The sequence below is a fragment of the Medicago sativa genome, chromosome 4 (assembly GCF_051527215.1).
Source record: "Medicago sativa cultivar Bolivia chromosome 4, Bolivia_mono, whole genome shotgun sequence".
Taxonomy (NCBI): domain Eukaryota; kingdom Viridiplantae; phylum Streptophyta; class Magnoliopsida; order Fabales; family Fabaceae; genus Medicago; species Medicago sativa.
The window spans coordinates 8918161-9061820 of NC_140752.1; the positions used below are offsets into that span (position 1 = coordinate 8918161).

The following is a 143660-nucleotide window of genomic DNA, read 5'->3' on the forward strand; positions in this document are numbered from 1 at the left end:
GTTAATATTAATGAATTAATATATAGTACAATAATCCAAGTCACTTTCATTTATTTATTGATTAGGGTCACATGCCACACCATTACTTGTCACCTTGCTATTTATTTACTTCAAAGAATTTGCTGGTGCGATTTCTTGAATATTGGGGACATGCATGATGTAAGCTTATGCGAGTTAAAGAGTCAAATATATTGTATCATTAAAAAGTAACAATTAGATATTATATTTTTAAAACTACACATCATCTATATCCTATAATAATGAAAATAAAGTGGTTGAGCTCAAATGATTAGTTAATTTTATATAAGGATAATGACGAACAGCTTCAAAAAACATAAATTCAATTATTAGATGAAAGAATTTTTGGTCGTCTTTATTTATATTTGGATCGAACTTTAAATTACTATTTCTTTTTTATTATGAATTGGAGGGTTATAAATTTTTTTTTTTAAAGAATCAATTGATGTAACTTTTTTGTAAAACATAGACTAAATTTAAGAAATTTCACAAGTAAATGTATGTAGTATTATTATATTATAAGTAAATGTCTATTAAAATGTAAATGTCAATTAATAGATCATTTCATTAAGAAAGGTTAATTTTTTTCGTCAAGATTAAGAAAGGTTTATTATTGTATCACATATCTATAAATGACTTATTTATAGGATTATCATGTGGGATAGTGGAGTGGAAGGCAAGCTAAACTCATTTGATCATTAAAATTCAACTATCGAATGTTTAATATTTATACACAAACGGAATAAATGGGCATGACAACAAAACCCATGCCCATGGGTACCCGCCCAAACTAACCCCAATTTGACTGGGTTTGGGTTTTCTCTGTTTTCAATATACGGGTACGGGACGGGTAACGGGGATGTATGAACCCACCCCAAACCCATACACAAACCCTACCCGAATGTAGAAAGGTCATATTTTTGTTTTTGTTGAGGGGGGTTGATAATGATATGCAATTTTATTTGGTTTGATAATTATCATGATATAAGAATTTTCATTGATTGTTAAAGGAGCAATCGAATTATTCGGTAACAAAATGTTAAAATGAGCGCAAATTATTGGATAATGCATTAAAACATTACCATTGAAGCTTAAAAAACTCTTTTTTTATTAAAAAAAATTGATTCACTGCGGGTGTAACACCCCGTTTTCCCAACATAAAAATTTCATTTAAAATCAGAGTATTTTGATCACAACGGAATGTCACATACTTCATTTAAATCGTAAAACGGATAATAATAATTATCCTTCAAATTCAACATCATGAAAATCTTAAAATTGTTGCAGCGGAAAATAGTTCAACATCTAAAAGTCTTGGCACGCAGGCCTTATTGGAAAATCTCATAAATTAGTTCATAAAAGAGACACGTAAGGAATAGAAGTAAAAGCAAGCCCCCATCCCGTTACGTATCAGAGCACCTAGACGCCAACAAAGAGTCCACTCATGAACGCCTCTAATCTTTATTACCTGCACATTACCCACGGTCGAGGCAACATATACGCAGAAGGGGTGAGATTTCATAATCAATACATTAAGCTTATAATCCAATAAAATGCATTTAACAACTTAAACATTAATAACATATCAACAATTAACAATTAGCACGTTTTTCATTACATAACGAATACAATCATCAAATACCATTACTAATTTTCATCACAAATCATCCTTGACCATGCAACTCTATCAACTCAACAACAACTTAACAACACGACTCATCTTTGACCATGCAACTCTATCAACTCGACAACAACCTGACAACTTAAACATCATGAACTTCTTGATATGCAAATGCATGTGGTACCAATCAGCAACAAAATGAGCATAATAGGCTCTTCAACGTGTGAGCACAAAGGCTGCCGGGCCTAAAGCCCCCAACTTTAATGAGCACAAAGGCTGCCGGGCCTAAAGCCCCCAACTTTAATGAGCACAAAGGCTGCCGGGCCTAAAGCCCCCAACTTTAATGAGCACAAAGGCTGCCGGGCCTAAAGCCCCCAACTTTAATGAGCACAAAGGCTGCCGGGCCTAAAGCCCCCAACTTTAATGAGTATGCAATGAACTCGACTTCCAACAACTTAGACAACGACGTGTACAACTCATACGACTCATAATCATGGACAACTTCTTAAATTCCAACAACATAGACCGACTCACGCAACCTCAAGACACTAACAGTTGACAACAGAAAACAGCAGCAACATACAACGATTAACAACGCTTGATTGTGTTAACGTTCACATAAAGAATTAATTACATCATTATAAATATCATAAAACATCATTATAGCATTCATGCAGCAACACTTCTAGTTTCAGTCACCATAACGGACTTCTGGAGCTTATGAAAGCATCCTAAACAGCTCTCTAACTTACTTCTAAGGTCATCTCAAGACTACACGTGCGAAAGGATCGCATCGGGACAATTTTGGGCAACTAACAGCCTAACTCGCAGTGGCGAGTAACTTCACTCGCAATGGCGAGCAAAGTGTGCATTCTGGGTGCCTACGTATTTACTCGCAGTGGCGAGTTATTCTGCTCGCAGTTGCGAGCTCACAGGTCACTCGCAGTTGCGAGTTGTGTTGCTCGCAGTTGCGAGTTCTGGGTTCTAGCTCGCAGATGCGAGTGTTCTTGCTCGCAGGTGCGAGCGATGAATGTCAGTACGGCCAGAAACCTAAAAATTCCAACTTTTCACTTAATCACCTAATTCTAACCTCAATTTAACATCTAATTATCATCTTATGGTATAACTAAGTTCTGTACACTAATTTAGCATCAACCTAACATCTTTTCATGATTCAATCATCAAATTCGGTCTTAAACCTAATTCCCAATTCTCACCAAAACTTAACCTAATCATGCTAAATTCATCCTATAGAATCATACCCTTAATAGTAATGAAAATTAGTCTCACCCTTACCTTGTAATTGCAGAATCGATAGCCTCTCCCTCTGGTTCTCCTCTTCTGACTTTTCTCCCTTTTCTCCAAAAGCGTTTCACGTAAAAACGTTTCCCACTTATGTCTGTATTATTTATTTACTCTTATTACTCATCTCACCTATAAACTTACTCTTTCCACCTCACAGCCCAACTTCTAATATTTTTATTTTATTTCTAATATCTTATTTTATTTAATAATAAAATAAGTCACACCAACATAACAACTTCCCAACATCATATACTCCACATAATTTCTTCATAAATCGTATAACTTACTCAAATTATAAATCATATAAGCATATATTTATAAATATATTCTAAACTTCATTGAATTAATTAAATAGTTAAGACGGGCGTTACAACTCTCCCCAACTTATAGAATTTTCGTCCTCGAAAATTTACCTCAAGAAAACAACTCTGGATAAGACTCCATCATCTTACTCTCTAGCTCCCATGTCAGGCTTTCACCAGTCGTTCCACTCCAAACAACTCTCACTAGAGGTATCTCCTTGCCCCTCAACGTCTTCATCTTGCGATCATCAATCCTCAAGGGTAAGGTCTCCACCGTAAGGTTGTCTCTAACTTGCACATCATCACTCTGAATCACATGGGATGGGTCTGGAACATATTTCCTCAGCTGCGACACATGAAACACATCGTGCAAATTCGATAAATGCGGTGGTAAGCCAACTCTATAAGCCACCGTGCCAATTCTCTCGGATATCTGATAAGGACCAATAAACTTTGGAGTCAACTTCTTTGACTTCAATGCTCGACCGACACCGGTCGTTGGAGTAACTCTCAAGAACACATGGTCTCCCTCTTGAAACTCAAGGTCTTTCTTACGCTTATCATGGTAGCTCTTCTATCGACTCTGCGATGCTTTCATCTTCTCTTGAATCATCTTCACCTTCTCAGTAGTCTGTTGAACAATTTCTGGTCCTAGAACCATACTTTCACCGGTCTCAAACCAACACAACGGAGTCCTACACCTCCGACCATACAAAGCCTCGAAAGGTGCCATCCCAATACTTGAATGATAGCTGTTATTATATGTGAACTCTATTAACGGGAGATGACTATCCCAAATCCCACCTTGCTCAAGTACACAAACTCTCAACAAGTCTTCGAGTGACTGAATCGTTCTTTCCGACTGACCATCTGTTTGAGGATGATAAGCCGAACTCAATCTCAACTTAGAGCCTAAAGCCTCTTGCAAACTCTTCCAAAATCTAGAAGTAAATCTTGGATCTCTATCTGACACGATGCTTGAAGGAACACCATGCAATTTCACTATGTCTCGAATATAAATCTCTGCCAACTGAGCCACAGGAAAACTAATATTAATCGGAAGGAAATGTGCCGACTTCGTCAATCTGTCAACAATCACCCAAATAGCGTCATTTCCCTTAGGAGTATTCGGTAAACTTGTCACAAAATCCATGGATATACTATCCCATTTCCATTCTGGTACATCTAACGGTGTCATCAACCCAGCAGGTTTCTGATGCTCTACCTTCGACTTCTGACAAATCAAACAAGAGTACACAAATTGTGCCACATCACGTTTCAATCCTGACCACCAAAACAGCTTCTTTAAATCATGATACATCTTCGTAGCTCCCGGATGAATGCTCAAGCTACTCCTATGACTCTCTTCCAGAATCATCCTTTTTATCTCATCATTGTCTGGAATACAAATCCTACCTCGGAACCTCAACACACCTTGATCATCGACTTTAAAGTCACCATCTTCAGTTTGATTACTAGCAACCAACAAGTCCACAAACTTAACATCAACCTTCTGTGCATCTCTAATACTTTTCAAGAAATCGTTATCAATTTTCAGCATTCCTAACTTAACGCTCCGAGACGACATTTCACAAACTAAGCTCATATCTCTAAACTGTTCAAGTAGTTCAAATTCCTTCACCATCATAGCAGACATATGTAAACTCTTCCTACTTAAGGCATCCGCAACAACATTAGCTTTACCCGGATGGTAATTCAAACTAAAGTCATAATCCTTCAACAATTCGAGCCACCGCCGCTGTCGCATATTCAGTTCTTTCTGATCAAACAAATACTTCAAGCTCTTGTGATCACTAAACACCTCAAATCTCGAACCATACAAGTAATGTCTCCAAATCTTAAGGACAAATACGACTGCAGCTAACTCAAGGTCATGAGTAGGATAGTTTCGTTCATGAGTTCTCAACTGTCTTGATGCATAAGCAACAACTTTACCATCTTGCATAAGTACACCGCCTAAGCCCAATTTGGACGCATCACAATACACTGCAAAAGGTTCATCAGGTTTTGGCAAAATCAAAACTGGAGCCGTCGTCAAACGCTTCTTCAATTCATTAAAATTGTTCTCACAATGAACATCCCACACAAAGGCTTTACCTTTACACGTCAACTGTGTTAACGGAAGTGCCAACTTAGAAAATCCTTCTATAAATCTTCGATAGTATCCTGCCAAACCCAAAAAGCTTCTAATCTCTGTAACTGACCTAGGAGTCTCCCATTGTGATACTGCTTCAACTTTAGATGGATCAACTGCAATACCACTACTAGAAATAACATGGCCCAGAAAACTTACCTCGTTCAACCAAAATTCACACTTAGACAATTTAGCATACAACTTCTTCTCTTTCAGCACTTGCAAAACGATTTTCAAATGTTCCGCATGTTCTTCTTCTGTCTTAGAGTAAATCAAAATATCATCGATGAACACAACCACAAAGCGATCCAAAAATGCATGGAAAATGCGATTCATATACTCCATAAACACGCCAGGCGCGTTACTCACACCAAAAGGCATCACCTTATATTCATAATGACCATATCGCGTCCTAAAGGCCGTCTTCTGCATATCTTCATCTTTTACTTTAATCTGATGATAACCCGACCTTAAATCAATCTTGCTGAACACACGTGCACCCACCAGCTGGTCCATCAAATCATCAATTCTAGGAAGTGGATATCTATTCTTTATAGTTACTTTATTCAGTTGTCGATAATCAATGCACAACCTCATACTTCCATCTTTCTTCTTAACCAACAATACCGGCGCTCCCCAAGGTGAAACACTCGGTCTAATGAACTTCTTATCTAGCAAATCTTCCAACTGTTTCTTCAACTCAGCCAACTCAGAAGCTGACATACGGTAAGGTGTCATAGACACAGGCTTCGTTCCTGGAACAAGATCAATAGAAAATTTAACTTCTCTCTCCGGTGGTACATCAGGAATTTCATCAGGGAAAACTTCAGGAAATTCACACACTACTTGCAACTTATCAATCACTGCTTGATTCTCCAAAGATAAGGACGCCATCAAGGAAAACATCAAGATCCCATCACGTTCTAATTGCTTCAGCTGCTTAGTAGACAAAAACTCTGCTCCACTTTCTTCTTCGGCAGAAGAAAAAGTACACCAACTTACTAAAACAATTAATGTGAACATGGTTGTACTCCAACCAGTTCATACTAGGGATTACACAACAAACAACAAACAGGACAACTCAAATACAGTACAAAACTGTAATACGACACAACGCGGCTCTACTACTTGGCCGGACGGATCGACCTGCTCTGATACCAATTGTAACACCCCGTTTTCCCAACATAAAAATTTCATTTAAAATCAGAGTATTTTGATCACAACGGAATGTCACATACTTCATTTAAATCGTAAAACGGATAATAATAATTATCCTTCAAATTCAACATCATGAAAATCTTAAAATTGTTGCAGCGGAAAATAGTTCAACATCTAAAAGTCTTGGCACGTAGGCCTTATTGGAAAATCTCATAAATTAGTTCATAAAAGAGACACGTAAGGAATAGAAGTAAAAGCAAGCCCCCATCCCGTTACGTATCAGAGCACCTAGACGCCAACAAAGAGTCCACTCATGAACGCCTCTAATCTTTATTACCTGCACATTACCCACGGTCGAGGCAACATATACGCAGAAGGGGTGAGATTTCATAATCAATACATTAAGCTTATAATCCAATAAAATGCATTTAACAACTTAAACATTAATAACATATCAACAATTAACAATTAGCACGTTTTTCATTACATAACGAATACAATCATCAAATACCATTACTAATTTTCATCACAAATCATCCTTGACCATGCAACTCTATCAACTCAACAACAACTTAACAACACGACTCATCTTTGACCATGCAACTCTATCAACTCGACAACAACCTGACAACTTAAACATCATGAACTTCTTGATATGCAAATGCATGTGGTACCAATCAGCAACAAAATGAGCATAATAGGCTCTTCAACGTGTGAGCACAAAGGCTGCCGGGCCTAAAGCCCCCAACTTTAATGAGCACAAAGGCTGCCGGGCCTAAAGCCCCCAACTTTAATGAGCACAAAGGCTGCCGGGCCTAAAGCCCCCAACTTTAATGAGCACAAAGGCTGCCGGGCCTAAAGCCCCCAACTTTAATGAGTATGCAATGAACTCGACTTCCAACAACTTAGACAACGACGTGTACAACTCATACGACTCATAATCATGGACAACTTCTTAAATTCCAACAACATAGACCGACTCACGCAACCTCAAGACACTAACAGTTGACAACAGAAAACAGCAGCAACATACAACGATTAACAACGCTTGATTGTGTTAACGTTCACATAAAGAATTAATTACATCATTATAAATATCATAAAACATCATTATAGCATTCATGCAGCAACACTTCTAGTTTCAGTCACCATAACGGACTTCTGGAGCTTATGAAAGCATCCTAAACAGCTCTCTAACTTACTTCTAAGGTCATCTCAAGACTACACGTGCGAAAGGATCGCATCGGGACAATTTTGGGCAACTAACAGCCTAACTCGCAGTGGCGAGTAACTTCACTCGCAATGGCGAGCAAAGTGTGCATTCTGGGTGCCTACGTATTTACTCGCAGTGGCGAGTTATTCTGCTCGCAGTTGCGAGCTCACAGGTCACTCGCAGTTGCGAGTTGTGTTGCTCGCAGTTGCGAGTTCTGGGTTCTAGCTCGCAGATGCGAGTGTTCTTGCTCGCAGGTGCGAGCGATGAATGTCAGTACGGCCAGAAACCTAAAAATTCCAACTTTTCACTTAATCACCTAATTCTAACCTCAATTTAACATCTAATTATCATCTTATGGTATAACTAAGTTCTGTACACTAATTTAGCATCAACCTAACATCTTTTCATGATTCAATCATCAAATTCGGTCTTAAACCTAATTCCCAATTCTCACCAAAACTTAACCTAATCATGCTAAATTCATCCTATAGAATCATACCCTTAATAGTAATGAAAATTAGTCTCACCCTTACCTTGTAATTGCAGAATCGATAGCCTCTCCCTCTGGTTCTCCTCTTCTGACTTTTCTCCCTTTTCTCCAAAAGCGTTTCACGTAAAAACGTTTCCCACTTATGTCTGTATTATTTATTTACTCTTATTACTCATCTCACCTATAAACTTACTCTTTCCACCTCACAGCCCAACTTCTAATATTTTTATTTTATTTCTAATATCTTATTTTATTTAATAATAAAATAAGTCACACCAACATAACAACTTCCCAACATCATATACTCCACATAATTTCTTCATAAATCGTATAACTTACTCAAATTATAAATCATATAAGCATATATTTATAAATATATTCTAAACTTCATTGAATTAATTAAATAGTTAAGACGGGCGTTACAGCGGGGACGGGGATGTGATTCAATTTCTCATCCCCGTTGGGTATGGGTAGGGTAACAGGTAAGTATATGAGAGTAGTGGATGGGGATGAGGAAGGCAAAACCCATCCCCACCACGCCCCAATGCCATGCCTAGGAATAAATTAAAAAAATGTTTGCGGCTGAGTAAACAACATTATAAATCTATTTCCTAAAAAAAACTATATAAATTTAACTAATAAGATAAAGTGATTAAGAGTTTCAATAAAGATGGAGTTTGATCGTCGTTAAACAACGATGAAAACTTCGTAGCAATAACATGACAAAACCGAAAAATAAGTTAGATGTCAAATTATTCTTCAAAAAAAAAAAAAGTTAGATGTCAAATTAAAATCAAATTAATTTTGAGTTTGTTGAATGTCCGAGATTTAAACTCGAGTAAATCCAACAAATATTCCACTTAACAATCTTGGTATGACAACAAATATTCCACTTAACAATCTTGGTATGACAACAAATATATACTAAAAAAATAACAATACATACATTTAAAAATTTAAAAATAGTCTAATGATTTAATAGATAGTTAATCACAATTAAAATGTTTGACTTTTACTTTGACGTTCTTGCTAACAAATGCCCCCTAAGACACTCATTAATAATTTTAAATTAAGAAATTAATTGTTAAAAATGTTTAAAAAAAACTGAGAGAAAAAATGTTAAATAATTCAATTTTCAATGCATTGAATATATATATATATATATATATATATATATATATATATATATATATTCATAAAAAATTACCATTTAAAATTCTTATAAAGTCACATAATCAGTTGAGATAGACCAATCGTGTAAAACTCTTTAAACAAATTATGCATATAAATTAACCTCAAATTATATTTTTTTTTACCAACCTCAAATTTTATACTAATAAATTTTCTTATCTCACAAATGGTGTAAAAAAGTTTTATTAATCCTAATTTAAAACTATCTTATATATTTAAATGGAGTTTATATATATTGACAAAAATGTCTATTGTCCACTCCATTGTTTGTGTTCCTTAGTAACACACCACATAAATCTCAACTGCCCTTAAACTAATCAAATCTCTAACCACCATCATGGACACGACAACATCTCCAACGACCAACCACCACTGGAAACACCACCACCACCCCTCCTCCGCCGCACCTTCTTCCATCTCCCACCAACTCTCAAACTAAAAACCTCCCTCTGCTCAGAACTCTCCGGCGCCGTTGGAGACTTAGGCACATACATCCCCATCGTCTTAGCCTTATCACTAGTCAACAACCTTGACCTCACAACCACACTCATCTTCACTTCTCTCTACAACATCACCACCGGCCTCTTCTTCGGTCTGCCTATGCCAGTCCAGCCTATGAAATCCATTGCAGCAGTTGCCATCTCAGAATCACCACCTCTCACTATTCCTCAAATATCTGCAGCTGGTTTATGTGTAGCTGCTGTCCTCCTCGTCCTCGGCACCACCGGTTTAATGTCGTTTCTTTATCGTTACCTTCCTCTTCCGGTTGTTCGCGGTGTTCAGCTCTCTCAAGGACTTCAGTTTGCTTTCTCAGCTATAAAATATATTCGTTATCAACAAGATTTAGCTTCTACTTCAGCTAAAACTGATACAGTCCGTCCTTGGTTTAGTTTGGACGGACTGGCTATTGCTCTTGTTGCCGTTCTGTTTCTTGTCCTCACCACTGGTGCTGGTGAGGACAAACATAATTCAGAACGGCAACAACAACAGGGAGAGTCTAGTGAAGAAGAATTAGACTATGCTGTTGTTCGGAGAAATAAAATTAATCGAAGGTTGAAGATTTTATCGATGATACCTTCGGCTTTGATTGTGTTTTTGTTTGGATTGTTATTGTGTTTTATTCGTGATCCTTCGATTTTTCATGATTTGAAATTTGGGCCGTCGAAGATTAAGCTTTTGAGAATTACATGGGATGATTTTAAAGTTGGATTTGTTAGAGCTGCAATTCCACAAATTCCGTTGTCGATTTTGAACTCTGTTATTGCAGTTTGTAAACTGTCCGGAGATTTATTTCCGGACAGAGAAGCTTCTGCTATGAAGGTATCAGTGAGTGTTGGAGTGATGAATTTTGTTGGATGTTGGTTTGGTGCTATGCCTTGTTGCCATGGAGCTGGTGGATTGGCTGGTCAGTATAGGTTTGGAGGCAGGAGTGGTGCTTCTGTTGTTTTTCTTGGAATTGGTAAATTGTTGATTGCTTTGGTTTTTGGGAACTCTTTTGGGAGAATTTTGGGTCAGTTTCCTATTGGCATATTAGGGGTGTTGCTTTTGTTTGCTGGGATTGAATTGGCTATGGCTTCAAAAGATATGAATAGTAAACAAGAGTCTTTTGTTATGTTTATTTGTGCTGCTGTTTCTTTGACTGGGTCTAGTGCTGCTTTAGGGTTTTTTGTTGGGATTGTTCTTTACTTTTTGTTGAAATTGAGGGAGCTTGATTGTAGTGAAGGATTTGGGTTGTTGTCCAATTCTAATAAGACCAAATCCTCTAAGGATGAAGAAACTCCCTTAATTGACTAGACATCTCGGATGGAGTGTCAAATGGATTCATCGGAATCAGAAATTTTATGCATTTACGCAGTCGGTAGTTTCAAGTCACCTTTATTTTTAAATTCGATTTGGTGAGGTCGATACCAAGATGTTGATTAAATGTGGGGAATTCTTGACTGCAGAGAATCTAAATCCGTGTCAATTAGAGATGGTATTAAAAATGATCAACAAAAGCTGTGATCATTGGAAGAAAAATTTGTATAAGTACATATATATATATATCTTTTCCACCTTCCTCCTGTCAAATAATCTTGGCTATATTTGTATTGTTGTAATGTTCAATTTAGGGTGTAGAACATATGTGTATATTTATTTATTTAATAGATAAAAGTTCATCCTTTTGTGTATGAGACTTTTGCCAAGATGTGCTGGTGCAATGGGGAACATGGTTTTGTAGGACCCTCCTCCTATACTGCGGACTCAAATCATGAGTTTGGATGTAGTACATGCTTAATAAGGAATTTGTTTTGATTCATAAGCAGGCACGTATTAAGGAAATTTCATTCAGATTGTAGCTAATCATTATTTATAGTCCACAAAAGCATACTCAATCTAATTCAATGAGTGAGTGTTAAGCATAATCTTGACCAAGAATGCCTCAACCAAGACTGGTTTTTTTTTTTATTGAGGTTCTCTATTGAAAAGTACTAAACTTTTATGAACAAAATACTGAATTTTAAATTTTTTGTTTGATCAATTTTAAATTGAAATATGAAGAGATTTTAAGTTTAAATTTAAGATATGAATATGAATTAATCGTTGACACCTAACTTGCTTGAGAAGGTGATATGATTATTAATTTACTAGTTGTGTTTTCCAACTCATTATAGCATAGTTTACCCACTGCATAAGTGCATATCAATTCCAAAAGCTAAGCAAAGGCAAAAGTGCAAAACTCCTCCCACCACCAAAGGGACCACTTTGATATTAACCTATCAGTAAATAAAGGAAAAGATTACTACTTTGTGCCTAATTATCAACTTTTTTAGAAAAAAGAATTGTCTCTAAATATAATTTTTATTATTTCGAATTATCATATACATTTTTCCCCACATATATAAGGGTTCCCTCAATTATTGATCTAATAGATGGATAATTGCAAATTAATTATAAAATCAAAGGTAGAACTTATAGATGATAACCTAATTAGAATTGATGTTCTTTATACATAAAAGCACTAAGGGAAAGATAGAAGAAGATAAGTTTAAGACTTCTATTACTCTATAAGAAAGTATAAATGAGAGAGGATCGACTTCATCAATTTTCTTCTTACCCATTATTGATTTCTCTATTTGCACAGTATCTCTAATCATGCGTCCATTTGTTTCAATCAATTATGTAATATCAAGTGTATTTTCTCGTATACTATTTTCTATTTTGAACTGTAACAAAATATTTTCTCGTGGCCATCATCCCTCATTCGACGCTGATGGTTTCTCTCTCCTAAAAAGGAATCAAATAGTTATATATCATTGACCAATTAGAATGTGCCACATACCAATGTTATTTTATAAGTGCTTTATTTGATATATTTTTTTTAAAGGGTGTGCCACATGGCACACTTTGATTGACCATTGATATATAACATTGGTACCTTAATGGTACACAAGTGCTATCCCGATATAACTCAAGTGACTAATTTTCTTTAAGAAAAAAGACGGAAATGATTAATCTCTCCCATTACTTGTATAATAATAAATGTCACATTTATAAAAATTAATAACCTACACTATTTTCACCGTTTAAGAAAATACACCCTATTTATTGATTTAAAGAAAGTTTAGATGAGATGGAAAAACTTTGAGATACTAGAACAAACTTTAAGATTCAACGAGGGTTAAGACACTGACGCACTAATTGAACTTCATGTATGATGAATAAACTCCTCAATTATATACCCTCTAATCCAAATTATAAATCGTTTTAAAGAAAAAATTGTCATAATTGTAAGTTGCTTTACAATATCAATAAAAATTTAAATGCTACTTTTTCTTTGACAAATAAATTAAATGATATTTTTTTGACAAAATATCATTAAATAGTACTATTTATGAAAGATAATTTTTTTTTGAAAGATGGAAGATAATTTTGTAAAGTGACTTATAATTTCTCTGTCTCATTCTTCAAAAAGATTTCTCTTTCACATGCAACACTAACTTATAATTTGTGTAAAATCATCGAAACGTCTTATAATTTGATACATCATATAGACGAAGATGAAACAAATTACTACACCTTCTGTCCAATATATAAACACTTATTTGATTAAAAATTTGTCCCTAAACACTCCATCCGTCCCTGTATGTGAGCACCCTTTGCATTTTTCATACTCCCTCCGATCCTATTTATAAGAAAATGTTGACTTTTTAGATTCATTGTGTAAGTAATGTATCTTGTTTAGAATATAGACCAAATACATCATTTATGCAATGAATCAAAAAAGTCAAATGTTTCTTATAAATAGGACCGGAGGGAGTATTTCTTAAGAAAAATTGTTAGTTTGTGTGTTAATATCACCAAATTGTCCTTTGTTTGTATGTGTATTAAATTTGATTTTTCATATTTCAAGACAAGTTAGTTGTATTAATCAACGGTATGTTTAAGAAAAAAATAATAATAAATGCTTCTAGTAATTTGAAAAGAAATTTATATTTAGAGACAAAAGACAATTTTTCAGTCAAAAGAGTGATTAGATATAACGACAGAGCGAGTATAAATCTCTTTTTAAATTACTAGATGCATTTATTATTTTTTTCTAAATATACCCTTAATTAATACTACTAACTTGCCTTTTTTTGACCAAAATACTAGTAACTTGTCTTGAAAATTCAAATTTAATACACATACAAACATAATTTAATTCGTTAATATTAACACATTGCGCTAATATCTTTAATTACACTAATAACTTTGGTTAAGAAAGGTAAAAAATGCTGGGATTTTATTGTGACAGAGTGAGTATTATTTTTCACCCTCCAGCACATATTTTTTTTTATTTCTATTTTCATGAAAAATAGAAGAAGCTAGTAAATATTGTGGATCTGGACGACCAACCAGGACAGAAAGTCCACTGTTTCTTTCTTCAACTTCACTTCACTTTGTATCTTTCCCAAATCCCAATTCCACATTCTCTCTTCAAATTCCCGCAAACTTGTTCAACATCTTCAATCATCACTCACTCCCAAAAATGCTACTTTGATCTGTGTCGCATTCAGGTTCGATAAGCTTTTGTTTCTTCTTCATATATCTTCTTTAAAAATATGATCTTTTTCTGATTTGATGAATTTCTCATTCAAATTTGACAAAATAACCAATTGGGTCTCTTAGTTAAGTCAAATTCTAAAGAAAAGTTTTTGACTTTATAGAATTTGTTGGAATCATGAAGTTGACATTTTTACCTATAGCTCTTTGTTTTCTTTGTCAATTGTTGGTCATTGATGTAGCTAGTTCACAATTTCCTGAGGAAATGTATAGATTTGATAGGAAATCTCATGTGGGCTATAAGTATGATAGAATTGATGAAGTAAAGAAACAATGTGGGTTTGTGTTATCTGCTGCATCTGATTTGAGGTTTGATTATGGTGGTGTTGTTGGTATGAAAGGTGAGCTTTCTTTTGTTAATGGGGATTGGATTCAGGAGGATGGTAAGTTTCCCATTATGCCATTTGATGATAGGAATGAGAATTTGCCGGGTGGTTTATCGGGAGATCAGCGTGGTAGTCCTATGAAATTGTTGTCTTTTAGGGTAACAGATGTTGATCATGCTCATCGGTTGAAGAAGTCGATCCCTATTAATGGTTTCATGGTGATGGGAATTACTAGAGATGGTAATTTTATGGACAATGTGTATGATAATGGGAATCTTGATTTTCGGTTATGGCCTGGACATTCTCAGCTTTCGATTCCCTTTCAAGGGGTTTACACTGAATCGAAGAGAAACGGTGGGGAGAGGGTGTTGTGTTTGCTAGGGAACACTATGCTTCCAACTCGAGAAACCAATCCTGCGAATCCATGGGAGTGGATGAAAAATCCCAGTGATGTACCTATGTCAGAAGATGATCAAATTCTGTTGGTTCTTCGATATCCATTGACGTTCACTTTGACGAATAGGATGATAACTGGAGAGTTAAGAAGTTTGAACCGTGATTCGAATTCTAAATACTTTGATGTGGTTCACATATCATCGCAGTTGGGTAGCTCAGCCAAGTTCACATTTGACTCCCAACATATTTTATCCAAAGCATGTGATCCATATCCGTATAATGATAACATGACAGATAATGTCATTAGTGTCTACAAAGGGCCAAGGTTTTGTGAAATCCTTGAAGAAGTTACTAGAGATAAACCTTTATCTGTTGTACCAAACTGGAGATGCAATGGTACAGATGATTTCTGCAGTAGATTAGGTCCTTTTTTGTCGGATGAGAGAATCAAATCGACACATGGAGGATTTCAAGATGTTAAACTTTATATGCAGGATGTTATCTGTGAGCAAGCAGCTGGTCATAGTAATACTGGTTCCACTAAGGTGTCTGCGGTGTTTAGAGCAGTTTCTCCATCCGAGAATCGATACAATGCAGCAAAGAGATCCGGTGTCAACAACATGTCGCTTGCTACCGAAGGGATCTGGAAATCTTCTAGTGGACAGCTTTGCATGGTTGGTTGCCTTGGACTTGTCGATGCCAAAGGGAGTAACTGTAATACTCGGATTTGTTTGTATATACCTACCACTTTCTCCATAAAACAACATAGCATTATTTTGGGAACTTTGTCTCCTATTAATAACAATAGTGTCTTTTTTCCTCTATCATTTGAACAGCTTGTGTTACCTACAGAACTCTGGAATTATTTCACGTTCACTCATCCGAATTACAGTTACTCAAAAATTAATATTGCTGGTGCTGTCCTTGAGAAAAACGAGCCGTTCACTTTTTCAACCGTCATTAAGAAATCGTTGCTAACTTTCCCTAAACTTGAAGATGAGACATTTCAAGAGAGTCTCTCCCTTCTTTCAGAAGATCTCACTTTTCATGTCTCAGGTTTTCCCGATCCTATGCCTCGTGTGCAGGTCCCAAGAGTTGATATTCAGATGGAGATACTCTCCGTTGGACCCATGTTTGGGCGTTATTGGTACGCTCAAAATGGTTCAACTGAGGAACAAGAAACACCATATCATGCAAATGCTGCAGAATATACTGAAAAACAGCTTCTTTTAAATGTATCTGCACAACTGAGTCTTAGTGGGAAAGGTTATGGTAATTTTTCCGCACTTTTTCTCGAGGGTCTTTATGATCCACATGTTGGAAAGATGTATCTTATTGGTTGCAGAGACGTGCGAGCATCGTGGAATGTCTTATATCAGAGCTATGATCTTGAGTCTGGAATGGACTGTTTAATTGAGGTGGTCGTTTCCTATCCTCCGACGACAACTCGGTGGCTAGTCAACCCCACTGCCACAATTTCTATAGAAAGTCAAAGGACCGACGATGATACTCTTCGGTTTGATACAATAAAGCTCCAAACTTTTCCAATCATATACAGAAAGCAACGTGAGGACGTCCTCTCACACAGAGGCGTCGAAGGGATTCTCCGGATCTTAACACTTACACTGGCAGTTGGTTGTATTTTAAGCCAACTTTTTTACATAAAGCACAATGTGGATTCTCTTCCATATATATCTCTTGTTGTGCTAGGTGTTCAATCTCTTGGTTATAGCATTCCTCTAGTCACAGATGCAGAAGCTCTTTTCAAGAGAATGATTTCCGAATCTTATGATGTGTCGTCATCTGGTACTTTGGAGAACAGTGAGTGGCTCCATATCATTGATTACACTGTGAAACTTTTGTTGATTGTATCGTTGCTGCTAACCCTGCGGCTTTTTCAGAAAGTGTGGAAGTCGCGGATCAGATTGCAAACGCGCACCTCTTCTGAGCCGCATTGCGTCCCCAGTGATAAAAAAGTACTTCTTTGTACCTTCTCCTTACATCTCATTGGTTACATAGTTGTTCTAGTAATTCATGCCACAAAAACCAGTCAGAAGAATCTTAGAACAGAGAAATATATGTATGCTAAAGAGAATTCTCATTCGTTGCCGGATTGGGCGACGGAATTGGAAGAATATGCAGGTCTTGTCCAAGACTTTTTCTTGTTTCCCCAAATAATTGGAAACTTAATGTGGCAAATCCATTGTAAACCACTCAGGAAACTGTATTTCATTGGAATCACTATAGTAAGACTTCTTCCTCATATATATGATTACATTCGAGCTCCGGTTCCAAATCCTTACTTTTCTGAGGACTCAGAATTTATCAACCCAAGTTTGGATTTTTACTCGAAATTTGGTGACATTGCCATCCCTGTGACTGCGATTATTCTTGCAATTTTGGTCTATATTCAACAAAGATTGGGCTATGACAAGCTGAGTCAGATTCTGACATTTGGGCAGTATAAGCTTCTTCCTACTTTTAGATATGAAAGGTTGGATTCTAAGTCCTTTGAAACTGAACTAGTTCCAGGTATCAATGGTGATGGTGAAAATAAGAAAGAACAAGCTGATGATGAATGAATGTAGACACTAATTTGTGTTACTGACAAAAAACTGCTGTATTGTATACTTACATCATTACATTACATGCATGAAAAGTAGGCATGAGTTTTTTGGGGGAATGTATTATATTTTGTATGGGAGGTTTACTTTTATATACAGAATAAACAAGTAAATTGTGGTTTTAGTGTTCACTTTTGATTCTTTTTTCTGCATTTTTTTTTTATGCTTTGAGTTCTCCACTATTGTTCTAGCAACTCTTACTCTGCTTGTTGTACCGTACTCGATTGAGATAAAAGGTCAAGGGTTGGTCATTTACATACTCCATTCGGCCTTAAATATAAACAAAAAAAATATATGTTTTGTTCCAAAACATTTCTCAGAAAGAGACTTATATTTAGGGATAGAGTTACTACGTTACTCTTAAAAAGAAATCTATTATGCTTTCCCTCATAGAAGAAAACACATTATACCAAGAAACAGATATGATTTGTCTAATTCTTGATGTCTTTTATTCATGTAATAGAATCTCATGTTTTAGCTCAACCATTCCATGAACAACAATTTTAATTACTTTTTCTTGGTTAGTTCTGTTGCAAGGGATTCATTCTCTTTTAACCAACCAAGATCCTTTGGCCCATTAAATCTTTATTTTTGAGATTATGCCAACTGTGGGTCTCAACTTGAGGGGAATGACCTGCAAATTTGATAACCTGAGTATAAAGGAGCAAAGGAATGAGCCTTCCTCACTCCAACATGATTTTGGATGAAATATTTTGAAAAAAAAAATACAAATTTTGTGTCAGTCTGAAAATATACTTTCAAAATTCGATGGTGCGGCGTCCCCAATTCTTGAAACTTTGATCGAAAGGGGAGTACAGTAATATGATGGCTCTCACTTAAAGGAGAGAATGCTGGAAATTCAAGTGTGAGCAATGGAGTTTTAAAGAAAATATGAGAGAACAAACTCTATATGCCAAATGGTAATGGATAATGAATTCCCCACAATCAAATAATAATTGCAGGAAGATATCTTTAGTCATATGATTTCTATACCAAGCTTCAAATCTGAACCATATAATTTCAATCAAACAGCCACCAATGCATAGACTTGCAGGAAATCAGAGTCCATACGTAATGCAATTTAGTTTTAATGTTATGGGTTGGTTAATCTTGTTATACAAGTTAGTTACTTGCTGCACAAGTAAGTGGTTAGTTAGAGTAAAGTATCCTTTTACAGCAAGTTTGTTGGCCATGATTGCAGGCTCTCTCAGTAAGTTAGTTACCACTTACCAGCTATTACCTTTTTTTTTTTTTTTTTTGAATCGGCAAAATATTATTAACCAACAAGGGGAAATCGGTTGCCATAAAACACCGGCTCGAACAAAAACCCCTTAAAAACCACCCCAAAACAAAGGAACAAACAACACCCAAAGTGTATACAAGCAAGTGACTGATGCAAATGTATACAAAGGCCCAAAAACTATCCGGAAAATCAGCTGAGCAAGAACAATAATCCCTACGCATACCGCCGCATCAACCCCAGCCCCGAAACGCCCCAACACACAATGAAACACGCCACAGAACCGCTGGCCGCAGCAAGGCCCAACTGTCAGCAGGTTCCAGCCGATCCTAACAGAAGGCAAACCAGCAACCTCCCAAACCAAACTGCAGCCGCAAAGCAGCGGGCCACAGACTGCTCAAAACCCATCCAACACATCAGAATATTACCTGCTGTAACTAGTAATTTTCAGTGCCTCACATGGGTACCATATTTGAGTGTTTTTTTTTTTTTTTTTTTTTTTTTTTTTAAGGAGCATATTTAACTTTATTCTACATCCATCTAAAATACATTGCACTTTTTTTATTTTTACACTTCATATTTTTTTTTTCTTTTCCCGAAAGCTAGGGCCCCACGTCAACTATGAATGGATGAATTTAAGCCCAATAAAGAAAAACCAAAGGAAATTGCTCCATAGGCCCCGTTTATTGCTCACAAGCTCCCAAAATGGCCAAAATATCTGTTTTAAACGATTGAAAGTTACAAACCGATCGCATCAGAAGATAAATTTCGACGGATATAAAAAAAAGGAACAAAAAAATAGATCGGAAGGCAATGTCTTGCTGAATACCTTCCGATCAATTGATATTAGGCAACATACATTATTTTTGAGGCAATGTCTTTGTCTCTCCAAATGGAAGAAATGGAGAAGAGTTTAAATGGAGATGATGTTAACTCTTATCAGGGGCGGAGCCACTCACATGGTTGTGGGGGCTCCTGCCTGCACAAACTTTTCAATTTTTTTTTTTTTTTTTTATATACATATACATATACTGCTAATAACACCCTACTCACTATTGTTTTAGTAATTTCAAACATATCAAACACTTCCAACCAACTGCCCAAGCCCAAGGCCCAATTGACTACAAAATTCTGATTCACCAACATAACACACATCCAAAAACCAGTTCACAATTTCACAGAAGCAGAACACGCGCGCTTTCTTTCATTCTTTCTCACAATGAACAAACAAATTCCCTCTCTATTTCAACCACATCAAAAAATCAACCACATCTACATCCTTGTTTCTAAATAAAACTTCCTCTTCCTTGTTTCTTGTTTCTCTAATCTTCTTATTCCTTATTTTTTTTTATCTCTTCCTCCATTGGTGGTGATCTAAGAGGTACACTCTCTTCCTTATTTTTATGATTTTAAACTTATTTGTTTTATTTGTTTATTATTGTAATGAGAGTTAACATCTATTATTAGCTTGTTGATATTGAATTTATGTTGATTGTGTAAATTTTATTGTTAGGGTTTGATTTGGGATTATTCAACAATCTTAAACTTTACTGCTATTTTATTGCTTTAAGTGTTTGTGTTGATGTTTTTATGTTCTTTTTATGATTGATTTCCTATGATTTTTATGTACTCATGAGTAGTGTTTATAGGGTAGTTATAACTTATAAAAAAAAAGGTAGTGTTTTTAGAATTATAAATTGATTGTGCTCTGATGAATAAACTTGTAATTTGCTGCAGTAAACATTCAATGAAGAGATTTTACAAACCAATTTCAGAATCAGAACAATCATCAACTCCTAATCCTAATCCTCAAACACTTGATGAATGTGAAAGTATACAATTGGGTCCACCTTTGAAGAAAAGATGGTAAGAATTGGATTTGGGAAAGCTTCCTAGTGATCCTGGGTTGAGGCCAAGACTTTTAGATTATCATCCAAGTGATAGAGAAAAAATTAGGAGATACTATTTTCAAAAGGGCCCTTGTCAACCAAGAGAGATTAATTTTCCACTTACAAAATTTGGAGATTCCTCTCGTAAGTTTAATTTGGAATAGTATTCAAAATATGGCGGTTGGTTGGAATATAGTCAAAAGGAAGATGCAGCATATTGCTTATGTTGTTATCTCATGAGATCACATCTTAAAGAACATAGAGGTAGTGGTGAGGCCTTTATAACAGAAGGTTTTTCAAATTGGAGAAAAAGTGATAGGTTTCAAGTCCATGTCGGAAGTGTAAACAGCGCTCATAATCAAGCATGGAGAAACTGTCAAGATCTAATGAAACAAAAGCAACATATCGAGGGAGCTATGCACAAACAATCCCATCAAGTTAAAGTGGAATATCGAATTCGCCTGACTGCCATTCTTAATTGCATTCGATATCTGTTGATGCAAGGTTTAGCTTTTCGTGGTCATGATGAGAATTCATCATCAATAATAAAGGTAATTTTCTTGAGCTTGTGGATTTTCTTGTTAACCATAATGAAACTATTCGTGAGGTTTGGAAGAATACTAGTGGAAATCTTAAGCTAACATCTCCTCAAATTCAAAAGATTATTGTTAGAGCTGCTGCCTATGAAACAACTAAAGCAATAATTCATGATCTAGGAGATGATTTCTTTGCTATTATGATTGATGAATCTCGAGATATCTCAGTTAAAGAGCAAATGGTATTAAACCCAAGAGATAGCTTTTTTGCATTTGATAAGAAGAAGTTGATTCGTTTAGCTGAATTTTATCCTTCAGAATTTTCTCCTGTTCAACTATTGAAACTAGATTCTCAACTTGAAAATTATATTTTAGATGTATGCTCTGAAGATGCATTTTTTGAATTAGAGGGGATTGGTGATTTGAGTATAAAGATGGTGGAGACAAGAAGACATATTGTGTATCAATTGGTATATTTGCTTTTAAAGTTATCTTTGATACTACTTGTGGCAACTGCAACAGCTGAAAGAGCTTTCTCAGCTATGAAGATTATCAAGACTCAGTTGCGAAATCGAATGGGTGATCAATGGCTAAATGATTGTCTAGTTACTTATATATAGAGAGAGATTTTTATTGAGATTGAAAATGACAAAATCATTCAATATTTTCAAAATATGACAGGTCGTAGAGGACAATTGTAAATGTTGTTGGCAGCTGGGTTTTGGTTTGGTGATGACTTTTGTTGTTTTTGTGGTTTTGGAGCTTAGGCAGGGGTGCTCTTTTCCTACTATATATTACAGGTTTTTCTTTTTGCCTTTTGCTGCAGTGCTGTTCTGTTTTCCTGCTATATATTCCAGCGGCCTATTATTTATAGGTGTTTATTTGTGTATTTTGTTCTTAGTTTTTTGGCACTTTGTTGTTAATATATATATATTCCTGCTATGTTAAATATATATATATATATATATATATATATATATATATATATATATATATATATATATATATATATATAGTGCCTCCACTAGTTGAAATTCCTGGCTCCGCCCCTGACTCTTATAGAGGATGTTCCATTCCATCCATTACGCACTAGTATTTACTGCATCTAAAGCCATATTTTGAATCCTCCTACATCATAAATATCATTTTTATTATCTTCATCTACAATAGGTATTAACATGGGATATGTCATAGAACCACACAATGTAACTAGGATAAACTTGCCCGTTGGTCTCTAAAAGTGGTCCCCACATTTCTTCAGATGTCAAACTACACAAATAATCATGAAATGCTTGATCGAATTGATAAACATAATTTTGACAACGATAAAATATATAGGAATGTCCATATTGCCTAAGCATGCACTCTGGAAAGAGGGTGGAAAACCATCCCAAGGCAATTGGGCAGTAATAAAAAAATTTGATGTAGTAAAAGTTTTCATTTAGAGTGGGCACAAGTAAACTAACAATCCAAGTTTCCATTAACGCAGGCAACTGGGCACTAATGAAGAACTGATGTAAACGTGTTTCATAACATTCTCTAAACCAACAACATCCACTCTTCAATTTCAACGTTATGCATTCATTTTTCTTTTTGATGAAACGTTACGCATTAATGTAACAGTATCTATTTAGGCCTCATACTATATATATATATATATATATATATATATATATATATATATATATATATATATATTCCCTTGTATGGTACCGTTTCATTAACTAAAATTAAATGATACTACTATATAAGAAAATTTCTAGAATTTTTCAGTACCTTTTTATAGAACTTCTAGAAGTTTTTTTAAAATCTATTTCTTTTTAAGAAAAAAATAATAAGGAACTAAAATGTAAGAGCTTTAAATCTTAAAAAAAAATGATTTTTATAATAGTAAACAAACAAAAATAGCTTCAGATTTTTTTTTAAAATTTCTAAAAAAAATCTCTAGATTCTTTTAAGAGTAAATTACACTCCCCTCCCATCAAAGATGCTTGAATTACACTCCCTTCTCCTCTTATGTTAAAATATACACTTGCCTCCCTCTTATTCAAAACATATTAGAAAATATTTCACTCCCCTCCCTTGAGAGAAGCTTGAATTACATTCCACTCCCCTTTTATGTTAAAATCTACGCTTTAGTCCCTCAATATTTTTTTTTATTTCTAATAATCTAACAAAAAAATAATCTTACACACATAAAAGAAAAATAGCATTGCGGGTTCATTTTAATATAATAAAATTTTGAATACATATCTTTCTCTATTTTTTATTCACAATTTCATTAACATATAGTTTTAAACCCTATTATAAAATATGAAACAACCCAAAATAAAATTAAAATATGTGAAAAATTACTAAAGTCGATTAAGTATGGTTATTTAAAAGAGAATTTTTATACTCTAAATTATAAAATTAATGACAAAATATTTAAATTTAATTGTTATTGACATTTAGATTATAAAGAAACAAATTTATATTTTTTAAATGGTGATTCAAAATTAATATATATTATACAAATATTTATTTATGTTAAAATAGATTAAAGTGTAGTCCATATTTAATTATTAAGGGAGGGGGTTGTAATTCAAGCATCTTATAGGGGAGGGAAGTGTAAACTTTACTTTTCAAGGGAGAGGAGTGTATATTTTAACATAAGAGGGGAGGAGAGTGTAATTCAAACATCTTTGAGAGGAGAGGAGTGTAATTTACTCTTCTTTTAAATCCGTAGTTAACGGTGCCCTATATATAATGATGTCATTTCTATAATATCTCATCAGTAATATAAATTTTCGTTTTTAATAACTTTTATTCTTATGGAACAAGACACTTTTTAGGATACACATGTTTCTTATGAGATAAAGTTTCTTATACAACAACCCATCACTCTTTTTCTTATTTTTAGTGTGCTTTTTCTCTTATTTTCATTTTCATATATAGACAAAGCAAAGCACTGTTACAAGTACAAGTTCATTGATTTTGAAGATTGTTGCTATTAGCACCGTTCTTTGAAGAAAAAGGAAGACTTTTGGTTGTAGGTAGCAATGGATGGAAGTGATTTATACATAGCAAGTAGTAGTCTAAGAGGGAATACTTCGACGTTTTTCTCGAGATCTTCGCGGCACGAAGAAGATGATGAAGAAGGTATCAAATGGGCTGCAATTGAAAAACTCCCTACTTACAATCGTTTAAAGAAAGGGTTGTTGGCCAGTTCACATGGAGTTGCCAATGAGATTATTGATATAGATAAACTTGGAGTTCAAGAAAGACGGAAACTTTTGAATAGGTTGATCAATGCTGCTGAAGAGGATAATGAAAAGTTTTTGTTGAAGCTAAAGGAAAGAATTGATAGGTAAGCAAGTAGTATTGATGCATTGCTCTTAAAATCGAGACAAAATCACAATCAAATCGTTCAAATAATTGAACGATATATAGTGTCGGTTCACAATTACATGAATTGATCCATGTTGCTCGTTTTTTTTTTAAACATTGATCATAATTTTCTCACTTTTAACATTTCTTTTCTTCCTATCTTTTGCTCCCTTACATGAGGACATCATTTTCAATTACTCAATAATCTAATGTCACTTTTATGAGTTTTTTTTTTGTTGTCATGTGTTTGTTAATATATATATATATATATATATATATATATATATATATATATATATATATATATATATATATATATATTTTTTTTTTTTTTTTTTTTTTTCTCTTTCAGAGTTGGGATTGAGATTCCAACAAGTGAAGTTCGTTTTGAGCACCTAACTATTGAGGCAGAGGCTTATGTGGGAAGTAGAGCATTACCTAGTTTCACAAACTTTACTATTGGTGCAGTGGAGGTAAATTTCAGCACAATCTAGCTCATAAACTTGTGTTTCTTATTTAGATTTTTTTGGTTAGATATGTTGTCAATCCTATAAAATTATGATTGTTCAACCTTAAACCCTACAAAATTTTTGGTTTGTTATTCATGTTTTGATAAACAACCTTAATCCTATGTTTCTTTGCACTACTTTGTTTTGGTCTTGTAGGGTTTACTTGCTTTTCTTCGTATTCTATCACACAAAAAGAAACATATGACTATCCTTAAAGATGTAAGTGGAATAGTCAAACCTGGTAGGATGACACTGCTTCTTGGTCCTCCAAGTTCCGGAAAGACCACACTTCTTTTGGCCTTAACTGGAAAGCTTGATAAAGCTCTCAAGGTGAAAATACTTGATTAACTTTCATTATGAATTTTAAATTTGATATTTAATTTTTACTTAACATATATGAATATATGTACAAGATATCACCAAAAAAATGAATGTTATTGTGTCCTCTAGGTATCTGGGAGAGTGACTTATAATGGACATGGGATGGATGAATTTGTACCTCAGAGAACTGCTGCATATATTAGTCAACATGATGTTCATATTGGAGAAATGACTGTGAGGGAAACTTTGGCTTTCTCAGCAAGGTGCCAAGGAGTTGGATCAAGATATGGTATAACCACTTCCAATACTAGGGTTTTTTTTTTCTTTCCATGTGTACCAAATTTTTCATATCTAATTTTGCATGATACCATAACAAATCTTGGTGCAATGGTAAAAGTTGTTGTCTTATGACGTGAAAGTCGTATGTTCAAATCCTAAAAATAGTCTCTCCAATTGCTACAAAGTTCACTCATCCATTTCTCTTTGCATCTCAAATTTCCGACACCAAATTTGTCTCGATTGTTTCTCTTTTTATAATCATTATTTTATTTATCTTCTTGTATCAACTTCAAAGTCGGTTCAATATAAAGATTTAAAACAAATTTTACGGTGAAACCATTAAAAATAAAAACTATACAAGACTTATAAAATAAAAAGGATTGAACCTTGGTCCTGAGAACTAATTTTTTTTTTTTTTTTATTTTGTCAAGTAGTATAGTGGCGAGAGCTCATACATTTTAAATGTGGAGAAGTAGGTTGTCCGGGGTTCGAACCCCGACCCCTGCATATAATATGTAATATCCCTACCAACTGAGGACTAATTTAATATGCAATATCCTACCAACTGAGGACTAATTTAATAGTCAGTCAAATAAATAGTCAGTTTTTGTTTGGATTGATTCCAACATTGAAAACAAAGACTAATTTATTTGGTTTGGTTTGCATTGGATTGTTGGATTTATAAGATCATTGATTTGGTTTTTCCACGTGAATTGAATAAAAAAAGTCTACATAATACTCCCTCCGTCCCTTAATGTAACCACCCATTTGATTTTATTTTTGTCCCTAAATGTAACCCCCTTTTCAAATTACTAGATGCATTTATTACTTTTTTCCTAAACATACCCCTAATTATTGGTTTTTTCTAGATTACCCTCTCTTGTTTAGAGGGTATTTACCCCCTCATGATATCAACCAATCAAAATGTAATATACATTGGCAACATTAAATGTCAATAAATGAGTAATTTTTTTTCTATAAAAAAAAATCAATTTTAGGCAACTTTTAATACTTTTAATTTTTATTTAATTATAGACAAGATTACATTATAGGTCCTTTATCTTATTTATTTGTAACACTTTGGTCCTTTATCTTTATTTTTTTCCGTTTAGGTCTTTTATCTCTCATAAAAGCACATATACATCCTTTTTCTCATTTTTTTATTAAAAAAAATACATAATTTTATTTTTTAAAATATATTTTTATGAAAAATGAAAAAAAAATCCAGAAATATGATGAAGATGTACATCATCTCCATCTTCTTTCTTTGAATCTTCATCATCTTCATTGAATCAGAAAAATTATACACAAATATATCTCCAAATATCATGAATTAATGTTATGTTCACCTCAAATCTTCTTTTAAACACAAAATTAAATACAGTAAAATATGGTTATTTAAAAATTAGTTTTATATTATAAATTATAAACTTAATAGCAAAATATTTAAGTTTAATTACCATTGATATTTAAATTATAAAGAAATGAATTTATTTTTCTTAAATGGTGGTTCAAAATTAGTATATATCATAAAAATATTTATTTATGTTAAAATAGATTAAAGTGTAGTACATATTTAATTATTAAGGGAGATGGTTGTAATTCAAGCATCTTATAGGGAGAGGAGTGTAGATTTTATTTTTAAAGGGAGGGAAGTGTATATTTTAACATAAGAGTGGAGGGGAGTGTAATTTACTCTAAATAAAAATTAAAAGTATTAAAAGTTACCTTATGATTAAGATTAACTTTTTTATTTTTAGAAAAAATTGATTTATTTATTTGACATTTAATGTTGTCTATGCATATTACATTTTGATTGGTTGATATATGAGAGGGTAAATTACCCCTTAAACAAGAGAGGGTAACGTAGTTCTCACCCTAATTATTACTACTAACTTGTCTTGAAATATGAATAGTCAAATTTAATACACATACAAACAAAGGACAATTTGGTAATATTAATACACAAAACAGACACATTAATTACACTGACAACTTTTCTTAAGAAATGTGAAAAATGCAAAGGGGGGTTACATTAAGGGACGGAGGGAGTAGTAAAATTTGAGCTAAATCAGTAAAGTAAATGGATTTATCCGACCATCATTCTCACATATGGAAGACAGAGCTGTTGTGAATTGCGATGCAAAGAGAAATGGATGAGTATAATTTAAAGTTAGAAGTCTCATATTTAATGGATAGAAGAAAAAAAGCCCCATCCCTAAGCATAGTAATAGAATTATCTGCCTTGTCCAGAAAACCGCAAACCGATTCGCTGGCAATAATTTGTACGGAATTCAATAATCGTAGAGTACCGGAGACATAAAAATCAAATTTTAATTAAATAATAAAAACTTTGAACTAATTAAATGGTATTGGGAAGAGACAACACTTTAATAAAAGTTATATCCATTGGCCCCACCAATGCAAGGTTGGCTTGTGAGATTGGATCTTCTCCTTGTCCCCCTCCTTTTCCATTTTGTGTCTTTCTCTCTCTAAATTTTAGAGAGAAGATCAAGAGAGAGAGAAAAAAAATAGAGAAGAAGAGGAGAGAAATAGAGAATGAGAGGATCCAAGTCCCCTTGTAGCTTGTTACAAGTATGAGGTGTAAGATTGTATATTTATAAACTCCTCTTCCTATTAGTGTTTATTAAGTGCCCGATGCGGGACTTCTAGTTGTTTTGTAAACCAATTTTTATCATGTTTGTAAACCACTTTTCATCAGGTTTAGATTCTAATTTTGCTCGAATATTTTTTTCAAAAATAGTGTACCGATATTATATTTGAGAGTACCACGAACCCATAACATATCGATTATATATACCCTCTCACGTACTCAATTCTTTGAGAATGACGAATCACGTACTCGAACCTGTACCTCGTGCCGAAGCGAATTACAAACCGTGTGACTATGTCCCAAAGTTTCATACATTATTGCAATTTTGGTCATAATCCACATTTTTTTACTAAAAAAAAATGTGATTTTTAAGATTAAGAGTGATAGCTACATGTATTTTCCCTTTGAATTTGAGATTAGGGAGAAAAAAAAAAATCACCCTTTTGGACCCAAAAATCACAATTTTTTGGGTAACAAATATTGTTTGAGACCAAAGCTGCAACCATATGTAAAAGTAGGGAATGACTTTTTGGTTTATTCAATATATATTTCATTTTGGCATTTTCCAAAAAAAAATAAAAATGGGGCACATTCTGTTATGATTATGTTTATAGGTGCAAATTGACTTCCATACATGCAATGGAACACCCTATTAATTTGGGGATTAATTTAACATAACTTGCATATTTTTATTTTTATTTTTTTGTGATGCATAGATTTGCTATCTGAGTTATGTAGAAGAGAAAAAGAAGCAAGGATTATACCAGACCCAGATATTGATGTTTACATGAAGGTGAGAAAGAAACTAAATTATGCTATATATTTCTAAAGCATTTGATGTCAATGAATTTTGATATACTAGGCAACTTCAACTGAAGGCCAAGAGGAAAGTCTGATAACAGATTATATGCTGAAGGTAATAATTCATAACGTTGAATTATTCTCGAAAAATTAGAGAAAGATCGAAAAAATGAAATTAGTCTTCGATTTTGACGTTTCTAACACTTCATTTTTCGTCTCTAATTTTTCTATTGCAGATACTGGGGTTGGATGTATGTGCTGATACCATGGTAGGAGATGCAATGCACCGTGGTATCTCCGGTGGACAAAGAAAGAGACTTACCACGGGAGAAATGTTGGTTGGACCATCGAAAGTTCTATTCATGGATGAAATATCAACTGGCTTAGATAGTTTTACAGCTTTTCAAATTGTGAAATCTCTTAGGCAATATGTTCATATTCTTCATGGAACTGCAGTTATCTCATTGCTTCAGCCAGCACCTGAGACTTATGAACTTTTTGACGACATTATTCTTTTATCTGATGGTGAAATTGTTTACCAAGGACCTCGTGAACATGTTCTTGAATTTTTTGAATCTGTTGGTTTCAAATGTCCTGAGAGAAAAGGTGTTGCTGATTTCCTTCAAGAAGTAAGTCAAAATTCATAAACCTCTTCAGAAGTGTTTATGAGCATTTAGCTACTTAAGGGCCTATTTGGATCGATTTATATGAGCTTATTATTACTGACATAAACAGAACTTATGGAAACCGCTTATGACATGTCCATAATGTATTTTCCGCTTTTGTTGCAGGTAACTTCAAGAAAGGATCAAGTGCAATATTGGATGCACAGAGATGAACCATATAGGTTTGTAACAGTTACTCAATTTGCAGAGGCATTCAAGTCGTTCCATGTTGGGAAGACGATCAAAGAAGAGCTTGAAATTCCATTTGACAAGTCAAATAATCATCCAGCAGCATTAACAACTAAAAAGTATGGTGTTAACAAGAAGGAACTTTTAAAGGCTAACTTCTCAAGAGAGTTTTTGCTTATGAAAAGGAGTTCATTCATTTTCCTCTTTAAGATGGTTCAAGTGAGTTCTAGCTTTATTTCTATAATATCTACTTTTTGTTTAACATGCATGCATGGTTTCAACTTTTTCATTTTCTTCTCTCTCTCTCTCTCTCTCTCTCTCTCTCTCTCTCTCTCTATGATATGTAGGTTTCTATAATGGCAACAATTACTATGACACTTTTTCTGCGAACCCATATGCACAAAGAAACAGTGATTGATGGACAATCTTATTTTGGTGCTTTATTTTTCTCATTGATAATGCTCATGTTTAATGGAACTATTAGCTTACATTGACAATTGTGAAACTTCCTACATTCTTTAAGCAAAGAGACCACTTATTTTATCCTTCATGGGCTTATGCTATTCCCTCATGGATTGTAAAAGCTCCTGTTACACTTGTAGATGCTTCTATTTGGGTATTCCTCACTTACTATGTAATTGGATTTGATCCAAATATTTGGAGGTAAATAAGCTTCTATTATCTGTTTTGCAACAATTAATGTGTATATTATGCTTGATTGTATAGTGTTATTTATGGTGTGATTGATGACTATTAATTTATGCAGATTTCTTAAGATGTATCTTCTACTAATACTGATAAACCAGACAGCTACTGGATTGTTCCGAGCTATAGCAGCATTTTGTAGGGATATGATTATTGCTTACATAACTGGCTTCTATACACTTCTTATAATTTTCACATTGGGTGGATTCATTCTTGCAAAAGGTGAGTTGACACTCAAGTAGAAATTAAGTGTTAAATTCACATATTTGCTGCAGTTATCATATAATGAAATTTAATATTAATTGATGCATCTTTCATTTCATTGGCAATGAATCAGATGATATTAAGCACTGGTGGATTTGGGGTTACTGGATTTCACCTTTAATGTATGCACAAAATGCTATGATGGTGAATGAATTCCTTGGAAACAGTTGGAACAAAGTAATTTCTGAAACTTATGACATTATCATTATCTTTCATTTCAAAAAATGTGTAGGCCTAATTTCATTTTCTTTTCAATTACAGATAACGCCATATTCAAACGTGACACTGGGAGTTCAATGTTTGAAATCACGTGGATTCTTCACACATGCATATTGGTATTGGATAGGAGTTGGTGCATTAATAGGATATATTTTCCTTCACAACTTTTTATACACTATCGCTCTCACTTACCTTGATCGTGAGTATCTTTATATTTGCTTATTTATTAAGATTCTCATTGTGATGAAAAATGTTACTAATACATATACTTGTTTTTTTAAGCACTTGACAAGCAACAAGCAACAATAAAAGAAGAATCAGGAGGCAATAATGCACCAAATGATAGAAATCAAGAAATTGAATTAACAGAATCAGGTCATATATATTGTTTATACCTCCTCACACAAATATTTCAATGCATGTAAGTAGCGATAGAAATTTAGAGACGGAAAAAGCAAAATCTGTTTCTAAATATTAGAGACGCCAAATTTGGTGACAATTTTAATTTTTTCCATCGTTATTTTACATTTTTTTAAGTGACTTATGGGCTTACTAACCTAATAGGTTTTTTTTAACTGTGTTGGTTGTGCAGAAAATTCTAGAAGATCTACTGCTGTTGCTGATTCAAGCCGTGGGATGAAAAGGGGAATGGTTCTACCTTTTGAACCATATTCTATCACATTTGACGAAATTGTATACTCTGTTGACATGCCACAAGTAAGTCATTTTCGAAGTTATTAATTAGCATTTGGTTTAGATAATCAAGGTTTCGAATTGCAGTTATAGTTGCATTGTGATCACGTCTCAATTGTTGACATTGTGGAAAATTTCATGGTCAAATGTAGTTGATGCGACCAAAATTATAGTTAGGATGCAGTCGCACAAAACCTTGACATCGAGACTATAGTTGCGGCTGCGGACTGTCTTTCAAAAATATGCTATAGTGTTTTGAGTTTAACCCTTGCATTAGTATGATCACAGATTTTAAATAATGCACAGTAATTGTATATACGCGTTGCATGCAGTAGTATATCGACTAAAAAAGTGTTCAAACTTTTATTTTCTGTTTTTGGAATTTCAACTGGCAGGAAATGAAAGATCAAGGTGTGATAGAGGATAGGCTAGTGCTTTTGAAGGGAGTTAGTGGTGCATTTAGACCTGGTGTTCTGACAGCTTTGATGGGTGTTAGTGGGGCTGGTAAAACTACTTTGATGGATGTTTTGGCTGGTAGGAAAACTAGTGGTTATATTGATGGGAGCATAAAAATTTCTGGCTACCCTAAAAAGCAAGAAACATTTGCCAGAATCTCTGGCTATTGTGAGCAGAATGATATCCACTCCCCTCAAGTTACTGTCTCTGAGTCCTTACTGTATTCAGCTTGGCTTCGTTTACCGGCAGAAGTTGATTCCAATACCAGAAAGGTTAGTATTTACTGCTCAAGACACCTTATCATTTTCCCTTTTACATACCTTTTTAAGGTTTTTGTGTTAGAGGATATGAAATATCGTATAATATCTTGACATAATGTTGGCGTATCATGAATCATCTCATTAGATTAGTTTCCTATCTTAGTATTTGAAGATTACTTTCCATATTCAATTATGATTTTAGGTCTTGTATCCTTATAAATAAGGGTTAGTAGTATTTAGTCTTTTGTATCATATTCTCTTGACTTCAACAATCCTAAATAACTTAGCTTTCGAACTTAGACTTGTTATTCTTACTTTTGAATCTAACAAATGCTTGTAGATGTTCATTGAGGAAGTTATGGAACTAGTCGAGCTGAATCCGCTGAGGAACTCACTAGTTGGTTTGCCTGGTGTGAGCAGTCTTTCAACCGAACAACGCAAGAGGTTAACTATTGCAGTTGAATTAGTGGCCAATCCATCCATAATTTTCATGGACGAGCCTACATCTGGATTAGATGCTAGAGCTGCTGCAATTGTTATGCGAACCGTTAGGAACACGGTTGACACAGGAAGAACAGTTGTTTGTACCATCCATCAACCAAGTATTGATATATTTGAATCTTTTGATGAGGTAAGAAATCATATAATGAAATGAACGTCTTTATGAAAATTTATTTGCTCACGTGGACTCAAATCTAATATATGTTACATGTGATTCTAGTTATTCTTGTTGAAGAGTGGAGGACGAGAAATATATGTTGGGCCATTAGGTCGTTATTCTAATCAATTGATCAAGTACTTTGAGGTTGGATTTGGATGCAACTTTTAAATTCAATTTTATTTCAACAAGTGAACAACCATGCATAATTCTTGAATCACCATTTACTAATTTTCTTATATTTTCTATTGTCTAGAGTATTGAAGGAGTAAGTAAAATAAACGATGGATATAACCCAGCAACATGGATGTTAGAAGTGATAAGTCCAGCACAAGAAGTTGCATTAGGTGTTGATTTTCATGAGATATATAAAAATTCTGAGCTATATAGGTAAGAAATAATATACAATACTATTATATGGATCAGGGTATGAATTTGTTAAATGTAGTACCTGCAGTAATCATATTCAGAAAAGGCTTTAACTGTTATACACTATTGTTCAGGAGAAATAAGCAACTTATAGCAGAATTGGGTAAACCTGCTATTGGTTCCAAGGATATTTATTTCCCTACCCAATACTCACAATCATTTTTAGTTCAATGCTTGGCTTGCTTGTGGAAACAACGTTGGTCATATTGGCGCAACCCGTTATACACTGCTGTTAGGTTTTACTTTGTTACTTTCATAGCATTGATGTTTGGAACAATGTTTTGGGACCTCGGACACAAATAGTAAGTGAAAACTTCCAAATTCTATAAATATGACAATAGCTTATTGAATTTGTGCTTAATCAAAATATTTATCCAAACGCGCCGTTTAGTTGATTTTTCATTTCCACTTGAATTGTGATGCCTTTTGTGGATTCCAGCACAAGCGGACTAGACCTGTCTAATGCGATGGGCTCAATGTACACTGCTGTTTTCTTCATTGGGGTCCAAAATTCAGCAGCGGTACAACCAGTAGTAGCTGTTGAAAGAACTGTTTTTTATAGAGAAAGAGCTGCTGGGATGTATTCTGCCCTACCCTATGCACTTGCACAGGTAATAAAATCATTATTTCACACACAAAATAAATGTATTTTCCTTATGATTTATTTATTTACTTACTCATGTTAACATAACTCAGTCTCTTCTGTCACAGGTTTTAATAGAGCTACCTTATATTCTAGCACAAACATTATCATATGGTGTAATAGTTTATGCCATGATTGGATTTGAGTGGACTGTAGCAAAATTCTTTTGGTACATGTTTTTCATGTACTTCACATTTTGCTACTTCACCTTCTATGGTATGATGGCAGTGGCAGTTACTCCAAATTACCATATTGCTGCAGTTTTGGCATCTGCATTTTATGGAAGTTGGAATCTCTTTTCTGGATTTGTTGTTCCAAGACCTGTAAGTATTTTCAACCTTAAAATACATCAAATAACTTTGCATTATTATTATATTTTATATTTTTTCATTTTTTTGATAACAGAGAATGCCAGTGTGGTGGAGTTGGTACTATTGGGCAAATCCTGTAGCTTGGAGCTTATATGGATTATTTGCATCACAATTTGGAAATATAACAGACATATTGGAAATGGAAGATGTTACAGTTCAGGAATATATAAGAAGTTATTATGGTATCAAACATGATTTTGTAGGTGTTTCTGCAGCTGTGGTTTTTGGAATTGCAATAATCTTTGCTTTTACTTTTGCTGTATCAATTAAAGTCTTTAACTTCCAACATAGATAAATTAGTGATGTAGGAAGACTGGCTGCACGTATTGAAGACGAAAGGCTCGATGGAAATAGTGCAGATTTGACATCTGGTGTCCGAATGACTTGAAATATACCTTTTCGAAAAGAGAAGCTGCCCATGAGTAGAACTCGTCGCTTCGCCATGATGTATGGACTTTTTTAGCCATCCGAATTCATCTCAAGGCCCAAAACCGGATTTTAATATTTCAACCCACTTTTTATTATTTTTATGTTTTGTTTTCAGTTTGGATTTTCGGCCCATTAGGTTTTTGTTATTTCCCCAATATTTAATCTTAAAAGTTGTAGCCTAAGTGGCAGTTTTTCATTCAATCAAATTACAAAGAACTTTTCTCTATTTTCTGCAACTTGTTTGTTTATCTTTTTGGTTTAACGCTTGCTAACTCTTGATTTAGTATTTGACTTGGAAATTTAGTTTCACATTTAGAGTTAAATTGATGCTTCTGTATAGAAATGTATATGTCTCTATATATGACTTTAGTGAAGCATTAATTTATTCAGAAATTAATATAAAAATAATGGCATGTCAATTAATTCAATGTGCCCTTTCCATTAAGTTTAAGCTGTGTCATGAAATTGTAACGTAGTTCATACTATACATTATTTTTTTCAAAAGGTATGCTACAAAATACTAATAATGTATGTTGCATTGCATGTGATCTGGAAATTAGTCAAAGATTGGCACCCGACACATTTATTTTGCTCACAATACATATTCTATGTTTAATTGCACGTGTCAAGCATCTCTCATGTCAATAACACAAATTTTTTTATTTTTTGAAAAAATAAATACTACTACATCCTATTCACAGTGAATATTCCCAGATAAAATTGTTTCAAAATCAATCACAATTTTTTGTTTTTAATGTAATATTAATTATTTTCTCAATTTTATCTGATTAATAATATATACTTTTTTCTTAAAACATATTTCACTTAATATATTTTTTTTTGAAGGGGTTTCGAATTATATTTATGATAGTGACAAATTCATCAATGGTTAATAGGATAATTTGATTCAATTATTATTCTCTTTCTTCTATTTAGCGTTTTTTTTTTGACGTGTTCTATTTAGTGTTATTTGTTTTTTTCTTTGAAAAGATTTAGAGTTATTTGTTAATGTGCAAAATGAGAAAAAATGACATTCATTTTAAAATAGAGAGTCATTCACCTTCTCAATGTCATGTTTCAATTTTTTTTTCTTTCTAAAGGTCCATATTCTTAAATCGATTTGACCAAAAGTACCATAATTTGGTCAATGATAAATAAAAATCATTAGTTAGATTTTAGTTAATTCTCAACTAAACTCGATAAATTACATGATCCTTTCTATTGAGAACCTTAATTTTCAAATTGTTGAAATTGACTCAAAATTTATGGATGAAGAAGTGCCAAAATCGTGGCACCATTTTGGACCAGTTTTTGACACTTCTGTCTCTTTTGCGTTGAAGGAGAAAAACAGAAACATATTTTTCAGCATATTTTGGTTCCTAATTTTGAGGGTTATATTTCTCTATAAATTCATATCATGTATCAAATGGAAAGGTAGTAGGTCCTCGTGAGCTTAGCTCAGTTAGTAAGGACAATGCATAATATATGCAAGGTCGGGGGTTCGAATCCGACCACCACAAAAAAAAAAGATGGAAAGGTAGTAGAAAAACAAGCCAACAACAAAACTATTAGGATGATTCACCTTGAACAATCACTATTAGGATTCTTGTAACCCTTTGGAATCCTTCGTAAAGTTACTCATCATTCCTCTCTCCCAGGTAAACAAATTCTCTTGTGTTCTTTTCTCTCTTCTCTTGCTGTTTTATTGTTGCTTGCGGTTATAATTGTCACCCACGTTGATATTGGTTGCTTGATTAGTTTTCTCCATACATCAAGTATTTTATTGGTGTGATTTTTAAAGGAATTCATTTGCCTCAAGTTACTTGCCAATTTAAATATATCAAAATAATACTAATTACCTCTTTTGAATATTATTAGAGGAAGAAGAAAGAAAACAGATAATTGCTTCTGATGTAGATAACTGCTTCTGATGTAGATAACTGCTTCTGATGTTACCTAGACAATAAGCAATTACTTGCACTCCAAGTCTGTTATCATACTTAGTCTTAATTCAACTTCATTAGTTTGTAATTAGGCTAAGTGTAATTACCAACTCCTATAAATAGTTGTTGTACTCTCATTTCACATTATGATGAATGAAACCATTTTTCCCATTTCTCTGTTTTCATAATATGGTATCCAGAGCTTTTTTTGATTCATCCATGGCGGAAAAGTTAGTTACAGTTTCATCTTCATCGTTTTTTGCTTCGATCTTCATCATTCTTTGAAGATTCTTCGTGATTTTTGCGTCTTTGTTCAGCATTCATCTTGCTCTTCCTTCGTTCTACTGAATTTTTGTCTTCTCTGCAATGCCTCGCCAAAATCAACAAGACACTGAATCTGTCTTTTACGTTCATCCAAGTGAAGGACCAAACTCTGTTCTGGTTACACCTCCATTGGATGGAACAAACTACCTCGCATGGAGTAGATCCATGATTCGAGCTTTTGGCGCGAAAAACAAATTGAAATTTGTTGATGGATCCTTGGAGATTCCTGATGAAGATGATTTGAATCGTGCTGCTTGGGAATGATGCAATCACTTAGTTCAATCCTGGATTATCAATTCAGTTTCACCACAAATTGCTCAAACCCTAGTTTTCCATGAAAACGCCATTGATGCTTGGTCTGACCTTAAAGAACGTTTCTCCAAAGCTGATAAGATTCGTATTTCTTCGCTTCGTTCTAAGATCAACAACTTGAAACAAGGTTCTAGATCAGTGTTAGAATATTTCACTGAAATGAAATCTCTATGGGAAGAGTTGAATTCCCACAGACCTATGCCTCACTGCACTTGTCCTCATCCCTGTCGTTGTGCTGCAATGAGGGAGGCACGCCAGTTTAGACTTGAAGATCAAGTCATGCAATTTTTAACTAGTCTCAATGATCAGTTTAATGTGGTGAAAACGCAAATTCTCATGCTTGATCTTCTTCCTTCCATTAACAGAGTATATTCTCTTGTGGTTCAGGAAGAAAGCAACAATTTGTCTATAGCTTCTTCCAATATTGAGCCTTTCTCTGTTGTGAATGCTGCTGATTCACGCAAACCTCAAGGTAGAGGAAGAGGATATTACAATGGTTCCAAACCTCCTAGACATTGTACATTTTGTGGTAAAAGCAATCACACAGTTGATTTTTGCTATCAGAAGCATGGGTATCCTAATTTTCAAAAGCAAAATCCTTCAGTGAATGCCTCTAGTAGTAATGATGATGTTGAGGCCCAACCAGGAAGTTGCAGTGCTTCTCCTAGTTCCAGTATTTCTCAAGAAAAGTATGATCAGCTTGTTAGCTTGTTACAACAAGTCAATTTGATTCCTGCAGCTTCCACACCTTCTTCATCAGCTAGTGCCAATCATATTCATGCTTCATCTGCTTCTGATTCAAACTTTCCCACACAGTCAGGTATATCATCCATATTCACTTGTTCTATTACTGCTTCCAATAATACTTGGTATTTAGATTCTGGTGCAAATGAACATATTGTTTCTAGCATTGATTGGTTTACTTCTTTTCATAAGATCAATTCCAAACCTGTTAATTTACCAAATGGTACATCTGTATTGGTTGAGTATGCTGGCACCATTCATTTCACTCCTGATTTTTATCTTGAAGATGTTCTATATTCACCCTCTTTCACACTGAATTTGATTTCTATATTCAAAGTGTGTGCATCATTACAGTGTTTTGCTTCATTTCATGAAAACAAATGTTTCTTACAGGACCTTCACTCCCAGAAGATGATTGGTTTGGGTGAACAAGTTGGAGGTCTGTATAGATTAGTTTTAGATTCTCCTTCATGTCAGTTTCTAAATAAAACTTCTGTCAATAATGTTGTCACCAATTCCAATTTTACTATACCTATGTCTGCCTTATGGCATTTCAGATTGGGTCATGTTTCTAATAAAAGACTCAATCACATGTCTCACCTTTATCCTACTCTCACTATAGATAATCATGCAGCTTGTGACATTTGTCAATTTGCTAGACAAAAAAGATTACCCTTTCCCAATAGCATTTCTGTTGCTTCTAGTAACTTTGAGCTTTTACACTTTGACATTTGGGGCCCTTTAGCTGTCACATCCATACATAATCATAGATACTTCCTTACCATTCTTGATGATCATAGTAGGTTTGTTTGGATTGTTTTGTTAAAATCCAAGTCTGAAGTTTCTCAGCATGTCAAAAACTTTATCAATCTCATTCATACTCAGTTTCACATTACACCTAAAGTGGTCAGATCTGATAATGGCCCTGAGTTTTTACTCAATACCTTTTATGCTTCCAAAGGTATAGTTCATCACAGATCTTGTGTTGAGACTCCCCAACAAAATGGGAGAGTGGAAAGAAAGCATCAGCATATTTTAAATGTTGGCAGAGCCCTTTTGTTTCAATCAAAATTACCTGCTTCTTACTGGTCATATGCTTTGCTTCATGCTGTTTTCATCATAAATAGAGTCACTTCACCAACATTGCATAATAAATCGCCATATCAACTTCTTTATAAATCTATCCCTGCAGAGTCATCCTTTAAAGTCTTTGGTTCTTTGTGTTATTCCACTACTCTTCAATCACATAGAACCAAATTATCTTCAAGAGCCAGAAAATCTGTCTTTCTAGGCTATACTATTGGTTATAAGGGCTATGTTCTTTTAGATATGCACACTAGAGAAATTCATATCTCTAGGCATGTCCAATTTCATGAACACATTCTCCCATACCCCACCAATCCATCAACTATTACCACTACTTGGGATTATTTTTCTCCTATTTCTTGTTCCCCAAGTAACCCTATTTCTGCCACTCCTGTCACTCAACCCTTTGTCCCTCCATCTTTTATTGATGCTGATCCACCTCCTCCTGATGATAATCAGCCTACTTCACCCATTCCACCACCACCTGTCATCAGAAAATCATCTAGAACTACTCAATTACCCAGTCATTTACAAGATTATGTGTGTAATTTTTCTGCTTCTGCTGTTCAATATCCTATTTCCAATTACATGTCATATAATAATCTGTCTTCTTCACATTGTGTTTTTGCTTTGTCTCTTGATTCCCACACTGAGCCTACCACATATGCTGAGGCAAGCAAATTGGATTGTTGGAAGCAAGCTATGCAAGCTGAACTGTCTGCTCTTGAGAATACTGGGACATGGAAACTGGTTGATCTGCCACCTAATGTCAAACCCATAGGTTGCAGATGGATCTATAAGATCAAGTATCATGCAGATGGTTCCATTGAGAGATACAAGGCCAGATTGGTTGCCAAAGGATACAACCAAATTGAAGGTTTGGATTACTTTGATACCTATTCACCTGTTGCAAAGCTCACAACTGTCAGAACTGTCATAGCTTTAGCATCTATGAACAATTGGCACATTCATCAGTTGGATGTAAATAATGCATTTCTACATGGTGATCTTCAAGAAGATGTATATATGCTTGTTCCACAGGGTATCACACCTTCCAAACCAAATCAGGTCTGCAAACTCATTAAGTCTCTTTATGGCCTCAAGCAAGCAAGTAGAAAGTGGTATGAAAAGCTCACATCACTTCTTATTCATAACCACTTCATTCAGTCTGTTTTTGATCATTCTCTTTTCATCAAAAAGACTGACACTTCTTTCACAGCTTTGCTTGTTTATGTTGATGATGTGATTATCACTGGTACTTCACTCTCTGAATTTGACAATATCAAAGCCATTCTGCATGCTTCTTTCAAAATAAAAGATCTTGGCCAATTGAAGTACTTTCTGGGTTTAGAGGTTGCCCATTCTTCTCAAGGCATTCATCTTTGCCAGAGGAAATACTGCCTTGATCTCTTAACTGACACTGGATTTCTTGCTGCTAAACCTGCTTCTACACCTTCTGATCCATCATTCAAGATTCATTCTGATGGCGGCCCTCCCTATGCTGATGTTCCCTCCTATAGGAGACTCATTGGTAGGTTGATATACCTTACCAATACTAGGCCTGACATAACCTTTGCCACTCAACAACTCAGTCAATTTCTTAATTCTCCTACTGAGAAACATTACTTGGCAGCCACAAGAATCTTGAGATATTTGAAGAATGCTCCTGGTCAAGGTTTATTCTTTCCTAGAGATTCTTCTTTATTTTTGTCAGGCTACTCTGATGCTGATTGGGCAGGTTGCTTGGATTCAAGGAGATCAATCTCTGGCCAATGTTTTTTTCTTGGTAAATCCTTGATTTCCTGGAAGACTAAGAAGCAATTGACCATTTCCAGATCCTCTTCAGAAGCTGAATATAGAGCTTTGGGGGCTGCAACTTGTGAGTTGCAATGGCTACTTTACCTTCTTCAGGATCTGCAGGTCACTCTTGTCAAACCTCCAGTCCTCTATTGTGACAATCAAAGTGCTCTTCACATTGCAGCCAATCCAGTGTTTCATGAAAGAACTAAACACTTAGAGATTGATTGTCACCTTGTTAGAGAAAAACTACAAGCAGGCATCATGAAGTTACTTCCTGTCACTTCCACTAATCAGCTGGCAGACTTCTTTACCAAGCCTTTACTTCCACAACCATTTCATACTCTCTTATTCAAGCTGGGAATGTTGAATATATACCATTCTCCAGCTTGTGGGGGGCTATTAGAGGAAGAAGAAAGAAAACAGATAATTGCTTCTGATGTAGATAACTGCTTCTGATGTAGATAACTGCTTCTGATGTTACCTAGACAATAAGCAATTACTTGCACTCCAAGTCTGTTATCATACTTAGTCTTAATTCAACTTCATTAGTTTGTAATTAGGCTAAGTGTAATTACCAACTCCTATAAATAGTTGTTGTACTCTCATTTCACATTATGATGAATGAAACCATTTTTCCCATTTCTCTGTTTTCATAATAAATATATTAAAGAACCTAAATATCTTGTACAGAAAAAAGAACCTAAATATTTTTTTTAAGATGAGTGCATAAATCAAGGGAATATTAATATTAAGTAAGAGGCAAATTCTTTAATAGCCACATGGAAAGATAGGGTTGGTTGTTTAAAACAAATTAGATGAAGACAATCATTTCAAATTTTCAATAGAGAGGCCAACTGTTAGTTACCACCAAAACAATATTTAAACGTGCTTTGTCAGAATGCCATTTATATATTATTCTTGTCAGCTTTCAATGTGTATACAATAATCAGCCATATTCTTCTAACATGTGATGAATAAGAGTTCACAAAGTATATATAATTTTTATCAATATTTATTTCCTTTTAGTTTCAATTAGTGAAAGCAGTACAAATAATACATACTAAAAAAACACATGCACAAATCATATAGTCATAAATTGCCACCTTATATCAATATATAAATAATCAAGTTTTCCTATCTCAAGATTATTGGAAAGAACAACTCATTGATCATTGTTTTATTTCATCTTCATTTTTCTAGTTACAAAGATAGCTTGAAATTCCTTCATCTGTTTTCTGCAAATAGCATTTTTCCTGGTGTCTATCACATCAGTTTGTAACTGCATTAGCTTTGAAAAAGAAAGAAAAAGTTTGTGTATTTTGGTGTTAACTTTTGATAGTGGTGCTGTTGAGTTCCAGCAATGGAAGGAAGTGATATATATAGTGCAAGTAACAGTCTCCGTATGAGTATGAGAAGTTCTTCTACTACAGGTTGGAGAAACGGTACAATGGAGGCTTTTGCAAAGTCTTCGAGGCGCGAAGAAGATGATGATGAAGAAGCTCTTAAATGGGCTGCACTTGAAAAACTCCCTACTTATAACCGTTTGAGGAAAGGTTTGTTGGCGACATCGCGTGGTGCCAATGAGATTGATATAACAGATCTTGGATTTCAAGAGAAACAGAAACTGTTGGATAGGTTGATTAATGTTGCTGAAGAGGGAAATGAGAAGTTTTTGTTGAAGCTCAAGGAAAGAATTGATAGGTAATTTTGTTTTCATTTTTACTTCAACTGAAAAATATAAGAGAATATAGATCCTATATCTTTGAAATTAGATCTAGCATTTATAATAATTTTTGAAAATACAGAAACATTGTGTTAATTGTTTCTAAAAATGTATTCTTCATAGCTTTTGTGTTTTTTCTTCGTAGTTTTTCTGTTTTCGCTACTTAAAAACTGATTGATCTTTATCTTTGTGGTGATTTTTGTAAATTATTTTAGAGTTGGGATTGAGATTCCAACAATTGAAGTTAGATATGAGCACCTAAATGTTGAGGCCGAAGCTTTTGTGGGAGGCAGGGCTTTGCCAACTTTGTTGAACTCAGTTACTAATACAGTCGAGGTAAATACAACCAGATTCTACTTTCTCAGTTGTTATTGTTGTTTCGTTATTTCGCAATTAGTCTCATAACTTTTTTTTCTTTGGTCTTTCAGAGTATCTTGATTTCTCTCCATATTCTCACAAGCAGAAAAAAACAAATGACTATCCTTAAAGATGTAAGTGGAATAGTCAAACCTCGTAGGATGACACTGCTTCTTGGCCCTCCAAGTTCCGGAAAGACTACACTTCTTTTGGCCTTGTCAGGAAAGCTTGATCCCAATCTCAAGGTGAAAAGAAATTTCTCTTAATTTCACTAATATATATTGTTCTCTTTCGCTGCTCACGAGGTTTCAGTTCAGTAGTAAAAACTTGACCTTATAATCTTAAGGGACAAAGTTCAAATCCCCTCGAGTACAATATTTAAATGACTATTTGTCTCACTTTCATAAATAATAACTTTGATGTCATTGTGTCCTCCAGGTATCTGGGAGAGTGACTTATAATGGACATGGGATGGATGAATTTGTACCTCAGAGAACTGCTGCATATATTAGTCAACATGATGTTCATATTGGAGAAATGACTGTGAGGGAAACCTTGGCTTTCTCAGCAAGGTGCCAAGGTGTCGGATCACGTTATGGTTAGTACTTTTATACTGAGTTTGTGCCTTTTTTTTTTCTATCTAATTATCCCTCGTTTCTGAAAAACCACACATGTGTTTGGAAGTATACTTCCCGATAGAAAAAAAAGAAACCGTGTTTTTGTTTGAACGGCACAAAAACTGTGTTTTTTTTTTCAGAAGTATAACAAGTAATGTTTTTTGTGATCCATAGACTTGTTGGCTGAGCTGTCTAGAAGAGAAAAGGAAGCAAATATTAAGCCAGACCCAGATGTTGATGTCTTCATGAAGGTGAGAAGAAGCAATTATCAACATTTATTGCAACAAATCAAATTAATGAAATTAATTCTAAGGCAATAAATATTAATACATTCTATTGACTTTGGATATACAGGCAATGGCAACTGGAGGCCAACAGGAAAGTGTAGCAACTGATTATGTACTAAAGGTATTGCCGAATTGAGATTCTCTCATTATTTAAAAGTTTTGCAATATTATCTATGCAATATAGTCACAAGGTATTTAGAGTCTATCAGGATCTAATTTACTTCAAAATTATGTAGCTTTTGGGATTGGATGTATGTGCTGATACTATGGTGGGGAATGAAATGTTGCGTGGTATATCCGGAGGACAAAGAAAGCGAGTTACCACAGGAGAGATGTTGGTTGGACCAGCAAATGCTTTATTCATGGATGAAATATCTACTGGCTTGGACAGTTCCACAACTTTCCAAATTGTGAGATCTCTTCAGCAATATGTTCACATTCTTAATGGAACCGCAGTTATCTCGTTGCTTCAGCCAGCACCTGAGACTTATGAACTTTTCGATGACATTATTCTTATATCTGATGGTGAAATTGTCTACCAAGGACCTCGCGAACATATTCTTGAATTTTTTGAATCTGTTGGTTTCAAATGTCCTGAGAGGAAAGGTGCAGCTGATTTTCTTCAAGAAGTAAGTCAAAGTTTATATCTTGAGTCCATTCTTTCAAGTTTTTGGTGTAGACTATATGAAGATAAATAAGGTCCATTTGGTTTGGCTAATTTGAACAGCTTATCATATGTCTATAAGTTGTTTTCAGCCTATTTTTAAAACTGTCCATGGTAGCTTATGAAAATAGCTTACAACTTTTATGAAAACAGTTTGACTTTATTTTAGAAATAATTTATGCTTATACAAAGATGTTTATGGAAACATGACCTTAATCTATTTCTTCTTACAGGTAACTTCAAAGAAGGATCAAGAGCAGTATTGGGTAGACAGAGAAAAACCATATAGGTTTGTAACTGTTACTCAATTTTCTGAGGCATTTCAATCATACCATGTTGGGAGGAAAATTGGAGATGAGCTTGCAATTCCTTTTGACAAATCTAAGAGTCATCCGGCAGCATTAACCACTAAAAAATACGGTGTTAACAAGAAAGAACTGTTAAAGGCTAACTTCTCAAGAGAGTATTTGCTAATGAAAAGAAATTCCTTTGTTTACATCTTCAAGATATGTCAGGTAAATTTCTAGTTTCTTTACATGAATAAATAAATATTTTGATTATCTGAATATTTTGCAGTCATGATTTTAACTTTTGATTATTCTTCCTATGTTTTTTAGCTTCTCCTCATGGCAACAATTGCAATGACACTATTTTTAAGAACTGAGATGCACCGCGATTCCTTGAATGGTGGAGGTGTCTATTCTGGTGCTTTATTTTTCGCAGTAGTTATGATTATGTTTAATGGAATGGCCGAACTTTCAATGACCATTGCGAAGCTTCCTAGTTTCTACAAGCAAAGAGACCTTCTATTTTTTCCTTCATGGGCATATGCTATACCTACATGGATCCTCAAGATTCCTATTACCTTTCTGGAAGTTGCTGCTTGGGTTTTTCTCACCTATTACGTAATAGGATTTGATCCTGATGTTACGAGGTAAAGAACCTTCCTTTTCTATTTGCAGCATGTCTCTGCTACTTTTCTTGTAGTGTTACTTATGGTGTGAGGTATTGTTATTTATGCAGGTTACTAAAGCAGTATCTTCTGCTATTACTGATAAACCAAATGGCTTCTGGATTATTTCGAGCTATTGCAGCACTTGGTAGAAACATGATTGTGGCCAACACATTTGGGTCCTTTGCACTTCTCACACTTCTTACATTAGGTGGCTTCGTTATGTCCAGAAGTGAGTTCAAATAACCGAAGTTACAAGCTTATTTCAGTTTAGAGTTTAATTTGTTACATTGTCAGTGTAAATTTTTTCACACAATCAAACAGTCACAACCAATCATATATACGATAGTTATAATTAAAGTTGAACTTTTTCAATAAATCGTACAATTATAATTGATTGGCAGTGTAAATATTCTTTACATTAACTGTGCATTACAAATTAAATCCATTTTATCATACAGTGGAACTTGATATTAATGTTTCTTTCAATTTCATTGGAAATTATATTATGATACAGAGGATATCAAAAGCTGGTGGATTTGGGGTTACTGGATTTCACCTATGATGTATGGACAAAATGCTATAATGGTGAATGAATTCCTTGGAGATAGTTGGAACCATGTAATTTCTTAAACTTGTGACTTTTGAATTATTTTATGTATAGTAGAAACTTGCAGGCCTAACTCATTCGCTTTTTGATTGTACGTAGTTTACACCAAATTCAAGTAAAACACTAGGAATTCAAGTTTTGGAGTCTCGTGGATTCTTCACAGAAGCACATTGGTATTGGATAGGGATTGGAGCATTGATAGGATTTATGTTTCTTTTCAACATATTATTCACTGTGGCTCTCACTTACCTTGATCGTGAGTAACTTCGTTTACTGTTATTTAAGTTTCTTATGGTTATGCAAATATTTCATTAACGAACATGCATAATTTTTTACAGCATTTGACAAGCCACAAGCAACAATAAATGAAGAATCAGAAGACAGCACAACAAATGGAACTACCCAAGAAGTTGAATTACCGCGTATAGGTGATCTATCTTTTTCATACCACTCGTGAAAACTCAATATAAACATGCTACTTTAGAATCTTAACATATTTGCAATTGTTATGCAGCAAGTTCAGGAGGATCTTATAATGGTGCGGACCCTAGCCAAAGAGAGAGAAGAGGAATGGTTCTTCCTTTTGAACCGCATTCTATAGCCTTTGACGATGTTGTATATTCTGTTGACATGCCACAGGTAAGTGATTATAAAAGTTAGTTACAATTTAAGATTTGGTTTTCAAACAATGTTTCTAGTTAAATTTGGATCTTAACTCTTGAGATTCTAATTGGCAGGAAATGAAGGTTCAAGGGGTAATAGAGGATAGATTAGTACTTTTGAAGGGTGTCAGTGGTGCATTTAGGCCTGGTGTTCTCACAGCCTTAATGGGAGTCAGTGGAGCTGGTAAAACTACTTTAATGGATGTTTTGGCTGGTAGAAAAACCGGTGGTTATATTGACGGGAGCATAAAAATTTCTGGCTACCCTAAAAAACAAGAAACGTTTGCTCGAATCTCTGGTTATTGTGAGCAGAATGATATCCATTCTCCTCATGTTACTGTCTATGAGTCATTGGTCTACTCGGCTTGGCTTCGTTTACCAGCAGACGTTGATTCAAATACCAGAAAGGTTAGTATTTAAAGCTCAAGACACTGTGATTTTTCTGTTTTAACTATTTCAGTAATTGAGATATTTGGCATTCGGATCAAATACTAATTTTTCATACTTTTGGATCTGATAAATGGTTGTAGATGTTCATTGAGGAAGTCATGGAACTAGTGGAGCTCAATCCATTGAGAAACTCTTTGGTTGGTTTGCCTGGTGTGAATGGTCTTTCAACCGAACAACGCAAGAGGCTAACTATTGCAGTTGAATTAGTGGCCAATCCATCCATAATTTTCATGGATGAGCCTACATCTGGATTAGATGCTAGAGCTGCTGCAATTGTAATGCGAACCGTTAGGAACACGGTTGACACAGGAAGAACAGTTGTTTGCACCATTCATCAACCAAGTATTGACATATTCGAAGCTTTTGATGAGGTAAGAAATGATTTGTTGGTAAAAAACGTGTTTTCTTATTCTTCCTCTTTTGGACTCGAAATAACATACATTATATATTTGATTTCCAGTTATTCCTCATGAAACGCGGAGGAGAAGAAATATATGTTGGACCACTGGGTCGTCAATCTAGTCAATTGATCAAGTATTTTGAGGTTGGATGCAACTTATATTTAATATTACTTTTAGAAAAAATAAATAAATTAAAGTGGATAACTATAATTCTACTTGGAAGCTCATCTAATATTTTCTGTTGTTTAGAGCATTGGAGGGGTTAGTAAAATCAAAGATGGCTATAATCCAGCAACTTGGATGTTGGAAGTTTCAAGTTCCGCACAAGAACTTACTTTAGGAGTTGATTTTCATCACGCATACAAAAATTCTGAGTTGTACAGGTAAGCAAATTTATTTGAAAATATGGATTAATAAATTATAGTACCAACAATGATCATATTGGAAAAAGACCTCACTGTTATAAACTATTGTTCAGGAGAAACAAGCAACTTATAGAAGAATTAGGCAAACCTGCTCCTGGTTCAAATGATCTTCATTTCTCCGCCCAATACTCGCAATCATTTTTAGTCCAATGCTTGGCTTGCTTATGGAAACAACATTGGTCATATTGGCGCAACCCGCCATACACTTCTGTGAGGTTTTTCTTCACTGTTTTCATAGGCCTGATGTTTGGAACAATATTCTGGGACCTTGGAAGGAAATAGTAAGTGAACTTTCATCATCTGAAAAATAAGAACTAAACTATTAGAGTTAAGTCAGTTTTTCTTTCCAACTTGAATTCTAACCTCTTTTGTTGATTTCCAGCTCAAATAGACAAGACCTGTTTAATGCCCTCGGTTCGATGTATACTGCTGTTCTCTTCCTTGGGGTCCAGAATTCATCGGCTGTACAACCAGTGGTAGCAGTTGAAAGATCTGTGTTCTATAGAGAAAGAGCTGCTGGGATGTATTCTGCCTTACCTTATGCGTTCGCACAGGTAATAAATCAAAATTTTATGAAATAAGTATTTGTTAAAGCATTTATATACTTGAGAGATGTAATCTAAATAGGAAAAAAATCCTGTGATGATCCTTATTAGAACGGCATTCCCAATAGAAAACAATTAAAAAAATGCTAACAGAGAACGCACAGGATTTGATCACAGAGTTCGGTCAATTGCACCTACCTCTTTGACTCCAATGTGGCTGCAATGATTTTCTATTATTCAAGCTTAGAGTTACAGATTACAACTCGTGTTTAAATAATACCGTACCTGGGGGTGTGGTGGGCGAGCGACTTGCCCACTTATCAGTAAACTACGAGCCATTACAACAATCCTAATGGATATTAATAAATCACATTATAATCAATATCAATATATCAACAGTACTATGGTTTGCATAGTTGCTCATGTTAATAGAACTCACTTTCTCTTGTCACAGGTTTTAATAGAGCTACCTTATGTTTTCGTCCAAGCTGCATCATATGGTGTCATAGTTTATGCCATGATTGGATTTGAGTGGACTCTAGCGAAGTTCTTTTGGTACATATTTTTCATGTACTGTACATTATGCTACTTCACCTTCTATGGTATGATGGCTGTAGCAATTACTCCAAATCACCATGTCGCTTCAATCGTTGCTGCTGCATTTTACGCAATTTGGAATCTTTTTTCAGGATTTATCGTTCCGCGACCTGTAAGTGCCACTGATCTTTAAACACATTGAGCAATATCTATGTACAGATTCAATGAAAGTTTTTATTTATGTTGATGCATAATGTAATAATTTTCTATTTCTTTAAAACTTTCTTTCGACAGATGATTCCTATCTGGTGGAGATGGTACTACTGGGCCTGTCCAGTGTCTTGGACACTATACGGACTGATTGCATCACAATTTGGAGATATAACCAAAATCATGGAATCAGAGAATCAGACAGTTCAAGAATTCATAAGAAGTTATTTTGGTATGAAGCATGACTTCATAGGAGTTTGTGCAGTTGTGGTTGTTGGGACTGCAGTGGGCTTTGCATGTATTTTTGCTGTCTCAATCAAGTCCTTCAACTTCCAAAGACGGTAGATTGGACTCTATCAGCCAAGTTTGGTGGATTTTTTCCATCTTCACTTCTTTCCATTTTTCATTTGTACTTAAATGGTACTCCATTTGTATCTATATTCATGCAGCATGTTGCTAGAAAACTAAGTTCCCTTGGTTCAAATTTGGTATAAACTCTCAATCATGTCATCAAGATTTGATTTTTGTACTATATACAAGCCAACATGGTAATGTGCTAAACATCTTAAATAAGATAATAAATCTTTAGTTTCAAGACAATTGAGTACAAATTTACTACAATAACATATATCTAACAAGCCTCAAGTTAAATAGTTTTCATGCCTCAAGCTATGTAACAATTCAACAATACAGTAGTATCATAACATAAATTTAATAAGGCTCAAACCTCAAACTGTCCTATACAGCGCTAATATCAAATATAAAAATAGCAGTGGCAGTGCAGTAATAATATCAAATCGCATAAATGGCAATAAACAAGAGACCAAAACCTGTCAAACAAGGTTATCTTTTGTTGATGTTCCACCAGTTTAGAGTCGTGAGGGTATTAGTATATACGGGTCATCTACAATTGTTGCACGGTTCACCAACCTATAGAACCGTTCGATCTAGACAGATATCTCTTTCGCTAGGTCCGGTGGTTCTACAGGCCGCTGTATTGCTGTAGAGTATCAAGGTTTGGTATACAGGCCGCTGAATGAGTAAGTGAGAAAGATGCATAAAATGAATGTTCTAGATTTTGAATTTAGATGTGGCGTCCAATTTAGTCACTAGTACGATTTCTCTCTTGACCCAATGTGAATGATCAAACACAAAAACATTGGGTTTCCTGACGCTTTTGGGGTATTCCAGCATCACTGCAACAGTACCCCCTGAGTATCCCAATCTATGACAGTGAAGATAGATCTCACTCAGGTACCAGTACCACTACCCCATGGCACTCTTTGAACATTTGCTTTAATGGTTTGGAGCATAAAATGTGCAATAACTCTATTTCCATAGTTTCCTTTGAGTGAAAAACTGGTCATTAAATTGGGGAAACGAAGAATGCTCAGCTCTTGCTCTTGCAACCATGTAACATCAGATCACTCGAGTCACGCTTTAGATGTTTAGTCATGGAAGTGTGTTTTGAAAATCCAACATTAGATGAGATATTGCATGAACTTGTGTCAATAAATGGGGGCAATCATCATTTTACAAGCCAATTTTGTAAGATAAATTTAGGTCCAATATAAAAAATATAAAATAAAAAAAAACTAGTAAAAGTAAAATTACAATTATGATTCTTTTATGCCTGAGCAAAAGGGTTCTCCCACTACTAATACCAAATTTGAATCCTCTACAGCCACGCAGCGGCTTGTAGAACCACCAAACCTAGAGAAGTAAATCTCTTTAGATCTAATGATTCTATAGGTCGGTGCACCGTGCAACAACCGTAGATGATCCGTATATACTAATACTCTGGATGACCCTAAACTGGTGAACATCACCCAGAGGTCACCTTGTTTGACAGGTTTTAGTCTCTTGTTTGTTGCCACTTATGTTATTATGTGATTTGATACTGCTTTTGTGGTTTTGATTTGACATTATTATGCACTCTATGCTACTGCTACTTTTATATTTGATTCTAGCACTGTATAGGACAGTTTGAGGTTTGAGTCCTATGAATTTGGATAACCTGAGGCTTGTTATAGATTAATTGTACTCAGTTGTCTTGAAGTTATAGATTTATGTTGTCTTATTTAAAATGTCTAGCTCATTGACTTGTTGGCCTATTTAGAAGTAGGCCCTCAAATCTCATTCATCCTATTTAAAAAGTTTATTATATTGGCCTATTTAAAAGTCTTGGATACTTGGCTAAATAACCTATTAAGAGGCCATATTCTATGTAGCATCAACACTTCAGATTGAAGGCATGTCCAATGTCTGGCATGTATCAGTCTCCGACTCTAATATGTGGTTACATTTAATTATATTATTTTCTCAAACTATTACTGGTGTTTGTGTCAGTGTTGTGTTGTCTACTGACCATGTCCGTGTCAATGTTTCATAGCCCTTAACACAGAGTATTTCCTTGAGAAGTTTTTAAGACCAAACTTTAAAAATGTCCATTGATAGGTCAAGTTCAAGTTTAATAATTGGAACTACAAGGGTACCAAGTTTTCTAGCAAAATACTGCATTGTTATAGATACAAGTATAATTTGAATACAAAAACAAAATTGGAAAGAAGTTAAGATAGAAAAAATCCATCAAGATGACTGAAAGAATCCTATCTAACGTCTTTGAAAATTGAAGAGCTTGATTGAGACAGCAAAAATACATGCAAAGAGCACTGCAGTCCCAACAACCACAACTGCACAAACACCTATAAAGTCATGCTTGAAATCAAAATAACTTCTTATGAATTCTTGAACTGACTTATTTTCTGATTCCATAATGTTGTTTATATCTCCAAATTGTGATGCAACCAATCCATATAAAGTCCATGCCACAGGACATGCCCAATAGTACCACCTCCACCACACAGGAATCCTCTGTTGTTAAAAAAGTTTTAAAGAAATAGAAAATTATAACATTATACATGAACATAGATACATTCATTGAATCTGTACATAGGTTTTGCTCGATGTGTTAAAAGGTTGGTGGTACTTACAGGTCGCGGAACGATAAATCCTGAAAAGAGATTCCAAATTGCGTAAAATGCTGAAGCCACGATTGCAGCGACATGGTGATTTGGAGTAACTGCTACAGCCATCATTCCATAGAAGGTGAAGTAGCATAATGTAAAGTACATGAAAAATATGTACCAAAAGAATTTCTCTAGAGTCCATTCAAATCCAATCATGGCATAAACTATGACACCATATGATGTAGCTTGGACAAAAATATAAGGTAGCTCTATTATAACCTGTGACAAAAGAGAGTGAGTTCTATTAACATGAGTAATTATGCAAACCATAGTACTGATATTGATTATAACATGAATTTCATATTATCCTTTAGGATTGTTTTGTATGGCTCATAGTTTGCTGATAAATGGAAAAGTCGCTCACCCCCAGCAACCACGAGTACAGCGTAGGGGTAATCTTGTAAACTATACCGTAGTATTTAAACACAAGTTGTAATTTTTAACCCTCAGCTTGAAAAACAGATAATCACTGCAACCATGCCGTCGGAGACGTAGGCACAATTGACCGAACTCTGTGATCAAATCTTGTGTGTTCTTACTTCTTAGTACTAACAAGGATCATTATAGGATAACATTCCTATTTAGAAAACATCTCATGTATATAAATACTTATATAAATATGTTTACAGATACTTATTTTGTAAAAAAAAAAATGGTGATTTTATTACCTGTGCAAATGCATAGGGTAAGGCAGAATACATTCCAGCAGCTCTTTCTCTATAGAAGACTGATCTTTCAACTGCTACCACTGGTTGTACAGACGATGAATTCTGAACCCCAAGGAAGAGAACAGCAGTATACATCGAACCGAGGGCATTAAACAGGTCTTGTCTATTTGAGCTGGAAATCAACAAAAGAGGTTAGAATTCAAGTTGGAAAGAAAATCAGACTAACTCTATTATTTCTTATTTTTCAGATAATGAAGTTTCACTTACTATTTCCTTCCAAGGTTCCAGAACATTGTTCCAAACATCAATGCTATGAAAGTAGTGAAGAAAAACCTCACAGCAGTGTATGGCGGGTTGCGCCAATATGACCAATGTTGTTTCCATAAGCAAGCCAAGCATTGGATCCAAAATGATTGTGAGTATTGGGCGGAGAAATGAAGATCCTTAGAACCAGGCGCAGGTTTGCCTAATTCTTCTATAAGTTGCTTGTTTCTCCTAAATAATAGTTTATATCAGTGTAAGTATATATTGTTACAATATTATTATTTATACTATAGTTCTTAAATTAGCTTACCTGTACAACTCAGAATTTTTGTATATATCATGAAAATCAACACCTAAATTATGTTCTTGTGCTGAACTTGTAACTTCCAACATCCAAGTTGCTGGATTATAGCCATCTTTAATTTTACTAACCCCTTCAATGCTCTAAAACAACAGAAAATATTAGCACATTAGGAGTTTAATATTTTAGAATAAAAACAATATTGAATGCAATTTTCCTCCAACCTCAAAATACTTGATCAATTGGCTAGAATGACGACCCAATGGCCCAACATATGTTTCTTGTCCTCCGCGCTTCATTAGGAGTAGCTAAAAGAAATCATTCATATGAGATCAGTTTGTAGTCCAGAAAAGGAAGAATCATAAAACATTTTTTTTTATCAAAATCTTTTATTACCTCATCAAAAGCTTCGAATATGTCAATACTTGGTTGATGGATGGTACAAACAACTGTTCTTCCTGTGTCAACCGTATTCCTAACAGTTCGCATAACAATTGCAGCAGCTCTTGCATCTAATCCAGAAGTAGGCTCATCCATGAAAATTATGGATGGGTTGGCCACTAATTCAACTGCAATAGTTAACCTCTTGCGCTGTTCGGTTGAAAGACCGCTCACACCAGGCAAACCAACTAGTGAGTTCCTCAGCGGATTCAGCTCGACTAGTTCCATAACTTCCTCAATGAACATCTACAAATATTTGTTAGATTCAAAAGTATGAACAAATAGTCTATGTTCTGAATGCCAGATATCTCAATGAATCTAACCTTTCTGGTATTGGAATCAACTTCTGCTGGTAAACGAAGCCATGCCGAGTATACCAATGACTCGTAGACAGTAACATGAGGAGAATGGATATCATTTTGCTCACAATAACCAGAGATTCGAGCAAACGTTTCTTGTCTTTTAAGGTAACCTGAAATTTTTATGGTCCCGTCGATATAGCCACCGGTTTTCCTACCAGCCAAAACATCCATTAAAGTAGTTTTACCAGCTCCACTAACTCCCATCAAGGCTGTGAGAACACCAGGCCTAAATGCACCACTAACACCCTTCAAAAGTACTAATCTATCCTCTACTACACCTTGAACTTTCATTTCCTGTCATTAAGAATCTTAAGAGTTAAGGTTCAAAGTTAACTTAAAGCATTGTTTGAAAATCAAATCTTCAATTGTAACTTACTTTGAAAATGACTTACCTGTGGCATGTCAACAGAATAGACAACTTGGTCAAAGGTTATAGAATGTGGTTCAAAAGGAAGAATCATTCCCCTTTTCTTTCTGTTGCTGGAGCTCACAACATATTCTCCTAAACTAGCTGCGTAACAATTGGAAATTTGTTAAGATTCTAAAGACATTATAAATCACAAGTTTTTTTTATTCCTGAGCAAAAATGAGGCATGCGAAAGCTTCATTATAGAAAACTGCGATCCCGGTCAACTAGTTGGCACATCAGCTCTTAACCTAACAATCATCTGCTGTACACCCAAATAATGTTAAATAAAATAAAAGTTACATTATGAATCATTATTCAACTAGTTCAAACACATAAAAGTAGCATGTTTATATTGAGTTTTCATGAATGGTATGAAAAAGATTGATCACCTATAGGCGGTAATTCAACTTCTTGGAGAATGCCATTTGTTGTGCTGTCTTCTGATTCTTCATTTATTTTTGCTTGTGGCTTGTCAAATGCTGTAAAGATATATCATGCATGTTAGTCAATGACATACTTGCATAACCATAAGTAGTGAAGAAAAACCAAAAATGAAGGTACTCACGATTAAGGTGAGTGAGAGCCAAAGTGAATAATATGTTGAAAAGAAACATAAATCCTGTTGATGCTCCAATCCCTATCCAATACCAATATGCATCTGTGAAGAATCCACGAGACTCCAAAACTTGAATTCCTAGTGTTTTATTTGAATTTGGTGTAAACTACAGTCAAAGAGTGAATGAATTAGGCCTGCAAGTTTCTACTATAAGTAAAATAATTCAAAAGTCGCAAGTTTAAGAAATTACATGGTTCCAACTATCTCCAAGGAATTCATTCACCATTATAGCATTTTGTCCATACATTAAAGGTGAAATCCAGTAACCCCAAATCCACCATCTTTTGATATCCTCTGTACCATAATATCATTGCCAATGAAATTGAAAGAAACATTAATATCAAGTTCCATTATATGATAAAATGGAGAATTTAGTTTATAATGAACAGTTAATATAAAGAAGTTTTACACTTCCAATCAATTATAACTGTCAAATCGTTAGAAATGTTCGACTTTCATCATAAATATCTTATATATGATTGGTTTTGACTGTCTGATTGTGTAATTTTGTTACATCACGGTGTATTAGAATTAAACTCTAAAAGGAAACAAGCTTGTAACTTCTGTTATTTGAACTCACTTCTGGACATAATGAAGCCGCCTAATGTAAGAAGTGCGAGAAGTGCGAAGGACCCAAATGTATTGGCCACAATCATGTTTCTACCAAGTGCAGCAATAGCTCGAAATAGTCCAGAAGCCATTTGGTTTATCAGTAATAGCAGAAGATACTGCTTTAGTAATCTGCAAAAGTAACAATACCTCACATCATTAGTCACATTATCTTCAAAGGGGACAATAGGTTTTAAAATAAGATCCACAACCATGACCTAGGCTTCGAAATCATGGTTAACATTCTACGACCTCAACATTGCTGTGTTTTGAAGCCAGGTAAACTGTACTGCACTGTGATTCTCCAAAATATCAAGAATCTCGATGCAATGTGATCAAAATCTAGAACTAGTAGTATCGACATGCTGCAAATAGATAAGGAAGGTTGTTTACCTTGTAACATTTGGATCAAATCCTATTACGTAATAGGTGAGAAAAACCCAAACAGCAACTTCCAGAAATGTAATAGGAATCTTGAGGATCCATGCAGGTATAGAATATGCCCATGAAGGATAAAATAGAAGGTCTCTTTGCTTGTAGAAACTAGGAAGCTTTGCAATGGTCATTGAAAGTTCAGCTAATCCATTAAACATAAGCATAACTACTGAGAAAAATATAGCACCAGCATAGACACCTCCATCATTCAAGGAATCACGATGCATCTCAGTTCTCAAAAATAGTGTCATTGCAATTGTTGCCATGAGGGTAAGCTGACATATCTTGAAGATGTAAACAAAGGAATTTCTTTTCATAAGCAAATACTCTCTTGAGAAGTTAGCCTTTAACAGCTCTTTCTTGTTAACACCATACTTTTTAGTTGTTAATGCTGCTGGATGACTCTTAGACTTGTCAAATGGAATTGCAAGCTCGTCTCCAGTTTTCCTCCCAACATGGTATGACTGAAATGCCTCGGAAAATTGAGTAACAGTTACAAACTTGTATGGTTTTTCTCTGTGTAGCCAATATTGCTCTTGATCCTTCTTGGAAGTTACCTGCTAGGAGAAATAGATTAAGATCCTGTTTGGATGAACATCTTAATTAAGTGTTTATCATAAAAATACTTGTGTACAAATTAAGGTTGTCAAAGTCGAGAGTCTAGGTAAACTCGTGGAGCCTACATATTTAAACCCTATTTTTTGGTAAACTCGTACGAGTTGAAATAAATTTTGATAAAATCAGTAAACTATCGATTTTACTATTAACTCCCGATTCTATATTGGTTTGGTGAGTTAACTTGTTTTTGTGACTTAGAATTAACTCGATGGTTTGACAAACTTGGTAATAGTTATAACGAAAATAAAATATAGTCTTTTTTTTTTCTTCATATAAACTATAAGCTGTTCTCACAAGCTATCATAGAGTTATAAAAATAAACTGAATACAACTCATGGACATGTCATCAGCTCTCCCAAACAGTTTCACAAGTGTTTATACCAGTATATAAGCTCAAATAAGTCAATCTAAACTCAAATAATAGACACACAGATATAAACTTTGACTTACTTCTTGAAGAAAGTCAGCTACACCTTTCCTCTCAGGACATTTGAAACCAACTGATTCAAAAAAGTCAAGAACATGTTCACGCGGTCCTTGGTAGACAATTTGACCATCAGATAGAAGAATAATGTCATCAAAAAGTTCATAAGTCTCTGGTGCTGGTTGGAGCAAAGATATAACTGCAGTTCCATTAAGAATATGAACATATTGCCTAAGAGATTTCACAATTTGGAAAGTTGTGGAACTGTCCAAGCCAGTAGATATTTCATCCATGAATAAAGCATTTGCTGGTCCAACCAACATCTCTCCTGTGGTTACTCGCTTTCTTTGTCCTCCGGAGATACCACGTAACATTTCATTGCCCACCATAGTATCAGCACATACATCCAACCCCAAAAGCTGTATGATTTTCAAGTAAATAAGATCATTTTTGGATAAACAGTCTAGTTAAGCACTTACAGCATATAAGTGTTTATGTATTAACTATTTCTATAACAAAAGATAAAATAAAGGTAAACTATTATTTTGCTTTTCCAATAAGCTACCCTAGGAAGCTTATGTAAATAAGATGAAAATAACGTATAGACATGTCATAAGCTGTCATTAAATACTTATGTCAGTAACTAAATTAAAATAATTCAATACAAACATAATCTAAATACCTTGTGACTTTACTTCATGGACAATCTTAAAGAACTTGTAAAGAATAAGAGAATCTCATTTTGGCTATACTAATACCTTTAGTACATAGTCTGTTACCACGCTTTCCTGTTGGCCTCCAGTTGCAACTGCCTAGTATATCCAAAGTCAATCAAATGTACATTGAATAATATTTATTTCCATGGAATTAATTTCATTAATCTCATTTTGGCAATAAATAGTGATAATAGCTTCTTCTTACCTTCATAAAGACATCAATATCTGGGTCTGGCTTAATCTTTGCTTCCTTTTCTCTTCTAGACAACTCAGACAACAAGTCTGTGGATCACAAAAAATTATTTGTTATACTTTGTTAGAGTTGTGTGACGCCGAGTTAGAAGGATACATTCGGAAGAAACAGTTTTCATGCTATCTGGAAGTATACTTTCCAACAGTTTTTTTCTGTCCGAAAGTATATTTCCGGACATGTGTGGTTTTTATAGAAATATGACATAAAAGAGAAGCTCGCAACTAGATATGAGGAATTTGTGTAGAAAATAACTAACCATAACGTGATCCGACACCTTGGCACCTTGCTGAGAAAGCCAAGGTTTCCCTAACAGTCATTTCTCCAATATGAACATCATGTTGACTAATATATGCAGCAGTTCTTTGAGGTACAAATTCTTCCATTCCATATCCATTATAGGTCACTCTCCCGGATACCTGGAGAACACAATAACATGGAGATTATTGATTATTAAAACGACATAGACAGTCATATTAATACTGCACTCGAGTGGAATTGAACTTTGTCCCTTGAAATTATAAGGTCGAGTTTTTACTACTAAACTGAAACCTCATGAACAGCGAAAGAGAAAATTATATATTAATGAAATTAAGAGACCTTGAGATTGGGATCAAGCTTTCCTGACAAAGCCAAAAGAAGTGTGGTCTTTCCCGAGCTTGGAGGACCAAGAAGCAGTGTGATCCTACGAGGTTTGACTATACCACTTACATCTTTGAGGATAGTCATATGTTTCTTTTTGCTAGTGAAGATATGGAGATAAGTCAAGATACTCTGAAAAACCAAAGAAAGACTGGTTATGAGACTAATTGCAAAGCAAAGAAACAACAATAACAACTGAGAAAGTAGAATCTGGTTATGTTTACCTCGACTGCATTCGTAACTGAGTTCAACAAAGTTGGCAAAGCCCTGCCTCCAACATAAGCTTCTGCCTCAACAATTAAGTGCTCATATCTAACTTCAATTGTTGGAATCTCAATCCCAACTCTAAAAGAATTTAAAAAAAAACAAAAAACACAAAGATAGAGAAAGATTATTCATTTTTTGAATGACAAAAGCAGAAAAACCATGAAGAAAAAACACAAAGATATGAAGAATCAGAAATAAATAGCAAAACAGGAAGAAGAAGAAGAAGAAGACGAAAAAACTAAAGGTCCATTTACTTTCTGAAAACATTTTCTGTTCTCATTTTTCAAAAACAACATTACCTATCAATTCTTTCCTTGAGCTTCAACAAAAACTTCTCATTTCCCTCTTCAGCAACATTAATCAACCTATCCAAAAGTTTCTGTCTTTCTTGAAATCCAAGATCACTTAATATATCAATCTCATTTGCAACTCCACGCGATGTTGCCAATAACCCTTTCCTTAAACGGTTATAGGTCGGTAGTTTTTCAAGTGCAGCCCATCTAAGAGCTTCTTCATCCTCTCCTCCACGCCGTGATGACATCGAAAAAGCCTCCATTCTACTGTTTCTCCAAACTGTAGTAGAAGAACTACTCATTCGGAAACTGTTACCTGCTTTGTATATATCACTTCCTTCCATTGGTGCAACTCAATACCATTACCAAAACCCTCAAACCTTTTTCTTTTTCAATGCAAATGCAGTTACAAACTGATCTAACAGACACCAGAAACAATGCTATTTGCAGCTACTGCAGAAAAAAAATGCAAGAACTTGTAGCAATGTTTTTCTTTGCAACTAAATAGGCAAAGATGAAACAAAACAATGATCAATGAGTTATTCTTTCCAATAAGCTGAGATAGGAAAACTTGGTTATTTATATGTTGATATCAGGTGGAAATTTATGACACTGATTTGTGCATGAGTTTTTAGTATTTAGATTATTTGTAGTTCTAAAAGGAAATATATATTGATATAAGAAAAAGATTTTGTGCACTTTTATAGCATTGCATGCTGCCCTATAAATTAATGCTTTCTGACACAGCACTGTTTAAATATTGATTTGGTGGTTACAGTTAGCCTCCCTTTTGAAATCAGATCAATCTTTCATCTAATTTGTAGGATTACACAACCAACCAATTAATCTTTTCTTTTCCATGTGGCAGCATCTCCAATTAAGTTAATGAAAATTTACTGTTTTATACTCTCATCGTAAAAAAAAAAAAAAAAAGATGGTTATATTATTGAAAAGAAGTAATTAATATTATTTTAATACATTTTATAATAAAGAAATAATTTGAGACGAACAAATACTTCAAAAGTTAACCTTATGATTCTCGAAGAAAAGAAGTCATGACAATGTAAAGTTTGGTAAGGAGGTAAAGTTTGATCATTTTTTATTTCTATTAATGATTAAATTTCATTGCTCCTAAGTCCTAATCAATTGGACACCAACTGAATTTCTATAACTACTTGAGTTAAAATGTAACCTTAAGTGAATACTTAATATGACAACCTGAGAAGGAAGTACTAAAATGTTATGGGGCAAAGCATGACACATGCACATAAGACTATATTGTTAGCAAATTAAATGTGCCGGCAGCCACTCTTTTGACTTTCTTTTTCCCCACTCTTGACTTATTGCCATATAACATGCAACATTCATTAATTATCGGTAGCATCAACATAGTTTCAATTTTAGGATCCATTTAGTTTGGACCACCACACCCATTGTTTGGGTGCATAACAGTAAAGTACTATATTAATATTGTTGTCTAGCTAAATATTTGTTTCATTTTAATGTCATGTCATAGGGTTTAGGTTTTGTTGTAACTAATGTTTATGTTATGAGATTAATTTTTGGTGAGGCCTAAATTATCTCGACGAATTTTGGGTAATTCCCATGCATATATACAAATTACCATGCATTAGTTATTAAGGGTGATCATAAACGTACTAATTTACGTGTTTGTTAGAACAACAACTCTGGTTCAAAAGGAAAAAGATACGAAAAATACAGATAAATAATATATATATTTGAGCATGACACTCAGCCAATTGCTCACGTCTCTGATGCAGAGCGGCTGCAGTACCTTTATATTGTTAAAGCTTAGGGTTCACAGGGTACAACTTGTAATTAAATACTACGGTCTAATTTACAAGATTGTCCTGTAGGGGCCACCCGTGCGGCCCCACCTGGCCAACCTACTCACCATCAGTAAACTGAGTCATATCCAACAAAGTTAAACTCAAAACACTATAGCAAGATTTTGAAATAGGTGTCCACGGCCACAATTATAGTATCGTCATATATATAAAAAAAAAAAATTATGTCAGCGCAACTGCATCCTGATAAATTTTCCACAATCTTGACATGATTGCTATGCATTAATCACTGCGATTTAAAATCTTGATTATCTAAACCAAATGTTAATAATATGGGTAGTGTTAACTCGTGCCCTTAGGGCACATGTTAAGAAACCTAAAAGAAGAAATTTTCTCTAAAATTTTGTGCATTTAAATGATTAAAAAGTTAAATATTAAATGCAATGCACACATTCCAATAAATTCTTTCTATATTTAAATCTTTAACTTGTGCCTTGAGGGCACAAGTTAACATTTCCCTAATAATATAACTTTGGAAATGACTTACTTGTGGCATGTCAATAGAGTATACAATTTCATCGAATGTGAAAAGCAAATGATATCAGGCCTACGCATATTTTAAATGAAGATAGTTATAAGGATTTAATTTATATACAGTGTCGGTGTAAAGTGTTACACAATCAATCAATCATAATCGTCATATCATTAAAAACGTTTGACTTTTATCATAATCTCTTCTAAAGGTGCACGCATAATTAGTTGTGATGTGTTGACAATGTAAAACGTTTGACATTGACACTACATGAAAATTAAACTCTAATTATAATGTCATAAGTTTCAGAAATTACTTTGTTCCAACTGTTGCCAAGGAATTCATTCACCATCATAACATTTTGTGCATACATTAAAGGTGATATCCAGTAACCCCAAATCCACCAGTGCTTAATATCATCTGATTCATTGCCAATGAAATTAAATATGCATTATTATATAATAATTGCAACAAGGTTGTAAACTGTAATAGTATTAATCTCAACCAGGTGTGACTGAAGTATAAGATGAGAGCTTGCTTTAGGTCCACTATCAATCCAAACAACTCCGGCTTCTATTGGTTCGGATATCAGTTTCATGTCATTTAAAATCGATCATCTAAGACTCGGACCAAACTATTATATTCCATGTAATTAGAATTTTCCCACTTTAGTTTTTGTATTTGTTTTAATAGTATACCATATCTACAATAATTGAAAAACAGTTTAAATTTTGAGAGTATTTATCCAATTGAACTGAATCAAACCAATATATTCGTCATTGGTTTGGTTGATTCGGATTTCGTGAAAAATATTGTGAAAACCGAATTACAAGATCTTCATTGATTCTCTTACCAACATGGAATGACTTAAATGCCTCTGCAAATTGAGTAACTGTTACAAACCTATATGGTTCATTTCTGCTCATCCTATATTGCTCTTGATCCTTTGATCTTGAAGTTACCTACAACAAGAGACATAATATTATCTATAAGCTCAGTTTCAATTAATTAACTTTCTAGCTTATAGAAGCTTCTCAATTAAAATAAGTTCATAGTTCTTTTGGATAAATAGTTTTATTAAGCATTTATAGCATAAAGGTTTATTATATGAGTGATTATGTATAAGTTGTTTTTATAAGAGAAGATAAAATTAAGTTAAACTATTTCCATAATTAACTATAATTTGTTTTCATAAGGACATGTCGTAAGTTGTTTTCACAAGCTTTACCAAACAAACTTCACAAATACTTATTTTAATAGATAAGCTCAATTCAAATAGGCTCATAAAAGCGAAATTGCTTATAAGCTTATACTTTGTTATAGAAAAGTAAATGAAAGAGTTTATGAAAATTTTGAGATACAACAACCGATTTCAAGTTTCATTTTTTTTTTTTTTTATAATAAAAAGTTTAGGTGAGTTGGGCCGCGGAGCTAAAACAAACCTGTTTACGTGGGTTTTTGGTAAACAACAAGACTAATGTTGATTATTACAAACAAGATCAAACTAGAAATCATATGTAATGTTGTCTAATCTTTTTCATAAAATATATGAATGTTCATCATATTCATAGGTTACTTTATGAACAAGATGAAATTATGTATGAAAATAATTGTCTTTCCACAGAGAAAAGCAAAGGAAATGCAAGTAAAAAACTTAAAATTTTAAAACGCAAAAACTTAAAGAAAATGTAAATTGCATTGCATTAATGTAAAGATGGTTCGACAAATCAGATTACATACATTCTGTATGACTCTTTTATCTAGACACTGGTACTTCGAGTGCTAGAATTCTATAAGCGATTTGCGACTCTTTTTTCTTATGAAAAATTACTATATATACATATAGAAAATAATTGCATAAAGACCGCATGTCCTCGTCGAAAATTGCATGTCTTCCACGTGTCTGGACACTTGAAACTACTTTCTTAGCTGAATTAACTGTTTGTTAGTTTCCACCTTTCTATTGAAAACTTCCAATGCTTTGTCGAATTGTGGCTTGTGCCGAATACCTTCTCAGCATCTGTCGAACTCAGCAACTTCAGTTATGGATTTAGAGAATTTTGTAGCTTCAAACCTCCTTTTACATGTCGAACAACATCAAATAAAAATATAGGCTAACAAAACCTCAAGGCTTAATGAACGCTAATAGGGATATATCACCCACGTAGAGGTCCTCGCGCTGGCCGTGAGAGTTGAACCCATGACCTTAAAAAAATTAATACTACTTATTACAAGATTCTTTCGATGTTTATTTTTAATAAGCATTTATTCATAAATTTATCAAAATCTACTTGCATACATTGCATGGGCGGATCTACATTGAGGCATGGTGTGGCAGCTGCCACACCAGATTCTAGCCCAATTTTTTTTTTATATGCATGACATAAGGCACCTAAAGTGAGGGAAAGTGGAAAACACACACAAACAAAACAAAACCTATTTCTTCTCTTCTCTACTCTCAGAAACAAAATCGTGTTTCTTCTTCTCTTCTCACAATTCACAAACAAATCACAACCTCTTAACAAACAAATTGCAAGCTTATGTTCTCCTCTTCTCACAACAAACAAACAATCCTCTCCTTCTTCCACTCTCAGCAGTCAGCAGCATCATTTTCTCTCTTCACTCCTTCTTCAAATCTAGTGTATCTCTCAGTTCTCACTCTAAGTCTAAGCCAAGGTAAGTGAAATAGTCAATTGATTCTCTACTTTCTCATTCATTCTACAATTTCTTTTTTTAGGGTTTTAGAATTGTGCTTTTTTAGGGTTTTAGAATTGTGAATTGAGAATTGGGTTTTTTTTTAGGGTTTGAATTGGAGATTTTCTGTTGTTCTGCAATGAATGAATTTAACACAAAATTCTAACATTGAGGCATTGAGTCACTTTGTTTATGAGATACTCTTTGTCTTTGCTTCTAGTTAAATCTGAGACTTTGATAGATTTGATTTAATATATGTTTTGGTTCAAACGTAAATAATTGAGAATTGGTGTATGCTTTTTATTTTGATTCCAAGACTTAGCTCAAAAATGATTCATCAGAAAGTAGCACTATCAGTAGCAAAAGGATTCATTCTACAATTGCAATGTGCCAACTATAATTGTAGCTATTGTTACTGCTAGTGTAAAAAAAAGAATATGTCATATTTAGATGTTCTTTTCACAATTAGCACGGAGGTTATTTTAGCTCATTTCAAATGGATGATAGACGATTTTCATTGTAATTTGCATCAAACAATGTTATATATTATTTTTAGTATAATTTGTATTATAGTTTCTTTAAAAAATTTGCCACACTAATATGAAATGTCTAGATCCGCACCTGATACATTGTATAAAAGTCATGTTAACCGATATCCCCAAAAAGTGTAATTTGGTCCATTCCTATCCAAAAGTCTGAGTCAACATCCATTTATTTCAATCAAATCTAGATACATCATTGCCACATCACTAATCACATCTATAATCAAATGATATTATAAATATTTGGGAATTAGTCACTTTAGTCCCTGAATGGGAAATGGGTAATCACTTTAGTTCCTGAATGCAAAGAAACTGCAAAACAGTCCCTGAATCTAGACTCTTGGTCAATTTCAGGGACTAAAGTGACTAACGGAGTCTACATTCAGGGACTAAATTGACTAACGGAGTCTGCATTCAAGGACTAAATTGACTAACATAGTCTACATTCAGGGACTATTTTACAATTTATCTGCATTCAATGACTAAGGTGACGACTCATTTCCTATTCAAGACTAAAGTGACTAATCTTCCTATAAATATTATTTCTTATCTTAATACAACTCCAGCAGGGTCGCAAAGCGTAAACGGGTAATCAAGTTTCAACTCCTCCGATGAGTTCACGGCGTTTCCGCTCTCATTCCAAACCATCACCGCCGTCAGAAACCCTCCCCGACGAGGTTCTCACCGAAATCCTCTCCCGCCTCCCAGTCAAATCTCTAATTCAGATGAAATCAGTATGTAAGTCATGGAAAACCCTAATCTCTAATCATTCATTCATCAAAATTCATCTTAATCATTCATCATCTTCACAAAATCCACACTCTTATCTTTTAGCTGTCGATATGTGGACACAGAATCATGATACCATTTTCATTCCCTTCCCCGTTAATCATTTACTCGAAAACCATAATATCACCATCCCTAATGATCCTTACTTCCAATTGAATGACGACAATGATTGTCACGAGGTTGTTGGTTCTTGTAATGGATTGGTCTGCTTACGCGGTTTTTCTTTTTCCGATGAAGATGATTCAGTTATGTGGCTCCGTTTGTGGAACCCTGCCACAAGGACAATATCTAATAAATTAGGGTTTTTGTATGATAGTGATTATGATTGGTGTTTTTGGAATTTTGTGTTTGGTTATGATAATTCAACTGACGCTTATAAGGTTGTGGCATTGGATTGTGATGGTATTAATGGCGAGGTGAGAGTTTATAATTTCAGTGATAAAGTTTGGACAAGTATTCAAAATTTTCCTGTTACGGCTATGAGGTTGTATTCGATGGATTCGAGATATGGTGGTTTAACGGCTACGAGGTTGGCTAGGAGGTTGTATTCGATGGATTTGAGAATGTATGGTGGTGTACATTTTAGTTCTACTGTGAACTGGGTGACCACCGTTTCTAATGATAATGTTTATCAAGTTGTCATTGTTTCGCTTGACTTAGGTACTGAGACATACACACAATTGCCTCCTCCTCCAGGTTATGAGAAGGTGGCACGTGTAATACCGAGTGTTTGTGTGTTGATGAACTCGTTTTGTTTTTATCATGATTATGAGGCGACCGATTTTGTTATATGGAAAATGGAAGAATTTGGAAATGAAAAGTCTTGGAGTCAGATTCTTAAATTTAGCTATCAGAATATTGGAATGAATTATAACTTTGGACCTGGTCGCTTGCATTTTGAATTAATGCCATTGCATCTTTCTGAGAATCATGATACAGTGGTGTTGGCAAACAACCTACAAGACGATGCAATTCTCTATAACTGGAGAACTAACAGAGCAAAGGACACTTTTATTGACCGCAGGATACGTTGGCTCTCTATGAACGATTATGTCGAAAGCTTGGTATCAACTTCTTGAAAGTAAGTTCATCTCCAACGATGTACTTGTTTGAATTTATATTGATGTGTGTGCTTGGTTTCAATTGATTATGTTACAATGTTTAGAACTCAGTTATCTATTTATATTTTAAGCATGTGATAATGTTTTGCGAATCAATATATATTTATTATTATTCTTAGTCTGATCGCACCAATTCAAGTACACCCATGATGTTTTTCGAATGAAGTTACTTTATTTTTATACCCGATAATGACATTCTGCTATTGAATTTTATTTCTATACCGTTGTGTCATTTGTGCTAAATACTGCTATTATTGCATTATGGTAGATAGATACTAGTTTCTTTGTATTTTTTTCATCATAAAGGGAAAAGAGGAACCAAATGTTTGAACACTCCTGCCAGAGTATAAAACTCCTAACCAGAGAGAAACCCTCCCAACCAACTATAACAATATTTCTCAATGACTATAAACTTTCCCTCCCATTCTCTTTTATATCATATTCCCTCTAGGTGTCTTATCAGTGTGTGTTTGAATGAGTTCTAAGTTGTGCCTTGTGAGTTGTGAGAATAAGGACTTCAAGCACTTATATTATATTAGGAAAACGAGTTCTTTGCGTATGTTATAGTCGGTTAAAAATGTATAACCATAATTGATTTAGACAGTTTAGGGTGCTATAGCATTTATTATTACTATCTTACTGAAGGTGATAGTAATATTGAATGCCTAAATACTAGTTAAATAAGCTTCACGGTGTTGGCTGTTGATGCCTTAAACCCATATAATTATGCATAATATCCCATTTTCTATATTTGGTGAGGTAATATTGAATGCAACTGGTTTAGATACTATACTATTCAAATTGGAAGTTTATGAGAATGAAAATTTGGCATACTGAAGTTAGACTAATTTATTTCATGCCGTGAGAAGATCTTGGTTAAGGTCTCATTTTATGACAATGAGGTTGATGAAATTATGGAACTTGATTCTGAAATCTAGATGAAGTGCTGGGTAAAAATTCAAGTATAAAAATAATTGAGTAACTGAACAAAGCTTAGATTTAGGTTGAAATAACTGTACAATGTACATAATAATCTCGTTGTTGGTAAAAGTTTCATCATTGGTTTCTGGACACATTGTTGCATTTAAGCATATATAGCTAGAATGGACAAGTTTGGTTGTGCATTGCAATGTAAATGTTCCTTATGCATTGCAATTAGTCCAACTTTTATTGTGGAAGAATTTAGGTAAAGGTTCTTCTGCAGTTTGTTTCATAAGTTTGTTTGCGCATTGTTCATGTTCTTATTCATTAAAAAAAACTGGGCAGGTGTTTATGAAATATGATGTTTATAGGCCTAGAACAGCTCTCTGACCAACAAATGAATCATTATGTCTCAACTGTTGAATTCTTGTTTTTTGTTGATGCTGGTTGCTTTACAGGTGGTATAGCAGCTGCATGGGGAATGGTTGCTTATAACCAATCTGGTGTGGTGCAATTTTCAGCTTGTAAAAGAGTAGCCATTGAAATTGATTCAGTGTTGGCGGAAGCACTTGGGGTTAGTAGGTGCTTGCTGAACTGATCCTGAACAGTATTTTCAATGCTGAAGCTGTGGTCATTAATATTCAATGCTGAAGCTGTGGTCATTAATATGGAATTGAGTGTGTTGGCCATTGAACCTTGTATTCATGATTGTAAATTACTTAAGACTCATGTTGGTGATGTAGTAATTTATGGTGTTAAACGTCACTTAAACACTGTTGCTCACAACTTAGCTGGTTTGTCTTAGTCTCTTGGTTTAAAAACATGGTTTGAGAGTGTTCCTAGCCTTTGCTTGGCCTCTAGTTGTATTTCTGGTTCAGCTGTTGCTGTTTTATGAAATTATTTCAACTTCAAAAAAAAAAAAAAGAGTTTGAGTTTAGCTTGGTGATGAGTTGTTGAATGAGAAGTTTATTTGGTTAAAACTGTACTCTTTAACCTTAATGGTTTAGGTTTGATACCCTGTCATATGATTTTTATTTTTTAATGTTAACGACAGCGAGTGAAGGAGAAAATATTTGATAGAATACTTTCTTATATCAGTTTTTGAGACTCGTTGGCATCAAATGTAAGTGTATTTAGTTACACCAAATCTTATCCATTAGCTTAATTATCCGACGCCTCACACGGTTATGACTCGCCTATTACTCTCCCACATGGCTGAACCATATCTCAGTGTTAAGCTATTATTTTCGATCTCGTTGAATTTTTTTGACAAGATCAATCTTTGATTTCATTGCTATGATAATTAATTTTTGTTTATCCAATTGGTCTTGTTTATTGGGATCGTTCCCTTCCAAACTCTCAACGCATCGTCTCTTTCTCGTTGTTCAAACACAATAAAACCAACAATCCCAAAGCAAACAAAAAACACCCGAATAAAAAAGTAGCAATAAAAATTTATGAACAGATGAGTGAATTTTAGTTTTGAAATTGATGAATTATGACCACAACAATTGTTACATTTTTGCCATTGCAGCATGTCTAAAGAATTCGAAAGATAAAGAGAGGACTTTTTCTTAAAGGGATCACAAGATCAAGCACACTTCCATTGGATTTTCGGCACCGAAAGAGTAAAATACAAGGAGCGCTGAGAGAGTAAATGGACACATGCGCAGGTTAAATGAAATTAACATAGCCATTGGATCAATCAAAATTGTAACTAAATAGACTTACACCTGATATGAACCGTTTAATCTAGTTAATCCAATAATCTCAATGTTCAAACATAAAAATTTATTCAATAAATCTTATGACAAATGAGTAAAACATCTGGTGTTAACGGATCCTGAGAGGAGTGGTTTTATGAGAGGATGAGAGCACTCAATAATAACAATAAGATTTAAGCCAACGATTCAGATAGTGTTTTATTTTATTTTTTCGAGAGAGATAGTGTTTTATTATATGCACATGTTTCCTTTTCATTTATCTTCACACGGGAGTTTCCTTCACTTCTTCGTCTCTTAAGTTGCTCTCTAAGAATCAAATGTAGAGATATATAAAAGGAAGTCATAAACATCTTTCTCCCAACCTTTTCCAAACATCGTTTACAAATTCTCACTTCAATTTCTTCGATTCCATTCAATTGAACTCTAAATGCTCTCAGATCTATTGAAGAAAAAAAACATAAGAATTGAAGAAAAAAAAACTTAATTCGTACTTGTTCACCTCGCTTAAATATGCAAGTCATGTCTGCAAATAGGGGTTGCATAGGTTTTTGTTCATGTAGTTGTTAATCTTTTTAAATAGACCATGCAATTATATACTCCCTCCGTCCATATATATGTATAACCACCCATTTGTTTTTATTTTTGTCTCTAAATGTAAACTCCTTTTCAAATTACTAGACACATTTATTATTATTTTTCCTAAACATACCCCTAATTAATACTCCCTCTGTTCCTTTTTAATTGTCACATTTTGACTTTTTACACAAACCAAGACAATAAATACTTTTACTACTTTTGATACAACAATTTATCTTTTTCCTATAATAACCTTAATCATTTAATACTTCATTTCATACATTTCTCTCTCTGCAATAAATATATAGGGGTAATATAGGTAAAGCCATATTTAATGATACTTTGAACTTTGAAAACGACAGTTAATTAGAAACAAAAAATTTATGCAAAAGTGACAATTATAAAGGAACGGAGGGAGTACTACTAATTTGTCTTGAAATTTGAAAAGACAAATTTAATGCACATACAGACAAAGGACAATTTGGTAATATTAACACACAAAACAGACACATTAATTAAACTGACAACTTTTCTTAAAAAATGTGAAAAATGTAAAGGAGGACAGAGGGAGTATTATTTTATCTTTGGTCCACGTGCTCGTAATCTTGGTGATATGGACGTGATTAGATGATGTGTCCATACGACTAAAGGTTGTTGACTTAGATTAAAGTAAACTGTGAAGACAAAAATACCCCTCATTGTATCAGTTCAGATAAATATCATTTCTTATCTTAATACAACTCCTTACAGCACAGTCGCAAAGCCTGATCAATTTTCAACTCCACAGATACTTGATATCAGAACCGCTCCGATGAATTCACGGCGTCTCCGCTCTCATCCCAAACCATCACCGCCGTCAGAAACCCTCCCGGACGAGGTTCTCACCGAAATCCTATCCCGGCTCCCAGTCAAATCTCTAATTCAGATGAAATCCGTATGTAAGTCATGGAAAACCCTAATTTCTCATTCTTCATTCATCAAAATTCATCTTAATCGATCATTATCTTCACAGAATCCATACTCTTATCTTTTCTATTTCAACATATCTCCACAGCATCGTAAGTACATTTTCATTCCCTTCCCCGTTAATCATTTACTCGAAAACCATAATATCACCCTTCCTAAAGATCCTTACTACCGTTTGAACGACGATAAAGATTGTCGCGAGGTTGTTGGTTCGTGCAATGGATTGGTCTGTTTACGCTGTTATGCTTACGACGATGAGAATAAAACAGTTATGTGGCTCCGTTTCTGGAATCCTGCCACAAGAACAATATCTGATCAATTAGGGTTTTTGCATGATTGCAATCATATATGGTGTTTTTGGGATTTTGTGTTTGGTTATGATAATTCAACCAACACTTATAAGGTTGTGGCCTTCAATTATGATAGTAATTATGGGGAGGTGAGAATTTTTAGTTTCGGTGATAATGTTTGGAGAAATATCCAAAATTTACCTGTTGCGGCTAGGAGGTTGTCTTTGATGGATTCAAGAATATATGGTGGTGTACATTTTAGTTCTACTGTCAATTGGGTGACTACCGTTTCGAATGATAATAATGTTTACCAAGTTGTGATTTTTTCGCTTGATTTAGGTACTGAGACATACACACAATTGCTTCCTCCTCCGGGTTATGAGAATGTGGCACGTGTGATACCGAATATTTGTGTGTTAACGAACTTGTTTTGTTTTTATCATGATTATGAGGGGACCGATTTTGTTATATGGAAAATGGAAGAATTTGGAAATGAAATGTCTTGGAGTCAAATTCTTAAATTTAGCTATCAGAATCTTGGAATGAATTATCAATTTGAACTTGGTCCCTTGTGTTTGAAATTAAAGCCATTACATCTTTCTGAGAATCGTGATACAGTGGTGTTGGCAAACATCCTACAAGACCATGCAATTCTCTATAACTGGAGAACTAACAGAGCAAAGAAAACTAGAATTATCCAGAAGATGCGTTGGTTCTCTATGAAGGATTATGTCGAAAGCTTGGTATCAACTTCTTGAAAGTAAGTTCATCTCCAACTATGTACTTGTTTGAATTTATATTGATGCATGTACTTGGTTTCCATCGATCCTGTTACCATGTTTCGAACTCAGTTATCTATTTATATTTTAAGCATATAATAATGTTTTGCAAATCAATATATATTGATTATTCTTTTTAGTCTGATTACACCAGTTCAAGTACATCCATGATGTATTTGGAAATAAGTTATTTTATTTTTATACTGTTGTGTCATCTGTGGTAAATACCTGTTTTATTGCATTATGGTTGTTTCTTTATATTTTTTTTCATCGTAAAGGGATATGGCCACACTTTTAAGAATCATGCATTAACTTTCCTTTTGTGTATTTGTTCTTTTTGTGTTTTGCTGCTTCACCCTCTTGTCTAACAGGATTCCTTTTTGAATTTTAGATCTACAAACTCTATTTTGATCAAATCCAACAATATTGATGGTACATGTTAGGTTGGTAGGATGAAAAAAGCTTATTTGAGCTACATTCTCTTCAGCTATAGTATTTGTTCTAGTTAAGATATTATTGGCCTTCGTCATGTCTATTTTGGGATTCTTGGAAACATTAGTAGCAAGCAACTTATCATTGCTTAATAACTTGGTTGTTTTACAATTCTACTCCTGTTTGTGTAAAAGCAAGTGAAAATCTGAAACTGTATGTGTAAAAACAAGTGAAAATCTTACAGGACCATTTTTGCAATGCTCTGAATGATATGACACTAAATATTTGGTTCCCTAGTATATGTTACCCTTTGGCAAAACTTAACTCCATTTTTAAAATGTTAGCAATATCTATCATAGCCATGCTTTATTAATCTTTTTTAAAATAAATGTTACCTTTTGCTACTGATTTTAGCTGCCAATAGTATTAGTAGTTAGTCCTAAACTAATTTAGTTTCAGTAGCTAGTCCTAAGCTAATTAACTGTGCAATAGCGACAATAAATCTTTTCTTATCTTAGTAATGTTTTTTACAAACTTATTTCCTTCCATATTTATTATATATTTGCAATGAAACCTGCTCTATTTTTCTTGGGTTTTCACTTTACAATTATATTCCTTTGTTATCTTTCCTAAGGATTTATTTCTCTTTCTTGATGAAATTATGGAGACAGACATATATTTGTAAGTGTTTGTTTATTTCTTGTTGTATCCTTTCTGTTTACACCGATATCCTTCTAACCAAATATTAGGTGTTATTACCCACTTAACTGTGTAGCCATGTAGTTTTTCACCTATATTCGAGTATCTTAACTCCTGAAGCTTGTCTAGATATTGGTGATAAAGTAGATTCCGATAACTAACTTGATTTGTGATAGGAACTGTATAATTGAATGTACTGTTAAATAAGCTTCACAGTTTACTGTTGATGCCTAAACCCATATAATTTATGCCTAATATCCCACTTCCCATACTTGGTGAGCTAATATTTAATGCAATTGGTTTGGATACTATACTACTCGAATTGGAAGTTTACGAGAAATTTTTTTTGGCATACTGAAGTTGGACTAATTAATTCATGTTGTGAAAACATCCTGGTTAAGGTTTCATTTTATTAGGTTGAGGTTAATGAAATTATGGAACTTGATTCTGAAATCTAGATGAAGTGATGGGTAAAATTCTAGTATAAAAAGAATTGAGTAATTGGACAAAGCATAGATTTAGGTTGATATATATATATATATATATATATATATATATATATATATATATATATATATATAGCTTGAATGGACAATTTTGGTTGTACTGTGCAATGTAAATGTTTTTTTTTAACACGGTGTAAATGTTCCTTATACATTGCAATTAGTCCAACTTTAATGTGCAATAATATTAGGTAAAGGTCCTTTCTTCTGCAGTTTGTTTGGGCATTGCTTATGTTCTTGTTCATTAAAAAACTATGCAGGTCTTTATGAAATATGATGTTAATAGACCTAGAACAGCTCTCTCTGACCAACAAATAAATCATTATTTTCCAACTGCTGAATTGTTTTTTGTTGATGCTGCTTGCATTACAGGTGGTATAACTGCATGAGGAATGGTTGCTTATAACCAATCTGGTTGCTTATAACAGCTTTGTCTGACCTAACCCCAAGTGCTTCCAAGAAGCCATTGAAATTGATCCAGTGTCGGCGGAAGCACTTGGGGTTATTTGGCGCTTGCAGTATACAGCTGAACTGAACCTGTAGAGTATTGCTATTGCTTCCAATGCTGAAACTGTGGTTAATTGCATTAATACCGAATTGAGTGTGGCGGCCATTGATCCTATTATTCTAGACTGTAAATTACTTATGAGTCATGTTGGTGATGTAGTAGTTTATGGTGTTAAACGTGACATAAACACTGTTGCTCACAACCTAGCTGTTTTGTCTTAGTCTGTCACTGTTGGTTCAAAATTTGGTTTGAGTGTTCCTGGCTGTTGGTTTGATACTGTCATATGATTTTTATTTTTTTTAATGTTAACGACAGCGAATGAATAAGAAAATATTTACAAGAATACTTCTTATGGTCGTTTTTTTTAGCAATACTTCTTATTATAGTTTTGTTTTTCGTCAGGACTTCTTATAGTTGTTATTCTATTAATTTGTGAAAAATAAAGTCATTTGAGGATACCCTCAAACATCCCATAAGACCCAATAATTTCTCACTTGTACACAATTTGAAAAATTTAATCAATCAATATTTTGAAGGTGAGAAAAACACAAGAAGTTTGGTTGAATTGTGTTAATATTTTCTTCAAATTAACTAAGTTCAAAGTTTTCTGATAGATTTCAGAACTTGAATCTTTGTTCAGAGTTAAATGCAGCGGATATGAAAGAGATAGAGAGAAGAGAAAAACACAAGCAATTTATCCTTGTTTCTTCCACAATCCGGTAGTAGGCTAGTTCCCTTGTCACTTACAAGAGATTTTTCACTATAATCAATTAAATTACAATTGGTCAAGCACACATGCATGAGACTTCTAACAAACAAAGATTACAAATAAAGATTGTTTGGATTGAACACTTGATATACAATTAGAGGTGTTCACAAAATACAACATAGTTCGGACTCTAGACTACAAACAAAGATTACAAATAAAGATTGTTTCTAAGATATGAAAGTTTATAAGAAATTCTAAGTATTTGATGTGTAGTAATTTTGGCAGAGTAATGACACTTGTAAAAATTGTAGAGTCTTTTTTAATCTTCAAGTATTCAATCCTTTATATAGAGGTTGAAAAGAGACGTTGAAGAGTGTCAACGCATCATAGAGTCATTTGAGAAGCTTGATCATTCAACATTGATTTGTTGCTTGATTTGGTTAATATCCTATGAAGGAATAATTTTTAACTCTTTCCTTGATAAGGAATTATCCGTTCTTTTCTAAAGGAAACATTGTTGTAGCTTTGTACATTACACATGGGAATGTTAAGAGATAGTGGAGGTAGTGGTCGTACATTATGTCCTTCATTGTACTTCAATAAAAGTGACATTCATTGACCTTCTGACATCTTCAGAACCATTGTACTTGATCTTTTGAAATATACAGACTTGACATCCAATGCTTCTGCTCCTTCGTCCTTCAGCTTGATCCAGATTCTGGCTTTCAGAGTCTGAGAGAACTTCAGAGTCTGACTGCTTCCAGAGTTTGGGTGACCATCAGAGTCTGACTCCTTCAAATACTGACTTGCAACTTAGCTTCTCTTTAAAATCTTTGCTCTTCAATCTGTTCTTTCAGAATCAATTAAGACATGATAAATTTTAGTCTATGATCATGCACCTTTGAACAAATATTAACATATCAATTAAACTTTTAATACTCTGTTATTATTAAAACTTCAGAGACATTTTTTAAACTCATTTTGTCCCAACATACTCTATGCAAGGAAATAATTTTATGCAAGGATCACTTTGTTATTTTTTATGCAAGGATCGCTTTGTTATTGTTTTTACTCAAGAATGACGTTGTTTTTGAAAATTAAAATTTGTATCAGTTTTATTTTTTAAAAACTTTTCAAGTTTTTATTATCTTTTGCGTTCGCTTTTATTTTTTTAAAGGATTTTCATTCACTTGTGTAACTTTGATTTTTCTGTTTTTTCTAAAAATGTATTGAATACTTTAAAATCTTGTTATAAATTCATTAAAATACATTTTCTAAAAATGTACTGAATACTTTAAAATCTTGTTATAAATTCATTAAAATTCAAACATAAAAATCCTAATTGAATATAGTTTTTGAAAAATGAACTTTTTCTTTTTCTAAGGAAAAAAAATAAATACAATCTTTTTTGAAGGAAAAAATCATAACAATCTTATAAAATCATTAAAGTATCCACAATGGAGACACTCACTTTTGGGTATTTAAATGAGTCACACGTGCACATGCCACTTATTTATAACTAGACCATTGACACGTGCTAACGCACGGGTCATATCGAATGTAATATTTGACGGTAATAGGTAACAAAATAGTTTAGTTGAAGGTTAAAATATTAAGAAGCATATACGTTGGTACTGTACCATAACATAATATTTCCATAACATCGTCCTTGGTACTATAACATAACATAATATTTTAGAAAGTAAATATTTGACATTAAATGCAAAAGTGTGGAGGGGAATTAGGCGAGAGAATTAGGTTAAAATTAGGTTTAATTTTGCGAGACGGGTTAAGATTTATTAGTAATAGAAAAAATAGGACTTAATTTTCGCATGAAATTAGAAACATAATTTGACTGTAGATAAACATTAAATGCAAAAGTGTGGAGGAAAATTAGGCGAGAGAATTAGGTTTAATTTTGCGAGACGGGTTAAGATTTATAAGTAAGAGAAAATTGTCAGTGGCTTAGTGGTGAAATTGTTGAGAAGAAGCCATTAAGACTCGGGTTTGAATCCCTGCAAAGGCTTTTTGCAATAAAGATTTTTTAGATTAATTGCGGGGAGAAAGGAGGGAGATTTTGAGATTAAAATTAGGGTTTAATTAGGGTTAAGGATAGTTTGACGGGTTAATATTTATAAATAAGAGATTGTTTAAAAGGGCGATTGATATTGGATATCAATTAATGGAAGCAAATTAAATCAAGAAAATTGTCATTGGCTTAGCGGTGAAATTGTTGAGAAGAAACCATTAAGACTCGGGTTTGAATCCTTGCAAAGGCTTTTTGCTATAAAGATTTTTTAGATTAATTGCGGGGAGAATGGAGGAAAATTTTGAGATTAAAATTAGGGTTTAATTAGGGTTAAGGATAGCTTGACGGGTTAACATTTATAAATAAGAGATTTTTTGATCTGAAATACAAGGAATTTTTGTTATTCATCAGATTTATTGAATAATTGATGCATTTTTATCTATTTTTAAATTTATTGAATAACTAATATATCTAATCTATATATAGATAAAATATATACATAAATTATTAAATAAATCTTATGACAAAGGAGTACAAAAAAGTGAGAGAAATAGCAAGAAGAATGAGTATATAAAATAAAATTATCCCAAAAATTTATCCTACAAATGTCATTTATCTTAGGCTTAAATATGTAAGTCGTCCCTACAAATAGGGGTCGCATGAGTTTTTTTCCATGTAGTTGTTAATCTTTTTAAACAGACGTTGCAGTTACTAATCACTTTATTTTTGGTCCACGTGCTCATAATCTTGTTTATGTGGACATGATTAGCTGACGTGTCCATGTGAATAGGACTAAAGGTTGCTGACTTAGATTAAAGAATACCGTGAAGACAAAAATACCCCTTATTCTTACTGACAAACTAGAAAAGGCCAAAATACCCTCAACTCCAACATGTATTCCTCAAATCTAAATTGAGAAGAGGACGAAAATCATGGTGGATTACTAACAACAACAACACCATACCAATCTGTGTGAGAAGAAGAAGGCGAGATCAAGCCTTATGAATTCAGATCCAGAAAGCATCCAAGAACATTTCAAAACAACATTTAACAACACCATCATCCTCGGGGGATTCGTCACAATCCTCCTTTGGGGATTTATCACCATCATCGTCCTACCATACATAATCGGCCTCAATGATTCAACGATGCCATTTTTCATCATGATATGGGTTCGAGAAGAAATTGTGTAGGAGAGAGAGGAATAAAATGTTGAGTGAAAGAAAGATGGAAAATTCTGAAGAAAAAAAATTCCTAATTATGGCGGTGTTGTTTGTTGAGATGAGAATGTGATGTTAACAAAGAATGAGTGAGTTCTTTACAATGAATTTGTTGGACTCATATGGTTATACCAAGCCTTCAATGAATTTGCGTTTTCATAAGAATAACAAATGTGGGAGAAAAGAGAAATGAGAGAAGGAAGAAGGTTAAAGAGATGAGGGTATAATGGTCATTTTAGCATTAGCTGGTTGCCTCAAGGTTATTTTGGTCCATCCCATATTCAAAAGTCTGAGTCGGCATCCACTTATCCTAGTCAAAACCAGACATGTCACTGTCACGTCACTAATTACATAATCAAATGAGATTAAGAGCAAAACTCAAATGGTTAGTCCCAAATGACTCATCATATTTGCAAGAGACTAGTTACATATTTAGAGAAATGATAACTTGACACAAAAAATGTGACAGATAAATGACACCATACATGTATTCTATATATTTTACAGTTGCTTAATACTCCATTTTTTATTTTATTTTTTAAATTTTATTTCCTCTCTCGAACCCTACACTTTAACCACCATCTCCTTCCTCTACTAAATTAAATATTGCACAGAACCCATTTTTTTTCCTGCTATTCATGCTTCAATTGGCTTCCTTCAAAGCTCTGACTGTAACAACACCACCACCACTGTCCACCATAAGTTAGGATCTCGCGACCGTGACTGGATTTTCAGTCTCTCACTCCAGTCGTCTTAGATCTGGTCATATCCCGTCGTCTTCAATATGATTGTTTCTTCCATCGTCTCAGATCTGGTCGTCAGTCGTCTCATCAACGTCGTCACCTGCAGACTTGTAGAGAAGATGAAGGGAAGACAATATTGCAGAGAAGGTCATGGCCGACAACGGCGTGAGGGAGCAGATATGAACTGATTGATGGTGGTGAGGACGATGGTGAAGACAACGACGGAGGAGGACAATGGTGGTGGTTGTGAGGAGGAGTTGTGAGAAGGCAGAGAGATTATCAAAAATACACTTCATTTTCACTTAAAATCTCAATTATGCCATTGAACTTTGAAGGAAATTAAAACTTACACTTGGTAGTTATCATTTCTCCATATTCAAACCTTTATCCAAAGAGGAATGTGATGAATGTTATTTAAACAACTTTTTGTTGGGATACCTTATTGAATAACCAAGATATACAAAGAAATTTAGGTAATAAGACAAAAACCAAAACAACATAAAGAGAAAGTTAAAATAAAGGTGAGCAGGAGAAATAAAGTTATAATAATAGTTGTCAAAAAATGGTAGTATAAATATTATTTCTCTTAACATAACACAACTCGTTAAAGCAGAGTCGCAAAGCGTAATCAATTTTCAACTCACAGACGCGTTGATATTAGCAGCGCTCAGATGAGTTCACGGCGTCTCCGCTCTCATTCCAAATCATCACCGCCGCCGTCTGCAATCCTCCCCGACGAGCTTATCATCGAAATCCTATCCCGACTTCCAGTCAAATCTCTAATTAAGATGAAATCCATATGTAAGAAATGGAAAACCCTAATCTCTCATCCTTCATTCATCAAAATTCATCTTAATCATTCATCATCTTCACAAAATCCATGCTCTTATCTTTACTATTTCAACATATCTCCACAGATTGGTAAGTACATTTTCATTCCCTTCCCTGTTAATCATTTACTTGAAAACCATAATATCACACTTCCTAAAGATCCTTACTACCAGTTAAATGACGATAAATATTGTTGCGTGGTTGTTGGTTCTTGCAATGGATTGGTCTGCTTACGCAGTTATACTTTCGACGATGAGATTAAAACAGTTATGTGGCTCCGTTTCTGGAACCCTGCCACAAGGACAATATCTGATAAATTAGGGTTTTTGTATGATAGCGATCATATCTGGTGTGTTTGTGATTTTGTGTTTGGTTATGATAATTCAACTAACACTTATAAGGTTGTGGCCTTGCACTATGATGGTATTGATGGGGAGGTGAAAGTTTTTAGTTTCGGTGATAATGTTTGGAGAAATATTCAAAATTTACCTTTTGCGGCTAGGAGGTTGACTACCGTTTCTATGGATTCAAGAATATATGGTGGCGTACATTTTAATTCTACTGTCAATTGGGTGACTACCGTTTCAAATGATAATGTTTATCAAGTTGTGATTTTTTCGCTTGATTTAGGTACTGAGACATACACACAATTGCTTCCTCCTCCGGGCTATGAGAATGTGGCACGTGTGATACCGAATGTTTGTGTGTTGACGAACTTGTTTTGTTTTTATCATGATTACGAGGGGACCGATTTTGTTATATGGAAAATGGAAGAATTTGGAAATGAAAAGTCTTGGAGTCAAATTTTTAAATTTAGCTACCAGACTCTTGGAATGAATTATAAATTTGAACTTGGTCGCTTGCGTTTGACATTAAAGCCATTACATCTTTCTGAGAATCATGATACAGTGGTGTTGGCAAACAACCTAGAAAACCGTGCAATTCTCTATAACCGGAGAACTAACAGAGCAAAGAAAACTAGAATTACCAAGAAGATGCATTGGTTCTCTATGAACGATTATGTCGAAAGCTTGGTATCAACTTCTTGAAAGTAAGTTCATCTCCAACGATGTACCTGTTTGAATTTATATTTTGATCATTGTACTTGGTTTTAATTGATCCTGTTACCATGTTTTGAACTCAGTTATCTATTTATATTTTAAGCATATAATAATGTTTTGCAAATCAATATATATATATATATATATATATATATATATATATATATATATATAGGGATAGGATCAAATGACACCAAGGTGTCAAATTAAATTTGACACCAAATCCTAACCATTAATCCAACATTAATCTAACGTCTCTCATCAATTCATAAATGCTCACATGCTTGATGAAATGATCCAAATTTTAATTTTAGAAATAATTTATTCTTTCTTTTCTTGGTTGATTAGTTCCCATTTTTGTTATATTTTGCATCAATAGATAGATGATTGCCATTTGATTTCTCCCTACTATTTTTTAGAGATTCTAATTACTCATTTTTGTTGGCTTATCTTTGTTTCATGTTTATATTGGCCATTGGCTACGCTTTCATTTGTTGTATGGTATTATTCTTGAGTTCATGGTGCTGATTTTTTTTGTGACAATATGCTGCTAATATTATTGTGTCGGGTGTTTTAGCATTTGTGCTTGCTTTCGTTTAGTAGCATATGTTCTTTTTAATTTTGGAACCAATCGTTCATTCATTATCTTAGGTACTCTTTATAAATCAATTTTCTTTGGGTTCTTGTAAGAAAAATAAAAATAAAAAAGGTTAATATGAATAAAGAAATAAAGATGATAAGCCATTAAAAAAAGGATGGCAGTGAATAGTGTAAAGAAACTATAATAATATTATCATATAATTTTGGTGAATAATTAACCAAGAGAAGAAAGAATATTTTGTTTTTAAAATTAAAATTTGCATCATTTGATCAAGTATGTGAGTATTTAATGAATTGATGAGAGACGTCGGATTAAAGTTTGATTAATGGTTAGGATTTGGTGTCAAATTTAATTTAACACCTTGGTGTCATTTGATCCTATCCCATATATATATATATATATATATATATATATATATATATATATATATATATATATATATATATTTATAATATAGGGGTTTGCTAGAACACACCCACTAATTTTTATGTGGGAGTGTTTTAGCAAGTAAATAACTAAAAAGTGGTTAAATACACCCTAAGGTGTATGTTGCTATAACACACCTTCTAACAATAACAAGTGGGTGTGTTCTAGCAAATCCTATAGGCATTTGCTAGAACACACCCACTGGTTTTTATGTGGGAGTGTTTTAGCAAGTAAATAACTAAAAAGTGGTTAATTACACCCTAAGGTGTAGCTTTGCTAAAACACTCCCACATAAAAATTAGTGGGTGTGTTCTAGCAAACCCCATATAGTATATATATATATATATATATATATATATATATATATATATATATATATATATATATATATATATATATATATATATATATATATATATATATTGATTATTCTTTTTAGCCTGATTACACCAGTTCAAGTACACCCATGATGTTTTTGGAAATATGTTATTTTATGTTTTTGGAAATATTATGTGTTATCACTCACTTAACTGTGTAGGCATGTTATTTTTCACCTATACTCCTATAGACGAGTATCTTAACTGTGATAGTCCTGAAGCTTGTCTAGATATTGGTGATAAAGTAGATTTCTATAACTTACTTGATGTGTGATAGGACTCGTAAAATCAATATAAAGGAACTGTATAATTGAATGTAAATGGATGAGCTCAAGAGCTCTACAATGGAGTGGTGGTAAAACAGAAAAGGACAAGATGTACTAGATCTGTGTACACTCCTACCAGAGTATAAAACTCCTAACCAGAGAGAAACTCTTCTAACCAACTCTAACAATATTTCTCAATGACTCTAAACTTTCCCTCCCCTTTCCTCTTATGTCAGAATGTTCCCCCTAAAATTAAGGAGAATGTTCCCCCTAACTCATATTCCCTCTCTTGGAAAGAATGTGCCTTGTCTAGGTGTCTTATCAGTGTGTTTGAATGAGTTTAAGCTGTTCCTTGTGAGAATATGAACTCCAAGCACTTGTATTATATTAGGAACACCAGTTCTAAGTGTATGCTATAGCAAGTTAAAAATGTATCACCATAATTGATTTGGACAGTTTGTTGGTGTGCTATAGCATTTAATATTACTATCTTAGTGAAGGCGATACTAGTTAAATACGCTTCACAGTGTTAACTATTGTTGCCTTAAACCCATAGAATTCCGCATAATATCCCACTTCCCATACTTGGTAAGGTAATATTAAATGCAACTGGTTTGGATGCTATACTATTCAAATTGGAAGTTTATGAGAATGAATATTTGGCATACTGAAGTTAGACTAATTTATTTCATGTTATGAGGATGAGGTTAATGAAATTATGGAACTTGATTCTGAAATCTAGATGAAGTGATGGGTAAAATTCTAGTATAAAAAAATTGAGCAACTGAACAAAGCTTAGATTTAGGTTGAAATAACTGTACGCAATAATCTCGTAGTTGGTAAGAGTTTCATCATTGGTTTCTTGGACACACTGTTGCATTTATGTATATATAGCTAGAAAGAATGGACAAGTTTGGTTGTGCATTGCAATGTAAATGTTCCTTTTTTTTTTTAACATGATGTAAATGTTCCTTATACATTGCAATTAGTCAACTTTTGAACGTGCTAGAATTTTAGGTAAAGGTTCTTCTGTAGTTAAAGGTCCTTATACTGAAGATTCTTCTATTTCATTAGTTTTTTTGGGCGTTGCTTATGTTCTTATTCATTGAAAAATAACTGTGCAGGTGTTTATACAATATGATGTTAATAGGCCTAGAACAGCTCTCTCTGACCAACAAATAAATCATTTTGTTCCAACTGCTGAATTGTTTTTTGTTGATGCTGGTTTATCTGGATGGGGGATGGTTGTTTATAACCAATCTGGTGTGGTGCAATTTTCAGCTTGGGAAAGAGAAGCCATTGAAATTGATCCAGTGTTGGCGGAAGCACTTGGGTTAGATGGTGCTTGCAGTATACAGCTGAACTGAACCTGTAGAGTATTGCTATTGCTTCCAATGCTGAAACTGTGGTTAATTGTATTAATACGGAATTGAATGTAGCGACCATTTATCCTATTATTCAAGACTGTAAATTACTCGGGAGTCATGTTGGTGATGTAATAGTTTATTATGTTAAACACGTCACTTAAACACTGTTTCTCACAACTTGGTTTAAGAGTGTTCCTACTTCCTAGCTGTTGCTTGGCCTCTAGTTGTATTTCTGGTTCAGCTGTTGCTGTTTTATGAAATTATTTCAACTTCAAAAAAAAATGAGTCTGAGTTTAGCTTGGTGATGAGTTGCTGAATGAGAAGTTTAGCACTTCCACTATATGTCATCCACATATACTAAGACATTTTTGCGATAATTAGAGTCTCGTGTGATGAACAAGTTTTGAGTGGGTGTCTATTGCATTATTGATTTGCTACTGTTTCTTGACTATCCAAAAATTATGAATCTCAATCTATCTATTTCTCATTCTTTCTTTCTCATGACTCGTTCTTGATGACAATATCGTATATTAAAATTTATGGGGTTAAATATGTTTTTGGTCCCTATAAAATTGGAAATTTCTAAGTTTAGTCCTTACTTAATTTTAATAGTCTTTTTAGTCCCTGCAAAAAAAAAAAATTACTTATAATTTTAGTTCCTGCTAAAACAAATTTTGTTTAATTATCCTTAAACTCTTAAATTTTTTTGAACGATTTTTTTTTTTATAAAAGTTTAGAACACTATGAAAGGTTCATTTACTAAAATTTAGAATTTTTTAATGGAAACGAATTAATTATGAATTTTTTAAAACGTCAAAAGTTAAAGATGAAAGTAACAAAATCTGGACATAGAAATCAAATTTTGCGATAATTTTTTGTGGAGGAACTTATTGTAATGTTCTTAACATGTCTGCAAAAAATTGTTAAAAACTTTAGAGTTTAAACATAAATTAAACAAATTTGAATTGAGTAAGGACTAATACTTAGTGCAGAAAAAAAATTAGGGGCTAAAAGAACTATTAAAATTAAATAAGGACTAAATTTAATAGATCAAAATTTTACAGGGACTAAAAACATATTTAACCCATAATTAGGGGCTAAAAGAACTATTAAAATTAAATAAGGACTAAATTTAATAGGTCAAAATTTTACAGGGACTAAAAACATATTTAACCCATAATTAGGGGCTAAAAGAACTATTAAAATTAAATAAGGACTAAATTTAATAGGTCAAAATTTTACAGGGACTAAAAACATATTTAACCCAACTTTATGGAAGTGACATAATGTTTTTGACATTAATGAGTAACTTCCGTAAGATACAAATATTTATATTGAAACTTCGTTGCATCCATTTTTGGATATTTGCATAATTTTACATGAGTTATCAGCATCTTAATTATATTTATATAATTAATCTTCCAGTTTTCTCAAGTTTCGCTTACAAGTCATATCATACTACTAAGGTATGAGGATGAACTCTTTGGTTCTGGATACACATAACTAACTCAAATGTTTTTATGTATATAATTGTTTTTCCTTCAAAAAAAAAGTATACAATTGTTTTAAATGCGGCGTTTGGTCTCTAATGGAATTGATCTTTTTCACTATGCTTATAAATGTAAAATGTTATGTTGGTAATGTGACGAGAAGAGACCAAATGATATGTTGAATACGTTTATGAAAATAATGAATACTCAAATATTATTGATGATTTGTCATATTCATAGACAACAAGAAAGTACATTAATCACTAAGAGGTAATATACATAGATGATAGACATATTTATAGAGCCTTTATTCAAATAAGGGGCAAGTTGTACTTCACTTCTTAAAAGAATTTTAAACGTAAATGGGTAAAAAATTCATATGACATATAATTATACACCCTCCGGTCACTATTATAAACAAAACTTTCCTTTTTAGATTCATTCAATTAATGATGTATATGGTCTTTATTATAGACTACATACATCATTTAATGAATGAATGTAAAATGCAAACTTTTGCTTATAATAGTGACCGGAGGGTGTACTTATTATACTTAGAATTCTGCTCTTTACCCAAACAATTTTGCTCATTCCCAAAGTAAATGACAATTTTGCCCTTACGCATGTTAACTCACGCTACGTGAGTTAACTTGCGCCAGTTATAACGTTAACTCAACTTAAAGTTGCGCAGCGTTACTTAAGTCTGTTAACCTCCATTCCTCCATTTCTCAAGTTTTCAAAAAAAAAATGCAATTTTCACCCCCAAATTCAAATTTCACCATTCTTGTGCCATTCAAACCAAAATTCGTCCACAATATCAAGTAAGTGATTATTATACTACTTCTTTACATTATTTTGGTTGAAATTTTTGAATTTTTGTAGAAAATTAACATTTTTAGGTTTTTAAAAAATTGTCTTGCATGTAAAAGATTATGATTGTTAGTGATGATTTAACTTAGGAATTGTTGTTTAGATGTTGTTTTGGGTACAATGTGGTAGTTTAGGGTTTCGAAAATGCTAGATTACATAGTTGTTTAAAAAATGCACACTACGTGTTCGGTGAAATGTCTCAATGATACTTTTTTTGTTTTTTTGGATTGTTAATGATGTAATTAGTTAGAGTTATGTTTGTTAATGTTGATTATAGTTAATTTGATTGCAATGTGGTAGTTTATGGATTCAAATGACACTGTCGACATTATAGTGTTGTTGTTGTATTGTTAAAGATGACACGTGTGTTGTTGCTGTCGAAATTATGTGCAAATGTGTTAAATATTTTTTGCTTTTTGTGCAGATATGTCTGAGCAGGAGAGGAATGACGGTTTTAGGGCTGGGAGGGGTGCCCCTACTGGTAGTGCACGAAGGGAGAAACAAGCGTTACAGCCTCCGGCTGGTCGAGGTCGAGGGAGACTGGGTGCCACGAGTCTTGCTACTGTTGATGCTGCAAGGGGATCGACGTCACAGACGGGTGCATCCCAGATTGTGGAGCCGCCACAGTACCAGCATGAGCAGCATTATCAAGAGCTGGCGTATCAGGATCAACATTATCAAGAGCAGGCTGGATTTCAGCCTGGTTATCACTATCAGGAGGGGTATGAGTATCACCCGCAGTTTCACGAGGGGTATCAGCCTGAGCAGCAGTATGTCGAGCCTCCTCAACAGCAGGATCCTGAGCAGCATCCTGAGCAGGATCCTGAGCAGCAGCATGCAGAGCCTGTTATGGAGGACGAGGATGGGGGCTTTCCAGGGGGCCTTACGAGTTGTCACTTTTACCGGACTTCGGTAAACACGTGGCATGCAAGCTTTGGAACGATAAAACAGTAAGTATAAATTGCTTTATTTAATTTAATGATATTTTACTATTATGTGAAGTTTATTTTACGTATAATATGTTATGTTTATTTAATTTAAGTATAACTACGTAGAATATCTCATGCTTATTTTACATATTTAAGTATAATTGATTTATTTTTAACGTAGAATATATATAGTTTATTATTATGTCAAAGTTTATGTTACGTAGAATATATATAGTTTATTATTTCATGTTTATTTTACGTAGAATATTTATAGTTTATTATTTCATGTTTATTTTACATATTTAATTTTTTTTTTTTGTATTTCAGTTGCAAGTGCATCGTAAGATGAAAGGCATCTCGCACGGGAGGAAACTGAAGCTTTCTGCCTTGTCCCTTCCGTTGCCGGTAGATGCTAACCCTTGGTTCTGGGAACCGGTTGATAGATCGGGTCTAAGGCCCCTCCTTCTGACTGGGTACGACAACATCTCCCACGATTTAGTGTGTGCCATGGCTGAGAGATGGCATCAGGAGACCAGCAACTTTCATCTGCCTGTTGGGGAGATGACCATCACACTGGATGATGTTTCTTGTCTCCTAGGCATCCCCGTCGCTGGACGGCTCATTCATGAGGAGGATTTAGATCATGACCATGCTGTAGATATGATGGTGACCCACCTTTTGTTTCCGTTGGAGGATGCGGTTGGGCAGGTGACTGATTTTGGTGCCTCTGTCTCTTACACGGCCCTGAAAGACCGTTATGACCACCTGTTGAACAGGTGTAACCATTTGCTGGGGGAGGCTTTATCAAAGGAGGAGGAGCAGGAGCTGAGTCGTATTAGACCCGCCTGTGTCAAGGCGTTCTTGTTGCTCTTGCTTGGCTACACCCTTTTTGTTAGCAAGAACAGCAAAACCATTAGTCTGCTGTGGATGCTTGCGATTCGGGATTTGGCTAACTTAGGCACATGGTCATGGGGCGCGATGAGACTTGTTTTCTTGTATGAGCAGCTGAATCTTACCTCAGACTCAAATGTTGGCTCAGTTGGTGGTTACATGAGCTTGCTTGTGGTAATATATTATTTCTTCTTTTTTTAAGTTAAACGTAAATGTATAGTTTCTTGTATGACACTCGTGTGCTGATATAGATTTGTCTTTTTGTTTTTGCAGGGATGGATTATAGCTCACTTCAGACATGTGGTTCTGAGGTCCAGATATCTAGATTACGACCGGGAGGACCCGTATGTGGGTAGATGGAAACCTAAAAGGGGGTTTGCTGATGCTGACCACTTCAGAGGCTTGTTGGACTCGATGGAGCATTGTCATGTCACCTGGAGGCCGTACGAGCACCGACGAGACGTGACACCTTTTCAGGACGTGTGTTGGTACTCCGGATGGATCATGGCTGACAGACAGAGGATGGTCCGTCACTTGCTGGAGCGGGTGCTGAGGCAGTACGGACATGTTCAGAAGGTTCCCCGACCTCCTACTACGGTTATGCATCTTGCCCCAATAGATGGGGCTGCTGCCTTCTTGGAGTTTGCTCTGCATGTCGTTCCCCACCAGCAGAGGGGTGCACAGGTCCCAGACGACGAGCCTTGGAAGCATTCAGATAGGTATGTTAGGTGGTTCTACCGTGTGTCCCATCCTCTCATCGTCAACCCTGCTCCAGAGCCTGATATTGTCATGCCGAGACCTGTCTACTAGGATATTCTTTTTAACCAGGAGTGGGCCAGACATCCTCCCGATCCATTGCAGGTCATCAGCAGCATCAGAGGCAGAGTGGAGCATGCGATGGAGATTTCAGAGGTGGTTTCAAATCCACTCTTCTTTGGCATTTTGGAGGGCATCCAGACCGATTATAGCGTGTTTGACCTTCAGCAGGTTCCGAGGAGGAGGTCTAGGAGTCATAGTCCGCAGGAGTAGCAGCAGTAGGGTCTTGGTTTCTGACTTGTTTTTTTTATGACCTGTAGTATTTTTCTTCGACATTTTGGTTGTATGATATTTACATTTATGCGGTTGCTCCTCTTTATGACATTTATCGTTAATTTTCATTAAAATTGTGTTTCTATATTATGAATGAATGAATGCATGTTCTCTAAATTATGAGTTTTGGTTGAATCAATGAATGCATGTACTTTAAACAGGGAATGAAGGAACAAGACAGTAGCTACTGCCACTGCCACTGCCAGTCTGTTCTGGTGAGAGCAGAGCACCAGCACCAGCGTGAGTTAAGTCACGCTACAGATTGTCTGCTTGGGGGCATGCTCTGAACTAGTGTTTACACTAGCGTGACTAAAGACACGCTACGTGACTTAAGTCACGTGGTATTTTGTACTAGCGTAGGTTAAGTCACGCTACTTGACTTAAGTTACGCACAATTTGCACTGGCGCATGTTAAGTCACGTAAGAGTATATCCGTCATTTACTTTGGGAATGAGTAAAACTGTTTGGGTAAAGAGCAGAATTCTTATACTTAAACGTAACGAGAATGGGAGAATTCGTAACATCCACTGACCACTTCTAGGCCCATATGATGATTACACCATGACAGACCTCTGTCTCTCCTGCCGTCTTGACGTCGAGATCGCTTGGTTTCTTAACCAGTTCTGTTTCTTAGATGGTTTTTAGGTTTTATTTATATTGAAGGCCAAGAAGCCATTTTTTGTAACTTGTTGAATGAACTATAATGGTCTGACATCTATAGCCCATTAGTTGGCTCTTACTCTTAACTTGACAATGTTTTTGTTTCGATAATCTTTGTTTGGCATTAAGTTTTAGCTTAATTTTGAATTGCCAATTTTTATATCCCTATCAGATTGATAACTTAACCAAGAACGTAATCTTGTCAAAACTGATAGCTGATACTCCATTTTTGTTTATGTCGCAATGAAACAAACTTGTATGAAGAGTTAGAGTACCATGGCATTTTCGAAAGTCTTAAAAAATTGAAGTCAACTTTTCAGCATCCCATTATCTTTCAATATGGACATGTGGCACAACTTTAGAGGATGTAAACTCAAAAGCTTCCTTTGAAAGTTTCTCGCTCATAGCATTATAGTAAGAGAAATTCTATTATGGTCACAAACACAAATGTATAGTATTTGGGCACACACACATTACAAGATTTTCTTAAATAATAAAAAAGAAATTGATAATGAAATGATTTAGTATTTCAAGAAATGACATTTTTAAGTGTGTGTGACTAAACACTATTTATTTGTGTTCGTGACTATGGAAGAATTGCTCTTATAGTAAAATGTAACTTCCTCTTTTGACTTTTCCATCCATATCCTAGTAGAAACAAACCTCAAAAAATCTTGAAGATTTTCTTTTTGGATCATCCAAATTGATCTTAATACAACTCCTTAAAGCAAAGTCGCAAAGCTTAATCAATTTTCAACTCCACCGATAAGATGAGTTCACGGCGTCTCCGCTCTCATTCCAAACAATCACCGCCGTCAGCAACCCTCCCGGACGAGGTTCTCACCGAAATCCTATACTTGCTTCCAGTCAAATCTCTAATTCAGATGAAATCAGTATGTAAGAAATGGAAAACCCTAATTTCTCATCTTTCATTCATCAAAATTCATCTTAATCATTCATCATCTTCACAAAATCCATACTCTTCTTATCTTCTCCATTTCAACATATCTACAAATAAGTGCATTTTCATCCCCTTCCCTGTTAATCATTTACTTGAAAACCATAATATCACCATTCCTAAAGATCCTTACTACCGTTTAAAAAACGACGATAAAGATTGTTGCGCGGTTGTTGGTTCTTGCAATGGATTGGTCTGCTTATGCGGTTCTACTTACGACGAGGATAAAACAGTTATGTGGCTCCGTTTGTGGAACCCTGCCATAAGGACAATATCTGATAAATTAGGGTTTTTGTATGCTAACGATCGTATATGGCGTTTTTGGGATTTTGTGTTTGGTTATGATAATTCAACTAACACTTATAAGGTTGTGGCCTTGGATTTTGATGATGTTGATGGGGAGGTGAAAGTTTTTAGTTTCGGTGATAATGTTTGGAGAAATATTCAAAATTTACCTTTTGCGGCTAGGAGGTTGACTTTTTTGGATTTAAGAATATATGGTGGCGTACATTTTAGTTCTACTGTCAATTGGGTGACTACCGTTTCGAATGATAATAATGTTTATCAAGTTCTGATTTTTTCGCTTTATTTAGGTACTGAGAACTGGACAACTAACAGAGCAAAGAAAACTAGAATTAACAACAACATACGTTGGCACACTATGAACAATTATGTTGAAAGCTTGGTATCAACTTCTTGAAAGTAAGTTCATCTCCAACGATGTACTTGTTTGAATTTATATTGATGCATGTACTTAGTTTCAATCTACCCAGTTACCATGTTTAGAACTCAGTTATCTATTTATATTTTAAGCATGTGATAATGTTTTGCAAATCAATATATATTGATTATTCTTCTTGGTCTAACTACACTAATTCAAGTACACCTATAATGTTTTTGGAAATAAGTTATTTATTTTTTTTATCAGAATGTTCCCCTTATAATTAAGGAGAATGCTAACTAACTAATATTTGTTAGGGGCCAACACTCGGTGGGATTTAGTCCCACATCAGATAGATAGGATTCTTGAGAAGAGTTTATAAAGAGGAGACACTCCTCACCGTACAAGCCGGTTTTGTAAGGATGAGTAAGGTCTCAATATTCATTACATGCCTATCGGGTCTATCGTTGGGCTTCTTGCATAGTCCATGCTTCAGGCCCATTGGGACGGGCTGAAGCGTGAGGGGGTGTGTTAGCGGCCAACAGTCGGTGGGATTTAGTCCCACATCGGATAGATAGGATTCTTGAGAAGAGTTTATAAAGAGGAGGCACCTCTCACTGTACAAGCTGGTTTTGTAAGGATGAGTTAGACCTCTATATTCGTTACAATATTCCCTCTAATATTCCCTCTCTTTGCCTTGTCTATTGATTGAATGAGTAATAAGTTGTGCCTCGTGAGAATAAGGACTTCAAGCACTTATATTATATTAGGAGGCACCTCTCACTGTACAAGCTGGTTTTGTAAGGATGAGTTAGACCTCTATATTCGTTACGATATTCCCTCTCTTTGCCTTGTCTATTGAATGAGTAATAAGTTGTGCCTCGTGAAAATAAGGACTTCAAGCACTTATATTATATTAGGAAAACCAGTTCTAAGCGTATGTATAACCATAACTGATTTGGACAGTTTGTTGTGCTATAGCATTTAATATTAATATCTTAGTGAAGGTGATACTAGTTAGATAAGCTTCACAATTTACTGTTGATGCCTAAACCTATATTTTTTATGCATAATATCCCACTTCCCATACTTGGTGAGCTAATATTAAATGCAACTGGTTTGGATACTATACTACTCGAATTGGAAGTTTACGAGAAATTAGTGAAGGTGATACTAGTTAAATAAGCTTCACAATTTACTGTTGATGCCTAAACCTATATTTTTTATGCATAATATCCCACTTCCCATACTTGGTGAGCTAATATTAAATGCAACTGGTTTGGATACTATACTACTCGAATTGGAAGTTTACGAGAAAGAAAATTTGGCATACTGAAGTTAGACTAATTTACTTCATGTTGTGAAAACATCCTAGTTAGGGTCTCATTTTATTAGGTTGAGGTTAATGAATTATGGAACTAGATTCTGAAATGTAGATGAAGTGATGGGTAAAATTCTAGTATAAAAAGAATTGAGTAACTGGACAAAGCTTAGAATTAGGTTGAAATAAGTGTACATAATAATCTCGTAGTTGGTAAAAGTTTCATCATTTGTGTATACATGGTTTCTGGACACACTGTTCCATATAAATATATATAGCTTGAATGGACAAGTTTGGTTGTACAGTGCAATGTAAATGTTTCTTTTCTTTTTTTTTAACACGGTGTAAATGTTCCTTATACATTGCAATTAGTCCAACTTTTAATGTGCAATAATTTTAGGTAAAGGTTCTTCTGCAGTTTGTTTGGGCATTGCTTATGTTCTTATTCATTAAAAAACGATGCATGTGTTTATGAAATATGATGTTGATAGGCATGGAACAGCTCTCTCCGACCAACAAATAAATCATTATGTTCCAATTACTGAACTGTTTTTTGTTGATGCTGCTTGCTTTACAGGTGGTATAACTGGATGGGGAATGGTTGCTTATAACCAATCTGGTGTGGTGCAATTTTCAGCTTGTAAAAGAGAAGCCATTGAAATTGATCCAGTGTCGGCGGAAGCACTTGGGGTTAGATGGTGCTTGCAGTATACAGCTGAACTGAACCTGTAGAGTCATGTATTGCTATTGCTTCCAATGCTGAAACTGTGGTTAATTGCATTAATACAGAATAGAGTGTGGTGGCCCTTGATCCTATTATTCAAGACTGTAAATTACCTAAGAGTCATGTTGGTGATGTAGTAGTTTATCGTGCTAAACGTCACTTAAACACTGTTGCTCACAACTTAGCTGCTTTGTCTAAGTCTCTTGGTTTAAAAACATGGTTTGATAGTGTTCCTAGCCTTTGCTTGGCCTCTAGTTGTATTTCTAGTTCAGCTTTGCTGTTTAATGAAATTATTTCAACTTAAAAAAAAAAGAAAAGAGAAAGCCGAGTTTAGCTTGGTATTAGTTGCTGAATGAGAAGTTTAGCTTGACCTCTAATATGTCAACCACTTTTACTAAAACATTGGTGCGATATTTAGAGTCTTGTGGGATGAACAAGTTTTGGGTGGGTGTCTATTGCATTGCTAATTTTCAAACGTAGCTTGACTATCCATAAATTATGAATCTCAATCTATCTATTTTTCATGGATATTTGCATAATTTTACATGAGTTATTATCATTTTAATTATATTTATTTAATTATTAATCTTCCAGTTTTCTCGAGTTTCGCTCATATACACAACATACTAAGGTATTAAGATGGACTCTTTGGTTTTTGATACACATAACTAACTCGTATGTTTTTATGTATATAATTGTTTTAAATGCGGTGTTTGGTCTCTAATCGAATTGATCTTTTTCACTATGCTTATAAAATGTAAAATGCATGTTGATGATGTGATGAGAAGAGAGAAAATGATAACGAATACTCAAATATTATTGATGATTTGTCATATTCATAGACAACAATAAAGTACAGTAATCACTAATCATATAGGTAAAACCACCTATATTTGGCATTATTCTTGCTGAAATAAGAGATAATATACAGACATATTTATAGAGTATTTATAAGTGGCAAATTGTACTTCACTTCTGAAAAGAATTTTAAACGTAAATGGGGAAAAAATTAAGAAAAGAAAACTTCATATGACAAACAATTATTACTTATTACTAATATAGTAGACCCAATTTTGCCACGTTCACTTGCAAGCAAATTATTTCTGGTAAACATATGATGTCATATTAGTTGTTTGGCCAATCCTCTTCTGGATCTAATATAGGCTTATGCTTTCCACCTACTACATCAGTAGGTCCTTCATAAAAAACTTCTGGCCAATCTTCTTCTGGATCTAATGTAGGTTGAATATCAAACATATCATGCCTTCCAACTACAACAATGGTGAGCATCATCATACCAAGTAGAAGTAATACTAGTGAGCATGTAGAGGCCATGTCTCGATAGTATTTTGATTGGATACAAATGGAAAGAGCAAGACAACTATTTATAGGAAGAGTACAAAAGAGACTATTTTGTGTTGAGGTCATCAATTTAAATTATTCTATTATACTTGGTAATAAAAATGTCCAAATGAAATCACAAAAGGGTAAGTATGCATTTGTTTGGATTTTTTATTTTTATTTTAGTCAAGATTGTTTGAATTATTTTTGTGCCCACTGGAATGATATTTCCACCATTTTATATACATATTTAACTCCCTATTTTATTTGTTATATGTTGTTATATTATATGTTGTTATATTAAATGTTGTCTTCACGTTATTATGGGATCAATTTATGCACATTGGAGTAATAACTAATATTTGTCATTAAAAAAAATACGATTATTAGATTAATGTTAGGTGTAATCATGATCCTATGATTGCACGCAATCACAACTTCATCATTTTGGATGGTCCAAATTTAAAATTATACTTTTAGATTAAAAAGTAAAAATCATTTTAAAAATATAGATCGTTCGATCTTGAACGGACAATCAAGAGGCGTGTGTCTAAACCTAGCTAATCTGCATCCATTATTGTTTTGTGAATTTCATCAAGTTTGAAGCATGAAGAGGTGGTAACAATTGAGAGTAAGTCTAAGTAGAGAGGGTTTGTAACGTTCTGATATTATATGTGTGTGTGATATAAGTCTTATTTTCATGATTTATTACTTACTTCAAGACTTATCTTATGTGCAAAAAATTTAAGAAAATGGCAGCACCATTGGTGCTCGAAAAATAGTTGTCTATTTTCCAATACATGCAAATACAAGTCTACACTATCACAACAATTAATAAAGAGTAAATAGAGTATCGATCCCATGAAAATTGGAGTTGATAGGTTCTAAGTATTTCCAAATCTAAGTATAATTATTTAAGATTCAAAGTGACAAATAGCAAAGATAATATTTTAAGGTTCTAAAGTAAAATGTAGAAGTAAATAAAGAATATAAAAGAAATGTAGAGATTGAAGTGAAAAAGTGTCGTTAAAGAATTAACTTGGTAAAGATAGACGTTTTCAAGATTTAGAAAGCTACAACTTCGCACAACTTCCTGAGGAAAAATGTAGATAGTTATAGCTTCACATAACTTCCAAGCAACCTGATGGCCTTTGGGGTCTCTCGACTCAGGCATTATGTCAAGCATGTAAAGACACACCTCTCGGGGCACACTTACAGTACTTAACATGTAACATACTAGGTTAGGTCATCAGTAGCTCTACATGATGGCAAAGGCTGAGCTGTAGCCTATGACAAGAGTCCTAGCTAGATCTCAGCGCTTTCAGGCTCTTCTAAGATCTAGTTTTCATTCAAAGCAGTCTCTCTTATTCCCGTCACCTCTCGGTCCATAAAGACGTAACTCATATCAAACAAACATTTTTCATTCTCATACCCTTTCAGTCTCAAGGAACTATAACATAAAAAAAAAAATAAGAGATTAACTTTCAAATGTTTTGAGTTGAAACAATTTGTTTGAAATAAGTTTTAAATGTTGTAACAAACTGAACATGCAAATATAATTATTACCTAATCATTTCCTAACCATAAAAGTGGTTAATTCATAATAAACTTAGTCACGAAAATAGAAATGAAAAAGATAAGAGATAAAAACATAATTGCATAATCCATTAGATAAGAGTTTACAAAAAAGGAATTATAATCTTTTGAGGATGAAGGTGAGTCTTTGCGGCACTCATTCAACAATTTATTCTAATGATTCTAAAACTCTGAGACGTAACTACAACGCTTTCTATATGAAATAGATTAAGGTATGAAGAAAAATGATTTGAATCTTTAAAAATAGTGGTTAGGGTTGATTTCTATAAAATAAAAATCATTGAAATTCAAATCATTCTTAATCTAAAAACAATTATAATTATTGTACCAAAAAAATTTAATTTCAGAAGATTTTCATTTCACAAGTATAGAACTCGTCTACGAAAGTGAAAATATTTTATATTTTCATTCCATCAAATTTGTGTTAGTTTTATTTATTAAGAAGTAGAGTGTGATTCTTTTCTTTATTTGAATCAACAAATTACAGTACATGCTTAGGAGCTTCAAATACATTGATCTTCTCTCCATCATCGTAAATAACTCATTTTAAAAGTCTCATTTCTCCTTCTTAAAACAATCACGTTCAACAACAAATAACATCACTCCAAATTTTTTGTCAAAAAAAAAAAAATCACTCCAAATTCTCTCACTGAAAAAAAGGTTGTCATATAGTAACATATTCACAAGCCGGTTCAACCTCGATAACATAATTAATTTTATTTGGCAAAATACTATAGCATAATTGACACAATTGATTAATAAATGCTTAATTATTACATATGTTAATATTTTTTTTTTTACAAAACATAATATTGAAAATAATGGTACGGCAACGAATTAATTTCTGTGGTCCAGACACAACTTGTGGATGAATGACATCAAAAATATTTATTTTTTATTTTATTTTTTAGTTTATGGTTCATATTCTTTGATTGTCCAGCTCTAATACTTCCAAACATTTCATCCATAATTTGGTATCTCAAGGGATCAAATAATTAGATGGTTTGAATTACGAGTTTTTTTACCTGTGATCTTATACTCACTTCTAAAGATTAACCTTCACATTTATATGTGAAGAAGTAGTACTAATTTATATCAAAAGAAGAGATCATCTGAAATAAGGTTTATTTTTTATTTTTTTAAAAATAATCTTATTTCAATACATGGTACGTACCATTAAAAAGGTCTAACAGTAAGTTTTGAGTCTTTTCAATTCATGAGGAATTCTCCCGTCTTAAGGTAATTGTCACATTTCCACGTTTATTATATTTCAAATTGATTGTCATTTTATAAATGAATGTAATATTTATTATTATTTTTATCAATAAATCCATATTTATTGAATTTCACTTCACTTAATTACTCCATTTATATTAATAAGAGTGTTTAGTAAATAATCATAAATTTAGAACTACGTACATCAAATGTAACCTTCATATTGTCGGAGATTTAACTCAAAAGAGAGTAACAACAAAAATCCCAATAATTTTGTTTGCGATCTTGATATATTTGGTAGAAGTGATTAAGTCCAATATTATTCCTTTCCTTTTACTATGAACATTATCAGCAGGCCATATAGTAAAATGAGCAATATTCTTTTATAGGACTCGTGAAAAGAAGGAGAAAATAAAAGAGCATATCGATACTTATATAACTCAAAGTACAAAAACATTTTAATATTATCAATTATCAAGGTCACTATTGCAATGTAGTGCACACATATTATATAACTCAATCACAAGGTTCAATCCTAGCTTAAACTAAGCATTACCCTTAATCAAATTAGGGAAGGAAAATTGAAAATATGGGCACAGAAGCCACTCCAAAGCTTCCAATAATTGACTTCAATAACCTCAACTTGGAAGCCAAAGGTCCCAATTGGGAGTTAGTGAAGTCCCAAGTCTACAAGGCACTAGTAGAGTATGGTTGCTTTGAAGCAGTTTTTGACAAAGTTCCTTTAGACCTTCGCAAAGCCATATTTGCTTCAATAGAAGAGCTCTTTGATCTCCCTTTACAAACCAAGCTACTCAATGTGTCTAAGAAGCCTTATCATGGTTATGTTGGCCAATATCCTATGGTTCCACTTTTTGAGAGCATGGGCATTGATGATGCAAATATCTTAGAGAAAGTGAACAGTATGACCAACAACTTGTGGCCAGATGGAAACCAAAATTTTAGGTACGCAAAAAGTTACTTGTTTTGATTGCTTAGTTAACGCTTCTGGGACAATGTTTAACATTCTTTTATAGTAAATCATCAAATTTGATCCCTACAATTATAGGGCACTATCGATTTGGATGGTAAAATTATGAAATATTTTATAATAGTTTTTAAACTTGAAAATGTCTCTTCAATCATATTAGAGCATCTCTAATGGTAGTCTTTCGAGAGGTTCTAAGTTCAAAAAAGTGTATCCTTAACAAGTGTCACCATTTGGAGGACTTATATTTCTTCAATAAGCCCCTTATTATTTTGTTTTAATTTTGCAGCAAAACTATACATTCCTTCTCTGATGAGCTAAAAGAGTTGGATCAAATTATTAGGAAGATGATTTTGGAGAGTTTAGGTGTTGAAAAGTACTTGGAGGAACACATGAATTCAACCAATTATCTTCTCCGAGTTATGAAATACAAAGGCCCTCAAACAAGTGGCACAAAATTAGGCCTCAGCACACATAGTGACAAGAATGTTGTGACCATATTGTACCAAAATCAAGTGGAGGGTTTAGAGGTTATGACCAAAGATGGAAAATGGATAAGCTACAAGCCTTCTTCTTCAGGCAGTTTTGTAGCAATGATTGGTGACTCTATTCATGTAAATTCCATTAACCATTCCTTATCGAAAACTAATTATTAATTATTAAGGTTTTAATTCATTGTTAATTGTGATTGCATCAAGATCCTTAAGCCACATTCGCAATAATGTGGCCCGAGATATCAAAGTATTTGATATCGTGGCCCAGATCGTAGTCACACATGCATTTTTAAAACTATATTATTAAAATTTATTATGTTTTATCATCGTGTTATATGAATTTTGCAGGCATGGTCAAACGGAAGGCTGCATTCGCCGTTTCATCGGGTGATGATGAGTGGAAATGAGGCAAGATATTCAACAGGGTTGTTCTCTATCCCCAAAGAAGGGTACATTATAAAAGCTCCTGAGGAGCTGGTGGATGAGGAACACCCTTTGCTCTTTAGGCCTTATGACCATGTTGAATTTCTCAAGTATTATTACACTGAAAAAGGCCAAAGGGATCAATTTGCTATGCGCACTTATTGTGGCATTTGAGCTAGCTTATGGAGTATTATTAAGAGGGTGGACCATAAATATATATGTTGTGTGTTCTAGGGTTCTCTAGACTATTTATCTTGAGCTATATGTTGTTTGCATTCATTGGCTTTGTATGAAGTATTGTGTTGTGTGATCAAATATAAAACTACTATGCTTTGTGTTCATGTCTTGATTAAGAAACAAATATTTTGGTGTTTAAGTACGTATGCAATGTTGAAGATAATATCAAATTAATTTGAACAAGAACAAGATATGATTGTCAAGAATTGCATTAAAATACTAAAATTGGTCGTATTCATTGGACACTTTTCAAACAAATCATATCCCATGTAATAAAAATAGACATCACAACTTACCAATTAATTAAATGTGCAATTTTTTTGATGAATCATGTTAGCAAGGAATGGACAAAGGAGCATCTACTAAGAGCATCTACTATAAGAGTCCTTCCCCTATTCAATATTAATTTGACATAGTATTATTTATGAATTATTATTAATATAAAATATGATAAATTGTTATTAAACACTAATTATTGATTAATTGTTGTTTGAGCTTTGTCTCTAAATTGTTTGTTTGATTAATTTTTTGATAATATGCTCTAATTTTTATCTATAGTTTGTTAAATTTTCATCAATTGGTATAGAGTCAAATAGATACAAATTATGGTTATAGTGACTTTAGTTTATTTGATTTAAAGATAAGGCACTATGGGTGCCCGTAATGATGCTTACGTAAGGCCTCTATCCCTTGAGATTTTCTTTGGTTAAGTTTTGGCATTTAGATGGTTTTTGTGCGATTATCATCCTTCATTGAACTTAGCTTAGTCTGCACAGATATTTTCCTATAAAAGGACATCTAGTTTAGTTTACACCCGTTTGGATTAGCTTATTTTAGAGCTTATATAAAACAGCTTATGCAAATAAATAAGTTTTATGTATTATTTATAAGTTTTTAAAGTAGTTTATGAAAAATCAATTTACGAAGATACAATTTTCGTCAGTGAGAGCTTATAAATTAAAATAAAAGCTTATTTATTTATATAAGCTATTTTTCATAAGCTCAAACCAAACAGGGGAGGGCTTGTTATGTACTTTTTGTTTGATCAATCGAGTAAGTTCTTCTCTTATTTTTTTGCCTTATATATTATTTGTGATTATTGTCTTGTCTACGACGAGTTCTTGTGAGTAGACACCCTCTATCTTGGGATTGTGAAAAGAAGTCACAATTATCGGCGTTTCTTAAATCCCAATTCTTTCTTGTTGCTATGATTTTCAAAGAATTTTAATTTCATCTTGTTGTTTTAACTATGATTGTTTGATCTTAACTAATCATTATGTGACAAATTCATATAAGCACAATGAGATAAAATAATCATTTGGTTATAATTATTCAAACATATGATATCAACTAAGAACCGAAAGGGGAAGTTGATATCGGATGAATAGTCATAACGATATAATTCATAATCCTAGACATCAAGTGAAGGACCGAAAGGGCATATAAGATAAAACAAGGGATTCGAAAAAGAAAAAAAATACTATAGTTTTCTTTGAGGGGGTAATCGAGATTAACGAACTTTGTCAACGATTCCTCTATGAAAATAAGATGTTTTGTTGGTTCAAATCACACTCATGCAACGCCTGAAAGGGGCCATAAGTCACATTAGTTTACCTCATCTTTAGACCTTTGATTTTCATAGCAAACAAATAGAATTGGGATTAGAATTATATTATTGTGATGGAGATCACAATCCTAAGATGTTTTTATATCATTATTAAATCTCTATCAAATAAACCACTAAAAAATCTAATTTTTAGCTAATCAATTTAGAAAAATGAATTGGTAATCAACACTGGTACTCATGGGATTGATATTTTTTATTACGTGATAGAAACTACACATTTGCGGCCTATCAAATTTTTAACGCCATTGTCGGAGACTAGTTGTTCTTATTGATAAATCTTTTCTTTTAATTTTCTTTTAAAATGGATGAAAATCTTATCTTATTTATAAAAGGTCTTAAGTCTTTTGGACAACTATTTGGAGCCAAAAATGTTGTTGCACTTTTCCTTCCTAATTTTTTTGCTGTTTATTTCTATTTTTAGAAAATGATCGTATAACTTATTTCTATTTTTGCTGTTTATTTTGTTTTTTGTTTGATGGACATCATAGTTTGTCTTCTATTTTCTCTATTTATTTGGCAATATAAACACCGATCCCCATATTTTTTTTTTGTTTTTGTTAACTAGCTTTTCCTGAACAAACTTTTGCTAAAAAAAAATTCTCATTAAATTTGTGCCACCATAGAAAAAAAAACCTCATCTAATGTTTGTTTTTTTGTGCCACCAAAGAAAAAAAAAACCTCATCTAATGTTTGTTTTTTGTAACTAACTTTGTCGACATCTGTGCCCCTTTATACCAAACTAATCCTCTCTCACTCTCTATACAAGTAACATTAAATTGCATTTATAAGTCAAAAGTCATATTTCATCCTTCATCCTTCCATTAAATTAAATCATCTTGCTTCAAATTAAAAGTACGTCATGTTTTTTTTTTGCTTTGAATCTCTTTTATTTTTATTTTTATATCAACAATTAAAGTATCTCTCTATTAATGTTTCTAACTTTGTCTAACTCTATATGATTTATTTCTTCTCAATTCTATGTAGATTGAATAATGGCTTCTCATATTACTGCTATTGATGACATTGTTGCTGGAAAAATCGATTGGATTGGAAGATACGTGTTCATATAGTTAATCTTTGAAAAATTCTTGAATTCATCAAACCAAAACAGGCATCCAATATTGAATTACTTTTGCTAGATGAAAAGATATGGTCATGCATGATATTCATATGGTTCTATTGTACCTATAAATTTTACTGTTAAATATCTCTGATTTATACTACAACATGTCTATGTTATGTGATGAAAAGGATTCCTATATATTAATTTTATATGGTTCTATTATACCTATCTATTTTTTATTAAATATCTTTGATTTATTCATGTAGTTCACAAGTCGTATCTTCTGTTTTTCATCACTGTTAAATTAGCCTGTTAAATTAAAAGAAACATATATGAACGTGTTAGTTTAACAATTAGCCTATTAAATTTAGAGGTGGAGACTTATTTGTTTTGGCATGTGTTGTGCAGTTTTTGGGTTCGTGGGGTTTCTGTTCCTCCACTGTAATCTTTTTTGCTATTTTGAGTTCACTACACTTTCTTTGTGGGTGGCTCTATTTTAATATAATATGCCGTTGGAAAAACAAAAAAACTACTATAAATTGACAATAAATGAAGTTCTTTACCGTGCTTCATGACTGAAATATGGACGTATTGATAAAAAATATTATCTGGTCATTGTTTTTTGTTTTAAGTTTATATTTCACATTATCTTTTTTATTCACATAAAATCATATAATGTTTTATTGATTTCAGTTGTCAAAGATACAAACTTCTATTATAAGCAAGGATTTCAAGCTACATGGAGATTCTATTGAAGAGGGTGCTTCATATACTATAGAGAAGTTATTGCTCTCATTTAATAAAAGAGGCAATTTTAAACCAACAAATCTCCAATACAAGCTAATAACGTTGTTTTAATGGGTTAGTACTTTATACTAAACTTCACAAAATAAATATTAAACAGATTCCTTTATTTTTATATTTTTATAATTTCTTTTTTATGATTCTACAACCACGTTTATTTGCAGATGTCATTGGCAATGTAGTTAGAAGGACCGACATTAAGGATATTCAAGTAAAAGGAAATATAACTAAACTCTTGGACTTACTCTTGAAGACCTTGAGTTAGTGGAGTTTTTTTTTTTTTTATCTTTTTTGTTAACTATGTATATAGATGTTTTTTTATCTTGAAGACCTTGAGAATGGGTCAACTACCATTGTGTTGTTTGATAGAGTTATTTCGTAACACTTTGGAAAGACTGCAAATGAATGGAATCGATAATGAACTTAAGTATATTATTTTTTGTATTTTTTATATGTAATATTATTAAAACAATAAACATTGGTCTTAATTGTTTAATGATACAAATCAAAAACAAGGAAAGGCCACATATGATTATCCAACAGAGTTTGACACCTTACGTGACAAGGACATTCTTTTCAAACTGGAAATCAATAAAAAAAATGTTGACCAGAGGTTTTATACCTATGCAGTCAAAAAGATGTCCGATGACAATGAAATCATTGATGAGTTTAAGAAAAAGTATCATATTGAGTGTCATGTTGCTGCTCATAATTGTGAAGAAGATGATGATGTTGACTTCATGGGTGTTATTACACCCCAAACTGGTGATAATATGAAGGTAGTTAAATATTCTTTATATCTACTTTAAAGGTATTCATAAAACTTATTAAATTAACCATTGCTATGAATGTTTATTCGTGTAGCTTCTTGGTGATGAAGCTAATTCTATTCCTAAGGATACTCATCCATCCAAGTCTTTGAGAAAGAGAAATGCCGACATGTCGACTCAGATGCAACACATATTGACGTTGATTGTCGAACTCAGTCGTCAACCACTAAATTGCAGAAAGTTGTCAAAATTAAGCAAGAACATAAATATTGATATTTTAGCTCTTCTCAGTCTAGACTACTTAGATTTATTTTGTTTCGATTTTTTTTTACTCATTAAGTACTTTCTTAATTGTTTTGGAAATTTATTTGCTTGACATTTGCTAATTTGGTACTTTGGTACATGTGTCATACATCCAAAAATAACATGTTTACGTTTTTTTTTTGTGTACATATATCACTCTATCTATAAAAAAAATAAAAAAAAATATTTGTCTGTTGAAAGATGTGACGATAACCAAAATCACTTGCGTTGGTGACCAAGATAACTCACCATACTTTTTTTATTGTGTTTCGTAACATGATCAATATTCCCTCTTCATATAGTGGCAAAAACTATATGCATGCCTAATCTTAAATAATATTTTGATCTTTGCCTTAAAGGTGGATGTCAAATTTAGATAACTAACACTCGATGTCTACCCTACTCTTCACTAATTAAGCAAGTGAAGACCACATCAAATAAAATTACCCTATGGTCGGCACATTACTTGCAGGAATCTTATTATATCAATGAAATTATTTATACAATTTCAAGGTTGCTTATAACACTCCAAAGTCCTGATAGAAGCACTTTAAAAGTCCTAAAACAGGGACCACAAAGAAGGGGTCGAAGGTGTTGGTAGATCGTTGATCTACAAGCGGATCAAACAAAGCATGAATTGTTAGATGGTAAAAGCTAAAGAGAGGAATTGTGTTAAGAAACATTGGAGAAAACAATGATAGGGAAATTGAAATTGAAATACCAGATGACATGTTGATCAAGAATTCAGGTGACCCAATTGCTTCAATTGTTGATAGCACGTATCCATCACTGTTGGAGAGTATGAGTTATCTTTCATTTTTTCAAAGCAAGACAATTTTAACACCTACCAATGATATTGTTGATTCACTGAACAATTACGTACTTAAGTGCTTAAGGCGGAATTATATTAATAGTTGCATTTGGTTATTTTTCTTTATCTGTGATAACGAGAATTCTAAATTAATTCAGGTTTTCATTGTCATTGTTTTGGAAGCATTAATTCATTTACAATTACCTTATTTATTAATCAAAACTATTATTTCATTTACAATTATCTTATTTTTTTTATCAATGCCATAAAAATTACCTTATTTATTAGTTAACGAGATAATCAACTTCCCGTGCATCGCACGGGTCCAAATACTAGTCTTATTTATAAAAGGTCTTACGTCTTTTGAATAACGTTTGTTTTGGAGCAAAAATTTTGTTGCACTTTTCCTTCCTAATTTTTTGCTGTTTATTTATTTTTTTAGAAAATGATCGTGTAACTTATTTATAAAAGGTCTTAGGTCTTTTGGACAACTTTTTCGAGCCAAAAATGTTGTTGCACTTTTCCTTCCTAATTTTTTGCTGTTTATTTATATTTTTAGAAAATGATCGTGTATCTTATTTATAAAAGGTCTTACGTCTTTTGAACAACGTTTTGGAGCAAAAAATGTTGTTGCACTTTTCCTTCCTAATTTTTTGCTGTTTATTTATTTTTTTAGAAAATGATCGTGTAATCTTATTTATAAAAGGTCTTACGTCTTTTGAATAACGTTTTGGAGCAAAAAATGTTGTTGCACTTTTCCTTCCTAATTTTTTGCTGTTTATTTATTTTTTTAGAAAATGATCGTGTAACTTATTTATAAAAGGTCTTAGGTCTTTTGGACAACTTTTTCGAGCCAAAAATGTTGTTGCACTTTTCCTTCCTAATTTTTTGCTGTTTATTTATATTTTTAGAAAATGATCGTGTATCTTATTTATAAAAGGTCTTACGTCATTTGAATAACGTTTTGGAGCAAAAAATGTTGTTGCACTTTTCCTTCCTAATTTTTTTGCTGTTTATTTATATTTTTAGAAAATGATCGTGTAACTTATTTATAAAAGGTCTTAGGTCTTTTGGACAACTTTTTCGAGCCAAAAATGTTGTTGCACTTTTCCTTCCTAATTTTTTTGTGTTTATTTATATTTTTAGAAAATGATCGTGTATCTTATTTATAAAAGGTCAAAAGTCTCTTAGACAACTTTATGTAGCCGAAAAAGTTGTTGCACTTTTCCTTCCTAATTTTTTGCTGTTTATTTATATTTTTAAAAAATGACTGTCATACCCCAATTTTTGACCTAACATCCTACATTCATACATTGTCTGACCCTGAATAGTCTTTGACTTTTCAAAGGCAATTTCAGCAGAAAGGTATCTTAAAATACCTCATATGTTTGGTTCCGAATCTGGCCCTCTTCGCTCTTTATATTTTTATAATTTTAGTTTTCTTTATTTTTTTATTATTTTTTATTTACTCTTTAATTTTCATCTTTTATTTTTTTTATAATTTTAGTTTTTATTTCCAATTTTTATTTTAGCTTTTAATTAGTCATTTTTTATATTTTATTTTAGTCAGTTTTATTTTATTGTCCAAGTAAAAAAAACCAAAGTGTCAATGAGTCCAAAATTAAGTGTCCAGGGGTCCAAAATATTTTTCCTCCAAGCCATGCCATAATCAGTGCAGAGTCAAAACTTTCTTCCCATTTTTCATCAGGAACGCGTTTCATCATCAATACCTCTTCTCACTTTTTTAATTTATTAGTCATTTTTTTTAACTTTTAGTTTTCATTTTTATCTTTCATTTTTATTCAGTCTTGATTTTTATATTTTTTTTTATTTTCCATTTTACCATTTTGTTTTTATTTTTTTCGTTTAATTATTTCTTTAGGTTTTTATTAACTTTTTTAATGAGTCCAAAAATTGTCAAAAAATATAGTGTCAAGGTCCAATTTTTTTTTTTCTTTCTCAAGTGTGCCACCAATCATGCCATTTTTACATGTCAACTCTCCCATTTAAAAAATCATTCAAATCACATTCCAAAACCATCATCAATCTCATTCAAATCCCCATCAAAGTGCATTAAACCAATTTTCCATTTTTCATCAACCTTAGAACCTATAAATAGAGCTCTCATCCTTCACAATTTCACACACCAAAAGTTCTCGAGTTGTCAAAGAACTTTTCTCTCTTCTCCCTCATTTAGCTTGTGTTGACGAGCTATTCTTTTCTTCTCCCTCTTTTTTCTGTCCCTTCGGAATTTTGTCCCTTCGGTAATTTTTGTCCCTTCGGTTGTCCCTTTCTTTTATTTTCTTGCATTTTATTCTTTTTAGCATTTTATTTTATTTCTATTTAGCATTTTAATTATTGTCATTTATTTTCCAGCAATTAGAATGTATTTAGGTCCAATGTAAATATAAATGAGAAAAGTGTGTGTGTGTGTGTGTGTGTGTGTCTTTTATTTTTTTACCGCTTTATATATATCAAAAAATACAAAAAAAAAATAGATTAGGGATTTTGTGGTGACCCAACGTCACTACAAAAATCCACGCGCTTTTATTTTTATTGCTCCGTTAGTTTAATTTTCATTTATTATTCCAAAACAACAAAAACATTCAAATAACAAAAATCACAAAAATATTTTCATAATAAACCTTGATTTTCAATCAAGTGATCGTTCTTTTTTATTTTATTTCTTAATCAAACTTCAATCAATTTAATCATACCTTGAGTCCATTTTTCTTTCAATATAAAAAATACAAACCAATTCTCATTTGCCACTTGGCTTTTTATTTTAAAACCCTTTTTCAAAACCAATAAAAAACACAAAACAAATCAAACGTCATTTTTTTTAACCCCGAACTACGTGATTTTGATCCTTCACGGGTACGTAGGCAAAGGACACTCGTCCTCTCAAATCAATAAAATGTAGATAATTAGGTCTTCCTTTTTTAATCATTTCAAAATTCCATTTTTTTTTTTAAAAAAAAGCAAGCAAGTTTATAGCACAAAAATTTAAATAAAATCAAGAGGTTCTCGTAGAGTACTACGGACATAAAGGGTGCTAATACCTTCCCTTTATGTAACCAACCCCCGGACCCCCCAATTTAAATAAATTTTTTCAAAGTCGTGAAAAAAAAAGTGAGTCAAAAGCTAATCAAATAGCCTTAATCTCCGAAAAATGCCGCGACAGAAATGGCGACTTCACTGGGGAGCCCCTAAGAGGGTTAAGCCTAACTTGGCTTTGTTTAAAATTTTGTGCTTTAAACTTGCTTAAAAAATAAAAAAAATAAAAAAAATAAAAGATGGAAATACGTGTATATATGTTTTCTCCTTTTTCTTTCTTCTTTCTTTTAACGTGAGTGGTGAGATAAGTCCTAACCTGGACTTGAGGGAAATATAAGATAGGACGGGGTATAATCATAGTGCCATACCAAGAGCATTCTTGGACCATGTGTACATGTGATAACCCTACTCGGTGGAGGCCTCACGGAAGGTAGTACTCTTGTTGTCATGAGCATTCATGTCGACATTATTACTTTCAATGTGAGTGTCCCGTGAAGCCGTGGTCCTTAGTTACCCTTAACCCATCTTGGCCTTTTTAGGACGTAGTGCGGTGGCTAAACCAAGAGCATTCTTGACTTTAGTTGATACGCGATACTACACTCAAACTAGACTACCTTATGAATGTTATTGGACTAGGAGCATTCCTATACACCAATATATTCACAAGGGGGTTGCAATTTGGGAACTTGGTAGAACCCTTATTACAAGTGCAAATGAAACCATAGTCCTTACCAAATGGCGTTGTTACCCTTGACTCCAACATTATGGACTTAAACCTAACCATGTTTTCACCGTTCTTTTTGCATAATCATGCATACATGCATTCATTCATAAACAACTCTTTTTCTCATTAAATACCGAAGGACTTCGATAAGTTTTTATAAACATCAGAGGTATGAACCTTGTAAAAGGAACACCGAGAAATACATTTTCAAAAGTCTTTAATGGACCTTAGCCTTTGTTGGGGTGTTTTTCCTTGACTTTGCTTTTGCCCTTAAGGGAACTGTTCGTAATATTTCAAAATATCAAATGAAACAATGTTCCTTATGAAGTTTACAACTACTTTGACAAGTCTTTCAAAAAAATGTGTCTATTTTTGCATAAACATATCATGCATCATTTTGCATTCATAGTTTCTAGTCCGTGTCTCATACTTTGTTTCTGTCTACAAAAGGTCAATCCATCAGTCTACTCGCATCTACAACACTCGTGCAAACAGAATGCATCAGTTTGAACAAGAAATCCACGAGCATTCGTGAAGAGGTAACAACACTCCAGGCCGAGTTAGAAAGACTGAGTACCCTGGTAGTTTCATTGGTAGCTTTGCAATTCCAGCTAGGGCCCGAACGCCAACATCAACAGCAGCATTGACAACAGGCTCCAAGGATACAGTTTGACCCAATCCCAATGACATATGCGGAGCTGCTTCCCATCTTGCTCATGAAGAACCTTGTCCAAACTAGAACGCCTCCTCGGGTGCTTAACGAGTTGCCGGTTTGGTATCAACCTGACCTCTCATGTGCCTTCCGTCAAGGAGCACCCGGCCATGACATCGAGCACTGTTTCTCTTTGATGATTGAAGTCCAGAAGCTGATTGAAGCCAATGTCTTGCTTTTTGAAGATTGAATTCGGACGTGCTAGTTAACCCACCGTCGGACTATATTGTGACACATGGAGTGGATAGCCGCAATTGGGTCGCTTTTGATGTTCTTTCTACTACTTATCTGTTCAAATAATGTGTTTGTTGGTTGTTTGCTGCTTTTCAAAAAAATCCTTTCGTCCCGCCCGAGACAAAAGTGAATTTGTGCAGGGCTTTTTGCTTCATGTATTTTCCATCATTAATAAAAAGTCGTTTCTATCCCGACTTTGTTTTTATTTCATGCTTTTTCTGGAAAAATGGTAATACAAAAAACCAAAAAATAAATTTCATTCTCAAACATCTGCATAATCATAACATGTACTTACTTGTCAAAATCAATAATCAAATCATGCATTAATAAACCCGTTGAACACTTTAACCTTGTACTCTCTTCCAACTTTGAGTTCCTTGTGTCAGAAACTGAAGAAGAGAATGAAGAGATTCCCAATGAGATCTCTCACATACTGGGGCATCTTAGCCATCGAAGCTGCAAACAAAAATTAAGAACATTGTCCAGAAGATGGCAGTCGTTTACAAAGACTGGCATGAGAGGTTACCATTGCCTCGCATGGATATCATACTTCAGTACACATTTCAACAGGGGTAACCCCCTCCTTCCCTCAATATACAACATGGAGATCGTGCTTTCCGTGGAGGTTGAAGTCTCGTCAATAGGAGTTCTGCTAAAGTCCAAGCTTGATCGAATTTAAACGTATGACGACCTTGTACAAATATATCAAAAGAGGTTTGAAACAAACTTCCAACAAGAAGGTTCGTCCCCGTGAATTTCAAAAAAGGAGACTTTGTGCTCAAAAGGGTACTATCTTTTTCATCCAGACTCCAGGGGCAAGTGGACGCCTAACTATGAAGGCCCATGTGCAATACTTTTACAACTATGGGTGGTGACAAACTCACACATCCTATGAATGCCGGTGCAGTCAAGAAATACTCTGTCAAAAATATGAGTTCGATAAGTCGCAAACCTGAAAAGGCGGCTTAGGCAAAAATGAGCGTCTCGGTGGACTGAAAACCCGAAAGGGCGGTCCAGGCAAAAATTAGAGACAAAAAAATAAAATAAAAAATATTATCCTGATTGGTTGAAACCCTAAAAGGGCGATCTATGCAAAAGTTAAGGATCATGACAAAGTAACTGCATCTGGTTAGGCACAATCCACTTGGGGCATACATGTTATCAAAGAACCTCTGATTCGAAGCATCTGCAGATCAAGGACTCGGAACTGGGGCAATCAAAGTCTGTCAGGGAGTATAACGGTTATTGTGTTCAATGTACCTTCCAATATATTTACCATTTTCCAAATTCTTCAAAGATCCGTGGAGCCATGCCGTTGGCAGGTCACCACTCAATTCATCAAATTTGAGCCTGTGCCCATTTATTTGGAACTCTCATTTATTTTGTTTGCAAATTTCTTCTATTTTTGATGGCAATACTTGAAGCAAAAATTTTCAAAATAATTTTTTTTTTACATCTGTTGAAAAGTGCGAACAACAAGCACACTCTCTTTGAACTCGTGAGTAGTTGAAGCGTACATCAACATCCGCCTTGAGAACGGTTACACTCCAAAAGAGAAACATGGCTAAGCACTATGGAGAGGACCTCTGCTTCGAACAAGATGCTTTCACAGTCTAAAAATAAAAAAAAATATACAAAAAAAATACAAAAAATAAAAGCTCGCTAAGTTGAAAACCCGAAAGGGCTGCTTAGGCAATAGAGAGCGTCCCGGTGGACTGAAAACCCTAAAGGGCGGTCCAGGCAAAAATTAGGGGCACAAAAAAGAATATACTCCCGGTGGACTGAAAACCCGAAAGGGCGATCCAGGCAAAAGTTAGGGATTTTCAAAAAAAGAAAAAACATGAATGCGGAAGCATGCCGATAGAAGTACACTATGCGTCGGTTCACAAATGGCGACTTCTTCTAGGCTTTTGGTTAAACAATGGGCTCTCTCCCCAAGAGGCATCAGTTGATACCTTGTGCCGGGTTTTACACCGCTAACGGCTTGATTTGTTCAATCACATCATATCCAAGGAAGTTTGCCGAGTGTTTGTACTGTGATGTCTGTCCGCCTCCCATCCTACATATCTTGTCTCGTTTCATCGAGTCGCTTGTCATATCCAATTTATACAGTCGTACAAGCTACATCCATACATTCATGCATTCATACAATAATACATTCATACATTAATACTGTCACATGTTCATACACTCATGCATACACAACATATACATGACATCATTCACACATGATCGAATTAGTCACCAAAATCTTGTTTCAGTCATGTCTCTTCAGTTCGGTCTTTACTTATCATTGTGTCAAGCCGCAAGTTTCTACACATGAACATCTGACATTTACCTTCTTATCATCAAAAGTGTCATCCCCAGTGTGTCTGGTCCAGAGATGTCACTCATTATAAGCCCGGTGGATTCCGGCCAACTCTTACAAAGCCCGGTGGATTCCGGCAATCTTTTACAAAGCCTGGTGGATTCCGGCACAACCTTGCAAAAGCCGAGTGGATTCTCGCAAAAGCCGAGTGGATTCTCGCAAAAGCCGAGTGGATTCTCGCATATGTTTACCAAGCCGAGTGGATTCTTGCAAAAGCCGAGTGGATTCTCGCATATGTTTACCAAGCCGAGTGGATTCTCGCAAAAGCCGAGTGGATTCTCGCAAACCTTATCAAAAGCCGAGTGGATTCTCTCAAGTGTTTATCAAAAGCCGAGTGAATTCTCGCAAATGTTTACCAAGCCGAGTGGATTCTCGCAAAAGCCGAGTGGATTCTCGCAAACCTTTATCAAAATCCGAGTGGATTCTCGCAAATGTTTATCAAAAACCGAGTGGATTCTCGCAAAACTCTTATGAAGCCCAGTGGATTCTGGCCAACTTTTATCAAAAGCCGAGTGGATTCTCGCAAAAGCCGAGTGGATTCTCGCATATGTTTACCAAGCCGAGTGGATTCTCGCAAAAAGCCGAGTGGATTCTCGCAAAAGCCGAGTGGATTCTCGCAAATGTTTATCAAAATCCGGGTGGATTCTCGCAAACGTTTACCTTGTTTCAAGCTGTTAGTCCTAAACAACGGACCGCTTGAGTTTACCTTTTAATCTTGTTTCAAGCCGCCAGTCCAAAACAACGGACCGCTTGAGTTTACCTTTTTGTCTTGTTTAAAGCTGTCAGTCCTAAACAACGGACCGCTTGAGTTTACCATTTTTTGTCTTGTTTCAAGCTGCTGGTCCAAAACAACGGACCGCTTGTGTCTACATTTTGTCTTGTTTCAGGCTGTCAGTCCTAAACAACGGATCGCTTGAGTTTACCTTTTGTCTTGTTTCAAGCTGCGAGTCCTAAACAACGGACCGCTTGAGTTTACTTTTTGTCTTGTTTCAAGCTGCCAGTCCTAAACAACGGACCGCTTGAGTTTACCTTTCGTCATGGTCAGTTCCAACCAATGAACAGTTTGAAATCACATTTTATTTTCTCCAGTGTCATCCCCAGCTTAGTTGTTCAATTGATGTCGCTAATAATGTTTTGTTTTCATTAAGCTATCGTTCCAAACCGATACGGTAGTAGACAATCTCTTCCCCAGTGAAACTGCAATTCCCCAGCGGAGTCGGATCCCTTTCTTTAACAAATTGGGTATCCCGTTGTTTGTTTCTCGTCCCAGTCAAATCATCTTTGGCGTCCTGCATTCATAATTGCATCATGAGCATTTCACAACATCTTAGGTCAAAAATTGGTGTACTTTTGTATTTAAGTCTCTTCGTCCCGTCAACTCAAAGATTTCATCTTCAAATCTCCGGACGAAGAAAACTTAAATAGGGGCATCTGTCATACCCCAATTTTTGACCTAACATCCTACATTCATACATTGTCTGACCCTGAATAGTCTTTGACTTTTCAAAGGAAATTTCAGCAGAAAGGTATCTTAAAATACCTCATATGTTTGGTTCCGAATCGGGCCCTCTTCGCTCTTTATATTTTTATAATTTTTGTTTTCTTTATTTTTTTATTATTTGTTATTTACTCTTTAATTTTCATCTTTTATTTAATTTTATAATTTTAGTTTTTATTTCCAATTTTTATTTTAGCTTTTAATTAGTCATTTTTCATATTTTATTTTAGTCAGTTTTATTTTATTGTCCAAGTAAAAAAAACCAAAGTGTCAATGAGTCCAAAATTAAGTGTCCAGGGGTCCAAAATATTTTTCCTTCAAGTCATGCCATAATCAGTGCAGAGTCAAAACTTTCTTCCCATTTTTCATCAGGAACGCGTTTCATCATCAATACCTCTTCTCACTTTTTTAATTTATTAGTCATTTTTTTTTAACTTTTAGTTTTCATTTTTATCTTTCATTTTTATTCAGTCTTGATTTTTATTTTTTTTTTATTTTCCATTTTACCATTTTGTTTTTATTTTTTTCGTTTAATTATTTCTTTAGGTTTTTATTAACTTTTTTAATGAGTCCAAAAATTGTCAAAAAATATAGAGTCAAGGTCCAATTTTTTTTTCTTTCTCAAGTGTGCCACCAATCATGCCATTTTTACATGTCAACTCTCCCATTTGAAAAATCATTCAAATCACATTCCAAAACCATCATCAATCTCATTCAAATCCCCATCAAAGTGCATTAAACCAATTTTCCATTTTTCATCAACCTTAGAACCTATAAATAGAGCTCTCATCCTTCACAATTTCACACACCAAAAGTTCTCTTGAGTTGTCAAAGAACTTTTCTCTCTTCTCCCTCATTTAGCTTGTGTTGACGAGCTATTCTTTTCTTCTCCCTCTTTTTTCTGTCCCTTCGGAATTTTGTCCCTTCGGTAATTTTTGTCCCTTCGGTTGTCCCTTTCTTTTATTTTCTTGCATTTTATTCTTTTTAGCATTTTATTTTATTTCTATTTAGCATTTTAATTATTGTCATTTATTTTCCAGCAATTAGAATGTATTTAGGTCCAATGTAAATATAAATGAGAAAAGTGTGTGTGTGTGTGTGTGTGTGTGTGTGTGTGTGTGTGTGTCTTTTATTTTTTTACCGCTTTATATATATCAAAAAATACAAAAAAAATAGATTAGGGATTTTGTGGTGACCCAACGTCACTACAAAAATCCACGCGCTTTTATTTTTATTGCTCCGTTAGTTTAATTTTCATTTATTATTCCAAAACAACAAAAACATTCAAATAACAAAAATCACAAAAATATTTTCATAATAAACCTTGATTTTCAATCAAGTGATCGTTCTTTTTTATTTTATTTCTTAATCAAACTTCAATCAATTTAATCATACCTTGAGTCCATTTTTCTTTCAATATAAAAAATACAAACCAATTCTCATTTGCCACTTGGCTTTTTATTTTAAAACCCTTTTTCAAAACCAATAAAAAACACAAAACAAATCAAACGTCATTTTTTTTAACCCCGAACTACGTGATTTTGATCCTTCACGGGTACGTAGGCAAAGGACACTCGTCCTCTCAAATCAATAAAATGTATATAATTAGGTCTTCCTTTTTTAATCATTTCAAAATTCCATTTTTTTTTTAAAAAAAGCAAGCAAGTTTATAGCACAAAAATTTAAATAAAATCAAGAGGTTCCCGTAGAGTACTACGGACATAAAGGGTGCTAATACCTTCCCTTTATGTAACCAACCCCCGGACCCCCCAATTTAAATAAATTTTTTCAAAGTCGTGAAATAAAAAGTGAGTCAAAAGCTAATCAAATAGCCTTGATCTCCGAAAAATGCCGCGACAATGACCGTGTATCTTATCTTATTTATAAAAGGTCTTGAGACTCTTAGACAACTTTTTGTAGCCAAAAAAGTTGTTGCACATTTCCTTCCTAATTTTTTGTTGTTTCTTTATATTTTTAGAAAATGATCGAGTATCTTATTTATCTTATTTATAAATCTTATTTATAAAAGGTCTTAAGTTTCTTAGACAACTTTATGTAGCCGAAAAAGTTGTTGCACTTTTCCTTCCTAATTTTTTGCTGTTTATTTATATTTTTAGAAAATGATGGTGTATCTTATCTTATTTATAAAAGGTCTTAAGTCTCTTAGACAACTTTTTGTAGCCAAAAAAGGTTGTTGCACATTTCCTTCCTAATTTTTTGTTGTTTCTTTATATTTTTAGAAAATGATCGAGTATCTTATCTTATTTATAAAATGTCTTAAGTCTCTTAGACAACTTTTTGTAGCCAAAAAAGTTGTTGCACATTTCCTTCCTAATTTTTTGTTGTTTCTTTATATTTTTAGAAAATGATCGAGTATCTTATCTTATTTATAAAGGTCTTAGGTCTCTTAGACAACTTTTTGGAGCCGAAAAAGTTGATCCGCATTTCTTTTCTAATTTTTTGCTGTTTCTTTATAATTCACATATCTTATCTTATTTATAAAAGTTCTGAAGTCTTTTAGACATGTTTTTGGACCCAAAAATGTTCTTGAAGTCTAAATTACTTCGGGGGTTTTAGGATTTGTCTACTGAAACTATTATCAGTGATTTTTTTTTCCATAACAAGGATTGGAGCAAGGGTCGACCCTAATCCCTATCAATGTATTTTTCATTACAAGGATTGGACCAAGGGTCAACCTTAATCCCTTATCTTCTTACATTAGTTTTGGATGTACTTATAAAACACATCCAATGGCTAGCACTAAGATGCATGGGTTTTGTAGATGATGTAGTCTTAATTGGAGATCGTCAAGGCAGGAATTGAATGGGATGTAGGAGACCTGGAGTCAAGTCTTATAAGCATAAGACTTCTGTTTGAGTATAAGCAAGGCATTGTATATGTAATGTAACTTCAACAAAAGACGAAGTAGTTCAAACTTAGAGGTGAAAGTTGGAGATCATATCATAGAAGTTACACAGTTTAGATATCTTGGGTTCATTCTTTCAACAAAAAAAATCTTGGGTTCATAGTACAAAATAATGGAGAAATAAAATCAGATGTAATTCATTGTATTCAAGTTGTATGGTTGAAATGTAGAAGAACCTCGTGTGTTTTTTGTTATACAAACGTGTCGTTTAAGTTGAAATGAAAAAATACCAGACAGTTGTCAGAACAAAGATGGTTTATGGAACAAAATATTGGCGGTTAAGAACCAACACGAAAATAAAGTGTGTGGAGATGGGGATGTTGTGTTGGATGTGTGGTGATATTAGATGGGATAAGATTAGAAATGACAACATCGTACGGATAGTTGGGGTAGCACCTATAGTATAAATATTGTGGAAAATAGGTTTAGGTGGTTTTGACATGTATAGAGAAAACCTATAGATTCTATAGTAAGAAGAGTAGATCAAATAGAGGATAGTCATATTACAAGAGGTATAGGAAGACCTAGAAGAACTATAAGAGAAACTATCAGGAAAGGTTTATAGATTAAGGAGTTGAATTTAGATATGATTTATGATAGAACAATATGACTTACTTCAATCCGTGTAGTCAAGCCCACTTAATGAGATAATGTTTGGTTGTTGTTGTTGTCATCATCTTTTCGAAGCATTAACTCATGCTTAACAACAACTATTATCCATTTCATGATCCACTACCACATTTATTCGTCAATGAGATAATCAACTTCCCGTACATCGCACGGGTCCAAAATCTAGTTGTGCTTTAAAAGAATATGTTTCTCCCCAATGCTACGGAACCACACTAAGTATTGTGTGTTTGGCGGTAGAAGCTGGCAATTTTGAAATAAACCATAAACTATGACAACAAAGTCAATTCTCCAGCTTGCCAACGGATTATATGGAAATCCATTTTTCTTGAATATTGTGATACTGTAAAATTGGATGGAGTTTCTAGTGATGTCATGAGACTTAAACTCTTCCCTTTCTCACTAATTGATAAAGTTAAGACTTGACTAGCATTTCAAATCCATAAAAACCTGGGATGAATTGAAACAAATGATCTGAGTGACGTTATTTTGTTTGCCGTCTTGATGCGACATGGTTGATTTTCTGTCTTGATGTGGTGTTCCTTTAGTTTGGATTGACAAATTATTACAAATTCAATCAAATGACTAGGTCTTCATCGTTGCAGGTTCAAAGACATGAGTATTTCGGTCACTTTAATTATTATTTTTTTACATTATTTGTAGGTATTTTATCATTTTATGCTATCAACTAGAATGTTGTATGTTTGCTCGCAAATTCTTTCTTTACGTTTTTAACAATGTTGAATTTGTGTTTGATTATGATGTATACTATCAATTTAAATGAATGAATATCATTATTTTTAGTAAATAAAAAAACATATTGAGTAATACGGTGTCTATATTTTAATTTTCAAATAACAATTTTTTTTTTTAAAAGAACATAATTTTATTTTTGAGTTGGTAACATAATTTATTTTAGGCTTAATTGCAGTTTTAGCCCCCTAAGAAAAAAACTACAAAACCGCCCCCAAATTTTGCAACTGTAGCAGTTTTGGCCCCCCTAGGAAAAAAAAATAGGCTTATGTAATATCCCGCGTATTAAGAATTAACGTAATATCTGAGAGCGATACAAATACGCACGTTTAAGCAGAAGGGCATAATAGTCATTTGAGTTTAAGGACTATTTAAGGCAATTGGGTCCAAAAATCTTCATTTTCATTCCATTTTCTCACTCTAGGTTACAAACTTTTCTCTTCCTCTCTTCCCTCTCTAGAAATCGATCCCCATCCTTCAATCCTTGCTCAAGATTTGTTCAAGATTTCATGAGCTAGTGATCATGTGAACTTTGGGTGTTTTGGAACAAGCTTCTCAACTAGTTTCCTTCCTCAATCAAGAGTAGTGATTCTAGGGTTTGTGGTTAGATAACTTGAACCAACATTAATCTTGCTCAAGGTGAGTTCTATAGGTAGAATAACCCACCTTTGGGGTTGGATATTCATGTTTTGTGCTAGTTTAGCTTCTTTGACATTTTATTGAACCTAAAGCCATGCCTTGTGATCATATGATAAATTGCCATGAGATATGATTTTGAATATGTTTTGTTAAGCTATTTTGAGTACCTAAACTTGTTATCAATGTTTGGAATGAGTTGGTGCATTTAGGGGATCAAAAATGGGAGTTTTGGGTCGGAAATGCCACGAACCCGCGGCCGAAACACGCAGGTTCGCAGCGCTGCGCCTGACCAAGGGCGCTAGGCGCCCAAAGTCAGAGAGCTAGCGCTAGGCGCCCACCCTCTGGCGCCAGGCGCCCCTGACAGGGCAACTTTCATGTTGTTTTGTGCTCGGGTGCTTGGTGCCAGTCCTGTGGGGGTCCGATGCGATCGTTTCGGAGTATATTTTTACTGTTTTTACTTGTTTTTCAACTGGAACAAAATTGATATGGACAAAACTTAGAATTTCTAAATGGTATAAAACTTGGGTTTATGACATTTTCAATCCTCGGAAACTAATAGGAAAATGCACCAATCAACCATTGAACTTGAATCAATAATCATGGCAATTTAACATGGGTTACAAAGATGACTTACGGGTGTTAAGCTTGATGGGTAGAGATATTCTAAGGAAGGGTTTGAACTTAGCGAATCGACATGATTGTCAAGAATAGAATGTCACATTATCTTCTAAGTTTTATAAGTTAAGATGCTAAGAATGTTTCTATGATTATGTACAAGTATGAATATGTATGCATATGAACATGATAAGACAAGATGTAGGTGTTCGTGTCCCTTGATATCCACGCTAGGGGGATACAAGGGGTTCTCGACCTAAGGGGAACGATTCAAGCCGTAAGGGACCCGCACAACACCGAGGGAGTCCGATGTACGTACATCGGTCATGTATGGGATAGTTCTCGGGGTTACTCCACCCGGGGCTCTCCGTAAAACGAACCAAGATAATATTGTTTGATTCACGCTAACATAATGACTGAACAAATATGATTATGCATGTTATGATTATGTTAGATTATGAAATGAATGATTTACCGAAGACGAACTTAGGTTTCCCTATTCGTCCGGTATAGGTTGTGTCATGAATTAGTTTAGACTTCGGTGCGTTCAACGTACCTTAGCAAGCGGTATTAGGATCTCTTTACCGCCATGACACGTATGATATAGTGAAAGCCTATAACATGTTATGAAGGTTCTAAGACGGTTTATAGTGTGCACATCCGTCTAGACATAAATGACCACACACACACGTATAATCAACCGGCAGGTTGTATTTTAGACACGCGATAACCGTAGGTTTTTCCCCCAAGGTTATCACTAGCCTAGGGCTAGGAAGAACTCATTGAGGCATTATGTCTCATCCAACTCCTTATTTGTTCAGGTTCACAGGTTTCCCGAGGTAAAGGTAAAGAAAAGGTCATGGAGTGATTGTGTTATCTTGGAGCTTTCATGGTGTGGATTAAGGATGCATATGTTACATTATGAGTCATGTGGTTATATATATGTTGTGATTGTACTATGTTATGATAAAACTATGGTGTAATAATGTAACATGAGAACTTTGGCTCATCGATGTATGTAGACTCAAGACTTGATGTTGTGTTATTATTGTATAATTAATGTATCCAGTATCAATATTAGCACTCTTTTGAATATTCTAGATATTTTCAAACATGGGTGTTACAGCTTAATTAATGATTTGGTCCCTTAACTTATTTTTGGATTTCAATTTGGTCCCCTAACTTTAACCTGTCTCAAATTGGTCCCTTAAATCTTACACCGTTTACTATTATGGTCCTCTCCGTTAGTTTTTTTGTAAAAACTGTTAACCTTTGCCACATGTCAGTTTTGATTGGTGATCAAAGGTTGGATTTGAAAAGCACACATGGCATACTATGGACTCACTGATAAGTGCTCAAAAGTAATATCTTTCATGTGTTAAAATAGCCATTTTTAGTGACTTGTTATGCAAGTTATCTACTGAAAAGCTATCAATTGTTGTATTTATACCATTTATGCTTTACATTCTTGATTCTACCCAATTTATGCAGGAAATGACAAGCAAGGACCAAAACTCAATATTCTAAGCCAAGCAAACCTCGCTTACGCGAGAAAGTTCCAGAAAGCAAATGATTATCTCGCAGCCAGCTTGCTTCAGACTCGCTCGTGAAAATTGGCATCTCGCTTACGCGAGTGTAACTTGCTTATGCGAGATCAATGTCGAGAGAAAATGGAATTTCGCTTTTCATCTCGCTTCCAGTTCGCGCAAGCAAAGGTTCAAAGGCGGTTTAAAGATTGAAGCAACTCGCTTACGTGAGTGCATCTCGCTCACGCGAGATTTGTCCAGAGAGCTAATCCAGAACCTCGCTTGTGGATCGCTTCCAGATCGCTTACACGAGATTCAACTTCTAAAGGAAGACAGGTGGACGTGGCAAGCCTTCATTGGTCAGAGTTGGATATTATTACTGCTCGCTTGAGCGAGTTTTGTCTCGCTTAAGCGAGATGTCACGATTTCAGTCCATTTAAATAGAAGTTTTCCCTCTCTCTAGCACTATTCACTGTTTTATTAGATAATTTTATGCATTTCTAGAGAGAGGTTAGAGCTATTTCTAAGAGAGAAACACAAAGCAAGTGATTGAGGAGTAGATTCAACCCTAGATTCATTGAGACATCAAGGATCTTGGCATGGAATCTTCATCTTTCCTTCATCCTTTGCATAGTTTACATGTCTATGTGTAGCTATCATCTACTCTTGTAGTATTGAGGTAATCAAACAAGCTATTATGTAATCTTTTGATCTTTTAATATATAAGGTTCTAGCTTAATGATTCAATATTGTTGTTATTCTTGTTTTTAATGCTTTCAAAGAGATTCAAGATGATTTGGACACGAACTCTTGAATCTAGAACTAGAATAACAATCTATCTTAAGTTATATCACTCTTGACAAGTTTGTAAATCTTCGATAATCACTTTTAATCAAGAACTTAATGCTTTCGGATATTTAGTCAGGTTGGACACGATCGATTAAGTTATCCGATCGACTTTGTTATCTTTTAAGGGATTTGGACACGAATGTTTAAACGATAACTTAGAAATAACGATATCGCTTTGGACACGAAGGATATTGTAGAAATGATTGTGATAATATTGGTTATAAAGCTAGAGTCTGTTAAATGATCGAGAGATTGCTGCTGTTATGCTTGCTTGATATCTTATACCGTAAGCGAAATAGTTCGATCTTCTCTCGTTTTTACTTTTATGTCGTTTAGGAACATAGTTTTGCAAACAAACAATTTATACCCATTCCTTAATGTGAAATAATTGTGAAAACGCTTATGATTGAAGCAACTCCCTGTGGAAACGATCCTATATTATACTTACGTGTATATAGTTTTTAGACATGTAAAAACATTACATCAAAATGGCGCCGTTGCCGGGGAGTAGCGGAATTTTATCATAAGTATCGAAACAATTTTGTCATGTTAAGCAATTTTGCACAAAATTCTTTCTTGTATATAACATACACATATAACATTTATTATCCTTTTTGTGCTAACCACTTGGTATAGTCTCTGTGAACTTTGTTTATGCGAGGTACCGTTGCTAAAAACCAACTTCAGTTTGATCCTGAGATAGAGAAAACAGCTCATAGAAACAACGCTGAGACAAGGGAAGCAAAGAGATTAGCCAGGCTGGCTCAGCAGGAATCTTTTAGTTCTATTCCTACACCTTCTGGTTCGGTTCATACTTTATCTCCTAGTGGGTCTTTACACTCGTCTGCACCATCATCTCCGAAAAGGGAAACATTTGTAGCCATGGCTAATGAAAATGAAGATGGGAATGCACTACCGTGTTGGGTTAGTCCAAGGAGGCTTGCTAGCCTCAGAAATCAAAATACTAAACAAGTTGAGTTGAAGTCGGGGTTAATCCATTTGATAACTCAAAACCCGTTCACCGGTATGGATCATGAGGACCCATATAAACATCTCACCAATTTCTATGTTACCGCTGGTACACTTGGCATGAAAGAAGATGAGGAAGATAATATGTTCACCAAATTGTTTCCTCATTCTTTGATTGGGAAAGCTAAGGAGTGGTACTTGGATCAACCGACTTCTTTGATGAAGAATTGGAATGAATTAGAGAAAGCTTTTCAAGAACGGTTCTTTCCGGAGGATAGGCATGTAGAAATGATTGTGATAATATTGGTTATAAAGCTAGAGTCTGTTAATTGATCGAGAGATTGCTGTTGTTATGCTTGCTTGATATCTTATACCGCAAGCGAAATAGTTCGATCTTCTCTCGTTTTTACTTTTATGTCGTTTAGGAACATAGTTTTACAAACAAACAATTTATACCCATTCCTTAATGTGAAATAATTGTGAAAACGCTTATGATTGAAGCAACTCCCTGTGGAAACGATCCTATATTATACTTACATGTATATAGTTTTTAGACATGTAAAAACATTACATCACTCACAACATATGATAACTCCCTCCTCATCTTCTTCTTCACACCAATGCCACCATCTCCTTTAAAATTACTGATTGTGAGGGAGTTTTATGGGTTTGAACAAATTATACAATTACTGATCTGTTATATGCTAATATTAACAGGTCTACTTTTGGCACAACCACATTTGCATTTTTTTGTTTCTACCTTCTCCTTACTGTGATTGTTGGTGCCACGATGCTTTGGGTTTAGAGGGAATTTTATAATTTGTGTAAGATTGTGAGGAAGGATGTATGGATTGATGTTGTGGTTGGTATGATGACGACGATGATAATGATGATTTGAATGTCTCACTTTCTTCATCATCTTCATCTTCATTAATCCTACCCAGAACAAATAAAACCTAGATTCAACACAAATGCAACATCAATTCACCCTTTCAACATCATGAATTCATGGTTTCCACAAATTCAACACAACAAATAAAACCTAGATTCATTTACAAAATAACATCAATAATAATTACAAAGGGCAAAATTTCTTCAAAGCCCAACCCACCAAAAGAAGTGATAAGATTGCAAAAAGATTACAAAGGGTCTTCTCTCTCATTTTCTTCTTTTGTCAATCCTCTTTATGCTTTCTTTTCCCCAAGTCACCTTTGCCAAAGAAGTTCCTTTTTTGTTTCTAACTTCTTCTGTAGTGTTTCTTTTCTTGAAAATAAAACCCATATTTTCAAATTAATTAAGAAATTAAGCCCTAATTTGTTTCCACTTCGTGTTATTCATTCTGGGTTAGGTTTTCTGGGTTTTACGATTTGAATCTAGTAGCCACCAAATGTGATTTTTGACCAAAGGGAGCGAGTAAAGTTTGAAGTGGTGGTTTTGATGGGGTGGGATTTTGTTGAATTTATGTTTCAGTTGCATAGGGTATGAAATGGAACCTTTGTTCAATTGAATTGATATAATCGAAGATGGAAATGGAACCTTTGTTCAATTGATCAAGAAGATCGGTAGAGAGAGTGATAAAGAAATTGTTGTCGTTCTTGATGGAGATAGAGAAAAAAGGTTGTTCAATTTAGGGTTAATACATTTTTACCCCCTGTAATATAGGCGAGTTTCGGTTTTCCCCCTGTAAAAAAGATTCTTTCGATTCCAACCCTGAAATATGAAGATTCCGTCGAAAACACCCCTGGTCAAATCTGGCACACGCCAGGTGCTGATGTGGCGCGCCACGTCATCTTTTTTGATACGTGGCACGCTGACTGTATAATTATTTTTATTTTTTTAATAAGGACACGTGGCATTTCCTATTTTTTAATAAAAAAATATTTTTTTAATAAAAAAAAATATTTTTTTAATAATTAAAAAAATATTTTTTTTAAGTTTTTTTTAAAATTTTTTTTAAAAAACATAAAAAAAACGAAAAAAATTCTTAACAAATAAAAAAAATGAAAAAAAATTCTGGAAAAAATAAAAAAATACCGAAATTTTTTTAAAAAAATTGGAAAAATTAATAAAAATGAAAACAAAAATCTGGAAAATTTTAAAAATAAAAAGTAAAATCTGGAAAAATTAAACAAATGAAAACATTATGGAAAAAATTAATAAATTTTGAAAAATTCATATTTCCAGATTTTTTCAATACCGGAAAAATGAAAAAAAAAATAATATTTTTTTTTCGGAAAGTACTTGTCATTCAACCGTATAACATGATTTATATACCGGTGTCAATCAATATACATTGTATCCTGTTATTCGGACATGGTTTTTATAAATATGAATAATCTTCAAATTTTTGAAAATGACCAATCTTGAAATTTTTGAAAAAAGATTAATCATATTTACAAAAACTAAATTTTCGATAAAAAAAAAGATAAAAAAAAATGGTATTTGAGTCAAACATAATTCATATTTTTTACGAAAAACATACAAACTGCTCAAAACATTTTTTATGTTAGTGTCTACTAGTTTCAATGGTATTTGAGTCAAACATAATTTATATTTGTTTTACTATTTGAACTTCTACTATTTAAATATTTTTTTCGAAAATTCATATTTTTTTATCTTTTTTTTTCGAAAATTTAGTTTTTGTAAATATGATTAATCTTTTTTCAAAAATTTCAAGATTCATCATTTTCAAAAATTTGAAGATTAATCATATTTATAAAAATCATGTCCGAATAACAAGATACAATGTATATTGATTGACACCGGTATATAAATCATGTTATACGGTTGAATGACAAGTACTTTCCGAAAAAAAATATGATTTTTTTTTCATTTTTCCGATATTGAAAAAATCTGGAAATATGAATTTTTCAAAATTTATTAATTTTTTCCATAATATTTTCATTTTTTTAATTTTTCCAGATTTTACTTTTTATTTTTAAAATTTTCCAGATTTTTGTTTTCGTTTTTATTAATTTTTCCAATTTTTTTTAAAAAAAATTTCGGTATTTTTTTATTTTTTTTCAGAATTTTTTTTCATTTTTTTATTTGTTAAGAATTTTTTTCGTTTTTTTATTTTTTTAAAAAAATTTTTAAAAAAAATATTTTTTTAATTATTAAAAAAATATTTTTTTTATTATAAAAATATTTTTTTTATTAAAAAATAGGAAATGCCACGTGTCTTTATTAAAAAAATAAAAAATAAAAATAATTATACAGTCAGCGTGCCACGTCATCAAAAAAGATGACGTGGCGCGCCACATCAGCACCTGGCATGTGCCAGATTTGACCAGGGGTGTTTTCGACGGAATCTTCATATTTCAAGGTTGGAATCGAAAGAATCTTTTTTACAGGGGGGAAAACCGGAACTCGCCTATATTACAGGGGGGTAAAAATGTATTAACCCTTCAATTTATCATATGTTGCAAGTGTATTGTATACTCGTGTGTGCTTTTCAAATCCAACCATTGATCACCAATCAAAACTGACATGTGGCAAAGGTTAACAATTTTTACAAAAAAACTAACGGAGAGGACCATAATAGGAAACGGTGTAAGATTTAAGGGACCAATTTGAGACAGTTTAAATTTAGGGGACCAAATTTAAATCCAAAAATAAGTTAAGGGACCAAAGCATTAATTAAGCCAAAAAAATAAAAAAAATTGACACGTGGCACCTCACTTAGGGTGTCACGTCAGCGTAGACCGAGTCAAAATTGGCCTTGGAGGTCAAAACTGCCACAGTTGCAAAACTTAGGGGACGGTTTTGTAGTTTTTTTTCATAGGGCGCCAAAATCGCAACTTTGGAAAAGTTAGGGGGCTAAAACTGCAATAAGCCTTTATTTTATTTGGACAAAATATAGCATAATTGACCCAATGGATTAATATATGCATAATTATACATAAGTTAATATAATGTTGCTTAAGAGCATTATCTTTTGAAAATAATTGTACGACAACTAATTAATTTCTTGTGGTCCGGACATAAATTGTGCATGAATGACATCAAAGATCCGACAAGAGTTCCTTTGAATGTGCATTTTTCTATGGTATCTATGGTACAAGATTTGATGTTTTCTCAAGCTTAAATTATTAACTAATCTCTCATCTCTATAGTATATTTTAAAGGTCTAGATCACATTGTTTTATGCAAACACGAGAGGATTCTAATCATGTTTCGCCATATGGTTTGAGTCTTGTCGATTGATCATGTTTATGCAATACTCCCTCCGTTTGAAAATCTCTATTATATATATTTGCACTATTTTATTTTGATAGTACACATGGCATCCTTATATTGAAAGGTGCATTTAATGTTTTGTGTAATTGGTACATATTATGTGATTTATGTAAGACTTATGTAATTAACATGATTATGCAAGTTGACTAAAAGGCTTATAATGACAAAAAAATAAATGGAATATTTTATTCAAATTATTTTTGCTATTTAATGTGTTACTAATTTCATTACTAAATTAATGGCATAATTGACGTGACTTACTTGCTTATTTTTTCCTATAAATATTGTTTGTCCGTCTCAAACATCTTCACATCATTTAGAATTCATACTAAAATTTTAAAATTATTCTCAAAATCTCTCTTTTATTTTATTGAAACACTTTTCTTCTTAACATATTTTTTTCATCGCTCTAATTTCAAAAATTGATTCAATTTATGATATTACTCCACTACTTGTTGTATATATCCATGTATTTTGTTCAAATTCACATATTCATCCTATGATACCCTCGAGTTCTAACGGCTTATGACAAGATATGTACCAATTACATATTGGTACACAATTCTTAATTATCATCCAATCAAATTGTAATCAACACATCATCATATTAAGTTAGTCAGTCTTGAGTTTTTTTCCCTATATATAGTCAATTTGTCTTTCATCATTTGTATATGCATCTTCCTTTCGTACAAATTGTTTATAATATCATTTATTTGAAATGCAAATATTTCTACCTCCTGACCAATTCAATTTTATTGATTTCATTATTATCAAATTGATTTAGGCACCTTTTTTTTCCTTCCGAATTTTGATTCCCTTTTATAGGTTTAGCTGTCGGCTCTGTTAATTTTAGGGTTTTCATCCCCATATATATTTACACCTTTTGAAAAAGTTTGCTTCACGTTTTAATGAATTTCATTATTTTTCTATTAATTTGAAGCGACGTAATTGAAAGATGTTTTGAATCAGATTTCTTCATTCCAAAACTATTTTTTTTGCCACTATTAATGATGAGAGATATGTGAAAGGCATGTCAATGTTTTGTTCTTCCAACGTTGAAGTTGTGCATTTAAAAGAGAATTCTTCCTTAAAAAAAACAGAGAATTCTCAAGTATTTTTGGGTAACATATTAGTTGATAGTTCTCAAGATATTATATTTTTATCTTACATTTTTGTGGTGCAAACTATTCATGTATGTTGTAGAACAAGACCGACCCCTGCGAAAATGTAGAAAATTTATTTTAGTTATTTTTTTTTCAATGAATTTTATCTAAACCTCACTATTTTCTTTATTATTTTCATTTGCTCCTATTCAAAAGAACTGATTTAATTTATTAAGTTTTTTCGTTTATATTGTCAATCACTCATTTTCACTAAACATGGCGTTGATATATATTATTTCATATAAATTATTTTAACATCAAATCTCATCCATTCATTTCATTTGATAAATTAGTCCACATGCATCAAATACTCTTTATCACCTAATCAAGATTCCATTTTTATCTCCCCAAATTTATTTATTTCTGCCATCAACACATACTCAAACTTCTTTGTTAATTTTTTTACAAATTGCATGATAAAACACATACATATGGTTGTTTGAGTCACTCATCAACATCGATAATATTTATTTGCCTTTATTTCATACCCATATTTTTTTATTTATTTTAAAATTATATTAAAAAAAAAGACAACAATCTCGGCTAAACTATCAATATCTCTATCCGTATCCTTATCTACATCTACAATCTACATCTACATCTACAATATAAACAAGTGAAAGCATTTTCATTCAAAAGTACATGTGGCATGTTATAGTCTCATTCTAATTAATGTCAGGCTAATTATTGCTAGAAAAATTCAAATTTCCATTACAAGGTATATGCTTAGCACCTGGTATTTCAGTCTCAACACATAATTCCATATACTGCCTCTATTTTAAGAAATCATTCGATTTATTATTATGATCAAAATGATATCTAGAAATTTAATTGCCTGATATCAAATCAAACAAGAAACTGCCCATAAAAAAATCAAACAAGAAACTATCAACTGCCAATTAATGAAATTAAATTCAAATTATTCAACACTTATAACAGTCTTAAAAAAGAATGTTGACAATTGGTCTAAATTCAAATTATTCAACACTTATAACAGTCCTAAAAAAGAATGTTGACAATTGGTCTAATTCAAGACTATCGTTGAATTGTTTCTCACCTATTAAAATCAAATTAAAATCAAAATAAAATAGTGAAAGGTAATGATTCTTTTTGTCACAAAAAGGAAATAAAATAGCTCAGATCTTTATCTCCCATCCTATTCTCATCACTATTACTATTTTTCAAAAATGGTTTTGAGAACGGTAAGAAGATCAAGAACACCTTTAGTTCCTACAATTTCATCAAATTTTATTGTTGATTGCATCAGACCGTTCCCCTTCATCATGGTTTGTGACCATGGTTTAGGATTTTATTGCTAATAGTTGGATTTTTAGCTGTACAGGAGAAAATAAGAGGGAGAATGTTAGTTATCAAATAATTTGTTGAGAAATTGATTTTGAAGCTGAAGAAAGGCATAAACGAAAGGGATCTTGAATCTTCTCTCATGATTTATATTTTGTTCCAATTCTCTCATGATTTATATTTTGTTCCAAATAATTGTCTACTATATATCATTTTTGAAAATGCTTCATTTGAGACATTATTTTCATCATATAACGATATGATCTTATTCATTAAATTTCTTTTGCTATTAATGTAACATATTTATTTTCCCATATATTTGTTTGCGGATGACCATATTGCTACTCAATGTTCCTCAAATTTACAAAGAACTTATCGGATTTATAACTAAAGTATATCTCAATTTAATCGACTTTAATTCCTTCCAGTTTGGTTGTGTTTCATCTAATTGGGAGGAAACTCAACATTATTGAAATTTCTTTTATCGGTTTAGTTTACAATGTGTTCATTATTTTGCAGAGACCTTTATAATATTGAGAACAAAGTAGTTTCCTATCTATATATTCAGTTCAAGGTCGCGCATCCTATATTAACTGTCAGGGCCAAACTTTAGTTTTTTTGGTAATTTGTCATTTACTCATTTTATACCACGAATCATATGTAATAAGTGTGTATTTTAGTCTTTTTAAGGCTTTTGTTTATTTTTCTTCTTTGTGTTGTTTGGATTAATGTTACATTATAAGAATTTTGAATTAGGGTTTCATTTTTCTTTGTTGCAGCTTCTCTTCTGGATTCTTAAGTTTCTTTTTTGACATATTCTAGATTCTTACGTTGCAAAAGTTTTTCTGAATTTTATTACTATGATTATTTCTGAATTTTGCTAAAAAAAAATCTCAATTTTTATTGCAACTTTATTTCTGAATTATGTGTTCTCACGGAATTTCATATATTTTATTTTCAATATTAAATAAATACAAACATTTGAAGAAAAAAAAATTCCTCTTTTATTTTTTTTGAGGGAATTCCTCTTTTATTTAAATGCAGTTTTGGTCGAACCAAACCGTACACCATCGATTCAGTTTGATTCGTTTTCACTTTTAAAAAATGATTAAACCCAAACCTCATTTGACTTTGAAGAGCATGTAAATGGTAATTTAAAAAAATCATTATAACAATCAATATTTTGAATAAAACACGTTTACTCAATAATATAAGTATTGTACTACCTCTCATACAAACAAAGTTGTAAAGAGTGTATATACACATTAATCAAAATATATCTATTTTAAAAGGGGCACTAGCCAAAAAATGTGTATTTTTTTTTTTATGTTAATTTTAAACCGAACCTCCACTAGATAGAACTAGAAAATTAGGTGTAGAACATATACAGTGGCTAGACCTATGGGTTTTTAGATGCAATATTGCACATGTTAAAGCAACTGAAAGTAATAACTTCTTATTGAAAACAACTATTATTTATTAAAAAACTACACATTTAATATAAAATGCACAACAATTATTTATTACTAAGACCCATTTAATATTTTTTGAAGTGTTGAGTTTGAGAGATTTTTTATTTTTTTAGTTAAATGGGGTTCAATTATGAACTAGCTGCATCACTTTATAAATGCATAAATAAAAGGAAACAAGAACAAAAGGAGTTGGGGGATGGACCAAAACCTTCTCAATAAAGCTATGCAAAAAGCTGAGGGGCAAACACCAAACCAAGAAAAAAGTAAATAACAGGAAAATAAAAAGTAAAGAAAACCAAAAGAAAAATAAAAGGAACGAACTAAGAGAAAGTCCTTGAGTTATTCTGGTAACATATATACTCCTAGAGTTTGAAAGATTAAATCTTATTAAGTATTAATTATAAGAGCAAGTGGCATGTACATAGAGACTCATTTAAGCAACCAAAAGGAGAGGTCCATTGTGGATGCTCTAACAATCGATTAACTTATTGATGAAAATTTTTGGTCGAAAATAATACAAAATAAATGCTTGCTGAAATTATCAATTTTTAAATATTATTGTTATTATTATATTATTAATAATAATAATAAATATTGATTTTTAATGTTTATTAGATATACTAATTAAATGCATCAATTAAGTTTGGTAACTAATTTTATATTTGATATTTTTTCGAGTTATCATGAAATTGGTATAAAGCTTACATCACCGCTTAGCAGTGACTAATCTTAGTTGGAAAACCTGTGGGATACATAAGACGAGTTCTCTCATCTCAGCCAAATATTTTCCATACACATGAGGCAGAAATTGAACTGCTATCCACATACTTATGAGGCTCTAATCTATTATCAATTTGACCATTTTTTCCTAAGGTCATAGCTTACATGTTAATTCCAGATGTTCGTACAACCGGTTCATCCTTCAGTATTCCATTGAAAATCAATGAAGCATTGATACATGGATTTGAAAAGAAAATACGAGACCTTAAAATTGATATGAAGGCAGCAGAGAGAATCAAACACGAGACCCTAAAAGTAGTCCCAGGCCAAAACAAGTGGGTTAGATCAAACTTATTCATTGTGTTCCCTTATTGACTTTGTTTATCCAAATAATTTGGAAAATATATAGATCTCCAAAAAAATCAAGAGCGAGGGATACTTGCTCAAACTTTGGACCCATTTGAGCATTTTAACAATATTATTCTATCGTTGTTTCCAGAAAACGAGAAGGAAAATATTAGCTTTGATTTGGTTTGTCAATCTGACCAAAATAAAAAGCTACAAAGCAAATGGTATTCAATTGAGTTCTTGAATGATATTAACAGTTGCATATTTCAAACCACAAATTAAGATTTAAAGTTGGATGTCCAATAATATTGATGAGGAACATATACCAAGGTATTGTGTTTCAAAATGAGAAACCCCACATCTTCATCCAAAACCTTAAGACAATGTGTATATTACTCATCTCATTTATATGTTCATAAATATCAAATCTTGCTGGCAATATATAATTTTTACTCACACATGACAAATTAGCATTTCTCCCTTAACCGTGAGACTCTATATGTCTATGATATGATGAAATAGTCAAATAAGGCCAGAGGCACAACATGGTAAAAAAAGGTGGCTTGGTGGTGGTTTCATAGAGATGTGTTTTTTTTTCTCATTTATTTTATGAGAAGAGAGAAATTAAATTAGAAAAATTATTCGAAATAGAAAGAAATTACAAGGAAAACGAGTGAGTTGTGGGTAGTTTTATGAGTTTGTTGAATGAGTTGGATATTACTGAGTAATTATTCTACCAAAAATATTAGACTCATCAAAAATGTCACATCAATTTAAAATGTACAATAAACATGTATTTTTCAACTCAGCATAACACATAAACGTTTTTCCTTTGTCATATCCCAATAAAGACTAAAAGTGAAGGAACTTAAAATAATAGAGGTTAAATAAAAAAAAGTTATCGCCTTGACAAATAAAAATTGCATGAAAGCGAACGACTTCCAAAATATAATATTTAACATAAAAAAATTAAACAAATGACATTCAAAAGCTAACAAAACAAATCATCATAATTTCGGGACTGCAAGTGTAACCTACATTGGGTTGTATCTTTGCATTAGGCTAAAAGAAACTAGACAAATGATATCGACACCACAATTTCTCCCAAATTATTTAGGCACACGTTTGTGAGTCATCTCACTTATATCTTATTGAATATCTACTATTCCTTTCATTGTAGAACTTTAACTCTTGTCATACCCCAATTTTTGACCTAACATCCTACATTCATACATTGTCTGACCCTGAATAGTCTTTGACTTTTCCAAAGAAATTTCAGCAGAAAGGTATCTTAAAATACCTCATGTTTGGTTCCGAGTCGGGCCCTCTTCACTCTTTATATTTTTATAATTTTAGTTTTCTTTATTTTTTTATTATTTGTTATTTACTCTTTAATTTCCATCTTTTATTTAATTTTATAATTTTAGTTTTTATTTCCAATTTTTATTTTAGCTTTTAATTAGTCATTTTTCATATTTTATTTTAGTCACTTTTATTTTATTGTCCAAGTAAAAAAAAAACCAAAGTGTCAATGAGTCCAAAATTAAGTGTCCAGGGGTCCAAAATATTTTTCCTCCAAGTCATGCCATAATCAGTGCAGAGTCAAAACTTTCTTCCCATTTTTCATCAGGAACACGTTTCATCATCAATACCTCTTCTCACTTTTTTAATTTATTAGTCATTTTTTTTAAACTTTTAGTTTTTATTTTTATCTTTCATTTTTATTCAGTCTTGATTTTTATATTTTTTTTATTTTCCATTTTACCATTTTGTTTTTATTTTTTTCGTTTAATTATTTCTTTAGGTTTTTATTAACTTTTTTTAATGAGTCCAAAAATTGTCAAAAATATAGTGTCAAGGTCCAATTTTTTTCTTTCTCAAGTGTGCCACCAATCATGCCATTTTTACATGTCAACTCTCCCATTTGAAAAATCATTCAAATCACATTCCAAAACCATCAATCTCATTCAAATCCCCATCAAAGTGCATTAAACCAATTTTCCATTTTTCATCAACCTTAGAACCTATAAATAGAGCTCTCATCCTTCACAATTACACACACCAAAAGTTCTCTTAAGTTGTCAAAGAACTTTTCTCTCTTCTCCCTCATTTAGCTTGTGTTGACGAGCTATTCTTTTCTTCTCTCTCTTTTTTCTGTCCCTTCGGAATAAGTCCCTTCGGAATTTTGTCCCTTCGGTAATTTTTGTCCCTTCGGTTGTCCCTTTCTTTTATTTTCTTGCATTTTATTTCTTTTTAGCATTTTATTTTATTTTTATTTAGCATTTTAATTATTGTCATTTACTTTCCTGCAATTAGAATGTATTTAGGTCCAATGTAAATATAAATAAGAAAAGTGTGTGTGTCTTTTATTTCTTTATCGCTTTATATATATAAAAAAATACAAAAAATTAGATTAGGGATTTTGTGGTGATCCAACGTCACTACAAAAATCCACGCACTTTTAATTTTATTGCTCCGTTAGTTTAATTTTCATTTATTATTCCAAAACAACAAAAACATTCAAAAAATCAAAAATCACAAAAATATTTTCATAATAAACCTTGATTTTCAATCAAGTGATCGTCCTTTTTATTTTCTTTCTTAATCAAATATCAAATCAACTTTAATCATACTTTGAGTCTATTTTTCTTTCAATATAAAAAACACAAACAAATTCTTTTTGCCACTTGGCTTTTCTCTTTAAAACTTTTTTCAAAACTAATAAAAAACACATAACCGATCAAACGTCATTTTTTTTAACCCCGAACTACGAGGTTTTGATCCCTCACGGGTACGTAGGCAGAGGACACTCGTCCTTCCAAATCAATAAAATGTAGATAATTAGGTCTTCCTTTTTTTAATCATTTCAAAATTCCATTTTTTTTTTCAAAAAAGCAAGCAAGTTTAAGCACAAAAAGTTAAATAAAATCAAGAGGTTCTCGTAGAGTACTACGAATATTTAGGGTGCTAATACCTTCCCTAAATATAACCAACCCCCGGACCCCCCAATTTAAATAATTTTTTTCAAAGTCGTGAAATAAAAAGTGAGTCAAAAGCTAACCAAATAGCTTTGATCTCCGAAAAATGACGCGACAGAAATGGCGACTTCACTGGGGACCCCTTAAGAGGGTTGAGCCTAACTTAGCTTTATTTAATTCTTTGTGCTATAACTTGCTAAAAAAATAATAAATAAATCAAAAAATAAAAATGGAAATTCGTGTATATATTTGTTCTTCCTTCTTCTTTCTCCTTTCTTAAACGTGAGTGGTGAGATAAGTCCTACACCCGGATTTGAGGGAAACATAAGATAGGATGGTGGTATAATCAAAGTCCCATACCGAGAGTAAGTTTCGGGATATGGCACATGTGATAACCCCACTCAACGGAGGTCTCTTGGAAGTAATTTATGTCGACATGAGTAGTCGTGATTGGCATTGCTATTTTCAAGTGACTGTTAATGTTGAGGACCTTTTGTTACCTTTAACCCATCTTGGCCTTTTAGGACGTAGTGCGGTGGCTAATCAAGAGTAGTCTTGAGTTGGTTGATACGCGATACTACACTCAGACGAGACTTTCTTACGAACGTTGTTGGACCGGAAGTAGTTCCGCAACCCGATAATGTTTGGAAGTGGTTGACAACTCTGGGAACTTGGTAGAACCCTTGTTACAAGTGCAAATAAAACCATAGTCCTTACCAAATGACGTTGTTACCCTTGACTCCATCATTATGGACCCAAAACCTCACCATGTTTTCACCGTTCTTTAGCATAATCATGCATACATTCATAAAAACTTTTTCTCATCAAAACATCGAAGGACTTAGATAAGTTCTTGTAAACATCGGAGGTGTGGACCTTATAAAGAGGGACACCAAGGAATACAGTTTCAAAAGTCTTAAACTAGACCTTAGCTTTGTCGGTGACTTTGTCTTTGGCTTTGCTTTTGTTCTTAAGGGAACCGTTTTTAAATATCAAATTATCAAATAATGTTCCTTATGATGTTTACAATTACTTTGACAAATCCTTTGATAAAATAAAAAAAATGTGTCCACTTTTGCATAAGCATGTCATGCATCATTTTGCATTTCATAGTCTCAATTCCGAGTCTCACAAAATTTCTTTTCCACAAAAGGTCAATCTGTTTCAAAAGTGGTCCGACTATCCTCGTCCAAGGCCAACTCGCACCTACAACACTTGTGCAAACAAAAAGAGTGAACATATCAGTCTGAGCAAGAGATCACAACACTCCATGCCAAGTCAGAGAGACTGAGCACCCCGGTGGTTTCACTAGTACCTTCGCAGAATCAGCTGCAGTTCCAGCAAGGGCCCGAACGCCAACATCAACAGCAGGCTCCAAAGATGCCGTTTGACCCAATCCCAATGACGTATGTGGAGCTGCTTCCCATCTTGCTCATGAAGAACCTTGTCAAAACTAGAAAGCCTCCTCGAGTGCCTAACGAGTTGCCGGTTGGGTATCAACCTGACCTCTCATGTGCCTTTCATCAAGGGGCACCCGGCCATGACATCGAGCACTGTTTATCTTTGAAGATTGAAGTCCAGAAGCTGATTGAAGCCAATATGTTGCTCTTTGAAGGTTGAATTGATCAGATGTGCAAATTAATCCACTGCCAAATTATATTGTGACACATGGAGTGGATAGCTGCAATTGGGTCGTTTTGATGTTCCTCCTACTACTTATTTTTTCAAATAATGTTTGTTTGTTGCTTTTCGCTTTTCAAAAACATCCTCTCGTCCCGCCCGAGACGAAAGTGAACTTGTGTAGGGCTTTTTGCTTCATGAATTTCCCATCATTAATAAAAAGGTCGTTTTGATCCCGACTTTGTTTTTATTTTGTGCTTTTTCTGGAAAAATGGTAATACAAAAAAACCAAAAAAATTCTTCTTTAATCATTCTCAAATATCTGCATAATCATAACTTATACTTACTTGTCAAAATCAATAATCAAATCATGCATTAATAAACCCGTTGAACACATTGACCATGTACTCTCTTCCAACTTTGAGTTCCTTGTATCCGAAGCTGAAGAAAACAAGAATGAAGAGACTCCCGACAAAATCTCTCGCAAACTGGGGCTTCTTAGCCATCGAAGCTGTCAAAAATCAAGAAGATTGTCCAGAAGATGGCATTCACTCACAAAGACTGGCATGAGTTGTTACCGTTGCCTCGCATGGACATCGTACTTCAGTACATATTTCAACAGGGGCAACCCTCCCTCCTTCCCCAATATACAACATGGAGGTCGTGCTTCCCATGGAGGTCGAAGTCCCGTCAATAGGAGTTCTGCTAAAGTCCAAGCTTGATCAAATTTAAATGCATGACGACCCTGTACAAATATATCAAAAGAGGTTTGAAACAAGCTTCTAACAAAAAGGTTCGTCGCCATGAATTTCAAGAATGGAACTTTGTACTACTTTCCCACCAGACTCCAGGGGCAAGTGGGCGTCTAACTATGAAGGCTCGTGTGCAGTGACTTTTACAACTATGGATGGTGACAAACTCACACGTCCTATGAATGCCGGTGCAGTCAAGAAATACTCTGTCAAAAAAAAAGCTCGATAAGTCGCAAATCTTAAAAAGCGGCTTAGGCAAAAATGAGCGTCTCGATGGACTGAAAACCTGAAAGGGCGGTCCAGGCAAAAATTAGAGACATGAACAAAAATGATTATCCTGATAGGTTGAAACCCAAAAAGGCGATCTATGCAAAAGTTAAGGATCATGACAAGTAACTGCATCAGTCAGCACAGTCCACTTGGGGCATCCAGTCGTCAAAAGACCTCCGATTCAAAGCATCTACAGATCAAAGACTCGGAACAGGGGCATTCAAAGTTGTCGGGGAGTATAACGGTTATTGTGTTCAATGTACCTTCCAATATATTTACCATTTTCCAAATTTTTCAAAGATCTGTGGAGCCATGCCATTGGCAGGTCACCACTCAATTCATCAAATTTGAGCCTATGCCCATTTATTTGGAACTCCCATTCATTCTATTTGCAAAATTTCTTCTATTTTTGATGGCAATACTTGAAGCAAAAAAATTCAAAATACAAAACTTTTTTTTTTACGTCTTTTGAAAAGTGTGAACAACAAACACACTCTCTTTGAACTCGTGAGTAGTTGAAGCGTACATCAACATCCGTCTCGAGAACGGTTACATTCCGGAAGAGAAACATGGCTAAACACTATGGAGAGGACCTCTGCTTTGAGCAAGATGCTGTCACAGTCCAAGGATACAAAAAAAAAACAAAAACAAAATCAAAGCTCGCTAAGTTGAAAACCTGAAAGGGCAACTTAGGCAATAAAGAGCGTCCCGGTGGACTGAAAACCCGAAAGGGAGTCCAGGCAAAAATCAGGGGCATAAAAAAGAATATACTCCCGGTGGACTGAAAACCCGAAAGGGCGGTCCAGACAAAAATTAGGGGCACAAAAAAAAGAATATACTCCCGGTGGACTGAAAACCCGAAAGGGCGGTCCAGGCAAAAGTTAGGGATTTTCAAAAAAGAAAAAAAACATGACTGTTGAAGCATGCCAGAGGAAGAGCACTCTGCGCCAGTTTACAAACGGCAACTTCTTCCAGACTTTTGGTTAAACAATGGGCTCTCTCCCCAAGAGGCATCAGTTGCTACCTTGTGTTGGGTTTTACACCGCCAACGGCTCGATTTGTTCACAATAATATCATCTCCAAGGAAGTTTGCCGAGTGTTTGTACTGCAATGTCAGTCCGCCTCCCATCCTACATATCTTGTCTCGTTTCGTCGAGTCGCCTGTCATATCCAATTTATACAGTCGTACGAGCTACATCCATACATTCATACAATCATACATTCATACATTAATACTTTCACGCATTCATGCACTCATGCATACACAACATATACATGACATCATTCACACATGATTGCATTAGTCACCAAAATCTTGTTTCGGTCGTGTCTCTTCAGTTCGGTCAAGCCGCAAGTTTCCACACATGAACATTTGACTTTTACCTTCTTACAATCAAAAGTGTCATCCCCAGTGTGTCCGGTCCAGAAATGTCACTCATTATAAGTCCGGTAGATTCCGGCGAACTTTTACAAAGCCCGGTGGATTTCGGTAATCTTTTACAAAGCCCGGTGGATTCCGGCACAACCTTGCAAAAGTCGAGTGGATTCTCGCAAAACTCTTATGAAGCCCGGTGGATTCCGGCACAACCTTGCAAAAGCCGAGTGGATTCTCGCATATGTTTACCAAGCCGAGTGGATTCTTGCAAAAGCCGAGTGGATTCTCGCATATGTTTACCAAGCCGAGTGGATTCTCGCAAATGTTTATCAAAAGCCGAGTGGATTCTCGCAAATGTTTATCAAGCCGAGTGGATTCTCGCAAATGTTTACCAAGCCGAGTGGATTCTCGCAAATGTTTATCAAGCCGAGTGAATTCTCGCAAATGTTTATCAAAAGCCGAGTGGATTCTCGCAAATTTTTATCAAAAGCCGAGTGGATTCTCGCATATGTTTACCAAGCCGAGTGGATTCTCGCAAAAGCCGAGTGGATTCTCGCATATGTTTACCAAGCCGAGTGGATTCTCGCAAAAGCCGAGTGGATTCTCGCAAAAGCCGAGTGGATTCTCGCAAACCTTATCAAAAGCCGAGTGGATTCTCGCAAATGTTTATCAAAAGCCGAGTGGATTCTTGCAAATATTTATCAAAAGCCGGGTGGATTCTCGCAAACGTTTACCTTGTTTCAAGCTGCTAGTCCTAAACAACGGACCGCTTGAGTTTACCTTTTAATCTTGTTTCAAGCCGCCAGTCCAAAACAACGGACCGCTTGAGTTTACCTTTTTGTCTTGTTTCAAGCTGTCAGTCCTAAACAACAGACCGCTTGAGTTTACCTTTTTGTCTTGTTTCAAGCTGCCAGTCCTAAACAACGGACCTCTTGAGTTTACTTTTTTTGTCTTGTTTCAAGCTGCTAGTCCAAAACAACGGACCGCTTGTGTCTACATTTTGTCTTGTTTCAAGCTGCTAGTCCAAAACAACGGACCACTTGTGTCTACATTTTGTCTTGTTTCAGGCTGTCAGTCCTAAACAACGGAGCTGCTAGTCCTAAACAACGGACCGCTTGAGTTTACCTTTTGTCTTGTTTCAAGCTGCCAGTCCTAAACAACGGACCGCTTGAGTTTACCTTTCGTCATGGTCAGTTCCAACCAATGAATAGTTTGAAATCACATTTTATTTTCTCCAGTGTCATCCCCAGCTTAGCTGTTCAAGTGATGTCGCTAACAATATTTTGTTTTCATTAAGCTATCGTTCCAAACCGATACGGTAGTAGACAATCTCTTCCCCAGTGAAACTGCAATTCCCCAGCGGAGTCGGATCCCTTTCTTTAACAAATTGGGTATCCCGTTGTTTGTTTCTCGTCCCAGACAAATCATCTTTGCCGTCCTGCATTCATAATTGCATCACGCGCATTTCATAACATCTTAGGTCAAAAATTGGTGTACTTTTGTATTTAAGTCTCTTCGTCCAGTCAACTCAAAGATTTCATCTTCAAATCTCCGGACGAAGAAAACTTAAATAGGGGCATCTGTCATACCCCAATTTTTGACCTAACATCCTACATTCATACATTGTCTGACCCTGAATAGTCTTTGACTTTTCCAAAGAAATTTCAGCAGAAAGGTATCTTAAAATACCTCATGTTTGGTTCCGAGTCGGGCCCTCTTCACTCTTTATATTTTTATAATTTTAGTTTTCTTTATTTTTTTATTATTTGTTATTTACTCTTTAATTTCCATCTTTTATTTAATTTTATAATTTTAGTTTTTATTTCCAATTTTTATTTTAGCTTTTAATTAGTCATTTTTCATATTTTATTTTAGTCACTTTTATTTTATTGTCCAAGTAAAAAAAAAACCAAAGTGTCAATGAGTCCAAAATTAAGTGTCCAGGGGTCCAAAATATTTTTCCTCCAAGTCATGCCATAATCAGTGCAGAGTCAAAACTTTCTTCCCATTTTTCATCAGGAACACGTTTCATCATCAATACCTCTTCTCACTTTTTTAATTTATTAGTCATTTTTTTTAAACTTTTAGTTTTTATTTTTATCTTTCATTTTTATTCAGTCTTGATTTTTATATTTTTTTTATTTTCCATTTTACCATTTTGTTTTTATTTTTTTCGTTTAATTATTTCTTTAGGTTTTTATTAACTTTTTTTAATGAGTCCAAAAATTGTCAAAAATATAGTGTCAAGGTCCAATTTTTTTCTTTCTCAAGTGTGCCACCAATCATGCCATTTTTACATGTCAACTCTCCCATTTGAAAAATCATTCAAATCACATTCCAAAACCATCAATCTCATTCAAATCCCCATCAAAGTGCATTAAACCAATTTTCCATTTTTCATCAACCTTAGAACCTATAAATAGAGCTCTCATCCTTCACAATTACACACACCAAAAGTTCTCTTGAGTTGTCAAAGAACTTTTCTCTCTTCTCCCTCATTTAGCTTGTGTTGACGAGCTATTCTTTTCTTCTCTCTCTTTTTTCTGTCCCTTCGGAATAAGTCCCTTCGGAATTTTGTCCCTTCGGTAATTTTTGTCCCTTCGGTTGTCCCTTTCTTTTATTTTCTTGCATTTTATTTCTTTTTAGCATTTTATTTTATTTTTATTTAGCATTTTAATTATTGTCATTTACTTTCCTGCAATTAGAATGTATTTAGGTCCAATGTAAATATAAATAAGAAAAGTGTGTGTGTGTCTTTTATTTCTTTATCGCTTTATATATATAAAAAAATACAAAAAATTAGATTAGGGATTTTGTGGTGATCCAACGTCACTACAAAAATCCACGCACTTTTAATTTTATTGCTCCGTTAGTTTAATTTTCATTTATTATTCCAAAACAACAAAAACATTCAAAAAATCAAAAATCACAAAAATATTTTCATAATAAACCTTGATTTTCAATCAAGTGATCGTCCTTTTTATTTTCTTTCTTAATCAAATATCAAATCAACTTTAATCATACTTTGAGTCTATTTTTCTTTCAATATAAAAAACACAAACAAATTCTTTTTGCCACTTGGCTTTTCTCTTTAAAACTTTTTTCAAAACTAATAAAAAACACATAACCGATCAAACGTCATTTTTTTTAACCCCGAACTACGAGGTTTTGATCCCTCACGGGTACGTAGGTAGAGGACACTCGTCCTTCCAAATCAATAAAATGTAGATAATTAGGTCTTCCTTTTTTTAATCATTTCAAAATTCCATTTTTTTTTTCAAAAAAGCAAGCAAGTTTAAGCACAAAAAGTTAAATAAAATCAAGAGGTTCTCGTAGAGTACTACGAATATTTAGGGTGCTAATACCTTCCCTAAATATAACCAACCCCCGGACCCCCCAATTTAAATAATTTTTTTCAAAGTCGTGAAATAAAAAGTGAGTCAAAAGCTAACCAAATAGCTTTGATCTCCGAAAAATGACGCGACAACTCTTATTTTACACGATAACATATCTCCCTCAAGTGTGACATTCTCTGTGTCCGTAATTACGTGACATAGCCAAATAAGGTCCAACTGATGTACAACATGATCAAAAAGGTAGATTAATGGTAATTTACTAAAAGTATGTTTTTGTTCCTTTATTTCATGAGAAGAGATCAAAGAAATTAGAAGATGAAAAATAAATTTGAGATTGAGAGAACTGATACCGGTTAAAAAAAATAAGAATTGTGTA

The 143660-nt window shown here is 33.7% G+C and overlaps 13 protein-coding genes, 2 long non-coding RNA genes and 1 pseudogene across 20 annotated transcripts; 14 read left to right on the plus strand and 2 right to left on the minus strand.

Annotated features, from left to right (window-relative positions):
- The first annotated feature begins 9715 nt into the window (after window positions 1-9715).
- MOT2 (sulfate transmembrane transporter) lies at window positions 9716-11796 on the plus strand. Its single transcript, XM_085758467.1, has one exon. The coding sequence runs from the start codon at window positions 10054-10056 to the stop codon at window positions 11245-11247; it is 1194 nt and encodes a 397-aa protein (XP_085614593.1). The 5' UTR covers window positions 9716-10053; the 3' UTR covers window positions 11248-11796.
- Window positions 11797-14334: 2538 nt separating this feature from the next.
- LOC146926058 (PII, uridylyltransferase (DUF2921)) lies at window positions 14335-18015 on the plus strand. Its single transcript, XM_085758468.1, has one exon. The coding sequence runs from the start codon at window positions 14657-14659 to the stop codon at window positions 17840-17842; it is 3186 nt and encodes a 1061-aa protein (XP_085614594.1). The 5' UTR covers window positions 14335-14656; the 3' UTR covers window positions 17843-18015.
- A 2848-nt stretch (window positions 18016-20863) lies between these two features.
- On the plus strand, window positions 20864-22438 carry LOC146926059 (uncharacterized; annotated as a pseudogene). The gene is made up of 2 exons (XR_015034020.1): window positions 20864-22128; window positions 22231-22438. The product of XR_015034020.1 is annotated as an uncharacterized LOC146926059 (transcript).
- A 1990-nt stretch (window positions 22439-24428) lies between these two features.
- On the plus strand, window positions 24429-26301 carry LOC146926060 (pleiotropic drug resistance protein 1-like). The gene is made up of 4 exons (XM_085758471.1): window positions 24429-24898; window positions 25271-25391; window positions 25584-25757; window positions 25878-26301. The coding sequence occupies exons 1-4, from the start codon at window positions 24591-24593 to the stop codon at window positions 26157-26159; spliced, it is 885 nt and encodes a 294-aa protein (XP_085614597.1). The 5' UTR covers window positions 24429-24590; the 3' UTR covers window positions 26160-26301.
- A 2124-nt stretch (window positions 26302-28425) lies between these two features.
- Window positions 28426-35659, plus strand: LOC146926061 (pleiotropic drug resistance protein 1-like). 2 transcript variants are annotated; one of them, XM_085758470.1, is made up of 19 exons: window positions 28426-28631; window positions 29358-29434; window positions 29504-29557; window positions 29679-30071; window positions 30234-30515; window positions 30644-30959; window positions 31063-31223; window positions 31339-31442; window positions 31527-31683; window positions 31767-31859; window positions 32077-32201; window positions 32573-32905; window positions 33234-33524; window positions 33615-33698; window positions 33808-33941; window positions 34055-34282; window positions 34420-34591; window positions 34692-34946; window positions 35029-35659. In XM_085758470.1, the coding sequence occupies exons 7-19, from the start codon at window positions 31073-31075 to the stop codon at window positions 35287-35289; spliced, it is 2388 nt and encodes a 795-aa protein (XP_085614596.1). In that variant the 5' UTR covers window positions 28426-28631; window positions 29358-29434; window positions 29504-29557; window positions 29679-30071; window positions 30234-30515; window positions 30644-30959; window positions 31063-31072; the 3' UTR covers window positions 35290-35659. The 2 variants fall into 2 exon arrangements, with proteins under 2 accessions (XP_085614596.1, XP_085614595.1); XM_085758469.1 differs by lacking the exons at window positions 28426-28631; window positions 29358-29434; window positions 29504-29557; ... (1 more) ...; window positions 30234-30515; window positions 30644-30959 and having other exon boundaries at window positions 31018-31223.
- Window positions 28875-30963, plus strand: LOC146926062 (pleiotropic drug resistance protein TUR2-like). The gene is made up of 6 exons (XM_085706855.1): window positions 28875-28929; window positions 29358-29434; window positions 29504-29557; window positions 29679-30071; window positions 30234-30515; window positions 30781-30963. Exons 1-6 carry the CDS (start codon window positions 28875-28877, stop codon window positions 30961-30963), a joined length of 1044 nt encoding a protein of 347 aa, XP_085562981.1.
- Window positions 35660-42779: 7120 nt separating the features above from the next.
- LOC146926063 (pleiotropic drug resistance protein 1-like) lies at window positions 42780-50672 on the plus strand. Its single transcript, XM_085758473.1, has 22 exons — window positions 42780-43333; window positions 43571-43691; window positions 43784-43957; window positions 44151-44310; window positions 44504-44580; window positions 44684-44737; window positions 44853-45245; window positions 45514-45795; window positions 45898-46214; window positions 46304-46464; window positions 46750-46853; window positions 46942-47098; window positions 47181-47270; window positions 47357-47481; window positions 47580-47912; window positions 48035-48325; window positions 48415-48498; window positions 48605-48738; window positions 48834-49061; window positions 49163-49334; window positions 49780-50034; window positions 50157-50672. The coding sequence occupies exons 1-22, from the start codon at window positions 42993-42995 to the stop codon at window positions 50415-50417; spliced, it is 4314 nt and encodes a 1437-aa protein (XP_085614599.1). The 5' UTR covers window positions 42780-42992; the 3' UTR covers window positions 50418-50672.
- Window positions 50673-52493: 1821 nt separating this feature from the next.
- Window positions 52494-62323, minus strand: LOC146926064 (pleiotropic drug resistance protein 1-like). Its single transcript, XM_085758474.1, has 21 exons — window positions 60423-62323; window positions 60081-60201; window positions 59815-59988; window positions 59474-59633; window positions 59170-59246; window positions 59007-59060; window positions 58275-58667; window positions 57165-57763; window positions 56743-56903; window positions 56353-56456; window positions 56112-56268; window positions 55936-56025; window positions 55530-55648; window positions 55099-55431; window positions 54731-55021; window positions 54559-54642; window positions 54344-54477; window positions 54037-54264; window positions 53770-53941; window positions 53066-53320; window positions 52494-52946 (listed from the first exon to the last, which is right to left on the minus strand). Exons 1-21 carry the CDS (start codon window positions 60758-60760, stop codon window positions 52686-52688), a joined length of 4305 nt encoding a protein of 1434 aa, XP_085614600.1. The 5' UTR covers window positions 60761-62323; the 3' UTR covers window positions 52494-52685.
- Window positions 62324-62749: 426 nt separating this feature from the next.
- LOC146926065 (uncharacterized) lies at window positions 62750-63719 on the minus strand. Its single transcript, XR_015034021.1, has 3 exons — window positions 63660-63719; window positions 63073-63176; window positions 62750-62831 (listed from the first exon to the last, which is right to left on the minus strand). It is a non-coding gene; the product is annotated as an uncharacterized LOC146926065 (long non-coding RNA).
- Window positions 63720-66556: 2837 nt separating this feature from the next.
- On the plus strand, window positions 66557-69928 carry LOC146926066 (F-box/kelch-repeat protein At3g23880-like). The gene is made up of 2 exons (XM_085758475.1): window positions 66557-67862; window positions 69282-69928. The coding sequence occupies exon 1, from the start codon at window positions 66604-66606 to the stop codon at window positions 67858-67860; it is 1257 nt and encodes a 418-aa protein (XP_085614601.1). The 5' UTR covers window positions 66557-66603; the 3' UTR covers window positions 67861-67862; window positions 69282-69928.
- A 1941-nt stretch (window positions 69929-71869) lies between these two features.
- On the plus strand, window positions 71870-94625 carry LOC146926067 (F-box/kelch-repeat protein At3g23880-like). Of its 2 annotated transcripts, none has more exons than XM_085758481.1 (2): window positions 71870-73139; window positions 94377-94625. In XM_085758481.1, exon 1 carries the CDS (start codon window positions 71935-71937, stop codon window positions 73135-73137), a length of 1203 nt encoding a protein of 400 aa, XP_085614607.1. In that variant the 5' UTR covers window positions 71870-71934; the 3' UTR covers window positions 73138-73139; window positions 94377-94625. The 2 variants fall into 2 exon arrangements, with proteins under 2 accessions (XP_085614607.1, XP_085614605.1); XM_085758479.1 differs by lacking the exon at window positions 94377-94625 and adding an exon at window positions 75165-75643.
- LOC146926068 (F-box/kelch-repeat protein At3g06240-like) lies at window positions 80597-94625 on the plus strand. 3 transcript variants are annotated; one of them, XM_085758478.1, is made up of 2 exons: window positions 80597-81883; window positions 94377-94625. In XM_085758478.1, the coding sequence occupies exon 1, from the start codon at window positions 80673-80675 to the stop codon at window positions 81879-81881; it is 1209 nt and encodes a 402-aa protein (XP_085614604.1). In that variant the 5' UTR covers window positions 80597-80672; the 3' UTR covers window positions 81882-81883; window positions 94377-94625. The 3 variants fall into 3 exon arrangements, with proteins under 3 accessions (XP_085614604.1, XP_085614603.1, XP_085614602.1); XM_085758477.1 differs by lacking the exon at window positions 94377-94625 and adding an exon at window positions 84786-85107 and having other exon boundaries at window positions 80597-81884; XM_085758476.1 differs by lacking the exon at window positions 94377-94625 and adding an exon at window positions 84688-85107.
- LOC146926069 (protein MAINTENANCE OF MERISTEMS-like) lies at window positions 89198-89920 on the plus strand. The gene is made up of 2 exons (XM_085706856.1): window positions 89198-89284; window positions 89384-89920. Exons 1-2 carry the CDS (start codon window positions 89198-89200, stop codon window positions 89918-89920), a joined length of 624 nt encoding a protein of 207 aa, XP_085562982.1.
- On the plus strand, window positions 91469-94625 carry LOC146926070 (F-box/kelch-repeat protein At3g23880-like). The gene is made up of 2 exons (XM_085758482.1): window positions 91469-92519; window positions 94377-94625. Exon 1 carries the CDS (start codon window positions 91630-91632, stop codon window positions 92515-92517), a length of 888 nt encoding a protein of 295 aa, XP_085614608.1. The 5' UTR covers window positions 91469-91629; the 3' UTR covers window positions 92518-92519; window positions 94377-94625.
- Window positions 94626-99195: 4570 nt separating this feature from the next.
- LOC146926071 (putative 2-oxoglutarate-dependent dioxygenase AOP1) lies at window positions 99196-100918 on the plus strand. Its single transcript, XM_085758483.1, has 3 exons — window positions 99196-99638; window positions 99950-100274; window positions 100503-100918. The coding sequence occupies exons 1-3, from the start codon at window positions 99265-99267 to the stop codon at window positions 100749-100751; spliced, it is 948 nt and encodes a 315-aa protein (XP_085614609.1). The 5' UTR covers window positions 99196-99264; the 3' UTR covers window positions 100752-100918.
- An 18448-nt stretch (window positions 100919-119366) lies between these two features.
- Window positions 119367-122618, plus strand: LOC146926072 (uncharacterized). Its single transcript, XR_015034019.1, has 2 exons — window positions 119367-119730; window positions 121167-122618. It is a non-coding gene; the product is annotated as an uncharacterized LOC146926072 (long non-coding RNA).
- The last annotated feature ends 21042 nt before the right edge of the window (window positions 122619-143660 follow it).

What these genes read in the sequence shown, in the direction of transcription:
- LOC146926061 (XM_085758469.1), top strand. Translation starts at nt 31,043, where the DNA reads ATGACTATTAATTTATGCAGATTTCTTAAGATGTATCTTCTACTAATA. An exon ending in TTGGAAACAGTTGGAACAAA is followed by an intron (nt 31,443 to 31,526) that starts GTAATTTCTGAA and finishes TTTCAATTACAG; the next exon opens with ATAACGCCATATTCAAACGT. An exon ending in AATTGATCAAGTACTTTGAG is followed by an intron (nt 33,699 to 33,807) that starts GTTGGATTTGGA and finishes TCTATTGTCTAG; the next exon opens with AGTATTGAAGGAGTAAGTAA.
- LOC146926066 (XM_085758475.1), top strand. Translation starts at nt 66,604, where the DNA reads ATGAGTTCACGGCGTTTCCGCTCTCATTCCAAACCATCACCGCCGTCA.
- MOT2 (XM_085758467.1), top strand. Translation starts at nt 10,054, where the DNA reads ATGCCAGTCCAGCCTATGAAATCCATTGCAGCAGTTGCCATCTCAGAA.
- LOC146926068 (XM_085758478.1), top strand. Translation starts at nt 80,673, where the DNA reads ATGAGTTCACGGCGTCTCCGCTCTCATTCCAAATCATCACCGCCGCCG.
- LOC146926067 (XM_085758481.1), top strand. Translation starts at nt 71,935, where the DNA reads ATGAATTCACGGCGTCTCCGCTCTCATCCCAAACCATCACCGCCGTCA.
- LOC146926071 (XM_085758483.1), top strand. Translation starts at nt 99,265, where the DNA reads ATGGGCACAGAAGCCACTCCAAAGCTTCCAATAATTGACTTCAATAAC. An exon ending in GATGGAAACCAAAATTTTAG is followed by an intron (nt 99,639 to 99,949) that starts GTACGCAAAAAG and finishes TTAATTTTGCAG; the next exon opens with CAAAACTATACATTCCTTCT. An exon ending in TGATTGGTGACTCTATTCAT is followed by an intron (nt 100,275 to 100,502) that starts GTAAATTCCATT and finishes TGAATTTTGCAG; the next exon opens with GCATGGTCAAACGGAAGGCT.
- LOC146926060 (XM_085758471.1), top strand. Translation starts at nt 24,591, where the DNA reads ATGGATGGAAGTGATTTATACATAGCAAGTAGTAGTCTAAGAGGGAAT. An exon ending in CTAAAGGAAAGAATTGATAG is followed by an intron (nt 24,899 to 25,270) that starts GTAAGCAAGTAG and finishes TTTCTCTTTCAG; the next exon opens with AGTTGGGATTGAGATTCCAA. An exon ending in AGCTTGATAAAGCTCTCAAG is followed by an intron (nt 25,758 to 25,877) that starts GTGAAAATACTT and finishes TGTGTCCTCTAG; the next exon opens with GTATCTGGGAGAGTGACTTA.
- LOC146926062 (XM_085706855.1), top strand. Translation starts at nt 28,875, where the DNA reads ATGACGAATCACGTACTCGAACCTGTACCTCGTGCCGAAGCGAATTAC. An exon ending in CGAAGCGAATTACAAACCGT is followed by an intron (nt 28,930 to 29,357) that starts GTGACTATGTCC and finishes TGTGATGCATAG; the next exon opens with ATTTGCTATCTGAGTTATGT. An exon ending in TAACAGATTATATGCTGAAG is followed by an intron (nt 29,558 to 29,678) that starts GTAATAATTCAT and finishes TTTCTATTGCAG; the next exon opens with ATACTGGGGTTGGATGTATG.
- LOC146926064 (XM_085758474.1), bottom strand. Translation starts at nt 60,760, where the DNA reads ATGGAAGGAAGTGATATATACAAAGCAGGTAACAGTTTCCGAATGAGT. An exon ending in CTCAAGGAAAGAATTGATAG is followed by an intron (nt 60,202 to 60,422) that starts GTAATGTTGTTT and finishes AAATTCTTTTAG; the next exon opens with AGTTGGGATTGAGATTCCAA. An exon ending in GATTTATCGTTCCGCGACCT is followed by an intron (nt 52,947 to 53,065) that starts GTAAGTACCACC and finishes TTTTAACAACAG; the next exon opens with AGGATTCCTGTGTGGTGGAG.
- LOC146926069 (XM_085706856.1), top strand. Translation starts at nt 89,198, where the DNA reads ATGAGACTTGTTTTCTTGTATGAGCAGCTGAATCTTACCTCAGACTCA. An exon ending in GTTACATGAGCTTGCTTGTG is followed by an intron (nt 89,285 to 89,383) that starts GTAATATATTAT and finishes TTGTTTTTGCAG; the next exon opens with GGATGGATTATAGCTCACTT.
- LOC146926058 (XM_085758468.1), top strand. Translation starts at nt 14,657, where the DNA reads ATGAAGTTGACATTTTTACCTATAGCTCTTTGTTTTCTTTGTCAATTG.
- LOC146926070 (XM_085758482.1), top strand. Translation starts at nt 91,630, where the DNA reads ATGAGTTCACGGCGTCTCCGCTCTCATTCCAAACAATCACCGCCGTCA.
- LOC146926063 (XM_085758473.1), top strand. Translation starts at nt 42,993, where the DNA reads ATGGAAGGAAGTGATATATATAGTGCAAGTAACAGTCTCCGTATGAGT. An exon ending in GGCTCTCACTTACCTTGATC is followed by an intron (nt 47,099 to 47,180) that starts GTGAGTAACTTC and finishes AATTTTTTACAG; the next exon opens with CATTTGACAAGCCACAAGCA. An exon ending in TTGATTCAAATACCAGAAAG is followed by an intron (nt 47,913 to 48,034) that starts GTTAGTATTTAA and finishes AAATGGTTGTAG; the next exon opens with ATGTTCATTGAGGAAGTCAT.